The 144179-nt window shown below is 34.6% G+C and overlaps 9 protein-coding genes and 4 pseudogenes across 15 annotated transcripts; 4 read left to right on the forward strand and 9 right to left on the reverse strand.

Annotated features, from left to right (window-relative positions):
- The first annotated feature begins 9419 nt into the window (after nt 1-9419).
- Nucleotides 9420-12337, forward strand: LOC120133247 (annotated as a pseudogene).
- Nucleotides 12338-13912: 1575 nt separating this feature from the next.
- Nucleotides 13913-15330, reverse strand: LOC120133249 (annotated as a pseudogene).
- Nucleotides 15331-47213: 31883 nt separating this feature from the next.
- Nucleotides 47214-48764, forward strand: LOC120133327 (protein TIFY 11B-like). The gene is made up of 5 exons (XM_039149932.1): nt 47214-47364; nt 47493-47664; nt 47814-48124; nt 48240-48297; nt 48666-48764. The coding sequence occupies exons 1-5, from the start codon at nt 47229-47231 to the stop codon at nt 48751-48753; spliced, it is 765 nt and encodes a 254-aa protein (XP_039005863.1). The 5' UTR covers nt 47214-47228; the 3' UTR covers nt 48754-48764.
- A 4371-nt stretch (nt 48765-53135) lies between these two features.
- On the forward strand, nt 53136-58310 carry LOC120133326 (oligouridylate-binding protein 1B-like). Of its 2 annotated transcripts, XM_039149931.1 has the most exons (13): nt 53136-53415; nt 54623-54684; nt 55054-55156; nt 55319-55395; nt 55471-55532; nt 55637-55724; nt 55864-55939; nt 56040-56070; nt 56408-56527; nt 56663-56748; nt 57389-57589; nt 57665-57700; nt 57797-57883. In XM_039149931.1, the coding sequence occupies exons 1-12, from the start codon at nt 53314-53316 to the stop codon at nt 57677-57679; spliced, it is 1023 nt and encodes a 340-aa protein (XP_039005862.1). In that variant the 5' UTR covers nt 53136-53313; the 3' UTR covers nt 57680-57700; nt 57797-57883. The 2 variants fall into 2 exon arrangements, with proteins under 2 accessions (XP_039005862.1, XP_039005861.1); XM_039149930.1 differs by lacking the exon at nt 57665-57700 and having other exon boundaries at nt 53137-53415; nt 57389-57565; nt 57832-58310.
- Nucleotides 58311-58533: 223 nt separating this feature from the next.
- Nucleotides 58534-61179, reverse strand: LOC120133310 (protein FLUORESCENT IN BLUE LIGHT, chloroplastic-like). Of its 2 annotated transcripts, none has more exons than XM_039149915.1 (5): nt 61093-61179; nt 60574-60776; nt 60096-60258; nt 59043-59363; nt 58534-58808 (listed from the first exon to the last, which is right to left on the reverse strand). In XM_039149915.1, exons 1-5 carry the CDS (start codon nt 61175-61177, stop codon nt 58606-58608), a joined length of 975 nt encoding a protein of 324 aa, XP_039005846.1. In that variant the 5' UTR covers nt 61178-61179; the 3' UTR covers nt 58534-58605. The 2 variants fall into 2 exon arrangements, with proteins under 2 accessions (XP_039005846.1, XP_039005847.1); XM_039149916.1 differs by having other exon boundaries at nt 58535-58808; nt 60096-60260; nt 60594-60776.
- A 13248-nt stretch (nt 61180-74427) lies between these two features.
- LOC120133311 (25.3 kDa vesicle transport protein-like) lies at nt 74428-77714 on the reverse strand. 2 transcript variants are annotated; one of them, XM_039149917.1, is made up of 6 exons: nt 77604-77714; nt 76851-77079; nt 76559-76719; nt 76263-76409; nt 75337-75434; nt 74428-74723 (listed from the first exon to the last, which is right to left on the reverse strand). In XM_039149917.1, the coding sequence occupies exons 2-6, from the start codon at nt 77036-77038 to the stop codon at nt 74682-74684; spliced, it is 636 nt and encodes a 211-aa protein (XP_039005848.1). In that variant the 5' UTR covers nt 77039-77079; nt 77604-77714; the 3' UTR covers nt 74428-74681. The 2 variants fall into 2 exon arrangements, with proteins under 2 accessions (XP_039005848.1, XP_039005849.1); XM_039149918.1 differs by having other exon boundaries at nt 74430-74723; nt 75358-75434.
- LOC120133312 (dormancy-associated protein homolog 4-like) lies at nt 75883-95430 on the reverse strand. 2 transcript variants are annotated; one of them, XR_005517084.1, is made up of 4 exons: nt 94958-95430; nt 94774-94867; nt 94535-94668; nt 75883-75915 (listed from the first exon to the last, which is right to left on the reverse strand). XR_005517084.1 is itself a non-coding variant. In XM_039149919.1 (3 exons), the coding sequence occupies exons 1-3, from the start codon at nt 95211-95213 to the stop codon at nt 94641-94643; spliced, it is 378 nt and encodes a 125-aa protein (XP_039005850.1). In that variant the 5' UTR covers nt 95214-95430; the 3' UTR covers nt 94468-94640. The 2 variants fall into 2 exon arrangements, 1 of the variants encoding a protein (XP_039005850.1); XM_039149919.1 differs by lacking the exon at nt 75883-75915 and having other exon boundaries at nt 94468-94668.
- On the reverse strand, nt 80162-88115 carry LOC120133250 (annotated as a pseudogene).
- Nucleotides 95431-99730: 4300 nt separating the features above from the next.
- LOC120133251 (chaperone protein DnaJ-like) lies at nt 99731-101512 on the reverse strand. Its single transcript, XM_039149879.1, has 7 exons — nt 101408-101512; nt 101107-101236; nt 100850-100917; nt 100653-100709; nt 100360-100554; nt 99820-99939; nt 99731-99787 (listed from the first exon to the last, which is right to left on the reverse strand). The coding sequence occupies exons 1-6, from the start codon at nt 101510-101512 to the stop codon at nt 99820-99822; spliced, it is 675 nt and encodes a 224-aa protein (XP_039005810.1). The 3' UTR covers nt 99731-99787.
- A 9169-nt stretch (nt 101513-110681) lies between these two features.
- Nucleotides 110682-111481, reverse strand: LOC120133252 (probable complex I intermediate-associated protein 30). The gene is made up of 2 exons (XM_039149880.1): nt 111377-111481; nt 110682-110864 (listed from the first exon to the last, which is right to left on the reverse strand). Exons 1-2 carry the CDS (start codon nt 111479-111481, stop codon nt 110682-110684), a joined length of 288 nt encoding a protein of 95 aa, XP_039005811.1.
- Nucleotides 111482-112440: 959 nt separating this feature from the next.
- Nucleotides 112441-113186, reverse strand: LOC120133253 (probable complex I intermediate-associated protein 30). The gene is made up of 4 exons (XM_039149881.1): nt 113135-113186; nt 112892-113005; nt 112755-112805; nt 112441-112613 (listed from the first exon to the last, which is right to left on the reverse strand). Exons 1-4 carry the CDS (start codon nt 113184-113186, stop codon nt 112441-112443), a joined length of 390 nt encoding a protein of 129 aa, XP_039005812.1.
- Nucleotides 113187-114878: 1692 nt separating this feature from the next.
- On the forward strand, nt 114879-115744 carry LOC120133317 (annotated as a pseudogene).
- A 777-nt stretch (nt 115745-116521) lies between these two features.
- LOC120133316 (phosphoinositide phosphatase SAC2-like) lies at nt 116522-124527 on the reverse strand. Of its 3 annotated transcripts, none has more exons than XM_039149923.1 (16): nt 123839-124527; nt 122765-122969; nt 122521-122686; nt 121644-121866; nt 121134-121210; nt 120668-120855; nt 120472-120569; nt 120232-120365; nt 120012-120137; nt 119480-119825; nt 119081-119202; nt 118807-118887; nt 117953-118123; nt 117577-117723; nt 116911-117001; nt 116522-116642 (listed from the first exon to the last, which is right to left on the reverse strand). In XM_039149923.1, the coding sequence occupies exons 1-16, from the start codon at nt 123920-123922 to the stop codon at nt 116529-116531; spliced, it is 2373 nt and encodes a 790-aa protein (XP_039005854.1). In that variant the 5' UTR covers nt 123923-124527; the 3' UTR covers nt 116522-116528. The 3 variants fall into 3 exon arrangements, with proteins under 3 accessions (XP_039005854.1, XP_039005853.1, XP_039005852.1); XM_039149922.1 differs by having other exon boundaries at nt 117577-117705; nt 118774-118887; nt 123839-124524; XM_039149921.1 differs by having other exon boundaries at nt 117577-117717; nt 118774-118887; nt 123839-124523.
- Nucleotides 124528-144179: the final 19652 nt, after the last annotated feature.

Consider the following 144179-nt stretch of genomic DNA (forward strand, 5'->3'; position numbering starts at 1 on the left):
ATTGCATCTAATCGGATTATGCTTGTTGGTCATAGAATAGGAAACATATACATGGTGCATTTAGATTCTATTGATATGACTAATTTGTGCCTAGTTGCTAAGGATGAACATGATAGTTGGTTATGGCATAGGAGACTAGGACATGCTAGTATGAGTGTTTTGCAATGACTAATTCAAGGTGATTTAGTTCGAGGGTTGCCTAAGATTAAATTTGATAATGATAAAATCTGTGATGCTTGTGCTAAAGGAAAACAAAAGCGAGTTTCTTTTAAATCTATTAATGACGTATCAACTAGTAGAGTATTACAATTGATCCATATAGATCTTTTTGGGCCAACTAGGACTACTAGCTTGGGTGGAAAACAATATGCATTTGTCTTGGTAGATGACTATTCTAGATATACTTGGGTTCTATTCTTAAGTACTAAAGATGATGCATTAGAAAAATTCATCACATTTTCAAAAGTAATCCAAAACGATGGTTACTCTATAACTAGTGTTAGGAGTGATCATGGCACTGAATTTGAAAATCTTGGATTTACTGAGTTTTGTAATTCTAATGGTATTAGTCACAATTTTTCAGCACCTAGAACCCCTCAACAAAATGGAGTTGTTGAGAGGAAAAATCGAACTTTAGAAGAAATGGCTAGAACCATGCTTTATGAAAATAATTTGCCAAAATATTTTTGAGCGGAAGCCACAAATACCGCTTGTTATGTTGTAAATCGAGTAATGATTAGGCCTATTTTAAAGAAAACTCCATATGAAATTTTCAAAAATAAAAAGCCTAACATTAGCTATTTTCATCCTTTTGGATGTAAATGTTTTGTTTTAAACAACGGTAAAGAAAACCTTAGCAAATTTGATGCTAAAAGTGATGAAGGAATTTTTCTGGGTTATTCCTTAAATTCTAAAGCTTATCGAGTATTTAATAAAAGAATTTTAGTTGTAGAAGAGTCTATACATATTTTCGATGATAATCCCCTTCCGAGGAAGGATTCTTGTGTGAAGGATGATGTAGGTATTATAAATACAAATGAAGTTAGACATGACGTTGAAGAACCATCATCAAAGGAATAAACAAAAGATGAGGTAACTCATGATCCTCTTGAGAATCCAACCATTGAAGAAAGGGAAGTATCTTATCCAAGAGAGTACAACTATGTCAAGGATGGTGAGATTATAGGTGATCCATCCAAAGGGGTAACAACTCGATCTTCTCTTAGAAATATTTGTAATTATGTTGCATTTATTTCATGCATATAGCCTAACAATATTAAATAAGCATTAAAAGATGAACATTGGATTATGGCTATGCAAGAAGAATTAAATCAATTTGAGAGAAGTAAAGTATGGACATTAGTTGAAAGGCCTAGTAATAAATCTACTGTAGGTACTAGATGGGTATTTAGGAATAAGCTTGATGAGAGTGGTAATATAATGAGAAACAAGGCTAGACTTGTTGCTCAAGGGTATACTCAAGAAGAGGGCATAGACTATGATGAAACATACGCTCCCGTAGCTAGGATGGAAGCAATTAGAATGTTACTAGCATTTGCATGTTTTCATGAATTTAAATTATATCAAATGGATGTTAAAAGTGCATTTTTAAATGGTTTTATAAAAGAAGAAGTGTATGTGGAACAACCTCTAGGTTTTGAAGATTCAAAATTTCCGGATCATGTTCTTAAATTGACAAAATCACTTTATGGTTTAAAATAAGCTCCAAGAGCTTGGTATGAAAGATTGTCAAATTTTTTAATTGAAAAAGGTTTTTCAAAAGGGAAGGTTGACACTACATTGTTTTTAAAGCATAAAGGTAAAGATTTATTAGTAGTTCAAATTTATGTTGATGATATAATATTTAGTTCTACTAATGAAGTTCTTTGCCAAGAATTTTCTAAGCTAATGCAAAGTGAATTCGAGATGAGCATGATGGGGGAGCTCTCATTTTTCTTGGGACTCCAAATCAAGCAAAGAAAAGATGGCATCTTCATCAATCAAGCTAAGTACGTCAAAGATATGCTCAAGAAGTTTGGACTGGAAAATGGCAAACCTCATGACACTCCAATGAGCTCTTCAATAAAGCTTGACTTAGATTAAGGAGGTAAATGTGTAGATGTTAAACTATATAGGTCAATGATTGGATCTCTACTTTATCTAACTGCAAGTAGACCGGACATTATGTTTATTGTTTGCTTATGTGCTAGATTTCAATCATGACCTAAGGAATCACATTTACTAGCTGTTAAGAGAATCTTTAGATACCTTAAGAACACTCCTAGTTTAGGACTTTGGTATCCTAGAGACTCTAACTTTAGCTTGCATGCTTTTTCTGATGCGGATTATGGAGGATGCAAATTAGATAGGAAAAGCACCTCCGGTACTTGTCAATTCCTTGGAAATATGCTGATTTCTTGGTTTTCAAAGAAACAAAATTGTGTTGCATTATCTACCACTGAAGCCAAATACATTTCAGCTGGTAGTTGTTGTGCACAAGTTTTATGGATGAAACAACAACTTTTTGATTATAGAATTGAAGTTGGTACCATTCCTATCAAGTGTGACAATACTAGTACTATTTGTCTCACTAAAAATACCATCCAACACTCTAGAACTAAGCACATTGAAATAAGACATCACTTCATTAGAGACCATGTCACTAAGGAAGATGTAGTTCTAGAATTTGTTGATACTTTGCACCAATTAGCGGATATATTTACAAAACCTTTAGACAATGAAAGATTTTGGACACTTGTGAGAGAATTAGGTTTAACCGACCTATCTTCACTTAGTGTTTAAAATAATTTTAGCACTTTTAAGACTAAATGAAAAAAATGCTAATTTTTGATTGCATCCATTGCTATTTGTTAGGGGGAGTTTATGATTCTTGATGAAAAATTAATTTTATGTTCAAATATCGTTTAAAGAATAATTTGATTGTTTGAACATGATTAATTTTCAATATATGAATTGCCAATACCACTAGAGAAAATTAATTTAGCATTTTGTGTGTTTAAAATCGGATTTTAGCATTTTAGTGCAGAGGGAATCAAAACCCCCATGAGGGAACTGATTCCCCCTTTGAAGGGGAACCGATTCCCCCCACAGGGGAATCGATACCCCCCTGGGGTTCTGGATTTATCGGGCAGAACCTCACATTTTTGCTCAAACCCTCTTCTTCTTCTTCCTTCCGCCGTTTCTCATCTCTAAACTCTCAAATCTCCATTTTTGCCTCAAATCATCGGTTTTAATCGGAATCCACTTCAAATATCATCTTCTAAACTTGCTATCATCATTAAAATCGTGCAAACAACATCAAAATCCACTCAATCTCATCCTTCAAGGTAAAATTTTCTAAACTCTCTATTTCATTGATTTTGAACATATGACTAGTTTTAATTAGTTCTAGATAGAAATAATGATCGGGCGTTGATTGTTTAATGATTAGAAACTAGATATTACAACTAATTTTATCAAAAACACAAGAATTTTCTAAAAATTATTGAAATTTTCGAAATAAAAAAAATTAATTATTGTGTTTTGATTGAATTATGTTGTTGTTATGAAAACTATACATATATTGTTTCTCAAAACCGTATTTTTCAAAAGTTTTCAAAAACTTTGCCCATTAGGATTGATTTAGAGAACCTTGAAATATTGAGGACTCAATTGAGTTTTGGCATTGATTGAATTGCATACATCTGTTTTCAAAATTGTAAGTTATCCATTCTATTCTGATTTCCTAAACCATGTCCAATCCTAAACATGCTAGGTCATCATCTAGTCGCTCACACCGTCAACCAAATCCACTTCCAAATCCTCATCCTATTCCTGAAAATCCAATTCCTAATCCTAATCCCATTGATCCTGATTTGATTATCCAAAACTCGTGCTTCAATCATCCTGGTCCAAGAAATCATCGTTTTTGGTATTATCAATATTTTGACTCTTACAAAATTAGAGAAGAACGTATTCCTTCTCTTCAAGCTATGTTAGATATTAATTTTAAATATATTCCTCTTTTACAAGAGTGAAAATTTGACAAACTCTTTGAACTTGAACCCATTGTCTACCATCAACTTGTTCGTATTTTCTATTCTAATGTCGTTTGTGTTAAAAACCGAACTGAAACCGAAACCATAGGAATTCGTTCCTACCTCCTAGGACAATTCTTATATATTGACTCGGCTTACATAGCCAATGCATTCGGATTAGATAATAATGGTATTTCAAATGAAAAACAAATCTTAGGATCTCGTTATAAAAGAAGGGATAGTGCAAGTGTCTTAGACCTTCATGAACGTTTTCTTCATCTAATGATTTCTTGGTGGTTTCGACCATCCGGAGGTCGTTATTCTACTCTTAGAGCCTTGGATCTTTGGTGGTTATATTGTTTTGAAAACGATATTAAAATAAACCTACTTCAGATCATTTTTGTTGAAATTGTTGAAACTGTAAACCTTGTACCTAACAAGAAACTCTGTTCATCTCTAGTTTACGGTTGCATTTTGAGTAACCTATTTTCTAAAGCCGGGCTTAGAGTTGGTCTAGATGCCTCATTTCCTCTAAAGAAACAAATTAATCTTCTTTCTTTAACAAGAGCGGGATGGATAAAGGATAAGGAAACTGGTGAATGGGTTCGATCGTCTGAAAATACTCCGGGAGCTAGTTCTTCACGAGCTCAACCAGAAGCTGATGACGATCCCGAGCTTCAAAAATTAATGCGAGACATTGATGAAGCCGAAGATGAGCCTGAGCAGCCCAAGGAGCAGCCCGAGGAGCAAGCACAACAAACGCATCAAATGCCTCCATATTTTCAATCCTTTATGGAGACATTCGATTTCCGATAAGCGACCATGGATTCGCGCTTTACTTCTATAGAGTCTCATTTATCCACAATGGGAGCTCAACAATTAGAAATTCTTCGGGAGATGCGTACAAACAATGAAGCAACCAACGCACGTATTAATGAACTCACTCACGAAATGGCCGCTATGCGAGCTCGTTTTCCTCCTCCCGATCCGGATGTTTGATTCTGTGCTTAGCTTTAAAAACTTTGAACTAAAAGATTATTGTTTTAACATTTTGGTTATTTTGGAATGTTTGAATTTGTGGATTGATTGATTTTGAATTTGTTTGGATTTATGGATGGTGAGAACTTATATATTTGGTGTGGTTAAATTTATTCATTATTGCATCATTTATATCATTTTAGCAATATGACCAATTTTGTCATGTCACATTAAATATGAATATTGATTATGAAACTAATGGCTAACGTTTCTTTTGATTGTGATCTTAGCAGCTTAAACTATAATCAAATTAGCTAAATGATTTCAAAAAAAAAACTTGTTTAAAATCTTTTACGAATCTTTTTGATTTGACAAAAAGGGGGAAAAGTGTTAAATATTTTTAAATGGGAGAAGTGTTAAAGTAAGGGGGGGTAATTTTTCAAAAACGTCATTTTTTATTTCAAAATCTTAAAATTACTAAAATGTTTTGTTATATCAAAAAGGGGGAGATTGTTGAAAACATTTTGATATTTCGATATAATAAATTAAGTTAAATGAATTTTAAGATTGTGCAATAAGGTTTTCTAAGTATATTCGATATAATTATTCGAATATCAAAACATTACTCTAAATCTTTCAAAATTCATTTTTAATCCTTACTCAAGTGTAAAATTAAGTTTTAATCTTAAAACAATTTCAAAATAATTTTACAAAGTATTTCGAACCATTTCAAAGCCAAAAATTCTAGATTGCTCAGAGGGAACCGATTCTCCCCCAAGGGGGTACCGATTCCCCCCTGTGTAACGGTCGAAATATTTGAATTTTACACTTAGGGAACCGATTATCCATAGGGGGTACCGATTCCCCCCACGCTCCAAACTGTTTTATTAATTGATTTCATACTAAAACGGCTATATTATCTTCATTAATGATCCCCTTCAGAAGTGATTCAAGGTGTATTTAAGCAAGCTTAGAAGCCATTGATCAACAACAAGAAACATCAAGCAACTAGAATCAAGAGAGAATCAAAGAAAAAGCATCAAACCTCAAGTTTGAGCATTTCAAGCCTATTTTTCATTCAATATTCATCTTGCTTTCAAGAACACTTATTGTGCTCAATTGTATTCATTTTTTAGTGTTCTTTTCTTTGTTCTAGAATTGTGCAAACAATCTACCTTGTGAGGATTTCCTTGTAAGTTTGCAAATTTGTATTGTTCTCTTTGGGAGAGAGTGTTCTCAAGAATTTGGGGTATAATTCTTTAGGGTTTGTAAAGTTACTCTTTGTCCTCAAAAGAAAGACAAATTAGTGAATTTGTGGAAAATCCTTAGTGTGGATAGCTAAGATAGTGGACGTAGACTTTGGTTGAAAAAGTCGAACCACTCTAAATCGTTGTGCAATTTCTTTCAAATTTCTGCAAAAGCTTTCACCAAAATTTTTATTGCCAATTCACCCCCTCTTGGCCAATTCCGTCAATCGATTAACTCAACAGAGATTGTTGGGGTCAGATTGACTAATTGCAGTATTAATAGTGTCATAACCATTTTTTCAGTAAAACAATTAAATATTATTTTTTTTAAAACGATTATGACTTTATTTTGAAAATTTGGTGATTTTGGAATTAATTTGAAATTAAATTGAAATGAGTCACCATCGACCTTTGGGTTAGGTAGGTCGAATACCTAAAAACGTCTTTTTAAAACAATTTTAAGAAAAATCATTTTTTAAGACAAAAATGGTCTGTGTTTACCAAAAATCATATTAAAACGGGTTCAGGAGTCGGTTACGTGTGGGGAAGGATTAGCACCCCCACAACGCTCAAAATTGGTACTAAAATCGCTTACATGTTATCGTAATGGTGGAAATGATGAATTGAATATAAAGTTATTTATGATCCATTTATTAAATGTTAATTAATTTGCTTCGAATTAATTAATTAGAGAAAATTCTTTAACTTGATAAAAATCTTGAAATTAGCAATCCTCCTTCGGGAAACTATTTCAATTATTTTTATCAGTAAAAGAATATTCCCTCATAATTGACTGTAAAAAATGTGAATCGAATATAAAAATGAAAATCGATATTTGCATAAAATAAACCGCTATTTAGTAATATGCATCACATTGTTCAAATTAAAATACGAGATGAATTAATTAACAAAATAAAGTTGATTTATTACAAGTTCACATTTTGTTAAAATGCCGTATCGGATCGCATCACTTCGACCAAGTGAAGCTTTCCACGCTCATTCTACAAATCGGTGTTTTTGAAAAATATTCGAATAATATTAATAAATAAGGAAATAAAATAGAAACAAATATGATTAAAAATGACAAATAAAATATTTATAACATAAAATAATAACATTTATTTAATGTTATACTCAAATTTACAACATGCATTCATAATGGATTAAAACAGAACAATAAAAAGTTTTAAGAGACCAAAATATGATCAACATCAACTTGAAGGACCAAAATAAACAAAACCCTAAAGGACTAAAATAGCTAAAAACAAAAACTTAGGGATTAAAATAGTAAAAACAAAAAACTAAAGGACTAAAATGACAAAAACATAATCTTAGGGACTAAATAGTAATTATAAATAATTCAGAGCCAAAATCATAAATATTAAACAATACATGTACTATAAATGAAAATAACCTAAAAATAATATAAATGACTAAAATGAAATAAACTACAAACATGGAGGATCAAATAATAATTAAACCATAATATAACAATATATAACATAGTGACTAAACTGAAATAATTACAAATCTCATAATCAAAGTCAAATATTGACAATAATAACATAATAAGTCAGAACATGACTAAGATGTAAATAATGAAACATTAGTGCTCAAAAGGAAATAAATCACAATTTCATTAAATGACTAATAACAGGACATTACAAACGTGGGGGGCTTAAACTATAATTTCCCCCCATAAATTAAAACAGACGAGTGAGATTTCAAAACAGGGGGACTAAACATGTTATTACCCCATTACGCTTGAAAAACACGATGAAAGGGAGCACAAAGCGACATCGTTTTGCTCCCAATATTTAAACCCCAAAATAGGCTTCTCCCCTCATTTCCCTCTCATTTCGTCATTCCTCAAAAAATAGAGAGAAAGAGAGAGTCAGACTCTCTCAAATTCCCCTCGTCGGGGAACAGAGACCGCTGCTCATCGGCACCGGCCTACGACGGTCAGAGGGGAAAAAACACCAGAGTGTTCCAACAATAAAATCATAAAATGATACAGTGAATTTTTGTTACCAGCACGAAAAAAATCATACAAAAAAATCATAAAATCAGACAGATTTGAATTCTAAAGTATTTTTCTTTCTAAAAGAAACATTAATTGAAATGAATCAGAAGGGGAGGATAATAAAAAAAAAGCAATCAAAAACACCATCAAGAGAAGAATCAAAAGGTTTTCTTTGACAGAAACGAAAGCACAAAAGCAAGAAACTAAGAATCAAAAATAAAAGCAATCAAAAACACCATTAGGAGAAGAATCAAAAGGTTTTCTTTAACATAACAAAAGCAAAAAATATGGAAACTAAGAATAAAAAACAAAAGCAGAAAACTAAGAATAAAAAATAAAAACAATTAAAAACACCATTAACAGAAGAATCAAAAGATTTTCTTTGTCATAAACAAAAGCAAAAAAAAATGAAAACTAAGTATTATTAATTGAAATAAAAAAAGGGAGTGGATGAGAAATCTTACCGGGAGGAAATGATTGGAAAAAAAATTAAACTTTTTTTCTAGACAGAAGCTAGGTCACGGGGAGAAGAAGATGAAGAACAAAGTAAGGGTATTTTAGCCCAAACGTATGAGAATAAATAAATATCTATGTAATATGTGGGAATGACATTCCCAGTAATAAACTCTTAAAAAGTTATTGTTGACAATGAGTTATTGCTCTCAATTGAGAATCTTTCACATCCAAACGTGGGTATTACATTCTGGAAAAAAACTTCCTCTCAGTAATCATCAATTCCATGATCTAAACACCCCTTAAAGAAAAATATGATTACTCCTAATTCAAAAGTTGATGTATATTTTGTAATTAAATGAACAAAATAAAAAATTCAACTCAACTTAAAAATATATATTATACTAATTAATTCACTTGAATTAAACTAGTTTTGGTACTGATCTTTAATAGCAATTTCCATTTTTTTTCATTTTCTATAGAAAATTGCCCAACTTTGGATAATAAAGTAAAAATATATATTTTATGGGTTATGAGTTATAATTGATTTAGGCATTGGATGAATTTCATGTTAAAATTTTAAGAGAGAGAGAAAGAGAGAGAGAGAGAGAGAGAGAGAGAGAGAGAGAGAGAGAGAGAGAGAGAGAGAGAGAGAGAGAGAGAGAGAGAGAGAGAGAGAGAGAGAAGCTTTTGAGCCGCAAAATATTCCGAAATGAAATCAATTTCCACCATATTAAACCCCACGACCTAATCCCCAACCCATTATTCCATCCGTCTCTAATTTTCCCGCATTTTCTCCGGCTTTCTCTCAATTTTCTCTCTTCCGGTGAGATTGGATCTGAGTGCTCTGATATATGCTTTTTTTTACGCCAGCACCACTTAGTCCCTTCAAACCGGAAGAGAAAAATAAACCTCCATTTCTTAACTTCCGAGGTTTTCTACTTAGTGTTTATTCCTCTTCTTGGATCTAGGACTATTGGAATCTTTGGTTTTGGATAATTCGTGATATTTACTCCTTTGGGTTGCTTTTGTTTTTCTGGAGGGATTTTATATTGTTAAATTTTTGGAGTTCGGGGTTAGATTATAAAAGGGGAATTCTCAATAGCCAATGCCATATTTGGGTAATTGGTATTTGAAAGGTCTATTTTCTGCGTAATTTTTTTTTTTGGTTTGGCGAGACCCAAAAAAGGTGATCAATGTCTTGGGCAGGCCCTGAAGATATCTACCTCTCTACTTCTCTTGCCAGTTATCTTGACAGTATGCTCGTTCACTCTTTTGTTTTTGCTGCTAAGTTTATGGTGTCCTTAGATTTATTCTTTGCTGCAAATATATTGTTTCTTTTGGCATTGGCTTTGAGTTGTTCTAGTAAGTGTAGTTGTTCTGTCTTATATGCTGATGGGTTGTTGAATTTCTTGTTGTATGCTTAATCTCATGTAGGATTCTTCTTCATTTAATTGTTTATGATTCTGCAATCCACTGGAGAATTTGGATTTTGTATATGATGTCTTTTTGGATGGTCCATATATTAGTTAATAGTCAACAAGAATTAGTAGAAGCCATTAATTAAAAGTTTGATTTAATTCTATTAGAGTTAAGTGGGACGTGGATGAGTCTTTGGGGTTGTTGTGGAATAAAACTGAAACTTTTTCAAGCTTCAAGGTATTGGCTAGTGGTATGACTTTTTGTATTGATAGTCATTGTTGTGGAGCTATCTGAATTCTGATATTGTCTCCATGACTTTTCTTTATTTTACTTGTCATTGCTGCCAAGCTTAGATCTTTGTTAGAGCATTTAGATGTAGTATTAAAGTCAAGGTTCAAACATATGTTTTGAGACTATTTTGTGTTTCCAGTTGATGATATCTCACTCTTCCATATATGATGCAGGGAAACTTTTAGTGCTCCTGCGAGATGGTCGGAAGCTTATGGGAACATTACGCCCATTTGACCAATTTGGTAATGTTTTCTTGTCACCTAACCTTATGGACCTGACATGCCTACCAGTTTTATCTGTTCCTGACAATTTTAAATATGTTTCAGCCAATGCTGTTCTTGAGGGTGCTTGTGAAAGAGTTATAGTTGGTGATCTTTACTGTGATATCCCTTTAGGTCTATATGTAATCCGTGGGGAGAATTGTCTTGATTGGTGAACTGGTATGACTTAATTGATTTCCATTAGCCTTTTTAATTTGTAATCACATTTTGGAATCTATAATTTGCATTTGATTTGTTAGGATTTGGAGAGAGAGGAACTTCCTCTGCATATGACTCGTGTTTCTGTTGCAGAAATAAGAAGGGTAAGAGTCATTCTTTGATTTCTTTCTATGAATTATGTGTGTCCATTAGCAACAATATAACAGTTTCCCTGAGAAATTTTTGGTTCACTGAATACCCATAACTTCGTCTTAATCTTCTTATTTCCCCCTGACCGTCTTAAATTTCTATGTGAACATGCATTATTATTATTATTATTTACGATTTTGAACTGTTGCCATGTAGAAAAACTAGAGAGTAACATTGATATCCTTTGAAATCAAGACATTCAGATTATTAGATACATTTAACTTTTAAGCATTCACATCGATCTTCAACATGAGGATGGTGGAAGATAATGGTCATGCAGTGAATAATTTTGTTGTGTACTGATATTGGTCAAATGGGAGCTTAATAAGGTATTTAATATGATGCTGTCCATAAATTCTGATGTCTGTAATAAGGAAGTCCAAATTAAGGAAATTCTAACCATCTATCATACATGGAAAAACTTTTGTTTGGAAAAATCATCTTCTTCACTGATGATAGAAGTAAAATGTCTGTACTTGGATGTTGGTTCTTTTGATGGAATGTTTGTCAGTATGAGGTTAACTTTCGTGTTAATTAGTTTGACCATTAGAGGAATTCAAGTTTATAAGAAATTGGTTGTATCGGACCTCCTCTCAACACAGTTTCTTGGGTTGGATTGTTATGGTTCTTACGGTGGGAGTTATTTATCAACAGCTGCATTTTCATAATGCTTCCATATGTGATTTTTTTATATATACACAGATTTCTAGTGCATTTTTACGCATCACTATCAGTTGAACTAAATGTTCAAACACAATTAATTAAAATATCTTATTGGTCTATATTTTCTCCCAGCTTGTTATTCTTTATTGATGGAAACTCTGTTTTTGGCAAGAATATATCTTTATATATAAATATATGTTTTGAAGTATTTATAGTTGGATTTTGAGTTTCATCAATAAAAAGCACTGAAACTTGTGCAGGCACAGAAAGCAGAAAGCGAGGCAACAGATCTCAAAGGTACAATGAGGAAAAGAATGGAGTTTCTTGATTTGGACTAACGCATATTCCCTGCAACCTGTTTTAGGTATCCACAAGTTTTATGGAGGAGGTTGGTGTAGTAGATGTGTTGTGTAGGCTAGAAGATCCTCCATCTCCCTCTCAGCATCCAGTTATTGTAACATTTGTGAACAATGCATCTGACAAGGCTTAGCCTCCATTTGCTGGTGCCTTAAATTTAGTTTTGGACACTAGTTGGATATTTTCACTTATGGGTATTCTCCGAAGTTATTTTCTCTCATATAAGTGTTTTGAACAATACATCTGACATGTTGAATTAGCTCCATCCTCATACGGAGGCTTTGGTTTGAAATGTTGGAATAATATTTAACAAAAAGAGAGAATATTCAGAAGCATGTAATGAGATGATCATCCTGTTAAGTAAATCAAGAAATTACTCTACTTGCTCCAATGGTGGTCCTCACCTTGTCATCGTAATTTCTTTTTTAACCGTCACCATGGAAATTCAGTAATTTTTTAAATATAAAAGTAAATGTTTAAATTATATCATTTTTTCCATTTCAACTTTATAACGTTATCATTTTAAGTATCTTATGGTAAATATTGTTAAAAATCACATTAAGTGACATGTGTCGTATTTTGATAATTTTAAAATTTTTATTTTTAAAAAAATTAAAAATAAATTATTGTATTTCAAAAAATATATTTAAAAAAATAAAAAAAATTCCTCCCACCCCATCCTCCCTCTCCCTAATTTCCAATGCCTGACGTTAAATCTACCAGCATCGTGCATTGTTGGAAAAACATAGGGTTAGATATTTAGGTGTTTGGGATGACAATAAAGGCATTAACCGACCAACGGATAGACGACGATAGGTGGGTGATCATTCGGCAACAGAGGCGGTAGTTGGTGTGAGTATATGGATTGAAATAATAAAAATTAAGTTGAGATTTTTTATAGTTTTTTAAAAAATTGTGTTTTTTTCATTTATATTTTAAGTTTTTTTATTTAAAATATATTTTTTAAAATTATCATAACGTGACACGTGTTATTTAACATAATTTTTTAACGTTATTATAGTGAGGGCATTTAAAATGATAAATTTTACAACATTAGGCATCTGAATTGGCCTAAAAATAATTTCAACATTTAAATACGAAAAAATTTATAATTTAAACATTTATTTTTATATTAAGCCTCTCTTAGTATTCACCTCATTAGGAAGAAAACCAAGGAATGGGGGAAAACATTTAGAAAATAGTTTGGGGGGGGGGGTCAACTTTGAAACTACTCTACGAAAAGATTAACTTTTGAAGAAAGAAAGTAGGGGAGAAAAAATACTGTTTTCTAAAAAATCAATGAACTTTGAAATGGAAGAAAACTATTCTCGACACTATTGGCTGCCGTTGGTCTATTTTATTCTTTTTAGTTTTTCCTTTTTTTGTTGTTGGTATTCTCAAGTCTTACTGTTTATAAGTTAAAGTAGTTTCTCCGTAAGAAATAAGCTTGTCAGTTTCTAGTTATGTTTTGACAGACACAGTTGCAGAGCAAAAATCCAGGATCCATTAGGACCATCATCAGAGGGCCACACATATGATAAGATGAAAGACCATACTGCAAGGAGTTGTATATTGTTTTGTTTGTTGAATTATTATTTTAGTGGAAGTAGTATTTTCCAACATTTTAAATATCTTTGTAGATGTAAGAATTGTCGACGAGGAATAACATACATATCTTCATTCTCTTTCCACCCATCTTTTTACAGCGACCTGAAATTTCTACAGTAACAATTGTCATATCATTGTCGAAGCCACTGCAACTCAATCTCCATTCAGAGTTATATACAGGGAAAAGAAAAGCAAGTTTGCAAATCACAAAATCCGAAGCTCGTGTATCTCCTGTATCGTTCTAACGGCTTCTTTAATGCCTATTCGCTCCTCGAGACTAGTATTAGTGCAAAGTGCGCCTACACGAAGGAGTTTCTCCATGCTACAGATTGAATTCCGGCAGCCCTCGATCTTTGTATCAAGCAATTCAGCCCGTCTCCCTTCTGAAAATGCCGACGCCACCCATTGGACGATATCAGTCACTCCATTTCCATCGTAAACAGATCGTGAAGGACGTTCCCCTGTAAGCATCTCAATAATGATGATTCCCAGGCAATATACATCACTTTTAGGGGACACTGTTTGCTTTTGTATGGCTCCGGGGTTTTGTAAGCAAAACAAGCCTTCTAAACCTTCAAAGTTTAGTAATGGCTGAAATCCATAGTCGGAGAGAAATGTATTATAATCAGGGCCGAGTAGAACATTGCTTGATTTGAGATTACCGTGAGGCACGTCTCGTGAAGCAAATTCGTTGTGAAGATACTCGAGTGACGAGTCCCTTCACTATTCCTCGCACAATCTTCACTCGGGTCGGCCAATCAAGTACACCTCCAGATTCGCCATCGCCTGGAGGATTTCAAGGTTTTATTAGAATCAATGGATGGAATTGTGGTTAAGAAACAAAGGTGAAAGTTATAATTTCGTACCATGCAAATGGTAAAGCAAACTACTGTTACGAAGATATTGGTAGACGAAGAGTTTTTCTTCTTTACGGTAATGGTAAGCTAAAGGTGTCAAAACATTGGGGTGTCTTAGCGTTCTCAGCTTTTTAACCTCAGCATCAAACGCATCGCTCCCTAATGCATTCATTTGGTGCACCCTTTTCACCGTCACCTCCACTCCATTAGCCATCTTTACCTTATAAGAAGACCCTAATGGTCCGTTTCCGAGCACTTCTGCGGATGCTTTCATCAAATCAGTCAATCCGAAAACACCCTTTTCATTGTTCACAATGACTAGTTCTGCTACACCATTTTCACAAAATACTCGGATGGAATCTCGCCCGAAAACTTATTCCTCGACAACGATAAAGTCTTCAACGCACCCAAACGATTGAGTTCGAGAATATTGTCCGTGAAAGAATTGTTTTCGACACTGAAAGAACCCAAACCCTTCATCTGCACCAAGGCATCCACATCAATAGTTCCCGATAAACCCATCCCTTCGAGACGCAAACCCGTGACAACGCCGCCCTCACAAACTAGTCCTCTCCATGGTCCTTGGGGACCATTGCAAGGGGGTGATCCCGGCACCCAAGAATCAAGAACTCCGGCATTGGTTAAAGATTTCTTGAGCTTCAACAAGGCCTCGGAATCTGATGCAGAAAATGCCGATGGCAATAGTACAAAGAAAGTTGACGACAGAAAAAGGAGAAATCGCCCGAAAAGCCAAGCAATCGCCATTGCTGAGGCCACGAGATGGTTTCTGGCAATGTATTGATTGTTGTGCAAAATTTTGGTATCGGTTTGCGTTGTTGGTGTGTTACGTCCGTTTGTTATTGGCTTTGCGTTTTTGTTATTGTTGTTGTAATATTTCGTATTGGTTTGTGTATGCCTTTTTAAATACGGTATATTATTAGATAAATAAGGTTTAACACTGAATTTTGTTTTTCTTTTTAATCTATACTGTTAATTAAAAGAAATAAACGAGAATCTAACGTATGTTTTCAAATCAAATTTACTACTTGTTTTGTTACAAAGAGGAAGCCCATTTGTGGCCCTTTCTAGGCTCGAACTAAGGACAGACTGGGTTCGATCATAGTTAGACGTCACAATGTAATTTAGGGAAAATTCTAGAACGGAGGTCAAACATCGGTATTCCTCGATCCTCACTAATTTTATAAGGTAAAATTTATAAATAGACACTCAACTATGTCACAATGATTATTTAAGACATCAAACTTTCAAACGTTATATGATAGACATCAAACTTTAGATTTTGTTACAAAATGGGCACAATACCATTATCTATTATTAAAGAGGTAATGTGGCATTCTAAATTAATAGAGGATATCTAATTTGACTCTTTGATTGTTACTAAAATTTCATTTTACTATTAATTTTAATTAAAATAATTTTTATTATGTTCCATAAATTGAAAACAAAATAGATATAAATAAATTAAATATTATTTTGTGTCATGTTATAAATATTGAATTTATACCATATAAATTACTTGATACATTATTAAAAGTAAAAGATTGTTTCGATTATTTTTATTTAAGTTTGGACGTATTTTTCTTATTAATGTGATATATATTTAGTATGTTATGTCACCTCCATAACAATATTTCACGACCGCTATCTATTTTAAATAAAATCTGAAGTTCAATGTCTATTTTATAACTTCTAAAAATCCAATGACAAAAATTAATTCGTTTTAGTAAATTTAATGACCATCCATGAATTTTACCATATTTCTATATTAGTAATTCATATCAGTACACTTCATTAATGGTGTACATCGGTGTGTGTCACTCACTCTAAATTCATCCGTAATTTAGACTATGTAAAATATTATTAAAGAAATGATGAGTTTACTGTCAAAGTCGCACACTGAAACACATCACTATTACAAAACACATTGAAATAAATTATTATTTAACTTGTCTTTATTTAGTAAATATGAAATAATTCAAGGATAACTAAAAAAATAATCCATGACAAATCCATTTTAAATTTTAAATTTGTATTTTTAATTGTTGACAAGACAACTAAAAAAAAGATAAAAATAACTTTTTAATCTGCTATGTTGATAATTATTTTATCAATTTAAATTTACATTTTAAAAAATAAAAATTATCACTAATCAAATTATAAATCAACCATCTATATTTATAATATTTTAAAAGTGTGGGATTTTGGAAGGTTGACAGTAAGATACATTTCAGTTGGACATTGCGAAAGTTGTTGAAGCTGAGAATTGTGGCGCAGGGTCTGTTTGGGGATAGTACGAATTGGGATTTGGTGAACATTGGTTGGATTTAGGATAATATTAAGGAGAAGAAGACTAAGGTGCAATGACAGAAGCTTATATGGTTCCCACAGCATATGCCAAAGCACCCTGCTATTGCTTGGATGGTAATCCTTGATTGGTTGCCTACTAAAGATGGCTTGAACGAATAGGGATTAGCACAGATAGCATGTGTGGGCTTTGTGGGGATGCCATGGAGTCGAGGAATCATTTGTTTGCTGATTGTTCTTTTGCTCGTGGAATTTGGGGTGGAATCATGCATGTTTGTAGGTTGCAGCTTAGGATGGTGAGTTGGGATGACATGTTGCAGTGGGCTGTAACTTACTTGAAGGGTAAGACTTTAATTGTTCGCATTCTTAAAATTGTGTGGTCTGTTAATAACAGACTGATTATGGGGAGTGAAAGAGGAGTTGTTGATATTATTGATTGCATTAAGGAGATTGTTGGGGTCAGATTGACTAATTGCAGTGTTAATAGGTTAGATGGAGTTGATCTGCAACTGTGCTCTACTGATAGATTATTTGAATGATTTGTTAATTTTGGTTGTATTATAACAGCTCTTGTTGTTTTCTTTGGATAATATATGAGATTAAATACTTATCCAAAAAAAATTACAAATGTAAAGGACTAAAATATTATTTTAACCTTTATAATTGTCGGACCTATAATTAATTTCACAATTGAACAAAATTTAGAAGAAAGACAGATTTTTCAAATAAAAATGTATACATATAATGACTCGATTTTATAAAATTAAAATATAAGGATTAAAACTAAAATTTTAAAACAATACAAATACCTTTGACAAGATTAAACTTTAATCTTATTCTTATCTAACAAAACAAGTGAAACAGCACAACACGTGAATTGTATGCAAATTGCAAAACCCAACAACTTAGAGTGGGGGACTAAACAAATGTGGATCCGTATGGTCCTGCCACGTTTTGGGTATAATAATTAATTGCTTTTGCATTCCAACCGTAGAATTGTTTACAACGTGCTGTATTGTTTTGACTTTCTTTTTCAATTTTTTATTTTAGGAAAAAAATAATAGAAGTGCGTAGATCTCAAGTGACTGTCTATTTCTGTCGGCATATAACTCCACTGAGTAGTTACTGTCAAAAGGCGCGTGAACTCATCGTGTTGCAAAGCTACCAACACGCGCCTCTAATTGCGTTTAATTACCAAAGCGCTATTTTAAAACATATGCTTAATCTATAGTTCTATACTACTGAACGTTGGATTGAGCTTATATCACCAATTAATTAAATATGAATTTAGTTAAAAAATATTAAAATAATATTTTTAAAATATTAATTAATATTATTGTAAACATAATTTTTATATAAGTTTTATGTAAAAAAATTATAAAATATTATCTAAATATCGAACATAAATTAATTGAATTTGTAGACAATATCTTTTATCACTCTATCTTTACTAATACATTATATAAAATATTTTTACTCACATTATAAATCTAATAATTATGTATATGGAATAAATTTGTATTTGATACCTTTAGCACATTACATAAGTTTTTAAAATAGTTTGACAAAGTACAGAGAAATTGGTATGAATCTAAATTTAAAGATACAAATTTGAGACAAAAATAAGTAAAATATAATATTTTTTTAAAATAAACTTTGTATATTCATTATATTTGTTTAAACTAAATTATGTTAGTAACTAAAAATTGAAAATTAATTTCTTACTAACTCATACTAAAACATAAGGAAAAAAAAAACATTCTTATTAAACATAATATGGAAAATAACTAGAAATTGACACATAAAATATGTGTAATGAATGAATTTTGTAAGTGTGAGAATTTTGTTTTTCCTTAAAAATAAAAAATAAATAAATAACATATCTAACTTCCATATTTATGAAGAAAGAAAAAAGGAAACAATTATTCAAGATTAAAAAGAATTGAAAGTAATGGAAGAAAAATAATTGAGAAAAAAATAGGTGAGATGAATAAATCTTATTATCTGAATTGATTTATTCGATCTAAGATTCAATATTTTTGTATGATGATAAAAGAGATAATGTCCAAACTTGTTAGATTGTTATTTTGGTACGATAATAAAAGAGATAATATTAAAACAGAAAATTTTACAGCGCACGTCGCATATCGTAACATATCACTAAAACGATGTATCGAAACACACCACAAATAAATTTGTTCTTATTATGTAAATATTATAAGTATAAGGATTTATTTAAAATTATTTATTTATTAAAATTAATTATAATTTTAATAGAATTATAATTAAATTATAATTTTTTATGGTAAACTACATGTTTAGTATCTAAACTATCACTTTTGTTTCGATTTAGTACCTCAACTTTCATTTTCTTCAAAATTATACTTAATGTTTATTTTTTATTTTATTTTAGTACCAATCGATAAAAAGTTAATGGCACAGTTGATGTGGTATTTTTTATTTAGGTAAATTACACGATTCTTCACTCAACTATTTTGTAACACCCATAACCCGTATAATTATATCTATACAGATTATAGATGTCACCCGAATTTCTAAAACCATTTCTCAATTCAAAAGTGATTTAAAATTTATTTTCTTAAAATGGTAACCGATATTATAAAAATATCATATTATATGAATTATGTTTTTTATAACCAATTTAATTCAAAAGATTTTTTTAAACGTGTAATAGCCTCAATACCGGGTTAGTGACTAAATTGTAAAACTTTAGAATTTGGTGTCTAAAGCAGAATAGTTGAATAGTATTGTAATTTGGTATAAGGTTAAATTGCAAGGAAGATGGAATTGAAGGATATAATAGTCATTTGCATGGAAAATAATTAAAAAATAGATATATATTAGCTACACGTGGAAGAGAATGAAGCAAAACACAAAGTTCCAGAGTTCTCTTCTTCTCTTCTTTCTCCACACGTGAAGGGGTCAAAACAAAGGTGCGATTTCTCATGAGCTAATTGTTTGCTGAAATTTAAGTTTTGTTTTGATCATTAGATGCTAATTAAGCTTAAGGAAAGCTTAAGTTGCTTTAAAACAACAAGATGAAGGGTGTACGAAGAATTCAAGATTAAGAGTTATTGAATGGAATTTTAAAATATAGTTCATAATTAGAATTGGAGGTTGAATTTGACTTGTCATTGACTTAATTAAGACATATGAAGTGTTAGAATTAGATTGAGAACATGTTGGAATTTGAGTGTGATTATTGAATTTTATGTGGAGGATTGGATTTTGAAGTTTAAGAGGTATTGAATGGGTATTAATTAGTTTAAATAGGTTTATAAGAGTTAAGAATATTAAAGGAGGTGAAAGATGAAGAGTTGAGCTGAAAAGAGAGTGAATTTCGTACTTAAAATGGAATTTCTGGGTTGTGTGCATCGGTACATCTTCAATGTGTACCGATGCACTCTCAAATAAATAAACATCGAATGCAACTAGTGCATCGATGCATAAGGAGTGCATCGATGCACCCTCTTAAGATGAAAACATCGAATGTGATTTGTGTACCGATGCATAGATAGTGCATTGATGCACACGTTAAGGGATGCATCGATACATTGTAGAATGCATCGATACATTGTAGAGTGCATCGATACATACCTTCATTAAGAAATGAAATTAGCCTTTCTTTTAGTCTAAGAAGTGATAGCTTAGAATATATCAATTAGTATACTGATATGTATCAATGTATTATCAGTGGTCCTTCGGGACATAGTGGTCCTTCGGGACAAATATTCAGTGCCCCTAGTGGGATTTTATTCAAGCTGTGGTGACAGCATTGTGCACGACCTCAATGTACTCGCGTACCTTCTGTTCTCAAAAATGTACATGGGCATCCAAAGATAAACTAAAGGAAATTCTTACGAAACATAATTGTTTATTCATGCATATCATACTCATATGTCATAGTGTAGTATCTATATGTGCATTGCAATGTCATAGTGGATTGATAGTAGTGTATGTTCATGATATTATTATTATATGTTTATTTTATGCCTCACAAAGTCTGTGACTTAGCGTGTAAGTGATTTATATGTAGGTACTAAGAATCCAGAAGAGCAGAAATAGGGGTGGCAAGAACAACATCATTGGTAGAAGATCAGATCAGAAGTAACTGATAAGTATGTATTTTGTTGTGTATAGTGTGTTGACATGTAAGTAATGTGTTAGTTACGAATGCTCTGATCGATTTTGTTTTGTTTTGGTCAACCTATGTAAAGTAACGGTGTTATTTCAGTGAAAATTTAAAATTTCTTTGGTTTTCTTTAAGAGTAAAAGTTTGAAAGGTCAATGTGACACCTCAGACTCATATCTGGGTCGGGTACGATTTGAGGATACGGTTGTGAGTGTTACATTTAATGGTATCAGAGCTACAGTTTAGTCGATTCTCGGCATAAATTGGAGTCTAGAGTGTCTTATAATGTATACATGCCAACAAAATAGTGAAAACTTCTAATTTGATATAATAGTAAGTATGTTGTTTTGCTAATAGAACAATATGGATATGTTTTTATAGATGTTCGGACATAATAGTTCTAGAAGTGAAGCGAGAGATGACAGACCCGTTGAAAGTAGCAATTCACTTGCCCTGGCCATACAAGGTGAAGAACAGGCACCTTCTAGAGTGTCTGTGAGTGATCAAGATGTGTTCTTGAGGACGTTGGACGTTGTCTTGGTACGTTTCCAACCTCCTGCTACTTCAACTTCGAGAATGAATGTTGCAAAGGAGTTGAAAGGTTTAGAAGGACCAGAGTTTAGAGGTGAAGCTGAAGAAAGTCCTGTTATTGTGGACCTTTGGCTTAATGACGTGAAAATTATGCTTGAGGGACTTCATTGTTCTGATGCTCACAAGCTGGATGGAGAAGTCTCCTTACTCCGAGGGCAAGCAAGGATTTGGTGGACAAATGTTACATTGAGAATGTCGGGTGATCAATTAACTTGGTCTTTGTTTAAAGAAGAATTCAAGCATAAATACATCGGAGATCAATTTATCCGACAGATGAAGCAAGAGTTAATGAATTTGAAGTAATGGAACTGTATAGTGTATAAGTACGAATATGAATTTAATAAGTTAAGCCGATTCACTGCTGAGCTAATTCCTATAGAGAATGATGCTTATGAGTGGTTTGTAGAGGGATTGCGTCCTTGGTTTAAGGAGATACTTATTGTGTTGAACTTATCTTTATTTCAAGAAGTGGTGAACCGTGCTAAAGCTTTGGAAATGTCTCAGAATGAAAGATTTGGAGATTCTCGAGCTCAGACATCGAAAAGAATAGGTGCTTCTTCAAGTTATGCACCATCAAAAAGGGGTCGAGATGTTGGGTCTTGACCTCAAGCTAGATCGGAGTTAGTAGCATCCATAGCGATAAGAGAAAATCCGATGAGGGGTCGACTGACACAGTTAGTGGGATCGGGAGCTGTGAGATGTAATCCGAGTCAAGTCAGACAATGTCCATATTGTGGAAAGAATCACTCGGGGATATGCAAGATGATTTCGGGAGCCTACTTTAAATGTGGGGACACTGGGCATTTTGTTTGAGATTGTCCCATGTTAGCTGGTGAATCTATTCAGCCAGAGAGGTATGCCTTGGCTACTCAAAGGGGAAGAGGTAGAGGCAGAGGAAGAAGTCAGTCAGAGTCATCGACTCCATAAGAGATACGTTCTACAGCTCGTGTGTATAATCTTAAGACTAGCGAGGATCGAGATGACCCAGAGATAATAATAGGTATTTTTCAGTTGTATGACAAGAATGTATTTGTATTGATTGATTCGGGGTCTACTTATTCTTACATTTGTAGTAAGTTAGTGAGAAAATTGAATATTCCGTTAGAAGCTACTAGCAGTGAGGTGATAGTGATTAATCCGTTAGGGCACAGTGCTCGGGTCAATATGATGTGTCAAGGGTGTCCTATACGGATTCAGTAAATTGAATTCCCTACTAATATGATGGAATTACTTTTCAAAAAATTTGAGGTGATACTGGAAATGGACTGGTTTTATCGTTACTATGCTAATGTCGATTGTAGATTAAAAAAAACAACGTTAAGAAGTTCGGAAGGGGTAGAAGTCGTGGTATTTAGTGAAGGATGGAATCCATTAGCAAATGTAATCTTAGTGATGTCAGCAAATAAGTTGCTATTACAAGGATGTAAGGGATTCATTGCTAATATGCTGGATGTAAGAGTCAAAGAGAAGGAGATTGAAGAAATTTCTATAGTCAGAGAGTTTTCCGATGTATTTCCTATAAAGTTATCGGGTTTGCCTCTAGACAGAGAGGTAGAGTTTCATATTGAAGTAATGCCGGGAACTGTACCCATTGATATGGCACCATATAGAATGGCCCCAAAGAAGTTATAAGAATTAAAGATCCAATTACAAGAATTACTGGACAAAGGTTTTATTAGACCAAGTGTCTCACTGTGGGGAGCTACAGTTTTGTTTGTTAAGAAGAAAGATGGATCAATGCGTCTTTGTATCGATTAGAGACAACTCAATAAAGTGACCATCAAGAACAAGTATCCCCTCCCCCGAATTGACGATTTATTTGATCAGTTAAAAGGAGCTTCAGTGTTTTCGAAGATTTATTTACGCTCTGGTTTCCATCAATTGAAGATTCAAGATAAAGATATTTCGAAGATAACTTTTCGAACAAGATATGGTCACTATGAGTTCATAGTAATGTCATTCGGGGTAACCAATGCACATGCTGCTTTTATGGATCTCATGAACTGAATATTTCAACCCTATTTGGATCGATTCGTAGTAGTGTTCATCGATGATATTTTAGTGTATTCAAAGTGAGAAGAAGAACATAGTTCACATTTGAAGATGGTTCTACAGATTTTAAGAGAAAAAAAGTTTTATGTTAAACTCTCTAAATGTGAATTCTGGTTGAAGGAATTGATGTTCCTTGGACATGTAATTTTTGCATAAGGAATTCGAGTGGATCCCCAAAAGATTAAAGCTATTTTAGAGTGGGAAGTTCCAAAGAATGTGTTAGAAGTTTAAAGTTTTTTGGGGTTAGCTGGTTATTATCGAAGGTTCGTTCAAAACTTTTTGATAATAACATTACCCCTAACTAAATTATTGAGGAAGGAGATAAAATTTGCGTGGACTCCGGAGTGCCAAGAAAGTTTTGAAAGGTTAAAGAATATTTTAATAGAAGCTCCAGTGTTGGTTCAACCCGAGTCTGGCAAGAACTTCGTAGTGTACAGTGATGCGTCTCATAACGGTTTGGGATGTGTATTGATGCAAGAGGGTAAAGTGGTGGCCTATGCATCGAGACAATTAAAAATGCATGAAAAGAATTATCCAATACACGATCTGGAGATGGCTGCAGTAGTGTTCGCTCTTAAAACCTGGCGTCACTACTTGTATGGTGAACGATGTTACTTGTATACAGACCATAAGAGTTTGAAATATTTGATGACTCAAAAGGAGTTAAATTAAAGACAGAAGAGATGGGTTAAATTTCTAAAAGATTATGATGTAGGGATCGATTTCTATCCGGGAAAAGCAAATGTGGTAGTGGATGCCTTAAGCTGAAAGACGTTTGCAGCCTTACGAGCTATGGATGCTAGACTATCGTTAAGTGGAGACGGTACAATACGTGCAGAGTTAACGGTCAAGCCATCATGGCTAGAGCTAATTAAGGAATTGTAAAATAGAGATGGAAAATGTTTGAAAAAGCTGCAACAAGTAAAGAGATGAGAGATAAAAGATTATGATATCAAGTCTGACGGGAACTTTTATTATCAAGAAAGATTAGTGATTACTGATAATGATGAGTTGAAGAAAGACTTGTTAACGAAAGCCCACTGTAGTCCATTGACCATGCATCCTGGAGGAAATAAAATGTATATGGATCTCAAGAATCGATATTGGTGGCCTGAAATGAAAAAGGATATTACAGAATTTGTATCCAAGTGTGTGACGTGTTAGAAAGTCAAAGCTGAGTATCAGGTTCCGTCAGGATTATTACAACCAATGTCGATTCCTCAGTGGAAATGGGAGAATATAATAATGAATTTTGTAACGGGGTTACCTTTAACTCCGAACAAAAGAGATTCAATCTGGGTGATAGTAGATAGATTGACTAAGTCAGCTCATTTCATTCCAGTACAGACTGATTTCTCCATGGATAAATATGTTGAGTTATATATAAGAGAGATCATTATATTACATGGAGTGCATGTTTCTATAGTTTCTGATCGATACCCTCGTTTTACTTCAAGATTTTGGAAAACTTTGCATGGAGCATTAAGCACTCAACTGAACTTTAGTACAACGTTCCATCCTCAGACAGATGGACAGTCTAAGCGAATTATCCAGATTCTGGAGGATATCCTGAGAGCATGTGTGATAGAATTCAAAGAATCGTGGGAAAAATACTTGTCGCTTGCTAAGTTCGCTTACAATAATAGTTATCAATCAAATATCAAAATGGCGCCCTATAAAGCTCTTTATGGAAGAAAATATCGTTCACCTTTGAATTGGTATGAGCTTAAGGATCGAGAAGTTCTTGGTCCTGAATTGATTCAGAAAGTGGAAGAGAAAGTGCATGTGATCCAAAATAATCTCAAAGCTACAACAGACACACATAAATCATATGCATACCTAAAAAGAAAAGAAATTGAGTTTCAAGTGGGAGATAAAGTGTTTTTAAAAGTATCTCAATGGAAGAAAGTTTTGAGGTTTGGTCGAAAAGGAAAATTGAGTCCTCGGTTCATTGGACCCTATGAGATCGTAAAGAGAGTTGGACCAGTGGCATATCAATTGGCGTTGCCACTTAAAATGGAGAAAATTCACAATGTCTTTCATGCCTCAATGCTTCGGAAGTATCGATATGATTCCTCCCATATTGTGACTCCAAAAGAGGTTGAGGTTCAACCGAATTTGACTTATGAAGAGGAATCGGTTAAAATCTTAGCTCACGAGATTAAGCAACTAAGAAACAAGACTATTCCATTAGTTAAAGTCATGTGGAGGAATCATAAGATAGATGAAGCAACGTGGGAACGTGAAGAGGACATGAGGATTAAGTACCCCCATCTCTTTTCGTAATGAAAATTCGAGGACGAATTTTCTTAAGGGGGAGATTTGTAACAGCCTTAATATCGGGTTAGTGACTAAATTATAAAACTTTAGAATTTGGTGTCTAAAGCAGAATAATTGAATAGTATTGTAATTTGGTATAGGGTTAAATTGCAAGGAAGATGGAATTGAAGGATAGAATAGTCATTTGCATGGAAAATAATTAAAGAAGAGATATATATTAGCTACACGTGGAAGAGAATGAAGCAAAACACAAGGTTCTAGAGTTCTCTTCTTCTCTTCTTTCTCCACACGTGAATGGGTCAAAACAAAGGTGAGATTTCTCATGAGCTAATTGTTTGCTGAAATTTAAGTTTTGTTTTGATCATTAGATGCTAATTAAGCTTAAGGAAAGCTTAAGTTGCTTTAAAACAACAAGATGAATGGTGTAGGAAGAATTCAAGATTAAGAGTTATTGAATGGAATTTTAAAATATAGTTCATAATTAGAATTGGAGGTTGAATTTGACTTGTCATCGACTTAATTAAGACATATGAAGTGTTAGAATTAGATTGAGAACATGTTTGAATTTGAGTGTGATTATTGAATTTTATGTGGAGGATTGAATTTTGAAGTTTAAGAGGTATTGAATGGGTATTAATTAGTTTAAATAGGTTTATAAGAGTTAAGAATATTAAAAGAGGTGAAAGATGAAGAGTTGAGCTGAAAAGAGAGTGAATTTCGTACTTAAAATGGAATTTATGGGTTGTGTGCATCGGTGCATCTTCAATGTGTACCGATGCACTCTCAAATAAATAAACATCGAATGTAACTAGTGCATCGATGCATAAGGAGTGCATCGATGCACCCTCTTAAGATGAAAACATCGAATGTGATTTGTGTACCGATGCATAGATAGTGCATTGATGCACACGTTAAGGGATGCATCGATACATTGTAGAATGCATCGATACATTGTAGAGTGCATCGATACATACCTTCATTAAGAAATGAAATTAGCCTTTCTTTTAGTCTAAGAAGTGATAGCTTAGAATATATCAATTAGTATACTGATATGTATCAATGTATTACTATGTAGATCTAGAGCATAATTCTGTTTCGGAACAATCGAAGAATTAGAATCGAGTCAAAGCAAGGCTAAGGTGAGTGTATATCCTAGATGAAATTGTATTGAGATAAGACTTGCGATGAGTCTATCTCTTATAGTTAAACTTATAATTTCATATTCATGCACATGCATATTTATATAGGTATTAATGTTATAGTGATTTTATGCCTAATTCATTCATGCTTTAATATGAACTTATATGAATGAATGCAATTATGTGAGAACCCATTCAGGTATGGGAAATAATGGAAATGAACATGTGTATTCATATGAAGTGAATTATGTATTATGTGAAAAGTGATAAAAGAGATATGAAAATGAGAATTGTATTTATAATTAAGCCCATGTTATTTAATGTGAGAGTTGTAGGTATAATTGGCATGCCAAGAGTCGAGGGATTATCAGTGGTCCTTCGGGACATAGTGGTCATTCGGGACAAATATTCAGTACCCCTAGTGGGATTTTATTCGAGATGTGGTGACAGTATTGTGCACGACCTCAGTGTACTCGCGTACCTTCTGTTCTCAATAATGTACATGGGCATCCAAAGATAAACTAAAGGAAATTCTTATGAAACATAATTGTTTATTCATGCATATCATACTCATATGTCATAGTGTGGTATCTGTATGTGCATTGCAATGTCCTAGTGGATTGATAGTAGTGTATGTTCATGATATTATTGTTATATGTTTATTTTATACCTCACTAAGTCTGTGACTTAGCGTGTAAGTGATTTATATGTAGGTACTAAGAATCCAGAAGAGCAGAAATAGGGGTTGCAAGAACAACATCATTGGTAGAAGATCATATCAGAAGTAACTGATAAGTATGTATTTTGTTGTGTATAGTGTGTTGAAATGTAAGTAATGTGTTAGTTATGAATGCTCTGATCGATTTTGTTTTGTTTTGGTCAACCTATGTAAAGTAACAGTGTTATTTTAGTGAAAATTTAAAATTTCTTTGGTTTTCTTTAAGAGTAAAAGTTTGAAAGGTCAATGTGACACCTCAGACTCATATCTGGGTCGGGTACGATTTGAGGATACGGTTGTGAGTGTTACATTTAATGGTATCAGAGCTACAGTTTAGTCGATTCTCGGCATAAATTGGAGTCTAAAGTGTCTTATAATGTATACATGCCAACAAAATAGTGAAAACTTCTAATTTGATATAATAGTAAGTATGTTGTTTTGCTAATAGAACAATATAGATATGTTTTTATAGATGTTCGGACATAATAGTTCTAGAAGTGAAGCGAGAGATGACAGACCCGTTGAAAGTAGCAATTCACTTGCCCTGGCCATACAAGGTGAAGAACAGGCACCTTATAGAGTGTCTGTGAGTGATCAAGATGTGTTCTTGAGGACGTTGGACGTTGTCTTGGTGCGTTTCCAACCTCCTGCTACTTCAACTTCGAGAATGAATGTTGCAAAGGAGTTGAAGGGTTTAGAAGCACCAGAGTTTAGAGGTGAAGCTGAAGAAAGTCCTGTTGTTGTGGACCTTTGGCTTAATGACGTGAAAATTATGCTTGAGGGACTTCATTGTTCTGATGCTCACAAGCTGGATGGAGAAGTCTCCTTACTCTGAGGGCAAGCAAGGATTTGGTGGACAAATGTTACATTGAGAATGTCGGGTGATCAATTAACTTGGTTCTTGTTTTTAGAAGAATTCAAGCATAAATACATCGGAGATCAATTTATCCGACAGATGAAGCAAGAGTTAATGAATTTGAAGTAATGGAACTGTATAGTGTATAAGTACGAATATGAATTTAATAAGTTAAGCCGATTCACTGCCGAGTTAATTCCTATAGAGAATGATGCTTATGAGTGGTTTGTAGAGGGATTGCGTCCTTGGTTTAAGGAGATACTTATTGTGTTGAACTTATCTTTATTTCAAGAAGTGGTGAACCGTGCTAAAGCTTTGGAAATGGCTCAGAATGAAAGATTTGGAGATTCCTGAGCTCAGACATCGAAAAGAATGGGTGCTTCTTCGTGTTATGCACCATCAAAAAGGGGCCGAGATGTTGGGTCTTGACCTCAAGCTAGATCGGAGTTAGTAGCATCCATAGCGATAAGAGAAAATCCGATGAGGGGTCGACTGACACAGTTAGTGGGATCGGGAGCTGTGAGATGTAATCCGAGTCAAGTCAGACAATGTCCACATTGTGGAAAGAATCACTCGGGGATATGCAAGATGATTTCGGGAGCCTACTTTAAATGTGGGGACACCGGTCATTTTGTTTGAGATTGTCCCATGTTAGCTGGTGAATCTGCTCAGCCAGAGAGGTCTGCCTTGGCTACTCAAAGGGGAAGAGGTAGAGGCAGAGGAAGAAGTCAGTCAGAGTCATCGACTCCACAAGAGATACGTTCTACAGCTCGTGTGTATAATCTTAAGACTAGCGAGGATCGAGATGACCCAGATATAATAATAGGTATTTTTCAGTTGTATGACAAGAATGTGTTTGTACTGATTGATTCGGGGTCTACTTATTCTTACATTTGTAGTAAGTTAGTGAAAAATTGAATATTCCGTTAGAAGCTACTAGCAGTGAGGTGATAGTGATTAATCCGTTAGAGCACAGTGCTCGGGTCAATATGATGTGTCGAGGGTGTCCTATACGGATTCAGTAAATTGAATTCCCTACTAATATGATGGAATTACTTTTCAAAAAATTTGAGGTGATACTGGAAATGGACTGGTTTTATCGTTACTATGCTAATGTCGATTGTAGATTAAAAAAAATAACGTTAAGAAGTTCGGAAGGGGTAGAAGTCGTGGTATTTAGTGAAGGATGGAATCCATTAGTAAATGTAATCTTAGTGATGTCAGCAAATAAGTTGCTATTACAAGGATGTAAGGGATTCATTGCTAATATGCTGGATGTAAGAGTCATAGAGAAGGGGATTGAAGAAATTTCTATAGTCAGAGAGTTTTCCGATGTATTTCCTACAAAGTTATCGGGTTTGCCTCCAGACAGAGAGGTAGAGTTTCATATTGAAGTAATGTCGGGAACTGTACCCATTGATATGGCACCATATAAAATGGCCCCAAAGAAGTTATAAGAATTAAAGATCCAATTACAAGAATTACTGGACAAAGGGTTTATTAGACCAAGTGTCTCACTGTGGGGAGCTACAGTTTTGTTTGTTAAGAAGAAAGATGGATCAATGCGTCTTTGTATCGATTACAGACAACTCAATAAAGTGATCATCAAGAACAAGTATCCCCTCCCCCGAATTGACGATTTATTTGATCAGTTAAAAGGAGCTTCAGTGTTTTCGAAGATTTATTTACGCTCTGGTTTCCATCAATTGAAGATTCAAGATAAAGATATTTCGAAGATAACTTTTCGAACAAGATATGGTCACTATGAGTTCATAGTAATGTCATTCGGGGTAACCAATGCACCTGCTGCTTTTATGGATCTCATGAACTGAATATTTCAACCCTATTTGGATCGATTCGTAGTAGTGTTCATCGATGATATTTTAGTGTATTCAAAGTGAGAAGAAGAACATAGTTCACATTTGAAGATGGTTCTACAGATTTTAAGAGAAAAAAAGTTTTATGTTAAACTCTCTAAATGTGAATTCTGGTTGAAGGAATTGATGTTCCTTGGACATGTAATTTCTGCATAAGGAATTCGAGTGGATCCCCAAAAGATTAAAGCTATTTTAGAGTGGGAAGTTCCAAAGAATGTGTTAGAAGTTTGAAGTTTTTTGGGGTTAGCTGGTTATTATCGAAGGTTCGTTCAAAACTTTTTGATAATAACATTACCCCTAACTAAATTATTGAGGAAGGAGATAAAATTTGCATGGACTCCGGAGTGCCAAGAGAGTTTTGAAAGGTTAAAGAATATTTTAATAGAAGCTCCAGTGTTGGTTCAACCCGAGTCTGGCAAGAACTTCGTAGTGTACAGTGATGCGTCTCATAACGGTTTGGGATGTGTATTGATGCAAGAGGGTAAAGTGGTGGCCTATGCATCGAGACAATTAAAACTGCATGAAAAGAATTATCCAATACACGATCTGGAGATGGTTGCAGTAGTGTTCGCTCTTAAAACCTGGTGTCACTACTTGTATGGTGAACGATGTTACTTGTATACAGACCATAAGAGTTTGAAATATTTAATGACTCAAAAGGAGTTAAATTAAAGTCAGAGGAGATGGGTTGAATTTCTAAAAGATTATGATGTAGGGATCGATTTCTATCCGGGAAAAGCAAATAAGGTAGTGGATGCCTTAAGCCGAAAGACGTTTACAGCCTTACGAGCTATGGATGCTAGACTATCGTTAAGTGGAGACGGTGCAATACGTGCAGAGTTAACGGTCAAGCCATCATGGCTAGAGCTAATTTAGGAATTGCAAAATAGAGATGGAAAATGTTTGAAAAAACTGCAACAAGTAAAGAGATGAGAGATAAAAGATTATGAGATCAAGTCTGACGGGAACTTGTATTATCAAGAAAGATTAGTGATTCCTGATAATGATGAGTTGAAGAAAGACTTGTTAACGAAAGCCCACTGTAGTCCATTGGCCATGCATCCTGGAGGAAATAAAATGTATATGGATCTCAAGAATCGATATTGGTGGCCTGAAATGAAAAAGGATATTACAGAATTTGTATCTAAGTGTGTGACGTGTTAGAAAGTCAACGCTGAGTATCAGGTTCTGTCAGGATTATTACAACCAATGCCGATTCCTCAGTGGAAATGAGAGAATATAATAATGAATTTTGTAACGGGGTTACCTTTAACTCCGAACAAAAGAGATTCAATCTGGGTGATAGTAGATAGATTGACTAAGTCAGCTCATTTCATTTCAATACAGACTGATTTCTCCATGGATAAATATGCTGAGTTATATATAAGAGAGATCATTATATTACATGGAGTGCATGTTTCCATAGTTTCTGATCGATACCCTCGCTTTACTTCAAGATTTTGGAAAACTTTGCATGGAGCATTAAGCACTCAATTAAACTTTAGTACAACGTTCCATCCTCAGACAGACGGACAGTCTGAGCGAATTATCCAGATTCTGGAGGATATGCTGAGAGCCTGTGTGATAGAATTCAAAGAATCGTGGGAAAAATACTTGTCGCTTGCTGAGTTCGCTTACAATAATAGTTATCAATCAAATATCAAAATGGCTCCCTATAAAGCTCTTTATGGAAGAAAATATCGTTCACCTTTGAATTGGTATGAGCTTAAGGATCGAGAAGTTCTTGGTCCTGAATTGATTCAGAAAGTGGAAGAGAAAGTGCATGTGATCCAAAATAATCTCAAAGCTACAATAGACAGACATAAATCATATGCAGACCTAAAAAGAAAAGAAATTGAGTTTCAAGTGGGAGATAAAGTGTTTTTAAAAGTATCTCAATAGAAGAAAGTTTTGAGGTTTGGTCAAAAAGGAAAGTTGAGTCCTCGGTTCATTGGACCCTATGAGATCGTAAAGAGAGTTCGACCAATGGCATATCAACTGGCGTTGCCACTTAAAATGGAGAAAATTCACAATGTCTTTCATGTCTCAATGCTTCGGAAGTATCGATATGATCCCTTCCATATTGTGACTCCAGAAGAGGTTGAGGTTTAACCGAATTTGACTTATGAAGAGGAATCGGTTAAAATCTTAGCTCACGAGATTAAGCAACTAAGAAACAAGACTATTCCATTAGTTAAAGTCATGTGGAGGAATCATAATATAGATGAAGCAACGTGGGAACGTGAAGAGGACATGAGGATTAAGTACCCCCATATCTTTTCGTAATGAAAATTTGAGGACGAATTTTCTTAAGGGGGAGATTTGTAACAGCCTCAAAATCGGGTTAGTGACTAAATTGTAAAACTTTAGAATTTGGTGTCTAAAGCGGAATAATTGAATAGTATTGTAATTTGGTATAGGGTTAAATTGCAAGGAAGATGGAATTGAAGGATAGAATAGTCATTTGCATATAAAATAATTAAAGAAGAGATATATATTAGCTACACGTTGAAGAGAATGAAGCAAAACACAAGGTTCTAGAGTTCTCTTCTTCTCTTCTTTCTCCACACGTGAAGGGGTCAAAACAAAGGTGAGATTTCTCATGAGCTAATTGTTTGCTGAAATTTAAGTTTTGTTTTGATCATTAGATGCTAATTAAGCTTAAGGAAAGCTTAAGTTGCTTTAAAACAACAAGATGAAGGGTGTAGGAAGAATTCAAGATTAAGAGTTATTGAATGGAATTTTAAAATATAGTTCATAATTAGAATTGGAGGTTGAATTTGACTTGTCATCGACTTAATTAAGACATATGAAGTGTTAGAATTAGATTGAGAACATGTTGGAATTTGAGTGAGATTATTGAATTCTATGTGGAGGATTGGATTTTGAAGTTTAAGAGGTATTGAATGGGTATTAATTAGTTTAAATTGGTTTATAAGAGTTAAGAATATTAAAGGAGGTGAAAGATGAAGAGTTGAGATGAAAAGAGAGTGAATTTCGTACTTAAAATAGAATTTCTGGGTTATGTGCATCGGTGCATCTTCAATGTGTACTGATGCACTCTCAAATAAATAAACATTGAATGCAACTAGTGCATCGATGCATAAGGAGTGCATCGATGCACCCTCTTAAGATGAAAACATCGAATGTGATTTGTGTACCGATGCATAGATAGTGCATTGATGCACACGTTAAGGGATGCATCAATACATTGTAGTGTGCATCGATACATACCTTCATTAAGAAATGAAATTAGCCTTTCTTTTAGTCTAAGAAGTGATAGCTTAGAATATATCAATTAGTATACTGATATGTATCAATGTATTACTATACAGATCTAGAGCATAATTCTGTTCCGAAACAATCGAAGAATTAGAATCGAGTCAAAGCAAGGCTAAGGTGAGTGCATATCCTAGATGAAATTGTATTGAGATAAGACTTGCGATGAGTCTATCTCTTATAGTTAAACTTATAATTTCATATTCATGCACATGTATATTTATATAGGTATTAATGTTATAGTGATTTTAAGCCTAAATCATTCATGCTTTAATATGAACTTATATGAATGAATGCAATTATATGAGAACTCATTCAGGTATAGGAAATAATGGAAATAAACATGTGTATTCATATGAAGAGAATTATGTATTATGTGAAAAGTGATAAAAGAGATATGAAAATGAGAATTTTATTTATAATTAAACACATGTTATTTAAGAGAGCTGTAGGTATAATTGGCATGCCAAGAGTCGAGGGATTATCAGTGGTCCTTCGGGACATAGTGGTCATTCGAGACATAGTGGTCCTTCGGGACATAGTGGTGCTTTGGGACAAATATTCAGTGCCCCTAGTGGGATTTTATTTGAGCTGTGGTGACAACATTGTGCACGACCTCAGTGTACTCGCGTACCTTCTGTTCTCAATAATGTACATGGGCATCCAAAGATAAACTAAATGAAATTCTTATAAAACATAATTATTTATTCATGCATATCATACTCATAGGTCATAGTGTGGTATCTACATGTGCATTACAATGTCCTAGTGGATTGATAGTAGTGTATATTCATGATATTATTGTTATATGTTTATTTTATGCCTCACTAAGTCTGTGACATAGCGTGTAAGTGATTTACACGTAGGTACCAAGAATCCAGAAGAGCAGAAATAGGGGTGGCAAGAACAACATCATTGCTAGAAGATCATATTAGAAGTAACTAATAAGTATGTATTTTGTTGTGTATAGTGTGTTGGCATGTAAGTAATGTGTTAGTTACGAATGCTCTGATCGATTTTGTTTTGTTTTGGTCAACCTATGTAAAGTAATGGTGTTATTTCAGTGAAAATTTAAAATTTCTTTGGTTTTTTTTAAGAATCAAAGTTTGAAAGGTCAATGTGACACCTCATACTCGTATCCGGGTCAGGTACGGTTTGAGGGTGTTACATTTAATTGTATCAGAGCTATAGTTTAGTCGATTCTCGGCATAAACCAGAGTCTAGAGTGTCTTATAATGTATACATGCCAACAAAATAGTGAAAACTTTTGATTTGATATAATAGTAATCATGTTGTTTTTTTAATAGAACAATATGGATATGTTTTTATTATTGTCCGGACACAGTAGTTCTAGAAGTGAAGCAGGAGATGACAGACCCGCTGAAAGTAACAATTCACTTGCCCTGGCCAGGCAAGGTGAAGAACATGCACCTTCTGGAGTGCATATGAGTGATCAAGATGTGTTATTTAGGATGTTGGACGATGTCTTAGCGCGTTTCCAATCTCCTGCTACTTCAACTCTGAGAATGAATGCTACAAAGGAGTTGAAGGGTTTATGAGCACCAGAGTTTAGAGGTGAAGCTGAAGAAAGTCTTGTTGTTGCGGACCTTTGGCTTAATGACGTGAAAATTATACTTGAGGGACTTCATTGTTCTATTGCTGACAAGCTGGACGGGAAAATTATACTTTGTCATTGTTTTTAGAGGAGTTCAAGCATAAATACATCGGAGATCAATTTATCCAACAGATGAAGCAAGAGTTCATGAATTTGAAGCAATAGAACCGTACGGTGTATGAGTACGAATATGAATTCAATAAGTTAAGTCGATTCGCTGCTGACTTAATTCCTATAAAGAATGATGCTTGCGAGTGGTTTGTAGAGGGATTGCGTCCTCGGTTGAACGAGATACTTATTTTGTTGAACTTATCTTTATTTCAAGAAGTGGTGAACCGTGCTACAGCTTTGGAAATGGCTCAGAATGAAAGATTTAGAGATTCCCGAGCTCAAACATTGAAAAGAATGGGTGCTTCTTCGAGTTTTGCACCATCAAAAAGGGGCCGAGATGTTGGCTCTTGATCTCAAGATAGATCGGAGTTAGTAGCCTCCTCAGCGAGAAAAGTAAATCCGATAAGGAGTCGACTGACACAGTCAGTGGGATCGTGAGCTGGGAGATCTAATCTGAGTCAAGTCAGACAATTTCCACATTGTGAAAAGAATCACTCGGGGATATGCAAGATGATTTTGGGAGCCTACTTTAAATGTGGGGACACCGGGCATTTTGTTCGAGATTGTCCCATGTTAGCTGGTGAATCTGCTCAGCCAGAGAGGTCTGCCTCGGCTACTCAGAGGGGAAGAGGTAGAGGCAGAGGAAGAAGTGAGTCAGATTCATCAGCTCCATAAGAGATACGTTCTACAGCTCGTGTGTATAATCTTAAGACTAGCGATGATCGAGATAACCCAGAGATAATAACAGGTATTTTTCAGTTGTATGACAAGAATGTGTTTGTACTGATTGATTCAGGGTCTACTAATTCTTACATTTATAGTAAGTGAGTGAGAAAATTGAATATTCCGTTAGAAGCTACTAGTAGTGAGGTGATAGTGATTAATCCGTTAGGGCACAGTGCTCGCGTCAATATGATGTGTCGAGTGTGTCCCATACGGATTCAGAGAATTAAATTCCCTGCTAATCTGATGGAATTACCTTTCAAAAAATTTGAGGTGATACTGGGAATGGATTGGTTTTATCGTTACTATGCTAATGTCAATTGTAGATTGAAAAAAATAACGTTGAGAAGTTCGGAAGGGGTAGAAGTCGTGGTATTTAGTGAAGGATGGAATCCATTAGCAAATGTAATCTTAGTGATGTCAGCAAATAAGTTTCTATTACAAGGATGTCAGGGATTCATTGCTAATATGTTGGATGTAAGAGTCAAAGAGAAGGGGATTGAAGAAATTTCTATAGCCAAAGAGTTTTTCGATGTATTTCCTACAGAGTTACCGGTTTTGCCTCCAGACAGAGAGGTAGAATTTCATAGTGAAGTAATGTCGGGAACTGTACCCATTACAATGACACCATACAGAATGGCCCCAAAGGAATTACAAGAATTGAAGATCCAATTATAAGAATTACAGGATAAAGGGTTTATTAGACCAAGTGTCTCACCGTTGGGGGCTACAGTTTTGTTTGTTAAGAAGAAAGATAGATCAATGCGTCTTTGTATCGATTACAGATAACTCAATAAAGTGACCATCAAGAACATGTATCCCCTCTCCCGAATTGATGATTTATTTGATCAGTTAAGGGGAGCTTCAGTGTTTTCAAAGATTTATTTACGCTCTGGTTACCGTCAATTGAAGATTCAAGATAAAGATATTAGGAAGACAACTTTTCGAATAAGATATGGTCACTGTGAGTTCATAGTAATGCCATTCGGGGTAACTAATGCACCTGCTGCTTTCATGGATCTCATGAACTGAATATTTCAACCCTATTTGGATCGATTCGTAGTGGTGTTCATCGATGATATTTTAGTGTATTCAAAGTGAGAAGAAGAACATAGTTCACATTTGAAGATGGTTCTATAGATTTTAAGAGAAAAGAAGCTTTATGTTAAACTCTCTAAATGTGAATTCTGGTTGAATGAAGTGATGTTCCTTGGACATGTAATTTCTATAGAAGAAATTCGAGTGGATCCCCAAAAGATTAAAGCTATTTTAGAGTGGAAAGTTCCAAAGAATGTATCATAAGTTTAGGGTTTTTTAGGGTTATCTGGTTATTACCGAAGGTTCGTTCAAAACTTTTCGATAATAACATTACCCCTAACTAAATTATTGAGGAAGGAGATAAAATTTGTGTGAACTCCGGAGTGCCAAGAGAGTTTTGAAAGGTTAAAGAAGATTTTAACAGAAGCTCAGTGTTGGTTCAACCCGAGTCTGGCAAGAACTTCGTAGTGTACAGTGATGTGTCTCATAACGGTTTGGGATGCGTATTGATGCAAGAGGGTAAAGTGGTGGCTTATGCATCGAGACAATTAAAACAGCTTGAAAAGAATTATCCAACACACGATCTGGAGATGGCTGCAGTAGTGTTCGCTCTTAAGATCTGGCGTCACTACTTGTATGGTAAACGATGTTACTTGTATACAGACCATAAGAGTTTGAAATATTTGATGACTCAAAAGGAATTAAATTTAATACAGAGGAGTTGGGTTGAATTTCTAAAAGATTATGAGGTAGTGATCGATTTCCATCCGAGAAAAGCAAATGTGGTAACGGATGCCTTAAGCCGAAAAACGTTTGCAACCTTACGAGCTATGGATGCCAGACTATCGTTAAGTGGAGACGGTGCAATACGTGCAGAGTTAACGGTCAAGCCATCATGGCTAGAGCTAATTAAGGAATTGCAAAATAGAGATGGAAAATGTCTGAAAAAGCTGCAACAAGTAAAGAGCGAGGAGATAAAAGATTATGAGATCAAGTCTGACGGGAACTTGTATTATCAAGAAAGATTAGTGATTCCTGATAATGATGAGTTGAAGAAAGACTTGTTAACGGAAGCCCACTGTAGTCCATTGACCATGCATCCTAGAGGAAACAAAATGTATATGGATCTCAAGAATCGATATTGGTGGCCTGAAATGAAAAAGGATATTACATAAATTGTATCCAAGTGTGTGATGTGTCAGTAAGTCAAAGCTGAGTATCAGGTCCCATCAAGATTATTACAACCAATGTCGATTCCTCAGTGGAAATGGGAGAATATAATAATGAATTTTGTAATGGGGTTACCTTTAACTCCGAACAAAAGAGATTCAATCTGGGTGATAGTAGATAGATTGACTAAATCAGCTCATTTCATTCCAGTACGGACTGATTTCTCCATGGATAAATATACTGAGTTATATAGAAGAGAGATCATTAGATTGCATGGAGTGCCTATTTCTATAGTTTCTGATCGAGACTCTCCATTTACTTCGAGATTTTGGAAAACTTTGCATGGAGCATTAGGCACTCGACTGAACTTTAGTACAACATTCCATCCTCATACAGACATACAGTCTGAGCGAATTATTCAGATTCTGGAGGATATGCTGAGAGCTTGTGTGATAGAATTCAAAGGATCGTGGGAAAAATACTTGTCGCTTGCTGAGTTCGCTTACAACAATAGTTATCAATCAAGTATCAAAATGGTGCCCTATTAAGCTCTTTATGGAAGGAAATATCGTTCACCTTTGAATTGGTATGAGCTTAAGGATAGAGAAGTTCTTGGTCTTGAATTGATTCAGAAAATGGAAAAGAAAATGCATGTGATCCAAAATAATCTCAAAGCTGTAGCAGACAGACAGAAATCATATGCAGACCTAAAAAGAAAAGAAATTGAGTTTCAAGTGGGAGATAAAGTGTTTTTAAAAGTATCTCAATGGAAGAAAATTTTGAGGTTTGGCCAAAAAGGAAAGTTGAGTCCTCGGTTCATTGGACCCTATGAGATCGTAAGGAGAGTTGAACCACTGGCTTATCAACTGGCGTTGCCACTTGAAATGGAGAAAATTCACAATGTCTTTCATGTATCAATGCTTCGGAAGTATCGATCTGATCCCTCCCACATTGTGACTCCAGAAGAGGTTAAGGTTCAACTGGATTTGACTTATTAAGAGGAACTGGTTAAAATCTTAGCTCACGAGATTAAGTAACTAAGAAACAAGACTATTCCATTAGTTAAAGTCATGTGGAGGAATCACAAGATGGATGAAGCAACGTGGAAACGTGAAGAGGACATGAGGATTAAGTACCTCCATGTCTTTGCGTAATGAAAATTTGAGGATGAATTTTCTTAAGGGGGAGATTTGTAACAGCCTCAATATCGGGTTAGTGACTAAATTGTAAAACTTCAGAATTTGGTACCTAAAGCAGAATAATTGAATAGTATTATAATTTGGTATGGGGTTAAATTGCAAGGAAGATGGAATTGAAGGATAGAATAGTCATTTGCATGAAAAATAATTAAAGAAGAGATATATATTAGCTACACGTGGAAAAGAATGAAGCAAAACACAATGTTCTAGAGTTCTCTTCTTCTCTTCTTTCTCCACACGTGAAGGGGTCAAAACAAAGGTGAGATTTCTCATGAGCTAATTGTTTGCTGAAATTTAAGTTTTGTTTTGATCATTAGATGCTAATTAAGCTTAAGAAAAACTTAAGTTGCTTTAAAACAACAAGATGAATGGTTTAGGAAGAATTCAAGATTAAGAGTTATTGAATGAAATTTTGAAATAGACTTCATAATTATAATTGAATGTTGAATTTAACTTGTCATCTACTTAATTAAGACATACGAAGTGTTAGAATTAGATTTAGAACATGTTGGAATTTGAGTGAGATTCTTGAATTCTATGTGGATGATTGGATTTTGAAGTTTAAGAGGTATTGAATGGGTATTAATTAGTTTAAATAAGTGTATAAGAGTTAAGAATATTAAAGTAGGTGAAAGATGAAGAGTTGAGCTGAAAAGATAGTGAATTTCGTGCTTAAAATGGAATTTATGGGTTGTGTGCATCGCTTCATCTTCAATGTGTACCGATGCGCTCTTAAATAAATAAACATCGAATGCAACTAGTACATCGATGCATAAGGAGTACATCGATGCACCCTCTTAAGATGAAAACATCGAATGTGATTTGTGTACCGATGCATAGATAGTGCATCGATGCACACATTAAGGGATGCATCGATACACTGTAGAGTGCATCGATACACTGTAGAGTGCATCGATACATAACTTCATTAAGAAATAAAATTAGCCTTTGTTTTAGTCTAAGAAGTGATAGCTTATAATATATCAATTAGTATACTGATATGTATCAATGTATTACTATGTAGATCTAGATCGTAATTCTGTTCCGGAACAATCGAAGAATTAGAATCGAGTCAAAGCAAGGCTAAGGTGAGTGCATATCCTAGATGAAATTGTATTGAGATAAGACTTGCGACGAGTCTATCTCTTATAGTTAAACTTATAATTTCATATTCATGCACATGCATATTTATATAGGTATTAATGTTATAGTGATTTTATGTCTAATTCATTCATGCTTTAATATGAACTTATATGAATGAATGCAATTATATGAGAACCCATTAAGGTATGGGAAATAATAGAAATAAACATGTGTATTCATATGAAGTGAATTATGTATTATGTGAAAACTGATAAAAAGAGATATGAAAATGAGAATTGTATTTATAATTAAGCACATATTATTTAATATGAGAGCTGTAGGTATAATTGGCATGCCAAGAGTCGAGGGATTATCAGTGGTCTATCGGGACATAGTGATCATTCGAGACATAGTGGTCATTCGGGATAAATATTCAATGCCCCTAGTGGGATTTTATTTGAGCTGTAGTGACAACATTGTGCGTGACCTCAGTGTACTCGCGTACCTTCTGTTCTCAATAATGTACATGGGCATCCAAAGATAAACTAAAGGAAATTCTTATGAAACATAATTGTTTATTCACGCTTATCATACTCATTTGTCATAGTGTGGTATCCACATGTGCATTGCAATGTCCTAGTGGATTGATAGTAGTGTATGTTCATGATATTATTGTTATATGTTTATTTTATGCCTTACTAAGTCTGTGACTTAGCGTGTAAGTGATTTATACGTATGTACCAAGAATCCAGAAGAGCAGAAATAAGGGTGGCAAGAACAGTATCATTGCTAGAAGATCAGATCAGAAGTAACTGATAAGTATGTATTTTGTTGTGTATAGTGTGTTGGTATATAAGTAATATGTTAGTTACGAATGTTCTTATTGATTTTGTTTTGTTTTGGTCAACCTATGTAAAGTAACAGTGTTATTCCAATAAAAATTTAAAATTTCTTTGGTTTTCTTTAAGAGTCAAAGTTTGAAAGGTCAATGTGACACCTCAGACTGGTATATGGGTCGGGTACGGGTTGAGCATGTTATATTTAATGGTATCAGAGCTATGGTTTAGTTGATTCTCGGTAAAAACCGGAGTCTAGAGTGTCTTATAATGTATACATGCCAACAAAATAATGAAAACTTCTGATATGATATAATAATAAGTATGTTGTTTTGCTAATAGAACAATATAAATATGTTTTTATAGATGTCCAGACATAGTAGTTCTAGAAGTGAAGCGGGAGATGACAGATCCGCTGAAAGTAGCAATTCACCTACCCTGGCTAGGCAAGGTGAAGAACAGACACCTTCTAGAGTGCCTGTGAGTGATCAAAATATGTTCTTCAGGACGTTGGACGTTGTCTTGGTGCGTTTCCAACCTCCTGCTACTTCAACTCTGAGAATGAATGTTGCAAAAGAGTTGAAGGGTTTAGGCGCACTAGAGTTTAGAGGTAAAGTTGAAGAAAGTCTTGTTGTTGCAGACATTTGGCTTTATGACGTGAAAATTATGCTTAAGGGACTTCATTGTTCTGATGCTGACAAGCTAGACGGAGTAGTCTCCTTACTCCGAGGGCAAGCAAGGATTTGGCGGACTAATGTTTCATTGAGAATGTCAGGTGATCAAGTAACTTGGTCTTTATTTTTAGAAGAGTTCAAGAATAAATACATCGGAGATCAATTTATCCGACAGATGAAACAAGAAATCATGAATTTGAAGCAATGAAACTGTACAGTGTATGAGTACGAATGTGAATTCAACAAGTTAAGTTGATTCAGTGATGAGTTAATTCCTGCATAGAAGGATGCTTACGAGTGGTTTGTAGAGGGATTGCGTCATCGGTTGAAGGAGATTCTTATTATGTTGAACTTATCTTAATTTCAAGAAGTGTTGAACCGTGCTAAAGCTTTGAAAATGGCTCAGAATGAAAGATTTGGAGATTCTCGAGCTCAGACATAAAAAAGAATGGGTTCTTCTTCGAGTTTTGCACCATCAAAAAGGGGCCGAGATGTTGGCTCTTAACCTCAAGCTAGATCAGAGTTAGTAGCCTTCTCAGCGAGAGGAGAAAATCCGATGAGGGGTCAATTGACACAGTCAGTGGGATCGGGAGCTGGGAGATCTAATCCGAGTCAAGTCAGACAATGTCCACATTGTGGAAAGAATCACTCGGGGATATCCAGGATGATTTCAGGAGCCTGCTTTAAATGTGGGGACACCGGGTATTTTGTTCGAGATTGTCACATGTTAGCTGGTGAATCTGCTCAGCCAGAGAGGTCTGCCTCGGCTACTCAGAGGGGAAGAGGTAGAGGCAAAGGAAGAAGTCAGTCAGAGTCATCGGCTCCACAAGAGATACATTCTACAGCTCGTATGTGAATTATGTATTATGTGAAAAGTGATAAAAGCGATATGAAAATGAGAATTGTATTTATAATTAAGCCCATGTTATTTAATGTGAGAGTTGTATGTATAATTGGTATGCCAAGGGTCGAGGGATTATCAGTGGTCCTTCGGGACATAGTGGTCATTCAGGACATAGTGGTCCTTCGAGACAAATATTCAGTGCATATAGTGGGATTTTATTTGAGCTGTGGTGACAACATTGTGCACGACCTCAGTGTACTCGCGTACCTTATGTTCTCAATAATGTACATGGGCATCCAAAGATCTAAAGGAAATTCTTATGAAACATAATTGTTTATTCATGCATATCATACTCATATGTCATAGTGTGGTATTTACATGTGCATTGCAATGTCCTAGTGGATTGATAGTAGTGTATGTTCATGATATTATTGTTATATGTTTATTTTATGCCTCACTAAGTCTGTGACTTAGCGTGTAAGTGATTTACACGTAGGTACAAAGAATCCAGAAGAGTAGAAATAGGGGTAGCAAGAACAACATCATTGCTAGAAGATCAGATTAGAAGTAACTGATAAGTATATATTTTGTTGTGTATAGTGTGTTGGCATGTAAGTAATATGTTAGTTGTGAATGCTCTGATCGATTTTGTTTTGTTTTGGTCAACCTATGTAATGTAACAGTGTTATTTCAATGAAAATTTAAAATTTCTTTGGTTTTCTTTAAGAGTCAAAGTTTGAAAGGTCAATGTGACACCTCAGACTCGTATCCGGGTCGGGTACGTGTTTACGTGTTGGGGGTGTTACAAAATGTGAGGGTACCCCTATATATAAAACTCATAAAAACAGTGAGGGTATCGGTACCCCTACAGTAATTTCAGCAAAATATATATATAACTCATAAAAACTTAACCTTTCCTCACTATAAAATTTTCATTTTGTTTCCAAATTTGTTCAACAAAACATATAAAACATTAATAAGTACATGCCACTAACAAAGTCAACATTATATCGTAGGATGTCTTATTGATATTGAAATATACTCCCCGATGCTTGATGTCACTTTGTTCAACTCTGGATCTTAATTACCTCCAGAGTTACTGCTAACTGATAATCCATCAGTCTAACTCTTTTTAGTATTTCGTAAAGTCCAATGAATCTTAGACTTAGTTTTTCTTTGCACCATCAAACTTTCAAAATTTTCATTTTGGTCATTATCCAAATTTTTGGGGTATTATATATTTTCTCACTTCTATTTTGGTCATTAAATTTAAAAAAAATCAATTTAATCATTAAACTTTCAAATTACTTATATTTTGATCTCTCTTGATGATGTGAATTATTTTATTATTATTTTTAGTATGACATGACAATTTTATTATTAATAATGTTAAATAAAATTTAAAATCAAAATCTTTAATATTAATCTTAAATCTCCAAACTTCTACGTCGATCTAAACTCATCCTTAACTTCTTCTTCATGAAACAAAGAATACAAAAAAACTCAGACTAGCCATTGTTTTTTCTTCCATTCTCTTCTCTTCCCTTTACATGAGTCAGTGCTACGATTGAGTGAAACTACATAAAAAATAAAAAAAAATAACCTTACAGTCTATACTTATCTTTATCAAGTTATTATTCTTGTTTTTTTATTCTTTTTATTTTGATTTTATGATTATGCCCGTGAAAGTAAAAAGGGGTAATGATGCTTTTGTTTGTTTGGTGATTTAGTGAAATGAATTAGCTTTATTTTGCCTGGAAAATGAGAGAGTGTAAGAAAACAAGTACAAGCAGAAACATAGATTTTTTGTTTTGTTTTTATTTCATAATCTTTATCTCTTCTTTATTTTAGTTTTTTTTTTTTTCTGAAACTGCAACATTTTAAGAGAAAATGAGGAAGCATGGATGACAACTTCCTTCTCATCCACTTCACGCGCTTTCCCTTTTATTGTTGATGTTTTTCTTTTTTTGATAAAAAAATTATGAACCTTTTGTTGTTTCAATTATGGGTATTGAGCAATGTTTACATTTTTCTTAACTTGTCTTTATGAAGGTGATAGTGGTTGTTGTATTATTGACACTTAAATTTGTTTCTTTGTGTTCAATTGTTTTCAGTTCACAAATGATTTTTCAAGGGATTCTTATGTGGTGGCCGTCAATAATGATTGATGTTAATGGTCGGTTTTAACATATATAACTTAAAAACATTAATTCTAAATAAATTAAATTACTTAAATTAATTATTAATTTTAATAAAAATTTATAATTTAATTATAATTCTATTAAAATTATAATTAATAAATGATTAATTTTAAATAAATCATTTCACTTTTCAATATTTACATAATAATAACAAATTTACTTGTGGCGTGCTTTGGTAGGTTGTTTTAGTGGTACGTTGTGGTATACGACATGCGTTGTAGAATTATCTATATTAAAACTTATTAGATTGTTATTTTGATACGATAATAAAATAGATAGTGTCTAAATTTGTTAGATTGTGACTTAATTATTGGTAATAGAAGACCATCATTTGCAAAAGTTACATTCATTTAGAGTATTATATTTTGAATTTAAATTAAAGTTTGTAACTTAGAAAAGATGAAACAACACGTGATTTTTAAATGTATCAATTTTAGGGAGTCGTGCGAGTGTTTTAACTTTTCTATACATACGGCTTTTGAACTTAATTATTTACTTGATTTTAAATGCAAACATCTAAATTTATATTTTTCTAAGAGAACCTTTAAAGTGATATTTTTATTCGTATTCGATTATATTTAACTCAAAATGATCAATGTTAATTTTTTTTCTTCAAAACTCATACATCTTTCTCAAGAAAAAATATATTTATGAAATCTAAAAAATTATTTCGACAAAAGTTAAATATTTTATGATTTAAGTTTTAAAATTTGTAAATATCATTCAAATATATCACATTCCAACAATATAATTTATGAAAGTAATTATTTTACATTACCAGTAAATGAAACAATTATCATTAAATAATAAATAATTTTAATATATATCTATTCTTTAATTAATAAAATGTGCAAAATTTACTAAAATAGCTCTACCTAATTTTTTTTGTTCATACCCAAATCTTTTATATTCAAGCTATAAGATATATTGATAATATAATTTCAAAGACTCAATGAAGTCCAATTAACAAATTCAAAAATCAAAAGCGTAACCAATAAAACGGGCTCAACAAAAATAAAGAACAAACGCAATTAAATATGACTCGATCAATAATTGATTTTGTAAATTTCAACGTTCATTAAATTCATGGGATCATAAGCTTTTAACAGGTAAAAACATAAATCGAGTTAAGGTGAGCAATTGCAAAGAAACTCTTACCCAATAGGGCTATTATTTACCTTTTCACTATTGTTTTTCAAGGCTTCAACATAATTATAGTAGAATAATTCTGCTATACGACGGTTTAATTTAAAGTTATGAAAAGATGTAATTGAAAATGTTAATAAAAATTTTAATATTTTCGATTGATCGTAACTTAAAATGTTATTTGTGTAACTTAAAATATTAATTTTTTAATAATTTTGATTTTAATCAGAAATGTTATAAAAAATATAATATTTTTTATTGTCAATAGAAAAATATTAAAAAATTAAAATTTTAAATTACATAAATATTAAAAAAAAATATTTTAAATTACGCTCAATCAAAAATATCAAACTTTAGTTGCTTTAACATTTCCTCTTGTACATTTCATTAACGTTAAATTAGACTCATCCCTAAAAGAAGTATGTTTTTATCTTCCTTACTACTTTTTCCATTAATGCAATAAAAAGGTGCTCCAAATCAAATAAATAAATTACTAATATATTGATAACTCCAAGATAAAACCAGGACAACTCATTTGCTCATCGGATTTAAAAAACGTGGGGTGAGAGTTGGAGAAGCCACAGTTTTCCTTCATCTCCTTATAATTCATTTCCGCCTTAGATCTCTTAAAACCGGCAAAAAACTTGGATTAAACCATGAAATTTTGATGTTCCATTAAATTTTCATCTTCATCTTTGACAGTTGTTTCATTCAGCTTTTCAGACAACAACAATAGAAGGAAAAGAAGCGGCAATGTCCAATTCAGGCCAGAAGTCCCGCAAGGCTCTCGAGAGAGCTAGTTTCGTCAATATTCTTAGCCAGTTGTTGAAAGAAAAAAGAAATCTTGGGGATATCAGTGTTGGGACGGATTCAAAACATGAATCTAAAGGTACCCTTTTGCTTTCTTTCTAGGTTTTCTGTTAGCTGTTGAAAAAAGGGAGCTTTTTGCTTGGGTTGATTTCTATGGGGCGTTTAATATGAAGAATTTTTTAATTTCTTTGTTTGGCGATGTTGCAGGGATTGAAACATCTAGGCAACGAGCTGCGACAATGAACTTTTTGCCTAATATGGATAATTCTTCTGAGAATTTAAAACCGACTCTTGTGGCATCTAATGCGTTTTCCCCAGATATTGTCAGTCTCGGTGCCTCCACTTCCAAGGAAGATACCAATACCACGACTGATTTCAGGTGTGTGTTTTCTCTTCATTAATATCACAAGATATTCAGAATTTAGATGCCCCTTATTTGATCTTACCTGTTTGATACTCATAGTACTGACAGAAATTTGTTAAAAAAAATAGGTATGAATCTGAGAATTTAGTTTTTTGTTGATTTAGGAAACCGGCAAAAGTGGAGGCAAAGAATTCCCAGCTGACCATGTTTTTTGGGGGCCAAGTGGTGGTATTTAATGACTTTCCTTCACACAAGTTCAAGGAAATCATGGACATTTTAGCTAGCTATGGATGCTCATCTGCATGCAGTGGCGTCGTTGCTGAGACCGGCATGGAAAAAGTTAATTATAAAATAGACAAAGTCGAGTCTAGAAATCCTGAAATTCCGGACCTGAACGTCGCCACCACGACTGGAAATTGTCCTCCTCCTCCTCCTCAGGTTCCAGCCGGAGAGCGGTGTGAATATGGAGGTTCAGGTAACTATAATTTGACCTGGAATCAAATCCAGGAAATTCCTGCTGGGAAGTTTTGAAAGTTTTTTAACTATTAATGACCAACTCTGAGTTGTTTGCTTTGCTTTCTTCTTTGCAGATTTACGAATTGCCAGAAGAAATTCACTTCACAAGTTCTTCGAAAAGAGAAAAGACAGGTAAGAAAGTTTTCCCAGAACTAGAAAATTTTCCGATGCTGCTAAAGCTTCATAGAAATTATTTACTTCTCCCAGATCCTACGAAATTTGCAGAACTTTCCTGGACTATGAATCTTTTGACAAATGGAGTAAAAACTGGTGCCTTAGATTGCAAACTATGAGGATCCCTTGTTTTATTTTTCCTTTATCCCTCAAAAATTGAAACACAATATAAAAATTAGGCTCTGCAAAATCTCTTATTTCCTGGATCTGCATAGCCTGGCCTTGAAGGTTTAACCAGATCAAAGACCCAAGTTGTGATTTTATCTCGTTCTTCTTTTCTTTGTTGAATTACATCACTATATCGACAGCATCGGCTTCATTTTCAGGGCAGCTGCAAGAGCACCATACCAATTTAACAATGTTAGAGGGTCTCCTCCGCTGCCTAAACCCGACGAAAGCGAGCCATCTCACTAGGAAGGTCAATCGTCAAAAGAAGCATCAAGAGATCTTGATCTCAAGTTATAGTAAAATTTGTTTGTAACTTAAGACCACCTTAATTAGCGTGTAAAGGTTCCGGGTTTTTGTGTTACAACCAGATTGAGATCTGATTCATTTTTTTGTGCAAGTTTCATCCATTGATTGTTAGACAACAAAGCCTTCGATAAATCCGTTTTCTATTGTCTATTCAATGAAACTTTGCTGATATTTAGTTGTTAACATGGTGAGTTTGAACCAGACTGAAAGCAGATGACAACTTCAGGAAAGGATTTAAAATCAATGAATCAGAAAAGCAGGGATGAGTATTCAAGTTTATGTCGTTAACCATGATTGACTAATGATGGTAACTTGAGGCCGTCAGGGTTTCCGTGGGAAGCAAGCAAATTATTTTTATTGGATTATTGAGGGGAAGGGCGTATACAAAAGGGACTACGTTAGAAAATCTGCTCGTTTGATTCGTTTGTACTTGTTCCTTTCTCTTGGAATATGCTCAATTGAAAATTTTCAATCACGCAAGTTTTATTGAAGATAATTGCTAATAGATTTAGGGTAATCTTTCCTAAGATCATTGCTCCGAATCAAGCGAGTTTTATTGCAAGAAGGAATATCTCAGATAATATCCTGGTGGCTCAAGAAGTGGTCCACCTATTAGAGGTAAAAAAGGTAAAACTAAGTGGATGGCGATTAAAGCTGACCTTGAGAAGACCTATGATCGTGTTGGTTGGGACTTCCTTTTAGATTCGTTTGAAGATATTAGATGTTCCGACAATATTCACCGTATCATAATGGAAGCGGTCAGCTCGTCCTCAATGCAAATCTTCTGGAATGGCTCCCTTACGGAATAGTTTAGACCCTCCAGAGGCATTCTCCAGGGGTGCCCTTTGCCCCTTTACCTCTTCGTCCTTTGCATGGAATGACTAGGCCAGAGCATTCAGTATGCCATGGACGTAGGGCTCTGGGAGCCTATGATACTCTCTCGTGGTGGTCCTTTATCTCATCTCTTCTTTGCTGAAGACTTAGTCCTATTTTGCAGAGCTAATTAGGATTAGGCCGGCCTTTTAAAAGTTATTCTTAACCAGTTCAATCGCTTCTCAGGGCATAAAGTTAACTCTAATAAAACTAAAGTTTTCTTCTCTACCAATGTGGAGCAGGATTTGACAGATAATTTATGCAATTCGCTTGGGTTCCAACTGTCGACTAACCTTGGCAAGTATCTCGGAATGCCTCTCTTCTACAAACAGGTAACGAAGAGCACTTTTCAGTTCCTCATCAAGAAAGTGCAAAATAAGCTGAGTGGATGGGCTGCTTCTAATCTCTCTCTAGCAGGTCGAATTATTTTAGCTAAATCCACTTTATTGGCAATCCCCAACTATTTTATGCAGACTGTGACGATCCCTAAAGAAGATTGTGATCAACTAGAACAAATCGTGAGGCGCTTTAATTGGGGTGGCACAAAGGATAAACCTAAAATGGCTTTGGTCAAGTGGACTGATTGCTTCCAACCTACGGCTAATGGGGGGCTCAGATTAAGGCCTCTTTATGTTCAGAATGAAGTTTTTCTGATTAAATTGGGTTTTAATATGCTAATGAGACCTAATGATCTTTGGGTTAAAACCGTGAAAGCGAAGTATAAGGTAACAGAGGTGGTGCTTACGCACATCAATCCGAAGAATGGTTCCTTTGTTTGGAAGTCTCTAAACCGGATATGGCACTACATTCGTGAGAATATCTGTCTTCTTAATCAGGTGTTACCCAACGAGATGGTTCAATGGATCACGGCTACTCCCTTGTGACGACGTGTGAGAAGACTTACCTGCGTGGAGATGGGATAACTCCGGTTCTTGTTCAGTGAAAACGACCTACTTCCATATTCAAAAGGATGACTGAGACCCGAGTGATTCCAAATGGTAGTTAGCGTGAAACTATGAGGGGCCGTAGAGAATAGGACATTTTATTTGGACAGTCCTTCGACGCCGACTTATGACTAATGCTAAACGGAAACGCCGTAGAATTACGATGGATGATAAATGCCCACTTTACATCGCTGGAGAAGAAACAATAATTCATATTCTTAGAGATTGTTCCCATGCTCGTATGATTTGGTCTCAGTTGATTTCACGGCAACATGCTACGATATTTTTCTCTTACCCTCTGCTGGATTGGATGCATTTGAATTTAACTAATAGTGCAGGGGTGGATAACATGGAGTACAAGTGGAAGCATCTCTTTGGAATCCTTATTTGGAGGATCTGAAAGCCTCAAAACAATGTGGTCTTCAATGGTTCAATCTGGGCAGTAATGGATATAATCCATTCGGCAAAAGCTTGGGCTACAAATATCAAGAACTATAATACAATAACCAACTGTAGCCGAGGAAATTGCAGACCCTCGAAGTGGACAAAAACCGACGCATGGCTGTTTTAAACTCAACACCGATGGAGCTATGCACACTGGGACTATGGAGGCAGCGTGTGGAGAAGTTATCCGCCACACCGGGGCTTGGGTTGCTGGTTTTAGCAGAAGTTTAGGCCGTTGTACAACTTTGCAACATGAATTATGGGTTGTTATGGAAGGTCTTGAATTAGCTTGGAATATGGGCATTCGTGTTCTAAACGTGGAGTTTGACAACCAGGAAGCTGCTACACGCCTTAATTCGATTCCCCAACTCAACGAACCTTCGCTCATAAGGAGAATTAGAGGAGCTCTCTGCCGCCAATGGAAAACCATGATCAATTATATCCCGCGAGAAGCTAATAAGCTTGTTGATAGTCTGGTTGGACTCGGGCACAAAAAGAACATGGATTCTCTCATTTTTTTCTACACCACCACTGACAATTTTAAGCGTTTTTAATTCCGATTGTACTGTATCAAAAAATAGACCAATCCACTAGATCCTAATGGCTTCTCTTGTAACAAAAAAAAATAATCACGGATTAGCAATTCCTTAATATGTTGAATTAAGGTGAGGTATCCTTACGTTAAAACGTCTTTCTGAATTAATTTTGCGGTCTCGATATTATCTGTTTCTTTAATCATTTGTCGTTCTCCAAGATTCCAAACACTTCGAAGACCTTCATATATTTCCTGTAGTTCCGCCTCTAAGATTGAACAAATCCCAATGTTTCTTGTAGAGTACGTTTTTCAACTTCCTTTGTCATCACGTAACACTCCTCATATAACTACACCGTCAAATTTGACCTTACACCAATCTTGATTTGATGGAGTCCATCTTGGAAGATTATGATTTCGGGTTTTTTTTCATTCTCTTTATTTTCAATGACATTATTGGTCTAAATTAAAAAAAAAAATTGTAAGAACTCAAAACGATATTATTTTGATGTATAATTATATTTTTTTTTGATACACTATATTTTTTATTATTTTATTATAGAATAACAAAAACTAATGTAATTTTTTAAAACTTTAAGAACTAAAAAAACTTAACTGATACTCTGAAATTTATCATTTACATTTTTCTTCTTTTAGTTTTAAAATATAATCATTATAATATTTAAGTAAACACGTCAAAGTTATTTCACATAAAGAAAGTTACCACTATTTTCTCGCATCAAGGCAGCCGTGGTAGCTTTATCCGACCACTTTCAATTTTTTTTTATCTGACGTTGTCTGACTTATTTGTTTCTACTTTTATTTTAATACATTTATAATTATATTTTTTTTCTTAATCCTTTCTCTGGCAAATAGTATGATAACTATTAATACTTTCGAGTTTTTGATGTAAATCTCATCTATTGGTTTTCTTGTGTCTTCTCCACCGTGTCTAGTGTCCAAAGATGTTGAAGTAATCCGTTTTTATATGTCTTTGTCTCAACTATTTACGATGCATTATATTGTCATTAATCATTCATGCATCCCTATATTTTACTTACGATTATTCTGAATATATATTTAATACTATTCTAAATAATACTCTTTATGACTAATTCAATCTGCATACCATTTTTTTTTCAAAAAATAAAGCCTCATTTATATAAGTGCTAAAATCAAACTCCAATTCTAACATTAAATGTATATAATAATTTTATGTTAAATACAAAATAATATGAAATAATGCGAATATATAAATATTCTAAAATAATTAAAAAACATTATCAACCAAAGGTAGCCTATTGGGCCGAAGCTTTTGTACTTTTCCAAGCCTTATCGCCTATTGGACATGGATTTTGTTATTTGTTGTACATAAAATAAACTGTAATAAATTCACTTCCTCACTCCAAAAAGAATCAATTTACTAATACACATTCTACACGTGTAGTGTTATGATTTCTTACCGCTAAACACATGCAACTTAAACAAATAAAACATATATTTCCAAACTCATATAAATACTTTTTTGGATGCACTCGTCACCTTTCTCTTTCTCTCTCTTTAGAGGTCCTCTTTCCTTTTTTTCTTCCCATTTATTGAGGTCCCCTTACACTCCGAACCCTAGCAGAGGTGAAGAGAACAAAAGTTTTTTTCTTTCTCGGAAACCAAACAAACCTAATATTCTTTCTCTTGTAAATCGCCGAGGAAATGGAGCCCCTGAGGCTGAAGCAACAACAACAGGCCCTGATGCAACAAGCTCTCCTCCAACAACAGTCTCTCTATCACCCTGGCATCTTAGCACCTCCTCAGGTTTTCTACCTTTTTTTTGTTTTATTCTCTCTTTAATTTTTTGATACAATTTCTTTTTTTTGAGCATCTGCTAGTTTTTTATCCGATTTTCAGGGGTGATCTGTTGGATACCCTCCCGAAATCGTGTTTGGATCTGTGAGTTCTTGTTTGATTGTATTTGAATTGGTGGAGATTGGGTTGGTTTGGATTTGATGCTGTGATATTTGATATTTGAAAGATGAGCTTTTACGACATGTTTTACTTGATTTCGATCGACTATGTTCCTGTTTTTTTATTTCAACGTTATTTAAAAAAAACTGTTGTTTTCTTGATTTATGGTCGGAGATATTTTTGGGTTTGAAATTTGATTATGAATATTTTACATTTTCGTTTTCTTGATGTTCAAATATTGTTATTTCTCTTAGACAGAGTTCAATGGAAAAGCTACTAGGTTCTCTGTTGTGTTTTCTTTCTCATTTACCCGTGCTTCTTTCTTCTTTGGTTTTATTTGGTTTATTACTAATCTAATCTTCATTTTGTTTTGGAAATGACGATAACGGACTGAATGTGTTCTAAACTGTTTAGTTGCCATCTCTCTGGCACGAATGCACAATAAATCAACTAGTCATTTGACCATGTTTATATAATGTGCAACTTATCTATCTTTTTCTTTCAAGTACTGGAGTGTAAAACGTGGCACCTATATTTCATTTTGTGAATCTTTGGGTTTATGTTACTGAAATATAACGACATGGAGCTAATTTATAAAAAATATGGTGCAGCTTTTAATGTATTTGCATTCTTTCTAAGTTACATGTCTAGCATTCTTTTTTGTTTGAATTGTGCAGAAAAGTATATGGTTGTTTTTCACGTAGGAGGAAGAATTCAAAGGAACTTTGAGCATCATAATCCTTGATCTTAGGAGGAAGGAATTCATTTAGGCTCAATTTTTTTTGATTTGGTCGCCACTGAAAAAATGAAAGAAGAAAGCCTATATTGTCTTTTTGTCTTCAAGTAGAAAGTGTTTTCGAAGTAGAGTGATGCTCGCATTTGTGGTGGTTGTAGTTAGGATTTTTTTTTCTAGGTTGACTGTTGGATACTATCAAAAACTCATCCTCTTTCCTGGATTCGGAGGCTTTAGAATTGAGTTGAGTGGGAAGTGACTTTTTTTGTACACCGTTTGTTCTTTTCCCCTCTTTTTTTATTTTTCATTTTTTTTATTCTGCAGATAGAGCCAATCCCAAGTGGAAATCTGCCACCTGGTTTTGATCCAAGTACTTGCCGCAGCGTGTGAGTGTTTGCCTAGATATTTTTTTCCTTTCTCCATTTTGTTTCTTTTGAATATTGTGTGTCACTTATTTCCCCTTCTTGCTCAATCAACTACCCTAGTCACTTTTTTGTTTATAACCAAATACATTAGAGGCGCTTTTCTTCAGGAGTATGGTGATTGAATGTGTTGCTGTGACCCTTTGTGCAAAATTCTATGCAAATGGCTCCTTTAATTGATAGATAAATGGATTTTGGAATGTGATTGTCTGATAGATACTTGTATGTTGTTGCATCTTTTAAACAACTTATAAAGTTGCTTATATAGTTTTTTTGTCTCTTTCTCCATTTTAAATTTTTTTTTCTATTTTTTTTATTTTTGAGAAACTGCAGGTATGTGGGAAACATCCATTCTCAAGTGACTGAACCACTACTCCAAGAGGTTTTTGCAAGTACTGGTCCTGTTGAAGCTTGCAAGCTTATTAGAAAGGAAAAGGTATTGTTTTCAATATTTTCCCTCATCCTTTTTGAACATTTAAGATGCTGTGAGGGTGCTCTTATTATGCAACGGTTAACTTTCTTGACTCATTTTTTCTCCCTTTCCCTTTCACATGTTATTGCCAAATGGGTACATGTCTTTTTTTCCTACTGGAAACAGTCATCATATGGGTTCATCCACTACTTTGATCGTAGATCAGCTGCTCTTTCTATATTTTCTCTAAATGGAAGGCATTTGTAAGCACGACCTTTTAGCTTTTACCTCTTACTTTGCTTGGGGTTAGATTTGATATCATATCATATAATCTGCAGATTTGGACAGCCTATCAAGGTCAATTGGGCATATGCTAGTGGTCAGAGAGAGGATACATCAGGTTTTCGCATTTTTCTGTTTGGAAAATTTTGCTCAAGAACATTTACCATGTGCTGGAAATTTTCTTTCTTGTTATACTCTTTGATATTATCAACATTAGTGCAGGTCACTTTAATATTTTTGTTGGGGATCTCAGTCCTGAGGTTACTGATGCAATGCTGTATGCATGCTTTTCTGTCTATCAGAGTTGTTCGTAAGTGTGTGTTTTTCTTTTAGATCTTGATTTAAATATTCGCCTTGAATCTAACTGATTAAAAGTAAAGGCCTAAGCTACCAGTGGTGATTTATTGGTGTCAGAACGAATAACAGATTTTATATCTTAACTGATTCAGGGATGCAAGGGTTATGTGGGATCAAAAAACTGGGCGATCAAGAGGATTTGGGTTTGTTTCATTCCGAAACCAGAAGGTACTGTTCCTTGGTTAAGCTTCTGGACTTCTGGTCTCTCTTTCTCTTCCATTATAATGCTGTTTCCTCTATGATTTTGACCTTTTTCAACTCTGTTCAGGATGCTCAAAGTGCAATTAATGACTTAAGTGGTAAGATTTATGCTTTGACTATACACATGTACTTTTGGTATCTTCATTGATTGCAGTGTTGGCTTCAAAACTTTTACTTCGTATTCATGCTGTAGAGGGTGCTTAATATGTTGCTGAAATAGTTGTAAAAAAGTCTTCCCTTTTCTTTTTCCTCTGTTATTCTCTCGTGATTTTTTTTATTGTAAAATCACCATGTGTAGAGGACTAATTCGTTAAAATGTTGTTGCTGAGTTGTTATTGTTGTATTTAGTATTATTTTTATACAAATTACATGCATGGATTGCTGTTATTCAAATTGCAGTAAAAATTCAAATGTGCTTTTGATTTATTGTTTTAGGAAAGTGGCTTGGTAGTCGGCAGATCCGTTGTAACTGGGCAACAAAGGGTGCTACTAGCAATGATGACAAGCAAAGCTCTGATGCTAAAAGTGTGGTTGAACTAACCAATGGCTCATCAGGTATATTTGTTGCAACTGGGTTCTTTAAAATCATTCACAATAAGGATTACTTTGTTCAATGCAAAATTCACTTTTATGGATCTTTAAAATTTGTACCAAAAGGGAAATAAACTTATTTATTATCTTGGTATGCAGAGGATGGTAAAGAGACCACCAATAATGAGGCACCGGAGAATAATCCTCAATATACTACTGTTTATGTGGGCAATCTTGCTCCAGAGGCAAGTAATTGTATGCAACAGCTCTTCTAGTTGCTCCCTCCGTCCCAATTAAACTGTCACAGTTGATTTGAATCAATATTTTAAACATATTAATTAAAATACATAAAATATATATCTAAAAACTACTTTGAATATTTTGAAGTATATTTTTCTCATATTTTTATCAATAATAAATTATCAAAGTTAAAAAATTCTAACCATCAAAAGTCAAAATGTGACAACTCTACTGGGATGGAGGGAATATTATCTTTGCGCATGGAAGTTGGTGCCAAAATTTGTGCTACCAAGAATTATGAGCTTATTTTACATAGAACAAGTACAACATGCATTTGTATCACTTTTAGGAACTCCCATATTTCCATATGGATGCAGAATTCTCATTTTACGAAAGTTTTACTCGTCTTTTTGAAACACGTCCATAAGTAAAAACAAACAATTGGTCTTTTACCTATCAGTACAAGCCTCTTACCAATGATGGTATGCTCTTGAAGCATCCTCCAGCATATGGACTGTTAGAACTCCCATCCTTTAATGAAGTTTTTTCTGCATGTGAGAGTTTGACTTGTGTTCTGAATATTCATTGTACTTTGAAGAAACATTTTGGGTTGTCCAATTTAACAATTATCTTTTAATACTGTAGGTCACTCAACTTGAACTCCATCGTCACTTCCATGCTCTTGGTGCTGGGGTGATTGAGGAGGTTCGGGTTCAGCGTGACAAAGGCTTTGGCTTTGTTAGATACAATACACATGCTGGGGCTGCTTTGGCTATTCAGATGGGGAACACTCAGTCATTTCTGTGTGGCAAGCAAATTAAGGTTTGTTCTCTGTTTTTTAGTCGGGGTATGGCTACTGTATTTGAGAAATATAAATTTTCTGTGCATAAGTTGGTTTATCAATTGAATCATCGACCATTTAACATCCTAAAATGAATTTGGATTACTATTAGGGATGGTCGATGATCTTTAGATTCAATCTTACTTATGTATAATCTCATAGTTACTTTGCCAACTTTTTAAAAAGTTTCTCTGGTCATTGGATAATTGAGAAATTCAGAAATTGACATCAATAATTTGTTTGTTAGTGCTCTTGGGGCAGCAAACCTACACCACCTGGGACAAGTTCAAATCCACTTCCCCCACCTGCAGCTGCACCTTTACCTGGTCTTTCAGCGATTGACCTTTTAGCTTATGAGAGGCAGTTGGCTATGAGCAAAGTGGGTGGCGTTCATGCCTTAATGCACCCTCAGGGACAGCACCCTCTCAAGCAGGCAGCAATGGGAGTGGGTGCTGCTGGCGGAAGCCAGGCTATATATGATGACGGTTTCCAGAATGTTGCTGCTGCCCGGCAGTTATTGTACTATCAGTAATAAAAATAGAGCTCGTGTGATAATATCCTTAATTCCTGCATTGGCATGTTTGTCTATTGTATCCATCTTATTTTGATATTCTATCGAGTTCTAAACACGGCTAGGAAGCTTTTTAATGTATTTTTACCTATTTTCTTTTATATATTGCATAAGTACCATTGGATATATATAAAGCTCTCTCTGGAGCTTACTTCTTCATGCTTGGTATTTCTTTATTCTTGTCATACTTGTTTGGAAGAAGAGGGGGAAAAAACAGATCAATACAATTTCATCTGAAGCAATGTTAGTGACGGGGTTTATCTCTTTGCAAGAAAGATAACGGTGATACGCATTAACCAATGTTAAACTCACAATTTCAGTGTGAAAGACTGCACTTGGCATTTAAAATGGTAATGCTAAAGGTGGGAGAAAAGGTAGATATCCGCAAACTGTCTGCCCTCTACAACTATTTAAAAATACATTTAAAGGTGGTAGAAGTGGCGGGATTCATCAGTCTGTTTTCAACCTGGCAATATATTTGTCATAGAATTTCCCTGCTTTTTCGAGGTCTCCGAGCTCAGTGTAGCAATCGGCAATCGCTCCATACGCTTCTGTATTTCCAGATTCCTCTCCTTCCCGGTCAGATATTGCTAAAACCATCAAGTGGTATTTAATGGCTTCTCGATATTTGCCTTGTCTTTGCAATGAGGCACCTGAATAAACAAACTCAAGACTGTTAAATTTTCTGCTAACCTTCACAGAAACGAAAGTTGCCAACAGATCATAACTCTCCAAAAACAATAGCTGGCACACAGATATAAAGCAAAATTTCATAATGCATCATAACCCTTAACTCTCTTTGGCCACTTGGTTGGCTTAAACCATAATAATTATATAATGCAAAATCAGAAACAGGGAGTAGATAGGTAAACAAAGAGGATACTGACCTAATCCTCTGGCAGCCTTCTTCTCCTCAATAGGATCTTGTAGACACTTAGCAAGGTCTAGTGCCGTCTTAAACTCTAGAAAAGCCTTCTCAAATTCTTGATTTCTTAAAATATTCTTCCCACTCTTCAATCGAGAAATCAACTCTTCCTTTCTTGGGTCGACAATTACTTCCTTTTCAGCTATTCTACCACAGACAGGAGCATAACTCAGGCTCGGAGCATATGACTCTATCTTAGCCTGCCTTCTTAGAGCAGCATTGATCTGGCGCAGCTGCTCATTCACTCTCTGCAATTCCCCTTTCCTCTGTCGTGCAAGCAATCCTGAGGTACAAATTGTGGATTATCAGGGAAATAAAAAAATTGCAACATGGTTTTTAATGCATTTCATGGATATCTGTATCACATCATTTTCCCAAGTGAAAAAAAAGGAAACAAATAAATCCGACATAATGTAGAACAACACTTTGAAAGATCATGTCCATTAGTTAAATGGACTGATCAGAATGGGTACCAGAAGGAAAACTGAATATTTAGCTGTGTTCCAATCACCTATTTCAAGGTGGTATTCCAAACTGAAAACAGCTAAGTTATTTCTGGGGTTATGAGAACCGAGACGAAATGACCATCCAGCTCAGTTGGTAGAGCACAAGGTTCTTAACCTTGAGATCGTGGGATCGAGTCTCACGGAGGGTATTTCATAATTCGGAGGTCTCTTACGGAAGCTGCTCTCAATCTAGTGTTGGGGGTAGCCTACTATCTTACCTCCCCCTACCCCATATATATGGGAAAAAGGGACAGCCATTTATGAGAACCGAGACAAAATTTTCTAACCTTATAGGTTTAGCCATTTAGAATTTCTTTTTCACGATATCTTGGAATCAAATCCGAGTTTAGGCATTTTAGGAATAACAATTTCTTCAGGCACATCAAATACAACTTGAACAATAAAATATCAAGCGCAGACTGTGTTTGCATCAATTTATGTTCATTTAAGTAGCAAAGTGGCAAGCCATTATGGACAAGAACCAAAGACGAGATGAAGTAAAAAGATACCTCCAACTGTGGCACCAATAAGGGATACAAACAGTAGTAATGGCATGTTGAAAAAGGAGTTATCAGCTTCACAAGTTTCTGCCAGGGCTTTGACAGGAGCAGTAAATATCAAAATGTTGGAGGCAAGAAATGCTATCACCGGGACTCTTAACCTTAAGCTTCCCTGCCCCGGCATAAGCTACAATTAATTAGTACAGTTTGAAGAAAATGGAGGAAATTGTGTTAATTTACAAAGAGTGACTTGATACCACCATAAATCGCCAACAATCATGTAATTTCAAGGCATATGCATCTTTCACGAACTTCAGATATTAAAATTAGGTATTATATAAATCTTATAATGTCCAAATTATATACATATAGCTCACAATCATATCAAAATAAATTTGAAAGAAGCTAACTGCTCTGTTTGTTACCAATATTGGAAAATGGAAATAATAATAGAACAAAAAGCTGCCAATACGACTCACCATCATACCTCAAGATCATGTAACTGTTCTAAAATTTCATCATAATGCGATGAAATAAGTTCAAAGAGCCGCTTTCCCTCTGGTATTTGGCAATGTAGTAAGGATTCCTTATATCTTTCTCGCAACAAATGATGAATCTCAGCTGTTTCATTAACATCTTGAGTGGATTGTCCAAAGTTTCCTACTTCACACGTAAAAGGAGCTAGCTTCCCTGGTTTCAATCATCAAATTTAACTCCAAGATTATTAAACAATCGTAGTTCACTCCATCATTAACTCAATTATATAAACCACTTTACTCATCATATGGAACTTTCCCATCCAGTTTTCAATCATTCATCAAATACCCATTTCAAAATCTCACATCCATTTCCGGTTTTGAATCAAAATTCAGTTTTGGGGGAATAAATACAGGAAAAATCGCATATTGCTAAACTAAAGAAACCCAAAGCTTACATTTTTCTTTATAAAAAAAAGGCAAAGCAAATAAGAGTGAATAACAAATGGCAAGAGTAAGTGGTTGCTGACCAGAAAATTCCGATTTGCTGAAGAGTGGAGATGGACTAGAGCATGGGCGAGTAACGAAGCAAGAGCAATGGATTAACTTTGCCATTGCTTTGGATGAACGATGGATCTCCCTAAAGCGCTGTGTTTTATATATGCGTATGTGCTTTGGACATATATGGCCTTCTAATTTTACAAAAATAACACTTATGTCATTCATTGGTTATATATGGACTAAAAGCAGGTGAAGCTCAAATCGGGTGGCGATTGGCGCCCTGTATTAAGTACAAAACCTTGTTCCAACAAAATCTGGGAATATCTCATTCTTCTGGGAAAACGATTTAAGAATAGGTTGTAAAACATGGGGCAAGCTTGAGTACACCAAGAAACAAACAAGCAACACGGAAGAAGCTTCATTCTGGATGAATAAATTCACAGCACGGTTATTGAAGCCAAATGAGAAGGAATCACTCACTCGTGCTTAAGGGTGGTAAAAAAGTAACTGACCTACTTGAGTCGTTTGTAAGATCTGAAACCAATTGGAGTTCAAACTGAAGTTGACCTGAACTCGAGTTAAACTTGGAAATTATAGATCCGAACCCGACTTGCACCCGATCTGAGAACAACCTGAATCGATAATGTAATAATTGAATTCGACCTGCATCTGACTTATATGAACCCGAATCCAAAATTAATCTAATAAATAATTGGTATTATCAGACATGTTATCATAATTGATTTAACATGTAAATGATTTGACTTATTATTAAACTGAAATGATATTTAACTGACTTACAATTAATAAGTTATCATTTGATGCAGTTATGAGATTTTAAATTTATGATAAAATTGTGATAATTAAATTAATATGATTAGTTTTTGAAATTTAAAATAAATTATTAGTTATGATAACTAAATTAATAAATTTACTTTCTATATTAATTATAATTCTTATATTATAAATTTTAATTATCATTAAATTAATTTTATTATATAATTTAGTTATTGAACATGATTTTATTAGATTATATAAAATTAACTAAGATATTTATAAGTCTATTTTTTTTATGTAAAAATTGATTAATAATATAAATATAATTTAACTTAACATTTTAAAATATATATAGAAAACGAATTTATTTGAGATTGGAAATTTGAATGCATAACAAATACTAAAACTAATAATTTGTAAATGAATAAATATAATTTATTATACTTTAATATACTAAAATTAAAATAAAATCAACTAAACAAATTTATGTTAAAATTTATAAACTTGCCATCAACCATTTTATCTGGGTGATGACATTAATATAAACTATATATTAATATATATCCTATACCATTTTCATATTTCATATCCATATACATATTACTCGTGTTATAAATAAATATAACCTACTTTTATTCAAGTCCAAAAATAATAAAAACTCATTTATATTACATATAAGTCCATTTACATATATTAGGTCATAATAAATGAAATCCATTACGCAAGAAAAAAATTTCAGCTCAAATTACAAGTCCAACATGATACAAAAATCAAAAACCTAAACCCTAGAATTTTGTCATGTTTTGCCACCACTTTCTTGGTCGTTGGGGGAAGTTTATTTTAGTATTGCCTTGGAAAATATGAGCATTAAATGGCTCAATCTTTTTAGGTGTCTGCCACCAATCTTGATGAACAAAATCAAATTAATTTAGATTAATAGGGTTTGATCTAATGACCTTTTTCTTTATTTTATATATATATATACTTATATTACAAATTTTATATAGTTATACTTTAATATTTATATTACATATATATATATATTATACTTATATTTATTGAAAAGGATGAGTATTAAATGGTTCAATCTTTTGAGAAAATAATCTCAGTGACCAAAAATGCCTTATAATATACGAATTTCACCAACTTTTTTTGGATTTGCCAAAATGACCAACAAATTTGCAACGCGAATTCTAATTTCGCAACCCAGTTTCCAATTTCGCAACGCGAATATGTAAATCGCATTGCGATTTTCCAAATTTGCAACGCGAAAGTCAAATGTTTTTACGCGAAATATAATATTAATTTCGCAACACAAATGTAAACAGTATTATCGCAAATCATCTCTAACCTAAAACCCTAAAACACAACTCAGTCCCATCTCTATCTCTCACTCTCTACGACGACATCCGTCCCCATCTCTGACGAAATCCGTCCCCATTTCCAACGAAATATGTCTATCTCCATCTCTCAGATCAACTCTCACAACCATTCACGGTCAGAAATGGAAAATCAACCACCGAGGGTTAGTTTTTTTAATCTCTTATTTTTATTTTGAAATTTTTGTATTATTATTAGATTAACCATTTCACTGAGATTGCTAAATTCATTTGGTTGCTACCAATACTACTAAACTGTTTAGCCTTTAACCCTGTGAAGTTAGTATTTGTCTTTGTTTTGTTTTTTTGTTGAAGAAACCCTAAATCGCAACACCAAATTTGTAACGCGAAAATGAAAATCGCACCGCGAAACTAAAATCGAGTTGCGATTTTCATTTTCGCGTTGCGAATTTAAGTTTCAGAAACTTCTTTTATTAGCCAAATTGAAACTTGAATGAATTGTATTACTTCAACCAAAAAACAAAGACAAATACTAACTTCACAGTGTTGCTAATTTAAGTTTGAAGAATAAACTACTACTCTTTATGTTGTCCTTGAACCTGCACTAAACCTATATGTTGTTTTTTTAAATGTTTATATAAGTGCTTACTTCTGGAATGTTATCTTATGCATTTTGTGAACTATGATGGAATAATGACTTGGGTGAATACCGTGCTAGTTTGAAACATATTTGGCTTTGTTTTCACTGTTTAATATCTTGTCTGTTTGTAGTGTATAATTTCTAGTTTTTGGTATATCTAACTTGGTATGTTTATTGTTTTTGTAGAAATTTTTTTCGGCTCAATTGACCTTAAGAAATAAATTAAGCATAGCCACTAAAATTGCGTCGACGCTTACACCTCTACAAAGAAAATTATTTGAGGATACTTGCTTCGGGCCATGGCTGAAAGTACAACATCCGGGTGGAGATGCTATGTTGACACATTTATTTCTTCAAACCATGACTAACGATCTACCCGAGGGGGTACAACGTGGTGATGAAGAGATATGGTTTCATTTTCCTCTGGCACCGGCGTATACTTGTTTTGGGCGGGAGGAATTTTACTTAATCACCGGTCTACGCTTCGGACACGATGATGTAGGTCGGAACACTAGTCATATCGCCCGCCCATCATGGTTATATCGGGTTTTTCCTGAGCTGGCAAAGTCGAAGCCGAGTATACATGTCGACGACTTGAAGAGATTATTTGATAAAGATGGTTTTACTCGGATTGATGACCTTGATGTTGTCCAAGTATGCCATTTACTACTTTTGCATGCCGGCTTTTTAGGCAAAGAGGGCAGACAACCAATCTCCGAGGACCTAATATTATTGGTAGAGGACCTAAATGCATGGAATCTGTTTCCGTGGGGTTTATATATATGGAAAGCTACCTAGAAGAAGTTGTCGTCTGCCTTCGAGGACCGAAAAAGTTTATGGGGCGATGGTTCTAAATACACTTTGACAGGCTTTACTTGGGCCTTTAAGGTAAGAATTTATATATAATGTTTCCAAAATTATAATTAATTATTTAACAATTACTAATGTTTGTGTATTATATTGTTTGTAGATTTGGATATTTGAGGCTTTCCCCAGTATGCGGACATATGCGAAAAAAAGATCAAATGATATTCCTAGGGCTATTACCTGGAAGAGGAAACGCATGATGGATTGGGAAGACTTACTCCTATATACGACGATTAATGATGTAAGTTAACACACAAATACTACCATATATAAACAAGTTATTACTAGTACACGTTTAACTTTGTTTGAGCTTTTATATTGTTAGGAGGCCAACTACCTATTACAGAGGCTGACACCTTCAGATGCTGAGCTTGCCACTGATTGCGATTTTTTGATGGGACGGATGATGAGCACCCCTACTTCAAGAGCCGTCACCCCATCGGGCTGATTCTATAGCTCGACACCCGGAGCCATCACCTGGTCGAGCCTCTTCTCCACCTCCACCATCACATATTCCATCACATCATCGAGCCTCTTCTCTACCATTACCTCATGATAGGCGACCGGCAAAGAGGCTCCGTCTATCTCCATCTCCCTGTTCTCCACCACTACGGGATGAGTTAGGGGAATTACGTGATGAGGTCGGTGCTTTGCGTCATGAGGTCGGTACTTTACGTGAAGCTAATGGTACATGGCATGATGAAGTTCGATCTTTACGTGGTGATGTGGATTTTTTACGCGATGACAATGGTGCGCTACGCGGTGAGGTATCTACCTTACGTGATGAGGTTGCCGCTCTACGCGAGATTGTTTCATTATTGCAGAATGAGGTTAATACTCTACGCAATGAGGTAAATTTGTTTAATACTATACTAAAAATGCAAATAACTTTTTTTCGGCATTATTTATTTATTTATTTACTGATTTATATATTAATTTATTTTCAACGGCCCGTTAAGGTAGATGCTTTACGTCGGGTTTTTCTTGCACGACGGGGTTCACGCATCAGACGTCGTGCACGTGTCATTACGTCTCCGTTCACCCCACTAGTGCTAAGACTCCGTAAGAATAAGCTCGATGCACTTATCATCATTCAATAGGCGCCTCCTATCGTTCAAGAGGCCCCTATCATCATCGAAAAAGCCCCTTCCACCGTTCAAGAGGCCACTGTCATCGTTCAAATGGTTCCGCCCGCCGTTCAAGAGCCCGATTCATTTGGCTTCATATGTCGATATATTGATAAACCACCTCCCGTACCCGATATGATGGATACGTGTTGGCTTTCGTATGAGTTACCGGCCAGTACCATTCCTCATCAGGAGATGGAAACACTACTGGACACAATTACGGATAATATCCTTTGGGCTAATATCGCAGTTGATTTTTATCTACATGAGCGGAGCAAGGGGTGTTATTCTGACCTATGCCAAATCGACGATGCTATTCATTTGTTTCTTGATCGGTTTTGGTGGGGTATTTTATTAGGGGTTAAAGATAATGGCTACCTCGAAGGGGGGTAAGTATTATATTCTTTTTATATTGTATTTTGATTAATTTTTTAAAAATTATTAATAAATTCACTAATATATTTATTTTTTATAAAACAGCATATTGATGCATGGGTGTCACGTCTTCTAATAATAAGGAAATTGAAGAAAAGAGGTATTCGATTGACTATTATGCCGACGTCTTTTCACGCAGCTCACTTGAAGGATCAGAGAGATGCTTCATATAAGTTGGCTAATAGAAAAGCTAAACTTTATCCTGCGTGGTGTGAGATCGATAAGATTAGTATTTATTTTTTGAATATTTTAAAGGTTTTCATAAATTTTATTTGATGTGCGCAATTATTTATGATTGCAGGTGTTTATCCATGTTTTGGAAAAGCGTCATTGGTTTCTCGTCGAGCTTCAGCTCCCATCCCTGAAGACATTGGTATATTATTACAAAGAGATGGAGCGATCATTTGGCTAAATTCTTAAATGCGATTGATTATTGGACAAAATCTGGAAACAAGAAGCCAAAGAAGTTCAAAATTATAATGATCAGAGATGAGACTGCGCCACAACAAACGCAGGGAGCCAGAGGGGATTGTGGTCCTCTCGTATACTTGTGCTTGGAACGTTTGACGACAGGAAGTATACAATATCTACCTCCCACAGATAGAGATAGAGATGCAGTAGGCTTGTGGTTTCGGCATTATATGGCCAGATCGATATATTCGAGACGCTGCCTACTTGCATCCGCGTGCTGAAAGTTGTACATAAACAATTGGTAAGTTTGAGCAAGTGTTGTTAACATATATACTCTTTAATTGGTTTGAAAATATTTGGTTAAGTACCTAGAATTCAGTAATTTGTTGTTTGTTGGTTTTAGATGTGTAGAAAGTGTTGTTTGAGCAAATGTTTGGTTTCTGCAGGTTAATCCTGAAGTGAGCTGCGTGAAATGTATTTGTGCATAAACAACAGTCTGGGGTACACTTTTTTTCTTTGTTTAATTGAATTTTACATTGAAAGTTGATTTGTTACAATTGATGAGGAAATAAGATTTATTTTTTGATTAATTGATTTGTTTAATTTGATTTGTAAATAAGAATTATTTTTTTGCTTGTTTAATTGATTTGTAAAAGTTGATTTGTTGTTTCTAAAAAATTCAATCTGCATTATGTTTGAAGGCAAAAAAGACCTGTTGAAAGTACAAATTCGCAACGCGAAATAAGCTTTGCGATAGTCAAATTCGCAACGCGATTTTCGATTTGCAAATTTGGCTTTCGAGTTGCGAATTTGACTTTCGCGTTGATCGCAACATACAACATCAAGGTATATACAACATCAAACACATTCCAAACTATAAATTACAAGCTAAGGACACTTGAAGAAGTAAGAGAAAAACTATCCAAGCAATCAAAAACGAGAAAATCCCAACATGATAACAACTGAACAGATCATATCAATGTTCAAACTCAAGTTGTAGATTTTGATTTCCTTTTGCTTGGCACCATATGAGATTTGGATTTGGATTTTCTTTTGCTTGGCACCATATGAGCTTTGGATTTTGATGAGCATCGGAAGCATTTCGGACTTATGATTTGGGTGGTACTCAGAAGTATTTCGGACTTATGATTTTAGTTGCAATTTGTTGCATTTCTCGTATACCACCCAGATCATACGCCCGAAACGTTTCTGACGCTTTAAAGTTGACCAAAAAATACGATGGTCAGGATTTCCCTCGCGTTTAAAGTTGAAAAAAAAACAATGGAAATTAGGAATAATCAATGATAACATGCATATTGGCTTGGGCTAATATTTATAGTGGAGCCGAAATTTATATTGAAATTCAAACTCAAATTGAAATTTAAATTCAAACTCCAATTACATATGAAATGAATTTGAAATACAGTGTTAAATTGAACATGGAAATTGCATAATTGATTCATACTGTTCAAGTAACATGCTTTATGAACCATCAAGCTAAAAGACAATATTGATTGAGTTCAAAGCTGAGTTGTGAGTTGATGGGGTTGTCACACTTGTCACATGGTTGGAATAAAATACTCACATGGAAGAGATAGATTGTTTTGTTATACACAACCCATCTCATCTGAATGAAAATATACATACAATATAATCAAACTAAAACATACATACACAACAAATTTATACATAACAATGTTCAAATAATGTACCCACAAAAATGAAATTAATCCGATGAAAAAGGGTTATTTCTAACGAAGTCCGGAACATTATTTTTCCAAATAATGTACTCATAACAATGTTCAAATAATGTACCCACAACAATGTTTAATTGATTTGTTGTTTAATTTTCAATCTGAATTATGTTGAAGGTAAAAAAGACCTGTTGAAGGTAAATTCGCAATGCGAAAGGTAAATTCGCAACGCGAAATAAGCATTGTGATAGTCAAATTCGCAACACGAAATTCAAATTCGCTACGCGATAGTCAAATTCGCAACGCTTATTTCGTTTTGCGAATTTGACTTTCACGTTGATCGCAACATACAACATCAAGGTATATACAACATCAAACACATTCGAAGCTATAAATACAAGCTAATGACACTTGAAAAAGCAAGAGAACAACTATCCAAGCAATCAAACACGAGAAAATCCCAACATGATAACAACTGAACAGATCATATCAATGTTCAAACTCAAGTTACTAATGAATGTCTAACTGAAAATGTATGCATTCACATATAAAATACACATAATACAACGTTTGCATTTTAAAATCACCTGAGTTAATAAGTCCCAAAAGGTGAAGCCGGTTGTGATTGGGATTTTGATTTTGATTGCGATTTTGATTTTGATTTCCTTTTGCTTGGAACCATATGAGCTTTGGATTTTGATGAGGATCCATTTTTTGGTAGAGGTAAAGATGATTGTGATGGCACTGGTGATCCACAGGTCAACCTTGTATGACCACTCTCCTTGCAACGACTACATGTCGATATCCTCTTCTCTTCACCCTTAGACGGTATACGATCGTGATTTTTTGGTCGACCAGGTAGCCTGATGTCCATGACTGGTGGTAAAACTGTTTGTAAGTCACCTAGTATGTCCCACTCAGAAGGATGTGGACATGAGTAGACAATCTCGGTATAAGTCTGTCGATATACTTCTATAGTGTAGCAATCCATAGCGTATATGCTTGAATCATCTTGGTTTAGATGAAGAGCAACTTTTATAACATGTCCACACGGATAACCAGATGTTTGCCATTTCTTACAACTACACGTCTTTGCATTTAGATCAACAAGCACATTTAAATTATTATCCAATACTTCAAACAAAGTGTTTGAACATGGTTAAACTCTCCAGGACGTTGACTTCACAACACGTTTCGTTATCTTTTTTTCAGTCTATGGTGTAACACGACGTTCCAATGTTCATGTAAATTTAAATAAATAATACTTAGTAAAATATATGATAAGTTACGAATTTAAAGAAATAATACCTGCATGGTTTCTTTTCTTGTAGTACCACTGTTGAATAGAGGCTCAAAAAAACTCCATTAACATAGTAATGGGTAATTTCCGGGAATGACGACTTAGAGCATTGGTTGATTCTACACTATTAGACGTCATGAAATCATATCTTGCTCCAAGTTGATGTACTCTTGACCATCTTTCAAACCCAACATCTTCTAGTATTTGAGCACATTGAGGCAAAACACGTTTTAAACAATTTATATGCTTATTAAAATCCATTTCCCGATAAGCTTTTACAACCTTACAGTATGTCAATTTGTTATTTTTATAACAGTAGACCTTAATTTTAGATTTCTATACAAATGAACACCACAAAGTCCATGAAAAGCATCTGGGAAACACCTTCTAACAGCGTTGTCAATTGAGTTTGCCCTATCGGATCTGATTGTCAGATTGTTAATAGGACCTATGCAATCCCTAAGATGCCCCATAAACCATGTCCATGAATAAGAGGTTTCAGATTTTCCAACCTCGTAAGCTATTGGTAGTATCCCATTGTTAGCATCCATGGCTACTGCTAATAAGTTTACTCCAAGGTATCGACCTTTCAAATGTGCTCCATCAACTATAATAACTGGGCGCATGCAAGTAATAAATGAACGAATCTACAAAATCATATACACAAGAAATATAATCATTTAGATGTGAAATGCATGCAACTAACAAAAATGAGTCAACAAAATTATAATTATTTACTAACCGCATCACCAATGGCGATAAACAGCAACTCAAAGCGTCCATCTCTATATGTTTTGATATGAGTTACCGACCCAGGATTTTTCAGCTTTAAATTGTGACAATAAGCCGACAGATGGGCAAACGATGCTTCTGGCGACCCCCTCAACAATTCCAAGGCATAACATTTGGCTCTCCAAGCTTGAGAATATGAGATACTAATCTTGAACCGAGCATTCATGTCAGTCATAATTTCATGTCCCCGATATACCCTTCTATTCAAAAACATTAACTCAGCCAGAAAACCACCCAACACCTTTTTGTTTGCCTGTCTATGGTGAGGAAAAACTTGGGTTCTTGAACATGTATGTTTATCAATAAAAGTCCTAACTTGAAACATTTCGCAATATTTTATCCTCTTAGCAATCATGCGCCACGTACAGTTTTTGTCAATCATACACCTTGTTTCGAAACGATCTTTGCTTGATTTGTTAACTCTTAGTTGATAGACATCTTCCACACATTTCGTATACAAAGCTATCTTCAAGTCTTCCTTTGTATCAAAACAATCATCTTTCTTGATACGAATAACTTTTGTGTAACAATCAACTGATATCTTTACCAACTCTTCTTCCGGTATCTGAAGTAATTCTGGTATATTCCAGTTATACTCCTGTGGCATTTTCTTCTTTTTCCTTTTTTTAGGGACTTTTTCTTCTTCTTTTTCTTCTTCAGGGTTATATGAATTACAGAATGGATGTTCAACATGTTCATTCACAGTCGTAACTTCCTCCTCATTATCATCAACAACATCTTCCTCAGCAGCGGTTGTTTCATCATCAAAATTCAGATTTTGACCAATATCAAAATCATTACATGCAGGGTCTGTTTCTTCTTCCATCACATCATCAAAATCTGAGTATTGATCAAGATCAAAGTTAGGGTATTGACCAAGATCAAATTTTGTATACTGAATAGTACTTACAATTTTTTCTGTTGGCTCATAATCGTCTAACTGGTCAATACGAAAACCGGAATTTGGTGCTGAAAGTTGATTGGGATTTGGATTAGGAAAAGGTTGTGAGTTTTGAGATTGTGTTTGATATTGTGTTTGGTATTGGAAATGTGGTGAAACAAAATTTGCTTGGTGATAAAATTGTGGTGGAACCATTAAATTTTGGGTTGAAGAACTTAGTTGATTACTACCCGCTACTGACCCAACTTCACTACTTCTAGGTTCAACAACATATAATGTAACATCATCTTCTTGCGAAACACTAATGTAAGCAATGAATTATTCAACATCTTCATTGTCGGTTAACAAATAAACTTTACATTTTCTCAGATAAGATAGCCTAAATCCACTTAGAGGCTCTAAATTCAATTTATTTGCAACACGTAACATTAGAGTTTCATAAGTTAACTTTTTTAATGACAGTTTTAGTTGAAGATTCATGGGTAAAGGCACATATTGTAAAACACCATGAACATTCTCCCATGACCCTCCAAAACACAAATCTATCCAAACATGATTAACATTAGATGATTTCATTCTAAAAATTGTAAATTAATTTACTAAACAAACGAGCTATAAACTAGATATCATCACTAACTTAGAGAAAAACATACTTTTATTAAGTTGATAGTTGATAGATTGGGAGAGAAATTATTGAAAAATTATATAGAAATAAAATTATGTAAAAAAAATATAGATGGGGAAGGATGTCGTTGGATATAGGAACGGATATCGCCGGAGAGAGTGATAGATGGAGATGGAATGAGTTGCGATTTAGGGATTTAAGTTATGAGTTGTTGCTGCTGCGTTGTTATATACCCAAAACATTTGTGTTGCGAAACTAAAACATGTTGCGAAATTAAATTCGCGTTGCGAATTTGAAATTCAGTTGTGAATTTGACTATCGCGTTGCGAATTTGACTATCGCGTTGAGAATTTGACTATCGCGTTGCGAATTTGGAATATCGCAACGCGAATTTGGAAAATCGCACATATTTCCATATTCGCGTTGCGAAATTGAAAATTGGGTTGCGAAATTGGAATTCGTGTTGCGAATTTGTTGGTCATTCTGGTAAATCCAAAAAAAGTTGGTTAAATTTGTATATTATAAGGTATTTTTGGTCGCTGAGGTTAATGTAATTCAATCTATTTTATAATTTTTTTCTTCACATTTTACATTTATTTTGATTTGATTTTTTATGTTGTTTAATTTATTTAAATTTTATTTTGTAATATCATATTTGTTCAATTTAATCTTAAAATTATATTTGTATCTGAAATTGACCCATATTTATTTATATTTTTGTAATTTACTTCAAACTTTATAAATCACATAATAAATTTCATTTCAAATTCTATAAACTTTTGTTCACCAACCTTTTAAATGTATGCAATTTAGTATATTTTTATATTAATTTCAACTCCACATTTTATAATTAATTCGATTTGATCCCTCATCAATGTGTGTTGTTTAATTTATTTAAAGTTTTGTTTCTAATTTCATGTTTGTTCAATTTAGTACTTTAAATTATATTTTTATCAAAATTGACCCATAATTATTTATATTTTTTGTAATTTATTCTAAATCATATACAATTACATATTACAATTCGTTGTTCTCACGTTCATGAAACATTAAAAGGCTAAAAATAACTAACCCAAAAATGATCCGACTTGAAGGCAATCCATATACGATAAGATTCGACCTGAATTTTGTCTGTCAATGATGTGACCCGATCTGAACGATATCAAACTGGAATCCATCCGAATCTGAATTAACCTGGTATTTAGCTGCTTTGGACCTGAACTGTTTTGACATGAACTAACATCGATCCGAAATGAAATTAACCCAACATGAATCCGAATTAAATCTGATATCAAATCAACTTGAAAATGACCCAAACTGATTTGACCTTGACTCAACCTAATCCAAGCCGAACCATTAAATTAAACTGACTCAACATATATCCGATTTGACCTGATCTGACAGAATCCGATTGAAACCTGAAAGATTATATGATTTTACAGCCCTACTCGTGCTTTTTTTCTACATTAACATGACAAATAATTAATACCCTTAAAACAGTGAAAAATGAAGCTTTCCATGGCCATATGTTTATCATGAATCGTAACATTTTAAACAATAATTCCCACCTTTCTTCATCATAGGTTGTCATATAGAATGGTACAATAATATCATTAAAATTTTAATACTTTAACACATATTTTCACTAAAGATATCTATTTTTTAAAAAAATTAATTTAAATTTAGAATTGAATTAATAAAAGATATCTTTCGTTTTCGTACAAAGTCTTTACCGTGACTAAATGAACAAACTGGACAAACCCTTGTTTTCTTCTGCGTAGCATCCGTTGCTTTTGTCGACAATCCTAATGCAAAAATTACTACTACTAATTGGCTCATTTTAGCTTTAAATAATTAGCCAGTCACGACTTAAGGGAGTTATAGATGCTGTGGAAGCTATTGCAGCAATTAAGCTAGTCAATCCCACACTCAAATAGTCAAATCAGCAATTAAGGTAAGATAAGGCTGAGTTTTTCTTCTCTATCAACAGCACAAACAGGCATGAGTTTCTGCTGTAGCCTGTAGTTGAAGCCACCAAGTCCAAACTAGTGGTGACTCAGACGTTAACGATCTAACAAAAACTTGGAGAAAGTGAAACACTAGAATAGGTTAATACCTTTCAAGTTTACTATTTGGATGCTCTATTCTGGCTTTAGATTGTGTGTTGGCAGTTATGGCAGATTCCTTGGCATTTGCTATTTGTGGGCTTTAGCTTGTGGGTTGGCAGTTGAATAAGTTCGGGTTGTTTCTTTCTTTCTTTCTTTCTTTCTTTTTTTTTCCGAACATTTGTATCGAACATTGGTTCCTCTGTGTGATTTGGTGTCGATGAATAAAACTTTTGGGCACTCTTTTCCCCTTCTGTTGTCTTGACTATGTCTCGGCTCAATCGAGGTAAGAGGGAATTCTTACCGAGGTCTGATTTTCTTTTCAAAAGAAAAAAAACATACATAAAGAATAGTTTTGTTTTGAACATTTGCTCTAAATCTAAGGTCTCTCTATCACAATTCCACATTACAAATTTGTACCTACAACTTCACGTTGAATTGTGTGATGAACAAAAACCAGAATTCACTACTGTTCGGGTCTGAGGGTGGCGAGAAGCTACTCAAAGCAACGGAAAAACCCCAGGAATTCTGATGAGTTCTTAATATAAAGGGCGCGATTGAATCACCATAACTTTTTTTTCACCCAGAAGAGGAGGAAGACAACTCACAACACAATGGCAACAGGAGCCCACTTACGTATCAAAGCCTACAGGCAAAAGAAAACATATAACAAACTATCAAACTTCAGAAATGCTGACAATAATAATTGCTATAAGATATATCCAGCCACCACAAACACATTGAAAACTGATTTCAGCTCTTGTTCAAGAGACTTCATTTCAAAAGAAAATGGGCATCCAGATTGAACATATATTAATCAGCAAAGTCAAAACATCTTTTATCCATGGTACTTAATTTGAAACTTCACTAAAACTGTGTGATCTATCACAATTATGTGCTAAACCCATTCCCCGTTATGATTCTTTTATGGGAGGGCACATTCAAACTTCACAATGGATTTTAACAAAGAAATACTTCTGTAACTACCTCAAGTTTGTATTTTTTGCCTACCAATAAAGCACAAAACTCAGACTAATAGATTCACTAAATTTACCAATGCAGACAATTATTTTCCTCCTTTTTAATCCAGAGATACCAGTCCGGCTCGAAGAATCATTGTGACACTAATCTATCAGTTGCCAATGTTTTCCACCAAGAACATAACTTTGCAGCACAGCTTAAGTATCTTGAACAAAATGTCAAAGGTAAAACCTAAATCTAACAGAAAAAAGGTTGGAGTGGAAGGGAGAGAGAGATACCTCCATATAAAGAAAACTAACATGCCTATTTAAATCTCTTGCCTTGTCAGCATATATACGAGATTCTGATGTCAAACGACTGGACATTTGGCTGACCTCTGTGTCATCCACAAAAAAAGAATAAGTTAAATGCATACTTAGTTGAACAAAAATGCAATCTATCAGCCAGTGAAGAAAAAAAGGATAGAATACATCATATTGAACCATCCGTAAAGAAGAAAACTATTAGGTGACTTCAAATTGAAGACAATACATACAAGTAACCTAAGGCGGCTACAAGGTGTAACCATAATTAACTCTGACATCGTATTACATGCCAATTGCTAGTAAAGAACAAAACCAAGTCGAGTTCCTTAATGTTAATTGGCATTAATGTGAACAGATATACAACTCCAAAAACATTCAATGAGAAGCAAAGATAAGTAAAGCAGGCTTTAGTATGACTATTGTACATCAACATCTTATGAATAGCTATAAAAAAGAACAAAAATTACAAAACCTGCACATGAACTGACACAAGGAAAATGGAATTTACTTTAAACACACACAATATATATATATATATATATATATATATATATAGAGAGAGAGAGAGAGAGAGAGAGAGAGAGAGATACCAAAATCATCCAGTTATCCAACAATGTTCAAACGTGTATTACCAATTAAGGGTAATTTATAAAATTTAAAGCATGCAGCAGAAGCAGATTTAGAAGCAACAGGCTGGCCTCACCTACATGTTCTTTTCACCCATTTAACCCGTATATGCAAACGCAATACAAAAAGATGCATTAAATTAGTAAAACCACAATTACTTAACTCATGATTGTAAAATTCAGCATTCACCAGGGTGCATTGGCTCAAACAAAAAGTTCAATTAATTATCAAATAAAAAATAATATAATACCCTAAAATAATTCTGAATTTACGGTCCAACTTTTCACCAACACCAAGAACTTCTTGTACGTTACGAGTCATTATTTGGTGAACTTCATAGAGTTCATCATTCAACTTCGCAATATTTCGTTGAGTACGAGTGTCCAGGAAAGATTTTTTTGTCTTCTGTATGAATGTATCTTAAAGAAAAAGAAAAAAAAAAAGAGAAGATAAAATCAAGACTAGAATGAGGAGCAGCAAAAAGTAACAAAACAAAGTAGAAGAAATACTAGTTGCTTAGTCGGATAAAAAAAACAGAAAAGTCAAACAATATGGAAAATAAGCTTACCAAATTTAATAAAGGCATAAGGCCTGGCAGCTGTTTCAATTTGAGCTCCATTAACACGCTCAAATTCATTCTTGAGGTCTTCCAGATATTGAAATGCAAGTTTCTTAGGATAAGCACGGTCGCACATCGTCAAGTAACAAACACGCCCTTCAATGATATAGCTAGGAACTTAGGTCAACGGTAACAGTAAAACTTAGATGCAATTGCAAATAATACCAAAAAACCATGCAAAAACAAGCCTAATTGAATAACTCAAAATATATCTGAAAAATTGACACGATGAAGAGGATACTGGAATATGTATGGGCCGGTTTCAATAGACATCCTTGAAGCCTCATTATGGCCTTTGGATAGATTCTTAAATAAAGCCTTAACTTGTTGTTTGTACGTTTCAGCATCTGCTAGATCACGACCATCATCTAATCCCTCAGCCAGAGGAAGACCATCAGTAACCCGAGCAATCATCGTCATCTTTACCATCTTTACTCCCCTGTTTCTCAACTACGAAAGATCTTTTCAAACTAATATAGAAGCAAAATTAACACCCGATTAGACATTAAAAAATAAAATGTAAGTCAAAAGTAAAACCCAAATTACATAATATAATATTCAAATTTCGTTAAAAACACATACATACAGATGCAGCTAAACACTAATTGACTATATGTTGATGATTTGGTTCGCAAATCTTAACAGTACAACTAGCCACCACAATGATGACAATACAACAATCTTCAGTCCCATCATTTCAACCCATGAAAATTAACCAAATAAAAAGCATAACCTGATTCAATAATCCCAATATTCACTAAACTCTCGTAATCGATCAAAAGCAATATCAAGCCAAATTTTCGTTTCTAATGAAAAAAAGGACAGTAATGCGACCAAAGACAACCCATCTAATCAATACCGTCACGATCTAAAATAAATATATTTGTTTTCTGGAATTCCAAAATTCAGTTGAAGAAAACGAACGGTTTCTTTAAAAAAAATTATAAGCATATTCAGAATTGATGAACAAAAAGAATCGGTGTTATAGGAGTACCAAATTATAGAATGAAGGATCTTTGGATTTCTTCTCGAGTTCAACGATCTGAAGCAGAAGTAAGAGTCTATGGTCCGACAAGTCCGTTTAATTGGCGAAAATGAAAGGAGAGAGAAAGATAGAGGTATACATATAAGGGTAAAGTATATAAATAGTTTCTGAACTTTTAAGATGTTTGTATTTTGATCACCTAACTTTTAAAAATTATAATACAGTCACTAAATTTTTAATTCATTTTCAGTAAACTCTCGTAATTTACCTCTTATTAATTTTATATGACGTGACACTTACATGCGGTTAACCCTTCCTGTTAACCCCCCTCCTCCTCCTCCTTCTTCAAGACTTCTTCTTCCTCTTCAAAACTTCTTCAATCATAAAACAAGAAACTATATATGAGAATCATAATAGAACTTATTAAAGAAACATTCCATTTACACTTATCAAAATGCAACAACTTCAAATAATGAGCATTGATTCCCTGTTATGCTAGAGGAGGATGAGGAGACTATTGAAAGCTAGTAACCAAGTAAAAAGCAACAGTTGGTGTATGATTCACATTATAAAATCAAATTGTTCCATCCCACCCTTAGAATCTTTAAATCGATGCATATTCAAAGATCATAATATTATAGAAACAACAAAATCTTTAACAGGAAAAAAAAACCCAACAAATTTCATATTAAACAACCAAAAAGAAAGGGGGAACATAGTCCATAAACTGTGCTGAAAGATACACATATTAGATAGAACAAAAGAGATAAAGAACCCCAGAAAAAAAGCCAAGAGAAAGAAATATACCTTTGGGATTTGATGAAGTGAAAGACAGAGATAACAACAGTTGGGGCTTCTTCTTCTTCTTCCTGAAAACCTCGAATGACTCTTACTTCATTGGCTCGATGCAAGCTCCTTTCCAAAGTAAGATTGCCCCTACAAGCTTCTGATTGGATGCTTCTTTATCTCCACTGGCATTCCCACCATGACTGTGTATTCCAAAACATTAGGATCTTCGACATCATCACCATACCCTCAGGCTGAAACGATGTTCACAACCACTCGCTCCCCCTCTAAATCACCCTTCATAGGCATGGGGTCAATCCCATCCATGGACTGAGCATGCAACCCCACTGAGCACAACTCCAACAGGAAGAAGAAAATGTCCCCGATTTCAACACCAGGAACGACCCCTATTGAACCAAAATTTTCTCTTTGCACAAAATCTAGTGATATCCACTTCAGTTCTTTAATCCTTTAACTTGTTTACGCGCAAACTAAAGCTCCAGTGAACCAAATTACACAAAATTCTGACTTTTTTTCTTCAAAATCAGGAAACACCCACTTCATTTTTCTCCAACGTTAACTGTTTATGCACACCTATTTCAACACCAAGAACAACTCCTATTGAACCAAAATTTTCTCTTTGCTCAAAATCTAGTGATACCCACTTCAGTTCTTTACTCCTTTAACTTGTTTACACACAAACTGAAGCTCTAGTGAACCAAATTACTCAAAATTCAGATTTTTTTCTTCAAAACCAAGAAATACCCATTTCATTTTTCTCCAATGTTAAATGTTTATGCACAAAACAATGGCATACATGAGAAGAAGGGGGTTAACGGGAGGGGTTAACGGCAGGTAAGGCCACTTCATATAAAACTAATAGGATGTAATGTAGGTATCTTGCTGAACTAAAAATTTAGTGACTGTATTGTAATTTTTAAAAGTTGGATGACTAAAATGCAAGTTCCCTAAAAGTTTGGAGACTATTTATATATTTTACCCTATATATATATGGATTATTTTTTACTAGAAAAGGAAAATAAGTTGAAAATTAGAAGAGGCGTTGTTTTTATGATCTAGGCTTTTTCAGAGTTACGCTGGGTTGAATTCATCTTGGGATGAGTGTTAAATAATTGGATTTGATTTTTTGTGTTTTAATACCTAATTGAACGGATTATACAAAAATTAGTTGTTTTTCGATTCAAATAAAAGGTTGATGAAGCAGTCCGATTCGATGCTGATAAAGGAATCAAAGCCATGAAATGGGTTGAAGAAGGAAAGCCTGCCCTAGTGCCAACCATTACAGGGTAGGGTCAGCGAAGGCAGTGGCCAAGAGGGAGAAAGGAATGGAGAAAGAAGGCAAAGAGACAAATTGAGGATGCGTAGTTGTTTATATAATTATGAAAATGAACTTTCTTTTTCCCAACTCCTTAGCTTATTTTGCAACGTTGTCCATGCACACGACTCATGCCATCACTTAAAACAAAATTGAACACAATAATGCCAGGAAGTTCGAATCTGAATTATGTCCATCTTCTATGATAAAACTGGTTTTGCTTTACTCCGTAGTGTCAACAACTATTGATTAAGAGTGTTCAATGTTTGATATACATATACATCGCAAATAGCAAATTAATAAGGACAAAAAGAATGCCTCCGGCTCTGGAGTCTGGACTACCAAAATTACATGACTATGCCATAGTCGACACCGATATACAGCAATACAAACTTACGAGATTATGAACAACTCCATGAAAATTTACAAAGTCTGTATCTTGTACATATATTCGCTTATACCCTACTTTCTAAGATGATTCCAAGCAATTGTCTTGGACTTCCTCAAGATGGGATTTTTATCTAGGCTTGTTCTCGCTACCCTTGCTTCGGAATGATGAGAGTGAAAAGAATGAACGTGGTGCTGCAAAATTAGTCAAGTATGCCATTACAAATACAGACCATGAATTCAACAGAGTCGAGAACCAAATCAAAAGCTTCTTCTGGATATGCATAACAGATCGTTCAGTATGTTGGCAGAGGTGTGGTCCAATGGTATCGACTTTCAAAAAATGTTTTGAAATAACTACAAATATCTCGGCTTCATTACATATGAGCTTTTTGGGAAATAGATTCACAGCGCAATGAGAGGGATGGGAATTGTTCGACATAAATTACTTCCAAGAAAGAGAAATATCTGAAAACTAGATTAACATTAATAAGGTGTCACCTTTTATGGAGCTTCCTGACATATGATCTTCCCTTAATCTGAAGTTCACAGGTGCTGCTGGAATGGAAGTACATAAGGATTGAACTGCAAGGGGCCATTAATGAAACTACTTTATTGGGTTCATATATGCAACAAGGAAAAGAAGAAAGCACCATCAAGCTACTCTATGGAAGTAGAAAGTCCAGAGCAATTTTGAGTCGAACTAAATTTTGATAAAGTAACTTCTAGAATACAATCCAGTGAGCTAAAACAATTGTGTTCATCAATACGTACTCTTCTACAGCTGAAGAGGGCATAAAAGCCTAAGCTATAGCTTTACGAGAAAGGGAAGATATTCTATAAAAGTATAAAGTCTGAAGTGATATTTTATTAGAATAATAATTATTGAACCATGCATGCAATCAATGAATATTCAAAATAATTAACAGAAAAAGAATCTTGAATACATTAAGCAAGTAGGACAAGGTAATTAAAGTATAAGGGGAAAATGGGAATTATCGTGATCATTGAACAATTCACCTTCATTGAAGCCATCATAAAGAAGGGTGGCCCTGCGAAAATCCCATTCTTGACTTCCTCAAGTCTTCATGTGATCGACTTGCAGAATCTCTGCCATCCTCTGTGTCATCGTCTCCTTCAGAAGTTGTAGCAGATATCCAGTCTACCAAATTGTCTGTCCCACGGCCTTTTCGTCCAAATTTCAACAATCTTTTGAACCCTTTTGTCACGTCCTTCCGTGGCTGGTTATGGTTTGCATTAGCAACAAGAAATGGTTTCTGAGCACTTCCCCATTTCTTCCTCGTTCGAGCAGCATCCGCTCCTGTTTGAGAAAGTGAGTGAGGATTCCAAGAATCAAGGCTTCTGATTGGGGAAACCATGGAGGCATCAATTTCCGAAGTCTCTTGGGGATAAGAATACAGATGGTGCATGCCAGAATTCCAGGACACAGGGCTTTCTCGTGATGATTCCTGCAGGGATACTGCAGTATGGAATGTAGTGAGCATTGCAGCAGGCAGTTCAGCAACCAATGTAGGGTCAACCTGAGAAAGAGACCTCAAGGAATCACCGTTCTCGGATCCAAAGTTATCCAATTTGTCAGATTCCTGGCTCAGTCTCGATTTTCCATTTTCCATGTCAACAGAATCATCAACCATAGTTTCAAGCTCTGGCCCTTCGTCTGCTTTGGAAATATCCATGGAATCATCAGCCTCAAATGCTAGTTCATCGAACTCTTCACCATTTGGAGTCTCAGGTGCCTCTGATTCTCTTAAATTTGCAATATAAATCCCAGCACCAGAACCTACATCATCACCTTTCTGGAGGAAAGGCTTTGCTTTCACATTCTTCAAAGATTCGTCATTGAAGCTCTGCTCAGTCTGTTTTTTATTAAATTTCATAGGTGCCAAAACAATGTCATCAGAATTCAAGGCAGGCACATCTGAAAATTCCAAATGACCAGAGCTTTTCTTATTGGACTGAGACCGCCGAGACTGTTCATCCTTGCCAAGAGAAATCTCTTCATTGTTACTCTTGCTCCGAGCATATTTTCTCACTTGGAAATGGTTGTTCATCTTGCCAGCTCCAGAAGAGAGCTTTTTCTTTTCTTTTCTGAGATCAGAAAAGGTGGGAACTGATTGTGCAAGAGGATTTTCAGATTGTGTTCTTCGCCTTCCAGAACTGGGATTTGAATCTTTGGCTGCTGACCGTGGAACTGCGACTGCTGTGGTGCGAGGAGTGGATAAAGACACATTTCTATTAGGCAAAACCTTCTTAGAGTTGGAGATCCTTGAAGAACCTTTGACTAAAGATGCCTCATTGTATGATCTATCCTGTCTGTAGTACTGATGATCAGAAAACTGGGAATGATCTTCATCTTCTTCGCTCTGGATTGAACTTATTGGATGCTGCCAAATGCATAGCCTTATCAAAATTAGTAACAAATATTCCATCAGACATTTTTTAGATTCTCAAAACCTAATAATGAAGGTCCATCTAAAAGTTGTGAATTTTAGCATTTATTTCCGAAAACATAACTGCAACAGGAGATACCTGCTCCCTTTGTGATTGTAAATTGAATGACCTCCCTTTCTTTGCTTCTCTAAGAGCACTAGACATAGAAGCTTGTCTATCAGAACCAGAAAACTTGGCCTTCATCTCAGTTCTGCTTTGCTCAAGAATATCCTTTATAGCCTTCAATTTGGCTTCCTTCTCACCCCTTTTAGAACTCCATTCTTCCCTCAGTTTTTGTCAGGTAACTGTGTAGGAGATACATCTAAGGCCACATGTCTCTTGTACTGTGAGCTTCCCTCCTGTTCAATATGCTCATCAGCAGGATTGATTCTCCTTGCAGAACTGAATTGATCACCAGGAACCCGAAGTTTGTGCTCTGCAAAAAGCTTTTCAAGTTCATTTGCCTTCATTTTTAACTCATCATTCAGCTCCTGGTTTCCCCTTGTCTGCCTTATCCTCGGAGTTTGATCTACTGGAACCATTGGGGAACTTAAACTCTCTGCACTCTCAGGAACTTTTTGACCAGGAACAGATTTGTTATTTGTACTACTCTGCAACTTCTTGCTCGGTTCAGAATCTACTGGAAACTGTTTCTTGAACTTCATTTTATGGACTCCAGAATCCTCAATTTTGCTCATCTGCTTCTCAGATGATGCCAAGCCTTTCATTCCCACTTCCTCAACTTCTCCAGTAAAAGATTTCCACTGTAGCTGACTGAACTGACCACCTTCAGTGCCTTTATACTGAGCCTCGTTCAATGTTAGCCCAAAACCACCTTCAAACTGCCCTGAAAATGTTCGGGAGTGGCCTGAAGCCCTAAGACACTTGTTTTACTGATTGGTCCTTGCCTTGAGCCTCCACTCAATTCTTTAATTCACCCTCAGCTGTGGCATCCCCCCCTACAACTTGCAACTGATTAGTGGGTTGGTTTACAACCCCAACAATCGCAGCCTTAGTAGTTAAAATTCGAGACTGCACCTCCAAACCTCCACTCTCTCCTGTTATGGAACCATTAACCTTCTCTTGAGAAACCACTTGATCACCCAACTCGACTTGTTCAGACTTACCTGTAAAAGACTGATATTGGATGTTCTGCAATCCCAATTGATCCTTCCGACTGGTCCACCCCTTCAACCTCACACCCTCTTCTTTCCCCAAAAGATTACCAACCTGTGATTGCACTTCTCCCTGATCTTTCAACACATAATCAGCAGCTTTATTAGGAGCACTTGTAGGTTCAGCTTTAATTGAACTAACCTTGTCAGTCAAACCCTTCTCATCTTTTTGTTCCTTATCATTAACCTTGTCAGTCAAACCCTTCTCATCTTTTTGTTCCTTATCATCAGATAAACCTTGAAACGCAGTGTTTTTACCTTGAAACACTAAAGATGAGGAGGGTGTGCACAAAGGGTTATCTATGTTACCGTCCTTCTTATCATTACCCAAGTCAATGCTCATGTCACTCGCACCACTCCATCTTCTTAACACCGCCTTTTCAGCAGCTGCTGGCGCAGATGAAACGTCAGATGAAAGTCTTCTTAGTTCAACAGATTTGCCTACAGCAATGGGTTTTTCTGAACCTGAGGTCTCCTTCTGTTTGTTCTCGAAGAGATTGATTTTGTCCTGCACGCTAAGCCGCCTAGCCGGTTGACTGATTTGACTAGGCGATGATTCAGTCACCCCTTCCTCTTCCTTCTCTTCTTGTTTTCAACTTGGGAACGTTGTTGTGAGGTACTTGAAGGCCTTGGTTGTTGAGATGAGGGTAGCTTTGATTGGTCTATATGGTGCTGGGTCTGCATTGTGTTTGGTTTTATTTGTTCTTGGTGCTTATTTTGGCAAGGTTGGTGGGGCCTGCAATTGACATGGGACCCATTTTGGTCTTCACCGGGGTCATTGATTGACATGTCAGATCCCCACGAGGCTCGAACCACCTGATCATTAACAGCTGATTGAATCAGTTCTTGTCTTCTCTGGCATAATGATATGAATTTGGTGCAAGCCTCACTGCAAAATTATTTAAATTTTTCACATGAGAATAATTATTACCAAAAAAGGTTTACCATATCTAGCGAAATTTCCAATAGCTACTTTGTCCTTAACAATAAGGAAATAGGACAAAGTCAATAGCAAAATATCAGACAGCTTGTGAACATATTGAGGCAAACTTGGTCAGCCTTGTTACCACGAAGGGCCCCAATGCAAGAGTGCTATGAACTGCCATCTTTTAACAATTCAATCACTTTCAGTCCTTTACCCTACTTGGGTTTTTACAGAATAATCCACTTGCAAAGGGAACCCAATGCTCCTAAACACAGTACGAAAACAAATACGAAAGAGATATTTGACTAGTTTTCTAACTCTCAACAGCGGAAATCATTATCTGTTGGTAATAAAACACGGCTGTTATTTGGACCTTCCATGCCCAACAAACGGAAGACAATCATCTTGAAATTAACCCTATATGGAAGAATACCCTACTTAGATCAGCTGATGAAAATGAAATATAAAATAAACAAATAATAATAATAATAATAATACAAAAGAGATGTCATTTTAGGACACCAAAAAGAGGTTCAATGTTACCTTCAACTAAGAAAGAACAAGGTAATATTTCATTTTCAAAAAAGCTTAACAGTTAGATGATGCTTCTAAGTTCTAACCTACTAATGGAGATTATATAACTCAAACACAGATAAAAAAAATCTGACTAGTAGCATAGCTAGCCCCACAACAAGGACAGTAAACAATGCTACCAGGAAGACAAGGGTTTCACCCTAGCTAACGTGAAAAATGGCATACTAAAGAGGCACAAGATCTCACTGAAAAGGATTTCTAGATTTCTTACTTCAAGCGATGAGCACCAAATTGATCTGCAAACTGCTGGAGTTTCAATACAGTGTCAGGACTAAAACCAGCTGCAGATGAACGAGCGAAAGCTGTTGCCAAGTCCTGCTGAATTGCAATAAGGCGTACATTAATGGCCCTTAAAACCTCCTTCCTACGTAAATAGGAAATACAACCACCAAATTAGAAAGCAAAGGTGATGAAGCCAATGAAAGATCCAATTGTAGCAATGAAAGCTGTTTTTGTATGAAATGTTTTGGACACCCTGAGCAACTCCATTTCCCGAGTAACAAATGCAATGACTCATGTTTTTTTTTTACTGTCTACTTTCTGCCCATCTAAAATTCATTTATTGATTATAAAAAAATCATTTATTTTCGGTGCATCCAATCTTTTCCTTGCCTAAAGCATGGAAAATGTTGTATCAGGCATAAAATTTCAACAGAAATCAACTTATCAGGTTCCAAAGAATGTACATGCAGCAGTATTTGATGTCACAACCATCCACAAATTCAAATTAATCAAAATTTAGCGGAAAAATATTGTCATCACAGATCCGAAAGGCTAAAAAGAGAAATGGAGTTACTTTGTTGCATCAGCAGCTGCAATCATTCCTGCTTTGCCCTCACCTGTCACAAATTATCCAAACACTCAATTTTCAGCAATGACTTGGGACAGCAATCCAACTCAATCAAACAAGATCACAGACTTATGATTTTACCTAACCACTAAAATGCATAAGTAATTATGACACAAATAAATAAACTAAATATTAATTAGATGTATAAAAACAATAATTTTCCATAAATTACTTTAAAAAGAATACAAAGAAGGAGGCCACAAGTACAAACAACTTAATTCTACATCGAAAAATATATTCAAAAATAATAATTCTACATTGAAAACAGAAAAGAACAATGAAACTTTTAAGAGGAAACAATTTGTGATGGGAAAAAATAAAACAAAACTAACGCACCAGAAGGCTGATCTCCCACCCCCTGAAACATAAGGGTTCCCAGATTCAGTATGTTCTAAAGTAAATTGCACCAAATTAACAAAGCAAACCTTTTCCTATAGATTATAGGTAAAGGACAGTAATACTAATACCTGAAAATATATTCTTCGAGCTGCTTCCAACTGAGACATCTCTGCATCAAACGTGTTCACTAATTCCAACACCTCCGGTGTACTAACAAATAGCACAAACCTGGAAAAATGGGCCAATCATATAAAAATTTGAAGCCAAAAATCCCCGTATGAAATGAAAAGAAAAGCCACAGTTGTTGAATATCTCTACCCTCTCGATTGTTCCTTTTGTGAACCAAGTCTTGGCATTTTTATGCTTTTCAACTTCAAGCTTAATTGACTGAAGTGACAGTGCAACCTGTTCCTCTGCCACCTTTAAATGAGTAACAAAAGGCTTTACTACAGAAGCAAGCTTTTCTGTGCTTCCATTACTCGAAACAAACAATTCACATCTGCCGATAGGAAGAAACATGGAAATAGTTATAAATAGGAAGAAAATTAGGAACATTATACAAAGTCATAGATCAATATCCTCACCTTGAACACTTCGGTGACAACTGGAACACCACATAATCAAGAAGCCTATCAGATTTCATCTTTTCTCAATGAGATTTACTAAATTCCCGAGTCTAACACTTAACATAGGCAAATATACTTCTGAGGAGAACAAGTAGCAAAATTTCAATTGATAAGACCTCAAAGTTCAAAGCAAAATGCAGATTCTGCAGTAAAAAAAAAACATAAATATATAAAGGAATATTTGAAATCCTTTAAAATGTCAAATAAGATTATGTTATCCAATAGTTTCACTTACATTTAAAATTTGAACTTATTAACCTACACGTGCTAATCAAATAATGAAACCAATATCTTAATGATTCAAATTAGAAATGAAAAACAACATTATGCATTTACACTAACAACAAAGTTGAAAAAAAGATAGTAGAAACCCCAAAAACTTTAAGGAAAAAAACATACCGACTAATTTAGACCAAAACTTACCAAAAATAAACAATGGATCTCAATCTAGAAATTAGATGAAAACCAGAAATGCACCTGCGAAAACATAAACTCTTGGGGCTGCGAGAGAAATCCATTCTTCACCTATATAAATCAGATACAACGCAGATCTGATTCCACCTAAAAAGCTCCAACTTTAAGTACTAAAATAAACTACAACATTTTGCACAAAAAGTCAAGATAAAGAAATTCCAAATGCAAGCACAAATAAAAAAAACAACTGCAGACAAATTGCTTGCTAAAGATAAAGCACTCAAGAAATAATTAAACTTCATTTGAGGTAGAGGTGTTGGATCGGTTGAGAATAAAAGAGTTACCTTATACTAGAGAAAAAAAAAAGATAAACGGTGAGATCTTGGAGTGGGAATAGGATCCTACTAATCATCTCTCAGATGGGTACCTGCATTTGGGGGGTTTTCTTTTGTAGTTCTAAATTAAGAAAGTTAGAGAATTTAGCTTTAAGGGTGTTTAGTTTATATTTATTTATTTATTTTCGATGAAAAAAACTTAGAAAGACAAGGATGGTTTTAGATTTACTCTCATCCTCTCAAATGACAATCTTTTCTTTCTTTTTTTATGGTGACTTTGCTTTCTCTCTCTGCCCATTGAAAATATACAGTACGGAGAGAAAGGAAGAGAGGGGCTATGTTTTCTTTCGGACAAATTTTTGAGGTTTTAGAAACATTAATGATTTCTTTAATAAAATGTTCCCGTATTTACAAAAAAAAATGGCTTCGTTTTTTACGTTGTAGATTACAATATTCTCCTTTTTTGTTTTAGCGGTTTCATTATTTGAATCTTTTGGTGTAGGATTTACGGTATCTGAATCTTTCTTGTTTTTTCAAATATTTAGATAACATTACATTATACGAGATAAGATTGGAATACAAATTTAAGAACATTGCTGTATTTAATTATTAAAAGTAATCATGTATAATATGTTTTATTTCAATGAATAATCATGTTTTTATTAATTTAGTGTAATTAATAAAATATAGTAGCAGACGTAATTATTCGAATTCAATATCTTTAAAGATAACAATATTTTTTTTAAGTTTCAATCAACGGGGACATTCGATATACCAATTACGTGAATAATCATTTTTACATCTGAATAATTTTCTTAAGTTGAATATATACCATGTAATAAACTATAATCATTTTTAAAAAATTAAATAAATGATTTTTATCAGATTAAAATAACTGTAGATTTAAAATATACTTTGAGTTTTATAAATAAAATGTTGAATATCTAACAGCTTCCATACAATACCTTCTCCAATGTGACCAAGGATATAATTGTCCGAAAGCAAAGAGGAAATGGTAATTGATTTGATAGACCACTATAAAAGAGGGAGACATGGAGGGGGTATCTGAGTCATTCCAAGCATAATCAAGCTGCGGTCAACCGTCCATAATATCAAATTTATGAAATCAGAGAAGGATGTTTAAGACCAAAATCCTTGACGGTTCTTTTAGAGATAATTAAAATTTTGAGAGAGACACTGAAATGGACGTCTCGGGTATCGTACAGTTCAAGCACTGATTGTGATTGACTCCTCTGATAAAGAAAACAAAATATAAATAGAGGAAGATTAGATTAGTGATTAAAATATATTTAAATACAGACTAAAATTAATTAATTAAATTAGATAGGATTTATATGAATTTATAGTCAACGATTACTCTCCATTTTGCGCCTAACCGCCGCCCACCAAGAATTTGGTTTTTGGTTCATAACATCTAGAGAAGAATAAACATGAAGGAAATGACTGTTTTTTAAATTGAAACTAGAAAGAAAAAGAAGAATAGCAACTGAAATCCTGATTCGCCGATTAAAGGCATGCAAATTTCTCATTCTAGTTATCTGCCAAACCACGTGATTGAAGTATGGTAAACCCATACAAGCAAAAGATTCTTAAGCTTTATGTGTTACGGGTTCCATGGCAAAGTTCTCTTCTATTTCAACCCTTGATAGACGGTAACCTCTTATAATTTTCAACTTCACTTGATTGTAGCTTATATACACTCTTTATATTTTATGGGGTTTTTATTCTTTTTTTATAATTAAAATTTTTTATTACCCAAAATCAACCAGTACAACATTAAGATACAAAGAAACGGAACGAAATAAGCAGTGATCATCCAACACAAAAACAAATATCACCCTATATTCCAATTCCTAGAAAGAGTAATATTAACATTGTCATTACAATTGAATTTCCTATTGTTTAAGTGCAGTCCAATTATATCTCTGATTGTATGGAATAATTCTTGAGCATTCTTGGATCTACCTTGGAACATTCGCTTGTTTCTTTCATCCCATAATAAGTAAATAGTAGCATTAAAAGATAACTTCAGAATAAGAGTGAGCATTGATTTGCCTTTCCAAGCATTGGAAGCCCTTGCACAAAAAGCGTCCCCCGGGCAAGGGAAGAAGTGAAGTCCCGAGAGAGAGAGAAAACATTTTTCCAGATTGAATTAGCCATAGGACAGAGCAGAAAAATATGGTCCCTAGTTTCCAAAGGCTCATCACATAGCATTGGTTTTTTATTCTTTAGCTGCTTGCTTTGATGAAGAAATGAGGTCATTGAACTCTTCTAGTTTCTGCGCTGGTTAAGATTTTATGGTAAAATTAAAAAAAAAGAAGAAAATTCTATATATATCTGACAGCCCCCTGACTGAAATGTTAAGCAAAAACAAACACGTTGTATGATTGCTTGAAAGTTAGAAGCATATGAAGTAACTACGATTTTCGTTTGACTTTCTCTCCGACAATTGATATCATTCCACTTGGACTTTTAGGATTTTTTTACTGTACCCTTTGTGTGTGTGTGTTTTTAATCCAAACGTTTGTGCTCTACCTGGAGATTTCAATGTTGTCAACTTTGTTATTATGTTGATTTAGGTGCAAGGAAATATGAATTAATCATATTCTGGGACATAAGTGCAAAAGCAGTGTCAAAAGCTAAAGGGAAAGAATTCCAGTCTTCTCTCTCAAAAGGGGAAAAACTTAAAAGTAGATAATGTTTCTTTTTACTTCAGTTAAATCTCCGTTGTTTATATACAAGTAAAAAACATGTCAATTTTACTTACTTCAGGTACGTACATCACCATTGTTTATTTGGGTTAGGTCAACTTCAATAGATCTTTGATTAGGCTCCCAAAATGTTTTGGGACCTTAATGTGTATACAGTGTTATGACACTGAGGTAAGGCTAACGCTATAAATGTTTGGACCAAGACATTGCCATTGGCTATTAAATCAAAACCTTAGTATATAGGATTTATGGTCTGCAATCTTTTTATCTGATATTTGTAGGTTCGTCCATATCTAGAATATAAAAAAGACACTGGTGAAAACTCTGTTTAGCAAGGGATGTAATAAGGTTATATCTAATTTATTATTGCTAGCAAGTGTTTGTGGGGATTCATTTTATTTAATTTCTTTTAAATTGATCTACCACTGGGAAAACAAGTCATATTGCATTGGTTGGATATGCCATCTCGTGTGAATAATGTAGTAGGAATCTTGTTGCAGATTTGTGATTACCCTGTGAATGGCTTGTCCAACAACAAAATATGGTCACTGCATTGGATCGGATGAACGATTTTTGGAAGTGTTTTTATCTATAAATGATGCAATATTAAGACCAAAGTCAAACACTTAAAAAATTGTAAATAAGATCTCTCCAAAGATTTAATTCTAATATTACTTAACTGAATATCAATTTAATTACTATTAATATCGAAAACTTTTACAAAAATCATGAATTTCAATAGAATTATTTGTAGGTTCGAAGATCATTTAAAATGTAGGATATATAATTTAATGTTTGAATTTCAAGAATTTTATTGAAAACTGATTTTAGTTTAAATTTATTCATTTCAATAATAAAATCATCAAAATATCTAAAACTAGCTCCACTAAAAGAAAACTTAAAAATTATACACATGCACTTAACTACTTAACCATTGGAATAATGAAATCATAAATACATTTGGAATAAATTTATTATTGTTATTATTTAAATAATACCATATGATTATAAAGTAGTATATGTTCATAATAATTTTTAGTCATTAACAACGTAGATGCACACACCCTGCAATCGCAGTTGAAATCCAAAATCCCTAGAAAGAGTAATATTTCTTCTTATTAATGAAATCATTTGAAGAATTTATTAAATTATTAATTAAATATATAATTTAATAGTTTTATTTTTGAAACTATATATAATTGTAACATCCTCAATATCGGGTTAGTGACTAAATTGTAAAGTCTTATAATTTGGTGATTGAATAGTATAAAGATTTATTTGTAAATTATTGTATAGAATTGAATTGAAAGGAATGAGGAATGGAAGGGCAAAGAGGTCATTTACAAGGAAATAAGAAAGGAAGGGTTATATATTAATCCACGTGGGTTGAAGAGGGGAAAACACAAAGGCTTCCAGAGTTCTTTTCTTCTTCTTTCTTCCTTGTACGAGTAAAGCAAAACAAAGGTGAGTTTTCTGATTATTGAGTTTCTTGTTAAATTTAAGATTGGGTTTTGATTATTAGATGATAATTAAGCTTAAGGAAAGCTTAAGTTATCTTAAAATCAAAGGATGATAGAGTAAGAAGAGATTAAAGATTAGAGGTTCTTGAATGAAATCTTGGAATATAGTTCATATCTAGAATTGGAAGTTAAATTTTACTTGTCATCAATCTAGTTAAGACATATTAAGTGTTAGAAGTGGAATTAAATCATGTTGCAAAGTTGGTATAATTCTTGAATTTCATGAGGAGGATAGGATTTTGAAGTTTAAGATGAAATAAGTGAGTATAGATTGGTTTAAGTATGTGTAATGGAGTTAAGAATATAAAAGGGAATGAAAGATGAAGGAATTAAGCTAAAATAGATAAGTTTTCGGGTTCAAGAAGTGAATTCTGGGCAGAGTGCATCGATACACATCCATTGTGTACCGATGCATCAAGGATAAGATCCCAGAAATTGTTGAAGGTGCATCGATGCACATGAAGTGTATCGATGCACTCCTTTAAAATAAAAAACATCGAATGCCATCAGTGTATCGATGCACAAGTAGTGCATCGATGCAACCCTTAATATTTAAACATCGAATGGGATTTGTGTACCGATGCACAGGTAGTGCATTGATGCACCCGTTAAGGGATGCATCGATACACTGTAGAGTGCATCGATGCATACCTTCATTAAAAAATGAAAATAACTTCCTTTTTAGCCTAAGGAGTAATAGTTTAGAATATATCAATTAGTATTCTGATATGTATCAATGTATTACTATGTATATATAGAACATAATCTTGTTCTGGAACAATCAAAGGACTAGAATCGAATCAAAACAAGGCTAAGGTAAGTGTATTTTATAGTTAAAATGTATATAGACAAGACTTGTGATAAGTCTATCTCTGATAGTTGAATTCATGATTCTATACTCATGTACATGCATACATATACTATTGTGATAGTGATTGCATGTATAATTCATCATGTGTTAATATGATATTAAATGAACGAATGTCATTGCCAGAGAAACAATTCAGGTATATGGAATAATGGAAATGATTATATGTGTTTATATGAAAAGTGATGAAAGAGATATGAAATGAGAATTAAGCCCATGTTATATGATATGAGAGCTGTAGGTATAGTTGGCATGCCAAGAGTCGAGGGTTACAGTGGTCCTTCGGGACATATCCAGTGGTCATTCGGGACGTAGTGGTCCTTCGGGACATATCCAGTGGTCCTTAGGGACGTAATGATCCTTCGGGACAAATATTCACTGCCCTAGTGGGAATTTATCAAGCTGTGGTGACAGCGTTAGTGCACAATCTCAATGTAGTCACATACCTTTGTTCTCAATAATGTACATGGGAAAATGATGAATAAATTAAAGTGAAAATGGTACAAGAAGGTAAGTCTTATAAGTGCATGATATGATTATATATGTTTACTGTAATAAATACATGCATATTGAAATGTCATGATCATAAGGTAAAAATACATATTCATGAATCTATTGTTACATGTTTATTTATTGCCTCACTAAGTCTATGACTTAGCGTGTAAGTGATTTACTTGTAGGTACCAAGAAACAAGAAGAGCAGTACTAGAAGTGACAAGAACAACATCACTACTAAAAGATCAGATCAGAAGTAATTGACAAAGTAGGTATTTTGGGTTATGCATAGAGTGTTGGCATGAAATAAGTTGTTATTTACGAATGCTCTGATCGATTTTGTATTTCGTGGTCTCTCTTATGTAAATTAACATATTTTGTTTTAATAAAAGTTTAAAATTTCCTTGTTTTTCTTTAAGTGTCAAAGTTTGAAAAGTCAATGTGACACCTCGGACTCATATTCGGGTCGGATACGGTTTAGGGGTGTTACAATAACATTAAATAAATGCATGATGGAGACAATCTACCAACATTATGTCAAAATCAAAAAGGCAAGGAAAAATCCTAACAATTTAGAGTTTTAGATAATTAGATTTATCCTGAAGCTAGTGGGAGAGAAAGGAGCTGCTTCTCTTTGCCCGGGCCCAAATCCAGTCGAGCCATACAATGGTATTCACGGCAAATATATTAATCACCTTTATTAAGATTAAAATTAATACTAAAAAACTCCTCAAAATCTGGGGGGAAATAATGTAAGTTACAAAACCAAATAATAAGTTAAAATTTGTATATTATTTATATATTTGCAAGCTGCAAAAGAGTGAGTTTCTTTACAGGAGGATGAAAATATACAGAGATCCATATGTACAGATCAAACACAATGACAAAGTAAACCACACACACACAAAATCATATGTACATGAAAAAAGTAAAAATAAAAAAAGAGAACAAGTGAGAATAATGTACAAAACAAGTTCCTATGTCTGTCATCTCTCGCCGTCGGAAACTCCAAGAATTGCAGTCCTAATTTCTCGATCGGTCTTCCTCATCCAATCCTCTTGTTCTTGATGAGTGTCATCATAATTATTAGTTATTATATATATTTATATATGCATAAAGATATATAGTGAAACTTCAACAGAAGTTTTATATATATACAAAAAGTTTCTTTCATCTGTCGATCCTCCAAAAGAAAAGTCGCCGATTTTCTCTCTTAACGGTCCAAAGCACTCATCACGATCCTACAAAATTTAGAATACATGATTAGTTAAACACTTGGAACAAATTATTATTTATTTTTCAATTGAATTCATAAGCAAAATAGCAAACAGAAAACGAGAGCTAACCAATCGTAAACAGTCGGACTTCTCGGTTCATCTCCTTGGAGTGTCGGCGATTTTCTTCTCGTGAATCTCCTGAAATCCCCAGATGGTGTCCCCGCTGCAACCATTAAAACATTTTTAAGCATTACCGGATAGATCTGCTAACGAAGAATAATAAGAGGAAAGAAAACATGAAAATGGAACATACGTGACAAAGGTGTCCCAGGATTGCTAGACCCGGAAGGAGAGTCTGGAACTGAACCCGGCTCCACAGATATGTTTTTCAAACCAGAGTTGCTCTTAAGAATGGTAATGCTCCTGGTTATCACCACCTTGCTATTATCAACAGTAGCAGACAATGCTCGTGTGGCTGAAAAGGAATTATACTTTCGTAGTTTTCCGAGGCCGGTTTCTGGCATAGGCCCGGCAAGCGTTTCGTCCCAAAGTTTGTCTAGGATTCCCATGATCAAACTCTCCTTCTCTATAACGTAACACCCGTTAAAAAGCCGTATAACAAACGATTACTCGTGTATATGTGTGTGTGTGTGTATCAGTGTATATCAATGTTTTTCTTCTTGTTGTTATATATATTTGTTTTTGTGATCCGGCAGAGAAACGACTGTTACTAAGAGAGGGGAGGGAAACGGCGGAAGGAAAAGATTTTTTATGTGGTGGGGATATTGTTGAAAGAGTTTTTTGTTTCTTTATTCTCATTAGAAATGGTGGATAGGGTTTTTTTTATAGAGGAGGGGAGGAGGGAGAGAAGGGCGTTGAAGGTCATTGTTTAAAAGATGGCTAAATTTGGGTGCATGGCTCCGGCTAGTATGGCTTCATTTCAAGCCACGCAACAAATTTAAACTTTGATTAAATTTTGGATCGTTGAGGTTTAAAACTAAATTAGTTTGATCGTTTTAATAATTAAGTGATGAATTCTATAAGCATTGCTATAATTTATCAGGATATAGTTATTAAAATATTAATGACTAAATTGGAATTATTTTTAGAAACGAGTTAATTGTGAAACACGAAATAAGATTTAGGTGTTTTAACAATAAATAAATGTGTGATTGGTATATATTATGCAAAATTTTTAGCTTTACACTTTTTTTTAGGATCTTTGGACAAAAGAAAATTAAAGGCTGAGATTAACTCTTTATTTTTCGATTCTAAAAAAGGTTTACAATAAAAAAGTTTTACCCTATGTAATTGGATTATGTCCCATATATATATATATATATATATATTTAATGACATTTTTTTCGATATTTTTTCTGAAAAAAATCTAGTTTATTTAAAAAATCAATCTTTAAAATTTTATTTTTTAAATTAAATCAATTAACGGAAAGTATAATAAATTTTTATCTAATAATTTAAAAAATATAAAGTATTTAAAAAATTAAATATTTCATTATAAAATAAATAATGTTTTCACCATATTTCATTCTTGTGTGTTTCGATAACTAATAATATTATTGACACTTAAGTCTTAACAAGTGAATTTTTAAGATAATAATAAAATTTTTAGTTACTATTCGAATCTTAATTCATTTAATATAATGGTTAAATATTAGGAGAACCTGAATTCAGATAAACCTATAAACACACAACTTCTTAATTTCTTAATTATAAATTGAAAGAAATGTGAATAATTCTAAACATCATAAAGAAAAATCACACATTTTAAAAAAAAAATGCAAATGTTATTTGCATCGCATTGCATTCTTATTTATTTAATACATCGAACTTAGTAATTATAATCAATATGTATTAGTTTGCTTAACACAACTTAAATTATATCAATGGTCATTGTTTCAAAATTCGAAACTGAAAATAATCTACGAAGTAGTGGTAAAAAAAGGAAATATAAAATAAGCCGATAGGAGGAAAGGGAAGTGAAGCTGAAGCACAAACCCAAGGAGCCATTTAGCTAAGAAGTGAGAGAATTGGTCAAGTGGGTGGGAACATGTGGCTCCCACTTTCGTATATCTAAGCTTTACACGTCAACTATATAAGATTGACACTAAATCTCCACCCACCAACACTCTCTTGTTGTTGAGTAGACTTCAGAGTAATCACCCCTATGTATAATTTTACTAAAATTTTATATAATATAAAATACTGATATTTTAAAATTTAAAATTAGTTCTATAAAAAAAGAACTTTTAAAAGTTTTGATATTTTAATTTAAATAAAATTAGATATAAAATATTATGATCAATTTGTTTAATATTATAGTTTTATAATCTTCATTGAAATACACTTAATTTTGTATATACTAAGAGTTGGTTTAAGCAAGAGTGAGATCATATAGGACCCCTTGTTGCTCACGTCATAATGATAGTGCATCTAAAGTCTCAGCTGCTACCACATTTGAACCTGCAAAAGCAGATGGGTAACGTGATAACTAATACGAATTACTAAAATATCAAAATTTTAGACAAATATAAAACTCACATATTCAAATTATTTTTTTAATAAGAATGAAGACCATTACGGTAGAATATTAATTGCAAACAAAAACAAGACCACGAAGTTTCGAGTGAGATGAGGGATGATCTCTCGGGGGATTCCAAATATATGCATGATTGACCATCAGTATTAATAGTGGATTTGACAAGGAAATCAACAACAACATTAGCTTCACGACGAATGAGAAGAAAGTCAAGCATCCATGGTTTTGAAATGAGGCTTGTAATAGAACGAACAAGTGATACGAGGTTGGAGTTAGCCGTTGGTGAAGACACTAGTTTAAAAGCTTTCATACAGTCTGTTTGACATTAAAGACGCTCAATTCCATAGAACCATACTAGTAGAAGTCCTTTAAAAATGCCCCATAGTTCAGCTTGCAAAGGAGACGAAATCCCAACCGGTGTATTGAATCCAACAATCCAATCTCCATCATTATTTTGAATGAGACCACTTTACATATTCAAATTATTAAATCTAGTTTATAATGAGTGAGAGTGTTTATTGGTTTATGAACAAGGCGTAATAAAATAATTTATAGACATTGCATTTGAAAACAATTTTCAAAATGCAAGGAACCAATGGATGATCTTTGCGTGTAATAATGTTATACCAAACTCAAATTATTAATTAATGCAAAAAGAAAGAGACCCTGTTTCTTTGGAGGAAACGATTTTTCTTTTTCTTTTATTAATTTCAACCAATTGTGCGGCCATCCACCATTATGATTAGATATTAAACAAAGGATTTGGTTAGAAACAAAAAAATATATATATAATAAATCGGGAAATCGGTAGGATGGAAATATAAGTGGGAATTAAAGTAAAAGTTGAAAAAATATATAAAATTTGAATGTATTGGGTGTCAAATTAACATCAGGAATGGACTCCTTTTGCAATTTCAACAGTTCTAATAGATTTCTCTCTCAGTCCATCCCAGTAAAATGCCTCCATAGATAATTTGTTGAATCCTTCGACTTTTAAAAATTATAAAATAGTCACTCAATTATTTATATGTTCTAAACTCGTTCTTTTTCGTTACAAGATTAACGGTCTTTTGAGTTGGACGTTAGCATATTGACTGGGATATAATAGTCGTTTGAGATGATGGGATCAGATTTTATCATGTCCCAATAAGCATATCGACGTCCAGCTCAGACTGCTATAATTTTTTAACGGAAAATGACGAGTTTGGAATATATAAATAGTTGGATGATCATTTTGTAACTTTTAAAAATTTGGGACTTAACAAAGTAATCACCTATGGCCAATGAATCATTTTGTAAAGGAAGGCTCAACAAAGCATCACCACACCATTTGTGTACTTTGCCCTATTTTGTTTTATAGCACGATAGATGAATTTTGGAAGGAAAGAAAGGTTAAAACTACTTAATTACAAATATTATAGATCAATATATGGAAACATGTGAACCCCAACTTGCAACATTTTGATTGCTGTATGAATAAAGATGATTCATAAGTAATTTAGCCTAATTTGTAATTATTATGATTGCATCCCAACTTGGTACCTGACCAATTTTACTTTTCAAAACACTCAACTTGTTAGCCTTAAAATTTGAATCTAAAAAGTAAAGGTTGTTAACATCAAAACTTTAGACTTCCAACTGATGACTTTTGTTGTATCCCCAGCTATTCTACAACTTGTCCAATTTGCCATATTTTTTAAAATGGAATCAAACAGCACTCTTGACCTAAGACCAGATTTTTTTTTCTTTCTTTTATTAAACGAACGAAATAATGATGAATAATAAAAAACCATGCAAGCTGCGAAGTTGCACGGCAAGTGGAAACTGATGGAGAAAATGTAGAACCTTGGGGAAGGAACTGGGCAGTTGGCATCCAACTTTTTATGCAACTTGTAAGGTAGCTTCTAGTTAGGGCCCATCATATGTCCCGCCTCTAATTAATTTAATTTTTTTTATCTTTTTTATTCTAAATTTTCGTCTTGATTAATTAGGACCGACTCGTGTTGTACACTTGATTTTGGTAGATGAGTCTCTTAGCAATGATTTTTTGTATACACAAAAAATCGAATTCGAGACATTACTTAAGTAATATAAAGTTGTTTACCACTTGAACTAACCTATATTTGTATTAATATAAAATTAGTTGAAAAAAACTCAAATAATAAGACAGAATATTCGTAATTTTTGAAATTAAATTATGTTTGAATTCAAAAAAAAAATTAAATTGTGAACTCTCCTAAAGTTGTTGCTTTACGCAAAATATTTTGGGAAGTAATATTTTAACATGTGCTAAAATTGCATTACAAGGTCCTAAACATGGCAAAATAAAAAAGAGTACAATAAAGTAACGAATAAAAAGATTCATCGATATGGTGAATCACAGCTAACCCATTGAAGGCCTTAATATAAATGGTAAAACTCTAGTAGTTTCCCTCGTTTCTTCACAGTCCTGGACTGAAAACAGCCGAACCGACGGTATTGGCTTCGATTGATGTTGTCTGTTGGGTACTGTCGACCCTGACAATCAGTCTGCCACCATCTTGGCCACAGGATGTTAATGTGTTTAAGGAGGCCAAAATGGTAAGGTTGAAATTAAGTTAATGAGTAAAGCGGTGTTATTATGAAGCAGAGATGTCGTAGTCGTTGGAAGAAACATCATGGCCCCACGAAACCTTTTGCTTCCGGCCGGTTCCTGCTCTGGCTCTTCTCTGTTGCCTGATACCTTGCTTCTGCTCTTTCTGTCTTGAAAACATCAATCGGAAACAAAGGCTTTCATGAGAATTTTTACATTTGAAATGTTGTTGGAAACTAGCATTTCAAATTCCTTATATTTTGTATGTTTAAATAAATACTTAAGGTTTCGATCTATACCCTATACAACATATTTTAATACTGAAATAAACAGACAAAACACAATTTACCTGTCTCCCTTCCACACCTCATATAACCTACTCCATTGTTTTGCTCCTTCGATGGTGTAATGTTATTTTATGACACATGATGCCTTGACACAAAAGTTCCACAAAAAATTAACCAAAAAACACTGGACTAGATGCTAAATAACAGAGGACACAAGAAGACTATTTTTCCATGCATTATTACCTGTGTTATTGGGACATTATATTAGTTGGATTGGAGTTTTAGGAGATACGACTTACCCCGAGAAAGAAACCATTAACTTGTGCATCGAAGGTCTCCCCCGAACTGCTTTCGGAGAAACTCTTGGAACTCTGACCGTAAGACCCACACGAAGATGAAGCAGTACAAGAAGTGGGCTCATATGAATCAATGTCAGCTTCGAACATTTCTTCAAACAATTCTTGTAATTCCTCTAAGCTTTCTTCTCCCTTTTCCTATACATTAAAACATACATTTGTATCAAATATATACCCCATTTAATATGAGAAATTAGATAAAAATTGAATCCAGAAAACAATGAAAGAAGGCTTACACTAGGTTTTGTCTGGAGCATCATCTCGGTCATTTCGTTCAAAAAGTCTCCCATGCCCTGAAATCAAATATATTTATTTATTTTGCATGCTTAACCATAACCTAAATCTGATTGAATTTAGTGTGCGTGTATATATATATATATATCAACAACAGAAAATAAAAAAAAAGATGTGGAAGACAGCAAAGCAAATATACATTTTCGTCGTCATCACTGTCATAAACTCCTACGTCGTACAGGAACCTCTTGTTTGCGTCAGACAGAACTGTAGAAAAAGTGGAGTAAAAAACATCATCTCGTGAAGCTGAATCCAATAATTCCCACTTAAATTATTTCTAAAAAAGAGAGAAGGGAATAGAAATGAAATCTCAACTTTTATGAGTAGAAAAATAAAAATTGCAATTGAATAGAGGAATACAATAGTAAATTAATATATACAGAAAGAGAAATTTACCAGAATAGGCTTGTTGAATACCCTGGAATTTCTTCTTGGCTTCTTCCGCGAACTTCGAATTTGCCGATGCAGAGCAACGATCAGGGTGACATCTCTGTATCCAACAAACAAACACCAAATTCAGACTAGACTCTGGTTTTACAACAAAAATTTTCATTGCAAGCGTATAATTCCCCGAAAAGTTGGTTCATTTGTAGAAAACCCAGATTTTTAACAAGACTGAATTCAGTACCGGTTCGAAGTATAGATTATTAACACACAAAAAAAAAAAACAATTCAAATCAAATGCTAAAAAACTAACCAGTGCAAGTTTCTTATAAGAAGTCTTGAGCTCTGCTTGAGTGCAATCTTTATTCAACCCCATAACAGCATAGAAATCATTGTTCTTCGCTCCTCCACTTGCCATTGCTTCAATAAACAACCCGAAGACACAAACCCAACACCAAAACTCAAAACCGATGTCCTTGTCTTGTCGACAAATTATAGTAACCAACAGCAAAACATAAAACCAGAAACCTAGCTTAGGACTATATCTTTGTGGGAACTGCAACACGGAACCCTAGCATGTGTTTCCGTGATGGGAAAGATTGAAAAGACAAAACGGAAAAAGAAAAACAGAGGGAAAGGAAGGCGAGAGAATCTCTGAGAACGACGCTAGCTCTCCGGAAACCGGTAAGTTTTTATGGTTTGCAACTTCGCTTGTTGTGCATTTATATATTCATGAATCTGTTTGTTCGTTTTTTGTGTGCAAACGAATAAAATAGTGATACAATGAATAGATAAGGTGGTGGCCATGGACGGTGATGATTGATTAGAAGGACGGGATATTTTGCCTATTTCCGTATAGGATTATTAAAATGGGCTCAAATTTACTATGTAATTCCCCTCCCAATATGTAAATTGAGCTTAATTCAGTTCACTTTTGTCACTCATCGCTACAAATGAGCCATTTTCTTTTTACGTTAATTTAAGGTCTTTTCAAATCACACTGAGCTTAAAATTAACTTCGCCAGATCGGGAATATCGATTGTGAAATTCTTTCAATAAATATATTTTTCAAAATTTGAATTTTATATAAAAATTAAAATTATTACCACTTCAATCAGCCGCATATTGAATTTTCTTTTGAATAAATAAATTGAGCTTAATTCAGCTTAGTTGTGCCCATATTAGCACATGCCTTTGATTTCTTGTATATGCTATGCATTTAATTTTATCTGTGTAGTTTTAGAACTCCATTGAAGGTGAATGAAGTAATTTTCATTACCTAAAATTTATTTTTCTAGATGGAGTCTTTCATGACATTGTTTTTAAAAAAGAATTTCAAACTTGATCCTTGTTGAAGGGCCCCACCTATGGTCCTATGGAGGTAGGATGATCGAGTTTTTTAAAAACCCAAATGGCAAGTGGTTTAGCTTGGATGTTCATTATTCTCTCACAACTTGGTTGAAATGCGGTTTCCTTCTTCTTGTGAGTAATCAAAGATATATTATGTATATAATTACATAAATACGCAAAATTTTATGTTAAAGGATAAATTTATAAAATTTAAGAGAATAGTGAATTAATAAAATTTAAGGATTGAAAATAGTTTATTAATAGAAATTACACAAAAATTTCAAAATATGGATGAATTTAAAAATTTTAAGAGAATGGTTGTTTTCACCCGTCACTTGATCTATCTCTACAAAATATTTTTTTTAACAATTCCTACGTAGAGAATGAACATTTTGCTCATAATGAATATTGAACGACCTCGATGGGAAAATAAGATAGTATATAATTGGATGAGATTACGTCTAATTAACCAACTCACTCCAAATGCACAAACATAACTAATGATGCTTCTCAGACGAAATTTCTTTCTTGGTCTGGGTGGGACTAAAGCAATCTGTAGTTCTGTACCCCCCAAAAAAGAGGGTTGTTGGTCCAAAAAAAGTCTATCGAAAGTTCTGTGCTTGTCCAAACTCCAAGTTTATGAATTAGTGTAGAAATGCCCACGTGAATTTGGATTGGCATCTGCCCAAATCACGTGCCTTTTCTTTCTCTAACATTGTAGAACCAACCAATCAAAGTCACCAACATACTATCATCACCATCTCTTTAGATCATTGAACGATTAGTAATGTATTCAAAGTTTTATCTGATAGCTTTTTTATATATATTAAAAATAGATAGTTGTGTTTGATTTGGTGATATTCATCTACAAAGGTGCATGCACTTCAATTAGTCGTCTTATATATTAAGGTCTAAATTTTACTCATATTTACAATATCAGTATCGTTCCATTAATTGAAAATATATAATAGCAGTGAGTCAAAGTTTCCAGTGTGTTCTAAAGTATCAGAGATATTATGGAGAGGGATTCGACCACTAGCATTTTGCATGTGCATGTGCAACATCTGGAACACATTTTCCCACGTCATTCCCATTATTCTTATTTTCCAATAGCATTCTAAAATGCATATAATATATCAGAGCCTTAAATTGTCTTGTCTGCATCGCACACCATTTTAAATAACGAATAGAAATCAAAGATTATATATTATTTTATCGAGAAATTTCCAAATAAAATAATTCATTTCGATTGGTACTGCAAGTTGGGACCACTTCATTAATTATGAAAAGTTTATTATGATAAGAAATTGAATCAGTTCAATTTTACTGACCTTTTTTTCCGTTGATTAAACATTTTATTAGTTTAAATAATTGCTAAAACAATCGATTTTTTTTGTTTGAAAAATAGGTACTTTGTATAAGACATCCACCCCAACAAGTACCTCATTAAAAAAAACTCTCTAAACCTATTAGAAGAAAAAGAGTAAACATTAGGATGGAAACAAGAACAATTATGATTCCAATTACATCGAAACAAAAACCGAATACTACACCTCTAGAACAGCCCATGACAAGCTACAAGAGTATAGCTAAATACTACCCCTGTAGGAATTGCAACATGGAACTACACCCATCAAAACATAGAACAAAACCATGCTACATCTTCCAAAACCAAAGACCAATGAGCAAGGCAAATAAGACAAAACAACGCAACAAAAAGATGTCGAAGAGAAGAAAAAGCCGAGTCCCTCGCTGTACCACTATGCGAAACCCCAGCTCGACTGGAAGAACAGCAAATGAGAAGATTGTGCGAAGAATAGATCGAAAGCAACTTGGGTAACGTTGAAATAAAGCAACCAAAGATGGAAAGACACTCGGCAGAATACACGACCGAAATCAAGCGTTCTGTAACAGAAGAGAGCAAAAACAAAAGAAGGATCGGAGAGTCCTAACCAACACCAAACGAAAGAGCAGTCAACAAAACGAGCACCAAAGTGATCAACAAGAAAATTCAGCTTAATCTCTGCACGAAGAAAACAGATCTGAAATCTTCATTGGCAAGACCAGCAGTAGATAAACCAGATAAAAACTTCATGTCCGAGCAGCAGTCAACGAGAATCCCAATTCAGAATCACTAGCCGAACTGATTTAAAACTAACAGCTCAAAAATGCACACCGGAAATCTCCATTAACACACCCCACGAACGATAGCTTCCGGATTGCGAATAACATCAGACACCACTAGCAACATCATCGGCCACAAATAATTCACCCATATCCCTATTTGTAGCAAAACTTTATTAAAAATCTGATCTGCCGAAAAAGCAGCACCGTTAAATATGGATTTATTTCTACAAATACAGATTACCCAAATCAAACCAAAAAAACCAATACGCCAAAGCAGCCTCACACTCATAATACTTTGCGAGAACCAAACCTGGATCAATTGGTAAACATTCTTAGGGAACACTAAATTTACATTCCACACCAAGCACCATCTTTGCCAAGCTTTCCATACAACAATGCAATGACATAGAGCATGATTAATCGCTTCTGGCTCAATATTGCAAAACAAACAACGAACCTGATCATGCAATTAACGCCTCTTTTTACCAGCTCAACCATAACCGGCAGTCTAAGGTGCACTGCTTTCCACACAAAAACAAATACCGTAGGAGGGACAAGATTAAACCAAACGAGTCTCCACACGGGATCTTCCAAATTACCTTCAGTAGCCGCTTTAAAACAAAAAGCTTTAGGATTGTATTTTCCATCCAGTGATCCCGACCATATGACCCTATCAAAACCTTCAACGACACTAACCGCTCTACTTAATACCTGCCTGAATTCACTTCAAATAGGCTTTTCCCATTTGAAGAAAGCTCTTCTCATAACAATCCTCCATTCCCATCTACCATGAACCCAACAACCAAATTCTTTAATCTTTCCACATTTTTTAATCGTGAGACTGAAGATTCTCGGAAAAGCATTTTTTAAAGAAATTTTTGTCAGTCCAAAAATCAGACCTTCTATTTACTGTATATTTTATTTTTTTAATATATTCATTAAACTTTATACATTATTTTATGTTCATCGTTTTCAAGGTAAAATAGTGAAGACGTGGCTTATTTTAGTATTAAAACAAACCACCTTTTAGGACCCCATAAAACCCTCAATCGACTATCAATCGACCTTCTAATCTACACATACTAACCTATCGATAGGTCGCTTCCTCCTTTTCTTCGACTGGCGACTACGACGTTAAACATCATTTTTAACGACTTGATTATGCTTGTTGATAGCTTTTATGACGTTAGGTTGGTATTTTGAGTTTGAGAATGAACTCTATTGAAGCCTAATATTGGGTATCTATGATATTTGAGTTTGATTGCATTAATATATACATGTATTACAATTTTTTTGATATCATGTGCCTCACCTTCGTGAATTCCGCGCCTTTCATGCGCCTCGCGCCTCAAGGCTCCAGGACACTTTTGCGCCTCGATGCGCCTTGAGCCTTTGATAACTTTGCCAGCCCCTCATGAGATTTTGGTTTACAAATGTTGTCCCACTTAATCCAATGAATACTCCTATCCGACATAGAATTCCAAATGAAATTAGATATGCATCTATTAATCTTATCAGCAATTGATTTTGGAATTGAGAAAATAGACATGAAATAGACAAGCAAATTTGCTAGGACCGATTTAATAAGAGTAAGCCTGCCACCCAGTGAAAGTATTTTACCTTTCCAGCTTTGTAGCCGTCTAGAGACTTTATCCAAAATGGGTTGCCAGAGCGACTTTGAATTCTTCCGATGCCCTAACGGCAAACCCAAGTATGTCGACGGAAGTTGAGCCCAGCCACAATGGATAGATTATGCCCATCTCCTAACACTAATTTCTTCCAGATTGATGTCGAATAACAAAGTTTTATGCATGTTGAGCTTCAATCCAGTTGCCACTTCAAAGATTTTTAGAATCCGAAAAAATTTGAAATTGACACGTCATTAGATTCAGAAAAGATGAGCAAATCATCAGCAAATTACATGTAAGATAAAACAAAACCACCGGACCCAACTTCCACACCGCGACATATTCCAAGATCCGATGCCTTCTTTATCATACAACTAAGTGCCTCGCCAACAATATTAAAGAGCAGCGGCGACAGCGGAAAGCCTTGTCTAGGACCCCTCTTAATAGAGAAACAATGCGACAGACATCCATTAACCAGAACAACAATTGAAGGAGTGGAAATGCAAAAGTTGACCCAATTTCTCCATCTTTTTTCGAACTCCATCTTCTTTAGAATCAAATTCAAAAAACTACCAATCAACTGTATCAAAAGCTTTGCTAAAATCTGCCTTGATCAACGTTGTTTCTTTCTTGCTTTTATACAACCCATCGATTACTTCATTAGCGATCAAACTGCGGTCGGATATTTGCTTTCCATCAATAAAAGCGTTCTCTCCGATCACATCAGAAAGACAACTGCCCAACCTCTTAGCCAATAAACGAGAAACAATTTTGTACATGCTGCCCACTAAGGAGATTGATCTGAAATCATCCGGGGAGATAGCCTCTGCTTTCTTCGGAATAAGCGCAATAAAGGATTTATTGAAAGAAAGATCTTCGACTTTGCCCCAATAGAACTCCTCTATAAACTTCATAACTTCGCCTTTAATATGCTTCCAAAATCACTTAAAAAAGTCTAAGTTGAAACCGTCTGGACCTGGCGCTCTTGAACCTTCAAATGACTTTATCGTGAGCCAAACCTCCTCTTCCGAAAAAGGATCCTCAATGAACCTTTTGGAGACAGAGTTTATCCTCTTAAGAGGGATGTCAAATCTCTTCAAAGGAATAGTTTTCACCTCATTAAAGCCAACAGAGAAATAATTTACAAACGCTTGCTTGATTCCAGTCTGATTCTTGTATATCGCATTCTGAAACTTCATATTTGAAATCTGATTTTTCCGACCCCTAGAGACGGCCAAGAGATGAATTTTTTTTTATATTTTTATCCCCCTCTTTAAACCACTCGAGTCTAGATTTTTGTAATCATTCACGTTCCACCTTCCTCGCAACAACCCACACTCTTACCTTCAACGAAGAAATCTCCTGCTGAAATAGAACATTACAAGGATCCGACAACCACCTCTCTTCTAACGAATCTATCTTTTTACCAATCTCTTCCACAGAATCTGAGTTCAACGCTCTAACTTCTCTCTCTATCATTGGTCACGTTCTTAGCCAACAGCAGAAATTTATTAATACCGATACCTTTGCTGGCTACACTTAAATCTCTTATTCTATCGACCAATATAGAGTCATCCGCCCAGTGATTAAACCATTTAAAAGGTCTAACTAACTTGTTTGACCTCTTCTCTTTCAAAACAATCGGTTTGTGGTGGGATAGATCCCTAGGCAAAGAACATTGAACCAATTGAGGACACAAACTGAAAATTTCAATAGATAACAGGAATCTGTCGAGCCTACTTGAAATTGCATTCCCACTACCCCTGAACCATGTGTACAAACTGCCCTGATTAGGCGCCTCAATCAGATTACAACAAAAAATAAACTCTTAAAAAATCTTCAACGTAGTCACTTGGTCCTGAGCCCCTGATCTTTCGGACTTCCACCTAACACAATTAAAATTGCCCCCAACAATCACCGAAAAGCTCCAATTTGATATGATAGATTTCAATTGCTCAAAAAACTCTCTTCTTTCACCTTGCACGTTCGGCCCGTAAACATTTAGAATCCCCATCTCCCTGTTAGATGAAACTAGTCTACCTTCAAGAACAATCATTCTCCTATGAACTGTTATGCAGCTAACATCGAAAAAAGTCTCTTGTCCCACAATGAAATCAACCCACCCGAAGCCCCAACAGTAGAAGCAAAAGCTAATGCTTTGTCAGAATTCCCTATTAATCCTCTTAACAAAAAACCACTCAATTCAGAAACCTTGGACTCCTGGAGCAATATCAGATTAACCTTATTCGAAACAATAACCATATGAACTTCTCTAAATCTTTTCATAATTCCTTAACCCCCGAACATTCCAAGATAAAGCTGATATGCTAGATACCATAAAACAAGAAACACCCACAAAGACGTACACTAACAGTAATCGGAACAGAACCAGTACTTACCCTTTTAATCAAGGCGCTTCCTGCCTCTTCAAAACGACCCCTCTTGGCCCAGCGAAATCCACCCCCAACGCTTCTGTTATGGCAAGAGTCTTCGCCGCTTCAGAAGCTACACTCTCCTTGCCACCATCGTGCTCCCCACAAATAAGTCCAGTCTGTTTACCGCTGCTACTAACGTTTGGACCTTCATCACGACCCTTAATTCCGTGCTTCTTCCTTTTCGCGTTGTTAAACCTCTTGGAAATTTTAAGACTGACCCGGTTCACCCCCCTCGAGCGTGGGTTTTGCAAATTAACAACAGACATATTTTGAGGATCAAAATTCCTCTTTTTGCCCTTCCCGCACCTACTATCCCGATTATCATTAAAATTAGGTTCATCCAAGAGTCTGAGGGAGGACACCTCATCGATAGGCACATCAAAAAATCTTGAACTATTGGAAAATGATTGGGTGATCCTATTAAAATTCGGATCTCTATTAATATCTATTAACCCAACGCTCTCATCAAGAATATGATGTTGCACTGTCCCAATATTGGAAAAGATGGGAACATCGAGCAGCCCAGCTTCATAGACACCCATACCTTCCTCGTTAACTTCAGCATGCTACTCACCACCTTCCAATAAACCATAAAAATTATCGCACATCCGGTTACTCGACACATTCTGCGCCTACCCATCCAAACCACCCTCGAAACCAACGCATGCAACACGCTCAACCTCGAAGTTTGGAAGGTTCGTTCCTTCTTCTTCTTCTTCTTCAACTCCACCCTCCACCATGGTTCCATCAATGAAGGCTCTAGCCTCTTCCTGCACTCACGTATAGATTTTAATGGTATAACAACGACCATTGAAAATGATGGACATTTTCTCAGGGATAGAGGATTCCGACTGAACTTCCAATAACACTCTTGCAACATCAAACCTATCGCGATCATAAGTTTCTTTATCGATCAGAATGACTCTTCCTCGTAGGCTACCAATATTATAGAAAAGCTTTTCACTCCAAATGGAAAGAGGGATATCCTTTGGAGAAATCCAAACTTTAACTTTTACTCTAGTCTCATACCCTTCCATTAATTCCAATTCATCAAACCATAAACGAATCCATTCCTCTCTATTTGACCAACATACTTAGCGATCGGTATCATTTCGAAACTGAATAATCGACAACAAATCATGCCAAATACTAACCTTCACATCCAGACCTTCCGCTTTAAAAGTTGTTTGAATAATAACATCATTATAATTGCTTTTAATTTTACCAGCCAAACTTCTCTCTACCTACGAAAGCTCCTTATTGGGAATTACGATGCTCATGTTAACGCCCTCAGGACTTGAAGAATAACTACCTACACTGTCATCAATAACATTAACATGAACAACCGGTTCAACGCCTCTATAGTTTCCAACAAATCGACCCTCAAACTTATCGAATGGCTTCCCACCGTTGACCTTCACACCTTCTAGAATTTCTCTGAAAGACCTGGCATCCCTAAAAGCTGATTTCCAAACCTTTTTAACACTTCTTTCAACAACTACCCTCTTCCTTTGGCAACCAGGCGATTTATCGTGGAAAACTCTGATCTTAAACCCATCCATCAGCCTACCATCCGGTCTAACAACATCTTCATTAGCTTCAACTCTGCTACTAAACCTTACGAACGTAAATGTAGAACTCATAAATAGTCTTTTTCTACTCCTATACGCGATAAACACATCCAGTACCACACCATATGCCTTAAATGCTTCTTTCAGAGAGGAGACGTGAATCCTCTTACTAACATTATTGACGAAAACCGTGAACAAGTAGGGAGAAAAGCTGCTCTCTCCATCCAAACAATCAAATTAATATCACTTGATTAGGAGATGGTAGCCGTCGAATCTGTGAGGGACCAGCAACAGGAATTATGGCAATCCTCCAAAAGGAAAGCCAATAGATAGATTAGTTTGTTAGGAATAGTTTAATCTCATTTTTTTCACCCAAAAAATATCACTTGATTAACTAAGCATTCATCGGGCGGAAAGAATGATACACTAATATAATAGTACAACATTTTACGGTCTCCCTTTTTCCATCACAAAATTCAAAGAATCAACCATTGTGTACGAATGGCTTTAATCCAATCAATTTCCGAATTGAAACCACCAGGCACACCACCATCTGCATTAACTGATACAGACATCCCTAGTATACGAGATGGATTCATCTCCAACTTTGCTTCTATCACATTCCCTCTCCATGTTGGCAAATAGTATTCCAGAGGTATCTGCAAGTGCCATATCATACAAATTATGCACCAAATTCCGATATTTTCACTTCATTTAAACACTATCTGTTGTTCTGTCGCCGTTATATTTCCGATATGTGTATGCTCAATTTTTATCGCAAAGTTTATATATACAAATCATGTGTCAGACACAGGAACATCTCCACTAAATAATAATAACATTTCACAAGGGATGCAACCAAGCATTTGAGGCCCTCCCGACCAGTAGAAATCTAAAACATGAGTATGTGATATTGGTATTCTCTTTCCAATTGCAAGTGGAAATGAAGACCCTGTTAGATAAATGACTAGTAATTTTTGTAGCAGTGGTTTCGATTTCTTTTATGAGCTATGGCCATTTATCTAAAAACATTCTACTTAATTCCATATGGCGATTATAATCTTAAATCCCTTGTTCAAGAGTTTAGTTATATTTTGAGATACACCCAATGAGTACAAACCAATAACATCGATAGCTAATAATACGAGATTCTGGAATATGATGGCTATACCTTGGCAATATACCAGTTGTCTCTGGGAACAAAAACAAAAGATTGCCATGAATTATCTTCCATCTGCCCAGGAGAATTCACCCAGTTCTCTGTATAGATATGCATAGAAGTGTATAAGATTCAAAAGAGATAGGAACAATGTAAGTAAAAGCCTCGATATCTGTTTACTACTTTAGTTCAATACGATGTAAACAACTCACCGTAGATATATAACATCTCCCGTCTCCTTTAAGCCTTAATGCTAGTGTATCATATGCCTCCAAATCAATGAAGCCATCAAACTACAGATATATGAATGAAAGAAAAAAGGGTCACTAAATGCAAATAATTATTGCAGATGAATCAATGTAATTTACGGTGCTTGCGCATAAATTGAAAATTTTCTGCTTTATGCTTAATCTAACAGACAATGAAAGAAAAACATTCTCTTTTATCTATGATGACTGAAGAAAGTACGTTTCCTCATCAGAAATCTTACAAATAAACCTAAAGTTGGAGTGGTATTAACTCACTTGGGACAAATAGAAAGCCTCTCCATACCATAGAAATAGATAGACATTTAACACCATGAAGCACCTAAAGAAAGGAAAACAGAGCCGCAAGTTCCAAAAATGACATTCTAAAGACAACCAACAAAGGGGTAGGCCACAATTCGTGGCTTTAAAAGAAATATGTAGGAGCAGACTATTATCACTTCAAAATGAATATTTGAAAAAGTGAGTTTGAAAGAAAGCTTTTATGCAACATTCATAAAGCTAAATAGTCTTTCAAGATTCATCCATAGTTCCACATCTTTTCAGTGACTAGAGAGTAACCTTCAGTAATACCTTTTTGTTTCAGGGAAAATCCATCTATCTAAAGTCAACACTAAAGACTCAATGATGGCACGTAACATCATCTAAAATTGATGCAATAAGAATAACTAAACCATTAAAATCAGGAAACTTTAGAATTAAGCCTTTCTTGGCATGAAGGATGAAAAAACGTGAGAATGAAATAATTGTTTATCAAATGATTAAGATTCATAACAACTATCCTACTACTTTGTAGCTAAACCAAAAGATTTACAAATTCTCCTTTCTCATGCCTTTCCATCCATCATACCAAGCGGAGACTCCATAAAAGAAAATGGAATTATTGTTCACCTTCTTGGACTGCATTCCACAAAAGCAGCTCCTAGTTATTTTCCATTTCGTACCTTCGTTTACATCCAGGGAAAGGTTACCAGACAAAAATCCTAAAAAAATATGTTAAGCATAATCAGATGCAAAATAAGCAATTAAAATAAGAAACATGAAGTTGACATGATGAAAAGTGAATCAATGTCATGGATGCCAGATTAAACAAAATTAACAACAACACTTATATTGACTATTACCGCTTGTTTTATTTGAATCATCTTTGATCTCCAACGAAGCCGAAGACAACCCTGAAATGTAGAATTATAGAAAAACGTTGCAAAATTTTCTTTAAATATCATGTTAAGAAAAACTCTGAGAGCAGTTTTAGAGTCACCTCCATATTCAGCATCAGAATAAAGATGCCATTTTTTGAGCTCCTCTTTTGAACTGAAATTGAATATGTATTTTTCAATGGGAGGGGTCCAATCTTCAACGTTCCATGTCAGAGCTTCATTAGTTTTTAACAAATTTCAAATCAATTAGCAAGGGAGTGACAAAGGAAAGGGATCGATTTAAAAAAAAAATAAGAAATGAAATATAAACAGATTAACGAAATTAATAATCCAAGCCTTTTTACCTTTCTTGGTTGCATTCAGGGAAGCTTGCCATATCCAACGAAACCTTGACATTTCTTCCTAGATTCTCAAACAACTCAAAATTTCAACAACTCCAAAAAAAATTGAAAAACTGGAATCATTTGGATTGAATCAACCCAAAACCTGTTGCAATAGCTGCGTCAGTGACTGTTCACCGTCACTGTTGCTAACAAAGAAGGGAGAAACATCTTTTACTTTCCATTTTCTCTTACCTCCTTCGGCCGACTACAAAATATTTGGAAGAAACCGGCTTCTATTTTGGGCTTTTGTAGTGGTTTTGCATTTTGTGGATCCAAGAGGGAATTCAGGGCCCAAGTATTTTTTTTTTTGGAATTAGAGGATTTTAAAGAGAATATATCTGATGAATAAAGCCATTATTTATCATATTTTTTTAAACGTTTTTTGTGGTTAGAAGTTTTAATAACTTACATGTTTTTAATATTAATATAATGAAGCTTTAGAAGCAAAGATCACTTCACATACTATTAAAATACAAATAAAGTATATATTGAAGGTTTTTTTTTATTAATATGGAGGGATTACGTTATAATATTTATTTATATTTTTTAAATACACACTTTGAAAATTTATTTTCTCAAACCCAAAGTTACGTAAAGAAATATATTAATAATGCATATTAAAAATTTAGTTGCTCTTTTTTTCTTGTATCATTTTTAATTTTTTACCAATAATTATATTAATTTTAAATTAATTGTTAGTAATTATTTTTTCTTTATTTCCTTTTCTCTCCTATTTTTCTAAAATTTATCATATTTTTTTTTACTATGTTTTTGTTTTACATATATGATTTGTGTTATTTTATTTTAGTTAATTCTTTTAATGTTGTATAGGGAATGTGAATGATTTTGTCTTCTTTTATAACATTTTTTTTATCTATTCTTGTAATATGTTTTTTATACCAGTTTAATATCAATTATTCAATTAATGTTTATTTAATTATCTTATTGATATACTCGTACTTAAAAGCATCGAATCAATTCTCTTTTATTAATATATATTAGCACGTTTTTTAATCACTCCTAGTTAAAAGGGATGGATCAATCCATAGCAAGATACGAATATGGATGGAGCCATTCTTTGGATATGACACCCAAACCATTTTAAAAAATATATATTATATAAAATAAAATTAATATTATATTATTTTAAAATAATTAAATATCTTTTAAAAGTTTGATATTCATCACTTTATCTTTAACCTCTTAACTTAGATATATAATTTTAATAGAATATTTTACTCCTGAACGTAAAAATATCTACGTCACGTTCATAAGAGGTTTTCGAGATTCCCAAAATATCGGAGAGATATGTCGTACGACAGTTTTAATATATAATTAAAGAAAAATACTATCGAAAATATTATTATTTTTTTTAATATTTTCAGTAAAAAAATTACTTATAACATTATATTTTACCTAAAACATTAATATTTTTTAATATTTTCGGTAAAGCATTCAATATTAACATTTTAGATAGAAAAAAATAATGTTTTAGATAGCACTTTACGGTATATGTTAACAATCCAATAAAACGTCTAATAATAACATCTCCGATAAAAATAATAATATTTTAAATAATTTTTACCAAAAATAATAATAATATTTCCGAAAATATATATTAAGTTATTTGAGATATTACAAACCCCCGCCCGCGCCGCCCCCCACCCCACAACAATATCCCCCAAAGAAAGGATGCGTGTACGCAAACAAGAAGGTTCCAAATTATTTGAGATGTGTCGAGATTTTTTTCTTCCGTTTCTATATACTTTGCTCCCTCGACAATTTCTCAATAGCGAAGCGGGAAGATCCTCACTTTGGAAGTAGCTTTGTCTTTGACGCTAAAGACTACAAAATTTCTCCCTCCAGCAACGTTCGGAAAATGAGCGCAGTCGCTGAATTGAGCGCAGTCGCTGAAACAATCACCCATTGGTTTAATTTCCCGGAAAACATCGGAAGATTAATGTTCCCTTCACGGACTCAAGACAGTCGTAAGAACGAGAATAGAGGATTCAGTAGCATACCAGCAGACATTTTGGACACTACCAAGGAGATCAGTTTCTACTTGGATGTTCCCTAGCTGTCCAAGTCGGATATCCAGGTAATGGAAAAGAGACGAAACCAAAACAGCCGGGATGGAGGTGTTCTGATTTTTTGTAAGATTTTTTTGGTTGACATGGATTTTTTGGTCTGAATTTCAGGCCAGTGTTGAAAATGAGAGTACGTTGGTGATCAAAAGCGGTGGGAAGAGGAGACGTGAGGAAGTCGAAGAGGAAGGCTGTTAATACCCAAGGCTAGAAAGGAAGGCGCCACAAAAGCTTACGAGGAAGTTCCGGTTGCCGCAGAATGCTAACGTGTCGACAATTGCGGTCAAATGTGAGAATGGGGTTTTGACTGTGGTAGTTGAGAAGCTTCCTCCGCCACCGAAGCCTAAAACAGTTGAAGTTGCAATTTCTCAAGATAATGATGAACGCGTACGGGCTGTGGCCCATGTTTTTGTGGTAGACAATAAGTTGTTGGGTTTCCTTGAAAACAACAATTGGAGGATGGATATGCTTAGGAGTTGATTGTGATGCCTGGAGGAATCAAACAATGTTTCGTGTATCTAGATGTCCATCTGTACGTATTTTTGTTTGCAATGTTATTGGGTAGATTTGCGCCTCTTCAGTTGCTCATTTTGCAATCCCCATGGTTCGGTCTCAAGTACTGATAGAAGAACTACGAAACCGAAGGAAAAATTATCACTCTGGTCTTCATTCATCCACGATTTAGCTTAATTTGCTTATACTCGGGAAAATACCAACCAGGCCACCTCTGGCTGCTGTCATATTCTGAAATCCACAACTTGGGGATGAAATTTGAATGCAGAAACGGCATTTTTTACCCAAAAAAGTTACAAGGTACTGCAAGATTGCCAATAATGTCAAAAGGGCTCAGGAAGAATCATCTACTCAAGGAAATACTGAATATTTACAGCGTAGAAACCTGTGGTGTTCATCAATGTTTACACTCTTTTGCAGATCCAAAAGCAATCAAAGCTGTGTACCAATTCTGCTTCCTCCAAAAGCTATATCCATGCTGTTCGATTGTTACCCCTGGTTTAAATTTCTCATGATGTTCGATTGTCGTCCCTAGTTGAAGTTTCTTGTGCTGTTCCGATAGTTCTCCCTAGCTGAAACTGGCTTGTAATCAGAAGAAGCCACAACTCTTCTTTTCCACTTCAATCTCACGTTTTTCTCAACAGAAGCTACAACTCTTCTTACAGTTCAATCTCATGTTTCTTTTATTTACATTGAAATAAAACTCACATCCTTTGGATGGGTTTGGTTTGGTTGCGAAACAAATTTTTGCCATGAAACTACTTTGAAGTAAAATTTAAAGGAGTAAGCATATCTCCATGAACTATCCAATTCACAAAGCTCTCCGAAAATTCATCTGTAATACTGAGTTCAGATGCAGTTCGGCACCCTCCCTAGACAAATAAAGCAGCTTATTAGCCAATGCCACAGTAAACATCACATGCATATATAGGAGACCTAGAAGCCTATGAATAAATTCAAATACTAGCAACTCTAACATTAGGTCAAATAATCATATCCAAGTCAAATAAATTCATGTCGTATCATAATCATGTTCAATTTATTTATATTTAAATCAATTTTGATTGGTATTATGCATTTGCAATTCAGTTAATATCAGTGATGGTTTATTAATCAAATTATAGAATTGTTAGTACCGACCTTTATGCTTGAACCAGACTCACTTGGAGATGTGGTCATAGAAACATTTAGTTCAGCGCCAATATTTTCAGAGGATAGGCCCACCGTAGACCTGTGAGCAATGATACAGATTCATGTGATTTCAGAAGTCAAACGATTTTTTTTCAAATACAGAAAATTTGCAATATATTTCAAAAAAATAAAAAAAAATAACACATTCAGAAAGGTATCAGAATGCAAGTGTAGGGAAATGTTGAGAAGTGTTTCAGACTTTCTATTCTGGTCAAGAAAGCAATTTTCATTTTCCAAAAGAAATTTGTCTAAAATAGTTTTTTTTGTATTTATTTTAGTTCAAACACTTGGAATAAATGTGTGTTCATTCAAAAGTGAAAGCAATTCTTCAACAAATGTAGAAGAATAAGCACCTACAAGAAAGTGAATATGAAAGTTCGCCCATGTCTTTAGTCTATTGTTTAATGACAAAAACAGGACTTTTTGTTATCTACCTCCCTCTGTTAATAAATTGAAAGTAGTTGATGGCTTTTGCTCAAATTAATGGTTTGTTAGCTGATAAAAGGGAGAACACCACATAGTTCGACTGATTGGTATAATTGATTCAGAGAAAAAAGTTATCTGGAAAATTTTCAGCATTTTTAAAGTAATCAAACTGAAGATGAATTTGTCTACCTGTCAAATATATCCTCGTCACATGAATTTCCTGACGAAGAAAGCCAGTCCAGATCAAAATTAGTGCAATTAAAGTACTCATTTTCATCATAATATACTTGGTCCTCCTCCGTATCTCCGGAAAGCTGCCTGCAAGACATTCTAGGACTAAACCCATAAAAGCAGCAAAAACTTAGTGGGCTGACAGATGTCTCTGAATCAGTTTTAAATTATTTTAATGATGGTCTGTCATCATAGTTCGTAGGTACAGACAAACAGATTTCAAACATTCAATATGTTGGCACCTTTAGATGCAACATTCAAATAAATCTTTGCAAGAACAATAGTAACAGCAGAAATTTTAAGTGTAACTGGAACAAAAAATATTTATGTGCACCTGGAATAAGAAATTTCAGATGTTGGGATCGCTGGAGTGGACTCAGAAAGACCATGCAAAGCTCCTCTATTCGCAGACATAGAATCAAGGTGCCCAACATTTGAAGCACTCAAGGGAGAGTCCGTCTCAGAGACAATGTTGCCATCCGACAGTGATCTTTTGAAAGATGGCCTACAAATATATTTGAAAATGATCTTATTAGCTAGTTTTGCAAGAACGTCTGGGTTATGATACTAAACAAGGACCTTAAAAAGCAAGTCAAAAATATATTTTACCTATCCATCACAAACCGATGAAAGAACATTGATATCACAAAAAGCATCTACCAAAGAAAATGCAGTTTCAAAACAAACATTGTGGTACAACAATAAAACTTATTAGATATATAAACACAATATTGTACATAAAACCATCAACATATTGTCTAGAACTATAATTATTTGGCAGCATAAAGTCTAAAAAAATCCTTTAAACTAGAAAATTGATATACCAGGAAATTGTAATTCAGAGTACATTTCCAAATACAACATAATGTATAAAAAAACTAAAATATTGTTGAAACATGCATATTATTTGTAGAGCTAGAATTATTGGCATCATGTAATCTAATGAAATCTTTGGAAACTAAAATTTGGTATAACAAGCAAATTCAAAGATTAGATTTACAGGCATAACATTCAAGCATAAAACATTAGAATATTGCTAAACATCCTCGTATTATATCTAAAACTAAAATTATTAGGCAGCATATAGTCTGAAAGAAATACTTAGCGCTGGAAATTCGGTATAACTGGTATTTGCAATTCAGAGATTTGATACACCTAGCATTCTCACTACAAAGATTAGGACCATGCCTTCCTACACGATAGTGTTGGTCTGAATCCAACTCCCAGAGTTCTGGTTTACCCTGTTGTGGCTGAAAGTGACCCAAGAACCTGCATGGGGTAATGCCAAAATTCTAAGAGTGATATCCATCACCATCCTTAAGCAGTCTGAGAGTGTTTGCTAGCATGGGGTTATCCAGAGGGGGGACTCCCATCATGCTGGACCTACTATGCTACCAAACACAACTGAAATGGCATATGTGAAGAACAGAAATATGAAGAATAAAGCTTGCTTTTATCTTACAAATCAATGGCACTTTGCTTCTCTGCATCCATGTATGCATTGCTATAGTAACGTTGCAAAGTTCTAAAAAGCTCTTGGGACTGAGTTGCTGCTTTCCATTGGCCTCTCCTTTGGCAAAATATCTGTTTAACATGACAAATGAAGAGTTAGAAATTGTACTTGGGACCTTAGACCAAAAGGTACAACCAACTTGTAAGCTCTATTGTCAAGGTTCTTCTCCATCCACTCTGAATTCTTAACACAAGTTTCAAAAGTCTACTCTGCCATCTTAATACCCTAAAAGTTAATTTCATAACCATGTATGGGGCATTTACTCAATACGAAAATCAAACTGCATTTATTATCATAAATTTATTTTGGAATGATAACAAAAGCTACTTATATTTGTTAGAAGGATACCTTGTTGTGAGCTGCAGAACCACCATACTGTAAAGCAAGTGTGTCACCCATTGTTTCATAAACTGCCATTAAATCCTCAGTCAAAGGACTATTTTGATCAATAGTTTGGGATTCTGTGAAGCCCATAGCATGTAGCTGGCGTCCAAGAGCCACCAATCCATAGGCATATTGAGCAACATTAGTGCGGTCAAGACAGTCAATACAGTTGGTTCTGAGTACTCCAGTTTGAAACATGGGAGGTTTTACAGTCTCACTACAATTCTCTTTGTCATTAGCAACATCAGTTTCTAACTTCTCAATATCATCAGTTTTGTTAGAAGTCTTACTGGGGCACTCATCATTTGGCCTGTGAAGTAGAGTAAGCAGTTAACATGAATGATCAGGAAAACATATAATTAAAGGGATCTTTACAGGTTTCTATTTGCAAAATATAGTTAGCTTAGATAACCCACTCCACTCCCACACAGCCCACCACACCAGAAAAAACTTTAGATATCATGAAAATATGAACAAATCATTTAATGGAACTTACACTAAGCAAGACAAAGTCAACAACCCATCTTGTCTATAATTTGGAGTTAATTGACAGTAAAATATGCCCGTTAAGTTTATTGCATAATCAGCCACTCTGTCTAGAAGTGCCAAAACATTTGTAGCTCTGCAGAAAACAGTCAACCTCTATAAGTGAACAAACCTTGAAAAAATTAGTAAGAAGTTTTCTTAAGAAATGGGAATATGGGGCCTTGAAGTACTTTCTGGAGTGTCTGTTTAGGTCCCAGTGAAGGAACCTCAGACGGTTCTCTTTGGTTAAGCTTTTATTGATAAATCTGATGGCTTTCGCAAACTCTGCACGAAGAATTGTTTCACGAGGTTTCTTCTCACACCTCTGTTAATCACAAGAGTAGAAAGCAGAATGAATCAGGAAACCACTGCAGATAGATAATCATCATAAAGTTTATGGAAACTGACAAATGATTAGTGCAAAAGCCTGCCTTTATCAAATTCAAGATGATTATTGGATTTCCGTATCTCATTACAAGATTTTCAAAATGTAGTCTGGTGGCCTCATAATTTGGATCCTTCTTTGATACTGGAAGCAAAAGGAAATATCAGTAAAATCAACAATAGTTACAATGTAGAACTGCATAATTATTGCTTTGTGTGCAAAACTTTAACAAGAGTTCATACATATAATGTCAGGTTTCAAGTTCAAGCGTGAGGTTTCCTGAGACCAGAAAAGTGGGATGGAGCCTCTATTCTGGACAATAGAACTTATTTGTGTAGGGCACCCTTCATGAACATCTTCAAACACAATTTGTTCTGTCTCAACATCATTTGCCACTCTACCGTTCTCATTCACTCCACGTTTCAAGTATCTATGCAGTAGAATAGAAATAAGAAAAGTGAGTCATGTGTGCATTAAAAGAAACAAAAAGAGTACGTTAAAAAACAGTCTATTTACTATCAAACAAGAGCAATCACAAACTAGAGCTCAAAAATAAGAAAATAAAATAAAATCAAAGTGAAACCCCAAAGACAAACAGAAACAGCACAATGCTAGTTTTCCTAATGTAATGTAGGTCAAATCAAATGGTTAAGAGAACTTCCAATAAATCTAGCAGGCATTTCAATCAGTAGCTGTAAAGCATCTAACCTTGTCCCAGCATAATGTCGAGAACGTCTTGCAATGAGAGTCAGGAAAATATTCTTGCCAGAGACAGAAAATTTCACCTGGACATCAAAGTAGGGAAACAACAAACATTAGATCTAAACTTTAACATCAAAAGGAAACAACTTTTAGCAAATTCATAGAGCAGAAGTTTGAGACAGAAGAAAACTAACTCGTCTTTAGTTACCACATTTAATATAGTTAAAGTTATAAGAAAAATCCTGGTGAATGGTCAACTATGCTCCTTAAGAATATTGACAAAAAAATCCATTAACCAAAGAAATTGTAAATTTGATAGTTTTCTCAATATGAGGATTAAAATAAATAAAAAGCATCTAGATTTCTCTACAGCAACATCTTTTAAGCGAAAAACGGACAGAACAAAATGAAAATAAAATAATTAGTTTAACTTAACAACCTTCCAGCAAATCTGACTTCCATGATTGCTTATCACAAAGATAAATGAATAGAAAAAAAGTTTAAAGAGTATCATACCTGCTTGAAGAAGCCATAAACCAATGCAACAGTCCATAGAGTATTCTTGAGAGTATTGCGAATCCCAAGAGTTAAAAACTCATTCCAAACAAACATTGATTCATAGTGTACTAGTCCTGTCTCATTCCTACATAAATTTCTTTGAAGACTATGCATGACATTGTAGGTGTAGCTGAAAAAGAAGTCCTTTGTAAGATCCACTGTCGAAAGGAGCTTCTTGTACCTAAGTCAACAGGGAAAAGGAAAAAAGAAGAAAAGGCAAGCCATGTTAATGCATCTAACATTTGATGAATAGAGAAACCAATAGGAATAAAAACAACGGGATAAACTTAAAATTTAAAGAGGAAATTAAAGCAAAAGATAGCAGTTGCCCCCAGAAACCCTGATGATACCTTGTCTCATTCAACATGATATACTAACATTAGACAGCAATGAAGTTTGCCCCTGTAGATATGCAGGAAATGAAATTGCAATAGCCTCTACAAATGATATTAACTACGATGATGCAACATTAAAAAGGTGAAAGCTGACTTAACTGTTCCAACATGAAATGAAAAAATAATAAGAAGATACTTAACCAGAAAAGTGCTTCAATTGCACAGAGGGCCATGTCAATGATATAACATTAAGGTTGTATCAACAAAAATGGTATAGAGATTACCTCCACACCATGGAACTCTTCTACTTTTATAACAGAACTCCAGAACTCAAATTATTGTCCCGGAAAACATAATTAATTGAAAAGAAGGTAAATAACCACAACATAACACAATTCAAGCTGAATACAAATGGAAAATGAATATTTTCAGCGATCATCTAAGGTCTCCTTCTAAGTACCAAGGACATATTACATTTACATGCAGAATTGACAAAAGACCTTTTTTCATTCTTAGAATAAACCATATTGGACTGGGTAGGAGATTTTGGAATTGGAATCATCTCGCTCTTGGAAATGGCATAGATAGTATGGCCACAAATTGCACCAATCTTTTTTCTTTTGGTGATCAGCATCATGGAATAAGATCCCAAAAATTTCACAAAACCTGAATTAAAAGGAAGAAATTAATTAGCTTATACAAACAACAGAGAGTGAAGTGGAGAACCTGATAGGTACTGCTTACCAACAAGTCCATAACAAGTTGTAACAAGTTTCAGTCCACCTGAGGACCTGTTTCCCTCATGTATCCTTCTTAACAGATTACAGCATTCAATTTCTGAGTATGCTGTGGAATCTTCAACAACAGTTAATTCAGACAGGTCTAATCGATCAATCTTTAGTACCCTCCAAAGAGTTCTATTCTTGTCTCTTCCAATCATATAGAATTTCTGTTGCACAGAAGGAATACGTGAATGCTGCATCATTATTATGAAATTGAGATGGAAACCACATAATAATCAGCCCAAAGAAATTTAGGTGCTAAAGGAAAAGGAAGCTGCACTGCTCCTATCAGCATCATAGAGGAAAAAGAGGAAAAATGAAAAGTTATCTGATAATATAGAATCTCAGGAATAAAGAACCAACTTTATGAGAACAAGAAAAACGGTACTCTTAATAGGAGATGACTGCAATTAAAGATAACTGAATACAAAAGGAAGTTCCAACTATCATAAGCCAATTAAGAATGTTAAAAAGTTCTGATCATCATATATGTAAAGAACTCCAAATGCATTCTAAACCAAACCGCTCTTGATAACAAGCAGAAGTTTGACAATGGAAGTAAAATTGATAATCAAACCTGGTATTGCAAATTAAAACAAGTTCTATTTGATTTCAAAAGAAAAAATTCTCAACCTACATCACAAAATATTACATCAGAAAGAGCAATTTAGGGATTCTTTCTTATGGAACATATTTTGTACATCCATTGTTAAATATTTCAAATTTTAATCAGCAAAAGAAATAGAATCATTCCAAAGGCAGACTATGTCACCGAGCAGATTTGAAGGTAAAAGCTCAAAATCACCATTTATGCTCAAAATTCCAAAATAAATGAATAATTTGTAAAAAGCCGCCATAAGAAACAAAAACAACCAAAAAGACCGAGAAGAACTTTAGCAGAAGAAACATTAAGCAACGATCATGATCAAAGCATAAAAGGCAAGAGTTTATTAAACCAACAGCAAATGAACAAGCAAATTACTAAATTTACAGACGAGTGTATAGTTGTATATATACGATGAGAGATGACAAGTACCGAGCGAGTCTCGTAGAGTCTGAATTTCTGCAAATAAGAAGGATTCGACTCCAGTCCAGCATCACTTCCATTTTCGTCTGCCATTAGATTCTCGGTTCCTGAGTTACCCGAGCCTCAAAGCTCGGGTTCACTCAAAGCACGGATCGCCGATAAACCGCGAGAGGAATAGAAAAACAGAAAGATAAAAACAAAAGCCTCTAGCACTCTACAAAATTGAATTCATATATACTCAATACATATATGAGATAAAAACGTACAAATTTTGAAAAGGAAAAACGCATCACAATTCAATGATTCAACATGGAAACCTCGAGCTACCAAAAGGAAAAAAATCAATTAAATTAAACTAAACGAATCGGAAAACGTTATGCTTTGTCGAGAAGAGGAAGGGAGAGATCGAGAAAGCAGAGCTAGTAGAGACTAGAACAACCACAAAAACTAACCCCAGAAATTCAGTAATTATATATGATATACATGAATGAATGAAACAATACTTTTTTTATTTTTCTAAAAAAAATGCGGGATATCGACGTTTTAAATTTTAATAAAAAAAATCGATATTATGGATAGTAATTACGGAGAAAATATAGGAGCTCGTCAACTGCAACTTCCGTTTCTATGCTGTTTTCCCCCTTTTTGATTTTTAACAATGATTGGTTTGAGTATGACGAGTTATGACTCGCTTGAATCGGTCCAGTCTCCAGGGGTGGGATATGGTATACGCTCCCACTTCTGATTACCTACCATATATTAGATTTAACATAACATATATTCTTCCAAATTTATATATTAGAATAAAATACATTACAAATCATTAAATTATATATAAATAATAAATCATTTACTTTTAAAGAAATATAAAATTATTGTTATAATATTATTTTGAAAACTATGACTATTTTTTAAAAATATATTTTATTGTGATTTAGTTCTAATATTTATTTTTTATATATTTAAATAAACTTATTCACATTTTATATCCATCGGTATCATTTTTTTTCAAATATAATTTAACTGAGAATTTGTAGATCAATCAAATAAGTTTTAATTTGGAAGACATCAAATCGAATTGGAAGATTGTTTGATTGCTATTTAACGGTCCTGATGAAGATTGAAGTTTTTTTATTCAGAAGCCGCGTTCCAATGTGGTAATATACTCGTATTACCACGTGAACGTGTCGTCTCGGGGTTTGTCTGATTTTTCATTTATCGACTCGGTTTGAATCTATTCTTTTCAATTTTTCAACGTGGGAATAATTTTCCACATTTTCTTGTTCTTCTAGATGCTTATACTTGTATATTTTATGATTTTCACTGTTTGGAAAATATTTAATCTCAATGGTGGCTTCACGTATAAAAAGAAACTATTTAAAAATTAGAAACAAATATTATGATAATAATCTCATTCAATTAGGTAGATTGATTTTAAATAATTGATTGTGTTTGATTCGAGTGGAATTTATTTTCAATTAATAAACAGTATTTAATTTAATATCAATTCAGTTAAAAAATGAATTTTGATTTTTTATTTATAGTATTATGATCCTTTATATTATTATAATATTGTTTTTCTCTTTTTTATATTTTTTAGAGAAAAATAAAATTTTATGTAATATAATAAATAATTTGTAAAATTGATATTTGGACTTAATCGAATTTGTTAAAATTTCTTCAAAATAATTCAAAGTCCAAATTAACTTGAAAAATATGTTTTAAATATTTTTCAACTAATCAACCCTTTTCAAAAACATATTTGATCATTTCCGCGCTTTAAAGTCAAGTTTCCAATTATTTTTGGCTAAAAAAATTGATCCCTTTGACCACATGATCGATCCCCTTAAGCAAAGATCGATCCCTTAGATTCTAGTAGCTAAATCAAGGAAAATGATAGATCTCTCGTGCATTAAATGTTATTTTTGAGTTTCCAAAACACAATATTTCAATAAAAAAATCATGCCTTTAAAAAAATGTTATTTTTTGTTGTAGGTAACGACTATAACGACTAGAATTGATAAAGATGATATAAGTTAAATGTCAAAACATCTCAAGGTCAATAAGAATCATATTGAACAAACATACCAACATCAAAAAAGTTTTTCGTGCTTAATTTTATTACATTATTTATAACACACTTGTGAGCTACATTGTTTAATTTATTCAAATATGATTTGAGTGAGAGCTTAATTATTGTAAACACATTTGTCTTGTATTTTTTTTTTGAATCATTTGTAATTCTTCTTGTGGAAAGAATTTAAACAAGGTTTTGAATATAAATCTTGTGAGTTGTTGTAAGGTTACATATCGTCCTCAAATGTTAGTAAATCTAGTTGATTTGAGAAATTTTTAATGTAGATGCTAAGATAGCGAATATATATTTTAATTGATAAAATCGAATCACTTTAAATCATTGTGTAAATATTTTTTATTTTTCAATTGTTTACACAATTTTTTTTAAAAGATGGATTCACCCTCTTTTAACGTATTTAGGTTGTAGGAAAGAACTAACATATTATATGAGAATAAATTTATATAAAAAAATCAATCTATCTATAATTTTTTATTATAATAAATTAAAATGTTTCCGTGCATTTATACTGTACGTAATAAGATTTAATTATTACATGTTTGAGAAAAAGAAATAAAATTACGAGGGATTGAAGATGATGTTAGCGTCAACGTATAATAATATTATCACTTTATTGGTGATTATGTTGATGTGTACAAGACAAGTTAATATACCGTTCCTTGTCCAGTTTGAAGATCGGTAATATATTATTTCTTCCGTTTATAAGTAATATAATAAAATATATAAAATCATTATATTAATATGATATTAATATTGACATGGTCATTTTATCCTTATTTTTAATAAAAAAAATAATATCATGTTATCGTTTAATTTTAGTTATAATATATAAAACTAACTATTTCTATTAAAAAATATTATTGAAAATGTACTTACAATATTTCAAAAAAAATGTTCTTATATTATTTGCAAAACACTTCAAAATAAAATTAAGCTAAATTAATGGAAATATTTTATGTTGACAGTCAATTTGGTAAACGAAAATGGATCAGCAATTCATCAAAAATATAAACAAAAACCACTATTCAAGTACTAAACACATAAAAAGAAAAAAAAATACTATTCGAACGGCAAGCTAATGAGACTTGTTTATTAGACGTTCTTTTATTGGAAACATTCTAATCAGGATAAAGGTCATTTACCTTTCAGACATTATCAACTTAATTGTCTAAATAAAAATATTGTAATTAAATTATTCAACTTTAGAATGTTATTAATTTAATGATTATTATTTTAATTAATAATTCAATCTCAATCGTTAAAATTGTAATGTAAAGAGAAACAGTATAGGGTTATGCTATTGCAACAGTATTTGCTTGAATAATAACATCTAGTGCTTCTTTAAGGTTTACTTTTTTTAATGATATTTGATTCAACATTCCAATAAAATTACAATATATATCACCATTTAATAATCATAACGCAAAATCCAATAACACAATGATATATCTATGTAGACACCCCATTTCATCCATTTATACGTTACATATATATATAATAAACATATAATATGTATTATTTATTATTTATTTCTATTTGTTTTACATTTTTCAGGCCCGAAAATCAAACAGCCCGATTCAACGGCCCAACAATGGTCCAACAGCCCGCGAGGAACCCTAACCCTAGCAATGTTCTCTTCTGTGCCGCAAGCTCCCTCGCCTCCCTCTCCGAGTTTCATGGCGACCCGTCTCACGTCCTCAACAACTCCGAATCCTCCGACGCAAGGATTTCGTGGAGATAACAAACCAACCAACAGTCGATTTAGAGTTCTAATAGATATCAAACACTAAGAACTTAGGCTATAAAAACCCGTGTAATCAACACACAATGGGGGGACAGAAAGATTAGGCACAAATTACATGCAAAAATCCACGAAAACATTAGAGAAAGACCGAAGCCATTGTAAACATTTCAAGAGAAATAAAAAAGGTATCGACTTTTTCTTACCTTGTTCATCCATTTGTTGATCTTGCATGTTGATTTTCCCCCAAGATTTGGTTTGAAAACAACCAAAGAAGCGTTCGGCCAATGACCCATGAAGAGATATTTCGAATGGATTCACTCCGAATCCACCATCCCAAGGCCCTCTTCTCATAAAATTAACCTTATTTTCAGAACAAGGGCTCAAAGATCTTTCGAAAAAATGAATTTATTTTTTATTTTGCCGTCGATGACCGGCGGCGCGGTGACGGTTTCTGGAATTTTGCTTGAAGGTTGGCCGTGTTCTTCACCAAGTGAAGAACACAAGAGAGAAATAAGAGTTGGGGGAGGCACTTGGTTTCAAATGAAAGGAAATGGGAAATTAAAACATATTTTTGAGTTAAATACTCAACCCGAGGATGCCTGCTGACCTGGCCCATACCCGAACGCGGTCCGCGTGTTTTTTAAAAGGGGTAAACCGTGTTTTTGATTCCTCTGGTTTTATAAAATTCTAATTTGCCCCCTTAAATTCCAATTGTACTTCGAATTTCTATCAAATTTGGCCTTAAATTTCACTCTATTTCCGATTTAGTCCCTATATATAATTATTACGTTTTAATCCTTATAGTATTATTGTATATTACTTTATACTATTTATTTATTTTGTTATATGCGTATCTTTTTTTGTATATATTTTATTTGTATATCATTGTTAATGTATATATTCTTAATTATTCTTATGATAACTCCTTTATTTTAGTACTATGGCTTATAATCGTATATATATATATATATATATATTTTCTATTCATTTTTGGTGCTTTACTATTATATTATTATTATTATTATTATTATTATTTTTCACCTTTATATCTATACGTTTATATATATATATATATATATATATATATATATATATATATATATATATATATATATATATGTGTGTGTGTGTGTAATTATTTGTGTTTTTACTATTACTATACTTGCCTATATCTTGTTTATTTAATTTTTTTTTCTCTTGCCTTTTTTTTAATTATTTAGTTTACTTTGTTCATTTATTCTATCTAATACGTTTCTTGATTTTTTAAGGATGATTTCATATTGATCTAAGGTAAGCAATCTCGATCGTCATTTTACCTTTTAAGTTAAACTTTCAACTTTCTTAATTAAAGACAACTAGAAACTACATAGAACCGAAAGGGCAGTTCAAGGGTGCTAACCCTTCCTTGACTGTAACCGACTCCCGAACTCGACACATCTTTAGAACGACGCAGAACAGGTAAGAAATAAGGTGTCTGATCTACCCATTTATTTTAAAATAAAAGATCAGTGGCGACTCCGAATCCACTTTCTTAAGTCGAAGCCCAATTCCGGGTCCACCCGAAAGACGGTTCCGACAGCTTGGCGACTCCGCTGGGGACAGGTAAGTGAGTCAGACTAAGGTAATTTCCAGTTGTCTTTTTAACGAAAAGGGTAAATTTAAATTTTAAGGTAACATTTCAATCGTTTTTATTTACTTTTGATTATATTTTCGAGTAAATAGTTGTACTAATCGTTTTCTAATGATTTCAACCTTCAAATCTTTTTCACTTAAGGCTCTAAACCCGAGCTCCGAACCCGTTTTAAGTGGGGGTGAAAGCAATGCCTTCGTGTGAATTTATTCACCGTATGGGCCTAGCAAGTAGCCTTCGGGATTCATATACCTTATTCCTTCGTGTGAATTTATTCTCCGTATGGGCATAAGGGAATGTTTCCTCTCGAGTTTAACTTAGTCCACACAAGCCTGTGATGGGTTTAGGACTAAGGGTCTGGCAAGCCCAAGGGGGTATCGGCAAAGAGAACTCGGGTACCGCTTTTTAGAACCTAAACCGGGAGACTATGGAGAAATAGAGCCTACCCTAAAACCCTATTTCAAACCCTATGACATTTTTACCCTAACCATGTTTTTTTTCTTCTTACTCTTCTTATTTTTCTTTTGTCATTTTTTATTTATTTATTTATTTTTATTTTACTGACTTGTTTGCCTTTGTGTTTGTTTTTTTTAACATTTGCATCATTACAAGAGACTATTGATCCTTAAAAAGTGCTTGTTACACATAAAATAATCTGAATTAATGGACAAAGGTGTTATAATACAAGAGATTGAAAACCCCGAGGTACGACTATAGTCCGAGAAGACTCATAAGGAAAAGGGAGACAATCTTCAAGGAAGTTATGTGTCAGAGCTGGTTAACTACGCCTTTATCATCCTAAAACGAAATAATGTGCAAGAACTTCGAGACATCTGGAAGAATGATCGGAAATAGAAGTTCAGCCAATGATATGGTGACATTGCACTTTTACTTCATGTTAAGACTGATGACCCCTTAATCAGAGCCTTGGTTCAATTCTGGAACCCGGGATACAATTGCTTCACTTTTAACCGGGAGGACATGGTGCTCACTATCGAGGAGTACACTACACTACTGTATTATGAAAACATTAAACTGAAGTGAGCCTACATTAAACACATTAAATGTCAGCCTTTCAAGAATGCATTGGCTAAAGTTGCAGGCGTAGACGAGAAATGGGTAATTGACCGGACTCAGCGCAGAGGCAACGGGGAATGAATTGAATGGATCCACATAAAACAACTAATGAAGAACCACCCTGATGAGTGGAAGACTATAGACTTGTTTTCCATTGGTCTGTACGGTTTGATTATCTTTCTAAAAGCTTTGGAGTGCATTGGCGCAGCCGTGGTGGAGCTATTTGAACAACTTCCAAAACGAGTCAACCCAGCACCGGCCATTTTAGCTGAGACCTTTCGATCTCTCAACCATTATCAAAGAACTGACGGAGGAAGGTTCATTGGGTGTGTTCAGCTCTTTCAAGTTTGGATTCACAACCACTTCTGGAAGACTAATGGGGTTGCCTACCACCTATTCAACATTAACTATTCACCTTTGGGAGAATTCATAACTAGGATATGACATGAAGGTGCTTCAAAGAAAAAGTGGATGAAAGTCTTCACACATCTTCAAGATCGGGATATTACCTGGAGAGCCCCATGGTTGTTTGCTCCTCAGTGACGCTCTTTTCCGATGTGGGGATTCTAAAACACTATGACCTTACTTGGACTTTGGGGTGCAGTTAGGTATGCTCCATTGTTAGCACTTAGACAGTATGGGGCACGTCGGTTTGTCCCAGCAATAAGTGGACTAGCTATATCAGAGTTTGTGTATCATGGTGACAGTTATAAGAAGATGATCAAGGAAGCGGGTGATTCATGGAAGAAAGTATTCCGGATGGATATTGTAGCTGCTAGAGACATGCTTACTCCAGATTATGTTGAGTGGCGAAGATTGAGAAAGAATGATAATGTCCCGGTGCCAGACTGTGAAGACACCCGAACTGTGGAGGATCATCTCAGGCATGTCCCTTCTGAACTTGAGATAGCCAAAACAGAGTTTGAAGCTGAAGCATAGGGTTAAGGAACTTGAACCTGAACATTATCAGTGGAAGCTAGATGCCAACTCTCAGAAAGATAAAGCATACAATCTGGAAAGAGAACATAAAAGAGTCTGTTTTGAGCTTGAAGCCTTGAGAAAGGGGTATCAAGATAAAGTCAAGGATAACTCCAAGTTAAAGGTAACCTCTGAATACTGGAAAGACGAAACTCACAGTCTGAAAAAGAAAGTTCATGGGACCGGATGAAAGAGCTTGGAAGGAACAGTTGAAAACTGCTCAGAGGCGCTTAGCAGACAGTCAGCATCAGAACCAACGCTTGAGAATCCGGGTGGCTGATCTAGAGAAACAACATGAAAAGGATGGCAAGACAATATTTGAGTTAGAATCTATTGTAGATGGGTTCAAGAGGCAAGCGAACGAGCTTCAGATGGTGCCCTTCGACGGAGGTTTACAATAGCGTTTCCGTTGGGAGCAAGCACAACAAAGGGTAAAGGCCAGAGACGCAGCCATCCGAGATTTCCTGGACCAAGTGCAGAAGGCAGCTCGTCATCTTCACGGCCTAGCAAGGGAAGCAGGAGTAGTTCGACATGGCATTCAACCAGTAACAAATGAAGGCAGAAGACTTGTCAACTTACTAGAAGTTGTTCAGGGTCTAGAGGATTTAGTTCGGATGTACCTTTAATTTGATTTTATGTCTCTTAAAAGATAAAACATTTTTGTCTGAATAAAGATTATTTATAATAATGAACACTTTTCTGGATCAATGCCTCCAAATTACATACATCATACATTGCATATTTTGCATTTTATATTTCATGTTTGTTTTTTTATATATATTTTCCATGTTTTTACATTCATATTAACTAATAGAATATGTCTCAGACACCAAGCTTACCACCTCAAGCATTAGATACGCATCACCCGCACAATACTCGAGCAAAAAATAGACAAATAGAGGCTAGAATTGAGAAGATCGAAGAGAACATGGCAAATGTGCATAAAGAAATGGAGGACAAAATGGCTCAGAACAACCAAAGTACCATGGAGTCCATCAAGAAAAGCCATGAATCCTTAGTCGACCAAATCGTGGCTAAGTTGTCTGGTTTACAACAACAAACAAGTACACCCGGAGTAGGTACATCTGGGGGGTAACCATATCACCGACCCCACAGGTGGTTATTTCACCCAGGATCTTACCCGAACGACAAGAAAACTCTTCTGCTACCAAAGGAAAAGCATCATCTTCTGCGAAGGTGCAAACTTCCACAACCTATCCTGACAATCATCCGGATGATTACAATATCTCGGATTTCGATGAAGAGGACAAAGCGAAAAAGATGGAAGAGAAGATTAAGATACTGGAAGATCAGATGAAGATGATCAAAGGGGTCACGACTATTATGGGGTGGATGCGATGGAGTTGAGCTTGGTTCCCGATTTGGTGCTTCCACACAAATTCAAAGTCCTGTAGTTCGAGAAGTTTGACGAGAACAGCTGCCCTTCAGCCCATATCACTATGTTCTGTCGGAAGATGACAGGATATGGGGGAAATGACCAACTCATGATCTACTGCTTTCAGGAGAGCATGTCCGGTTCAACTATCCATTGGTACAACCAGCTCAGTCGAACTCATATAAAGACGTAGAAAGACTTAGCTAAGTATTTCTTAGAGCAGTACAAATATATCAATTATATGAGACCAGACCAAGTTATGTTGCAGAGACTGGAAAAGAAGCATAACGAAAGTTTTCGACAATACGCACAGCGATGTAGGGATTTATCTGTGCAAGTTCATCCGCCTTTGGATGAAAAGAAAAATAGAAAGCTATTTGTATAGACCCTGAAGACACTTACATCGGGCACCTGGTGGCAATTACATCGGGAACTTTCTCAGATCTAGTTATGGCTGGCGAGATAGTGGAGCTAGCTATAAAACAAGGAAAAATCGAGGGAGGTGACTCCAGTAAGAAGCCTCCCATGAAGAGCAAGGATTGAGAGATCAACAATGTCAGCACCTAAATCGCTAATAAAGGAGTTACGATCTCAAGTTCAAAAACCACTGCAGTTGTACCATCCGATCAAACTCAGAGAGAACTAAGGAAGAAAAGGGAAAAGGAGAAGTTCGATCCCATTCCCATGACGTACAAAGAGTTGTACCAGTAGCTCTTCAACACTCACGCGGCGTCACCCTACCCTATGGATTCGATAAATCCCCCATATCCAAAATGGTTCGACGAGAACGCCCACTATGAATATTATGGCGGTGTGCAGGGGCATTCAATTGAAAATTATCTCGCATTCAAGAGGCTTGTACAACGAATGCGGAAAAAGAATTGGATCCATTTCAACTCCGGAGCACCGAATGTTGCCTAGGATCACTTGCCTAATTATCCGGAGATTGGAATCAATGCAGTCACCACCGAGAATGGCATGAGAATCAAAACTTATGTTTCGGAAGTTAAAGCTCCTTTGGCTTGGGTCTGGAGCCAAATGGTAAAGGTGGGGTTTCTTTCACCTCAGTCACGTACAATGAGGATTGAAGATGGTAACCATTGTTGTTACCATAACGAAGAAGGGCATAGAGTCCAAGAGTGTCCTGAATTCATATCATTAGTCCAGCTCATGATGGACATGAAAGAGCTGGAATTTTACGAAGAGATTCAGGATTCCCCGGAAACATATATTTTGCGTTGTTGGAGAATCATCAGAAAGAGGATTTAGAAAGGGTAGTCCTTTAATAATTACCCCTAAAACAAAGATGACAGCAACAACACCCGCCAATGTGGTGATCACAGTACCTCGTCCATTTCAGTATAAGGATAATCAACAAGTGTCATGGAAGTACGAATGCCAGGTGAGTACTTCCAAAGAATGTGATAACAAAGTGGGGCAAATACAACTTGAGCCCTTCAAAGAAGATGTGATAGCCGTCAACGAACCTATAAAAGAGGAAGAAGATAAGGAGTTCCTCAAGTTCTTAAAACACAGCGAGTACAACATCGTAGAACAACTCCATAGCTTACCAACGCGTACTTCAATTCTAGCACTATTGTTAAACTCAAAGACATATCGGGAGGCCTTGTTGAAAGTCCTTAATCAAACGTTCGTGCCACAAGACATACCAGTCAACAAGATGGATCGACTGGTAAAAATATTCAAGCTGATAATCTCATCTCATTATCAGATGATGAGATTGCATCTGGAGGAAGAGGTCGAACAAAGGCGTTACACATTACTACCTACTGTAAGGGGCATGCTTTACCAAGTGTCTTAATCGACAACGGCTCGACCCTGAATATGATACCTTTGGTCACATTGAAAAGGCTGCCAATAGATACCTCACATATGAGAACCTACTAGAATGTGGTCTGAGCATTTGATGGGACCAAGAGAGAGGTTATTGGCAAGATCGAGGTGTCATTGACAATCGGACCCGCCACTTATAATGTCAAGTTCCTAGTGATGGATATCATGCCTTCTTACAAATGTCTTCTGGGGAGGCCATGGATTCATCAAGCAGGTGCAGTACCGTCCATGCTGCACTTAAAAATTAAATTTGTTATTGATGGGGTCTTAGTAATTATCAATGTTGAGAAAGATATCGTGGCAAGTGTGACCACGGAGGCCTCATACATCAAAGTAGACGAAGAAGCGGTAGAATGTTCATTCCGCTCCTTGGAATTTGTGAATGCCACATTCGTGGCAGAAAGAAAGAAGATCCCTAAACCCTGACTTTCTAATTATACCATAATGGAGATCATGCAGACTTTGGGAAGAAGTGCCAAAGTCAGAAGAGGTTTTGGGAAATATTTACAAGAAATGATCAATACAGTCATTCCTGTTTCAAAACTAGACCAGTTTGGGCTCGATTTTCAGCCCAGATATCATGAAAAGAGGAAAGAAGTCCAGAAGAACTGAGACAGAAGGTTAGCCAGGTTGACTGGAAATGAACTTCAATGGAAGCCTATGACATTCCCGCCTCTTCACCATACATTCAAGTCAGGTGGTTATGTGTTCGAGACCACCTCATCCGATCTAGAAGCGGCTCTAGAACATCTGAATATTAATTTCGTGACCACAGAAGATATTGACAATGAAGATAGATCTGGGATATGCCCTCTGCCACCTGGGTTCGTGCCTAGCAGTTGGTCGGTAGAAGAACTACTTGTGGTTTACAAGAATCTTTCAGAGTAATATTCGAACTATCCCTATTTGCCTACACCCGGGGCAATAAGTGATATTTTGTAAGGGTGAATAAACATTTTGTTTAAGTTCAATAAAAGATGCATTTTTCCCTTTCCATGGCAAACAAGTTTTTTATTTTCTTTTTGAATTCATTTTCTATTTTCTTCATTCCAGTACTCTATTTTATTCTCTTTCAAATTTAATTCTTTGACTGCTTCGTGTGGGATATTTCCTCTCACACACACATCTTCTTGGTTCCTTCAGGACCCCAGATAACGATAATGTAGGCACTGATGATCATGATTCGGAGCTGAATTTTAAATCGGCCATTTACCTCGGGGAATTCGACGAATTCAACAATGAAGAGAAGTGCAACTTGTCTACCGAATTGTTGAGAATAGTAGAAAGAGAAGAAAAACAAATACTGCCACATGAGGAGACTACCAAAGTCTTGAATCTGGGTATTGAAGAGGATAGAAAGGAGGTTAGAATTGGCACAACTCTTTCAGTTGAAGCAAGACAAAATCTTACAGTCTTACTTCAGAAATACAAAGATGTGTTTTTCTGGTCGTATCAAGACATGTCGGGGTTAGACACAGATATGGTAGTTCATAAACTGTCAATTAAGCCAGAGTGCAAACCCGTGCAACAGAAACTGAGAAGGATGCGACCTGAGATGCTAATTAAAATTAAAGAAGTAGTCAAGAAGCAATTCGATGTCGGTTTCCTTCAAGTGGCCAAATATCTGGAGTGGGTGGCCAACATAGTGCCAGTTCCAAAGAAAGATGAGAAGGTTTATATGTGCGTCAATTATCAGGATCTTAACAAGGTGAGCCTTAAAGACAACTTTCCTCTGCCTCACATTGACACGTTGGTAGACAATACAGTCAAGAACGCTTTATTTTCATTCATGGATTCTCGGGATATAACCAGACCAAGATGCATTTTGAATATATGGAAAAAACCACGTTTTTCACAATATGGGGAACTTTCTACTACAAGGTGATGCCTTTCGGACTAAAGAATGTTGGGGCAACGTATCAGAGAGCTATGGTGACTATGTTCCACGACATGATGCACAAAGAAATCTAGGTTTATGTCGACGATATGATTGTCAAGGCGCAAACCAAGAATGAACAAGTCGAGAACTTGAGAAAGCTCTTCCAGAGATTGAGAAAGTTCCAGCTGCGATTGAACCCTAGCAAGTGCACCTTCGGGGTAACATCTGGGAAATTATTAGGCTTCGTGGTCAGCAATAAAGGCATCGAGGTCAATCCCGATAAAGTAAAGACTATCAAAAATCTACCTCTACCACGAACGTAAAAAGAGGTCCGAGGTTTTCTGGGCAGATTGAACTACATAACACGGTTCATATCTCAGTTAACCGACAAGTGTGACCCAATCTTTTGTCTTCTCCGGGGAAAAAAACCCAGGAACATGGGATGAAAACTGCCAGATTGCATTCGAGAAAGTAAAGGGCTATTTGTCTCACACTCTTATCTTGATGTCCCCTATCCCGGGCAAACCTCTGTTCTTGTATCTCTCCATATTCGAGAACTCCATGGGGTGTGGCCTAGGTCAACATGATGAATTCGGGAAGAAGGAAAGAGCCATCTACTATTTAAGTAAGAAGTTCATCGATTGCGAGGTCAAATATCCTCCTATCGAGAAGGTTTGATGTGTTTTAGTCTGGGCTATAAAAAGACTCAGACAATACATGTTGTATCACACCATTTGGGTGATTTCCAAGTTAGACTCTTTAAAGTACATGATGGGTGTACCTGCTCTATATGAAAGGTTAGCCCGATGGTAGATGCTCTTGTCTGAATTTAACATCGAATACGTAAACCAGAAAATAGTAAAAGGAAGTGATATATCGGAGTTCTTGGTAAGTAGAACTGATGAGAATTACGAGCCCTTGGACTTTGACATCCCAGACAAAGACTTGATGGTTATATCCTTAGAAGAGGCAAGTACTTCTACCGACAGTTCCTAGAAAATACATTTTGATAGTGCATCAAATGCATTAGGACATGGCATCGGGGCAATCCTAATATCTCTATAAGGGAATCACTACCCATTTACTAGCAGACTAAGCTTCGATTGCACCAATAACATGGCAGAATATGAAGCTTGTGTCTTGGGAATTCGGGCTGCAGTGGGGCAAAATATAAAGACTTTGAGGGTGTACGGAGACTCAACCTTAGTAATCTATCAGCTCTGAGGAGAATGGGAAACCAAGGATGTAAAGCTGTTAGAGTACCAGAAACTAGTACTGGATCTGCTCGAAGAGTTTGACGAAGTCACCTTCCACTATGTACCAAGAGAAGACAATCAAATGGGTGATGTTTTAGCTACATTGGCAGCTGCATTCAAGGCTGGCAGGGAGTCTGAAATGATGCCAATTAACATGCAGTCGTATGAGTACCCGACTCATTGTTACCAAATTGAAGAAGTTAAAGACACTAAGCCTTGGTATTACGACATTCTGCAATATATCAAGCATCGAAGTTATCCAGAGGAAGCCACTGAAACCGATAAAAGAACTATTAGAAGGATGGCAGCTGGATACGTCCTTGACGGGGAGGTCTTGTACAAGAAAAGCCATAATCAAGTCTTGTTAAGGTGCGTCGATGCTGAATAGGCAAAAATAATAGTGGAAGAAGTACATGAAGGAGTTTGTGGAGCACATACAAATGGACATATGATGTCAAGACAAATAATGAGATGCAGATATTTTTGGTCTACATTGGAAAGTGATTGCATCAACTATACTAGAAGATGTCATAAATATCAGATTTACAGAGGTAAAATCAATGTTCCACCTCATCCACTTAATGTAATGACATCACCATGGCCTTTCTCTGTGTAGGGCATGGACGTTATCGGGCAAATTCATCCGAAGGCTTCGAATGGTCACCATTTCATTCTCGTAGTGATTGACTATTTTACGAAATGGGTAGAGGTTGCGTCGTATGCCAGTGTCACTCAATCCACTATTTGCAAGTTTTTGAAGAAAGAAATCATATGTCGGTATGGTCTACCTGAAAGGATCATCACCAATAACGCTACAAACCTGAACAACAAGATGATGAATGTTGCTTGTGAACAGTTCAACATAAAACATCACAATTCCACTGGTTACAGACCAAAGATGAACAGAGTAGTAGAAGAAGCAAACAAAAACATTAAGAAGATAGTGGAGAAAATGACTGAAACTTACAAAGACTGGCATGAGAAGTTACCTTTTGTTTTTTTCATTTATTGAACCTCGGTATGAACCTCGACTGAGGCAACTCCATTTTCACTAGCTCATGGAATAGAAGCAATGGTACACATTGAAGTAGAGATACCGTCACTCCGGGTTTTGACAGAAGTCAAACTGGATGATACAGAATGAGTACACTCTAGATATGATCAGCTTAATCTGATAGATGAAAAGAGACTGAAAGTCATTCATCATGGTCAAATCTATCATAAACGAATGATCCGAGCACATGATAAAAAGGTGTGCCCGAGAATATTCTGCGAAGGAGATCTGGTGCTAGAAAGAATTTGGCCAGTCCAGAAAGATTTTCGAGGAAAATGGACACCAAATTGGGAATGACCTTATGTTGTGAAAAAGGCCTTCTCCAGATGAGCCCTTGTCTTGGCTAAAATGGACGGACCTGAACTGCCAAATCCCATCAACTCGGATGCAATCAAAAAATACTTCGCTTAGGATGAAAACCCGGGCGTCTTAAGTCGGAAAAAAAGAAGAAGAAAAAAACAAGAAAAAATGTTTAGGGTGAAAACCCGAAAGGGCGCCCTAAATTGAAAAAAAAGAAAGAGAAAAAAGATAAAAAGAACAAAACACAAAAAGAGAAAAGAAAAATAAGGTGGGTTCAAGATGAAAACCCGCAAAGGGCGTCTTGTAACCAAGGATGGGTCCAAGTTGAAAACCCGAAAGGGCGATTTGGATATTGACTCAAGAAATCCACACAGTGGAAGCATCCCGACATTTGAGTCTTCTACAAACTTAACAATTCGGAGAAATGTTGCACTCTCCATAACATTGTCGCATTTTCGAAGATCTCTTGGCAAAGGTTGTGTTCAAGACCACCTAACGGCTTTTCAGCTCAGAAGTGCCGACATTATCGAGATCTAAGACATTCATACACATTTCATCATGTATTCATTTGTCAAAATATTTGTCATGTATTTTTCCCTTACGAATAAAGAAAATCTTTTCTCTAAATCAATTCCTTTTGAGCATCTTGAATCGAACTTAAACCTAATGATTTGTTTACTTCTGCAAAAGATAATCGCATATTACTGTACAAAGATTCATTGAAAAGTACAGGTACCTAGAAGCCGATCAAGGCTCAGGCACATACTTGAGATGGTCGAGAAAGCATTTCTCAAATCAAGAAATAAAGAACATCATATTCACACATTTGAAGAATTCAAGATCAAGAATCAGAACTTCCAAATTCCAAGATCAAGAGTTAACACGACAGGCAACCGGAGATCGAGATTTCTCTCTAGAGCCCAAAATAACATATGTTGCATATGCATTTTAGGCATACCTAAGAGCATCGCATCCCTCACATATATGCATCACTTTGCAGGTTTTAGCTAGAGCTAATTTTAACTTCGCAGCGAAAGAGATTGGACTAGAAACGACACCATTTGCTCGAGAGTAGATTTCAAGTTCACGATGAAGGATATCTAGCTCGAAGCCAAACTTCACAATAAAAGTGTCATCCATGGTTTCAACTTCACGACGAAGGGAATCATGTCCACCCGCAACATACAATACTTGGATTTCAACTTCACGACAAAGGATATTCAAGTCAAGGCTCAACTTCACGACTAAGGGGCTATTCGCGATTTCAACTCCACAACGGAGGATATCGTACCTAAACATCCACGATTTCAACTCCATGATGAAGGATATCGTGCCATTTGAGGCTCAACTTCACGACGAATGGGCTTCCCAGTTTCAGAGCCAATTTCAACTTCACAGCGAAGGATATTGAACTCGAGATAGCACAAGCTCAACTTCACAGCGAAGGGGCGATTGACTGTCAACAAATAAACTTTCCAGTTTCAGAGCCAATTTTAACTTCACAGCGAAGGATATTGGACTCGAGACATCACAAGCTCAACTTCACAGCGAAGGGGCAGTTAACTGTCAACAAACAATTTCTTAGTTCCAGATCCAATTTCCACTTCACGGCGGAGGATATTGGACTCTGAACAATACAATTTACTTGGATTTCAACTTCACGACGAATGATATCCAATTCTAGGCTCAACTTCACGACAAAGAGGCCACCCGCAGTTTCAACTTCACGACGAATGGAATCATGCACACAAGCAGCATCCATCTCCAGATTGGATTTCAACTTCACGACGAAGGATATCCAACTCAAAGAAAGAGTGTCTGCCAATAAACTTTCCAGTTTCAGAGTCAATTTCAACTTCATGACGAAGGATATTGGCCTCGAAACAAAGTAACCTACATTGGATTTCAACTTCACGACGAAGGATATCCAATCCCCCGACTAAACTTCACGATGAAGGGGCTATATATAATTCCAACTTCACTACAAATGGTATTGTACCTCAAAAGATTAACCCAACTTCACAATAAAGGAGTCATCTGTAACACAGTAACACCGAAGCCTTCGGGTCAAGCTTCAGTTTCACGATGAAGTATCTTGAGCTAGAAGATGGTTCAGAGGCTACTTGTCAAGGGTTTTTGAGTTCGATTTCAACTTCACGATGAAGGATTTCGTGCTCAGAATTTTCTAGTTTCGACTCAACCTCAGAACGAGGGAGTCATTTCGTGATTTAAAAGCCAGTTTTAATATCATATTTTAACTCTACGATAGAAGACATCCGATATGGATGAAATTTGTGTCTATTAACCTTTGCTCCATTTTTGTTACACGATAATAAGCAAAGAGGGGCAGCTGTATACATCCCATTTCATCCATTTATATGTTACATATATATATATATATATATAATAAACATATAATATATATTATTTATTATTTATTTCTATTTGTTTTACATTTTTTAGACCCCAAAATCAAACAACCCAATTCAAGGGCCCAATAATGGTCCAATAGCCCACGAGGAACCCTAACCCTAGCAGTGTTCTCTTCTGCGCCGCAAGCTCACTCGCCTCCCTCTCCGAGTTTCACGGCCACCCGTCTCACGTACTCAACAACTCCGAGTCCTCCGGCTCAAGGATTTCGTAGAGATAACAAACCAACCAACAGTCGAGTTAGAGTTCTAATAGAGATCAAACACTAAGATCTTAGGCTTTAAAAACCCATGTAATCAACACACAATGGGGGGACAGAAAGATTAGGCACAAATTACACGCAAAAATCCACGAAAACACTAGAGAAAGACCGAAGCCATTGTAAACATTTCAAGAGAAATAAAAAAGGTATCGACTTTTTCTTACCTTGTTCATCCATTTGTTGATCTTGCGTGTTGATTTTTCCTCAAGATTTGGTTTGAAAACAACCAAAGAAGCGTTCGGCCAATGACCCAGGGAGGGATATTTCGAATAGATTCACTCCGAATCCACCCTCCCGATGCCCTATTCTCACAAAATTAACCTTGTTTTCAGAACAAGGGCTCAAAGATCTTTCGAAAAAATGAAAAAAAAATTATTTTTCCGTAGATGACCGATGGAACAGTAACGACGAGGCGGCGTGGTGACGATTTCTGGAACTTTGCTTGAAGGTTGGTCGTGTTCTTCACCAAGTGAAGAACACGGGAGAGAAATAAGAGTTGGGGGAGGCACTTGGTTTCAAATGAAAGGAAATGGGAAATTAAAACATATTTTTGAGTTAAATACTCAACCCGAGGATGCCTGTTGACCCGACCCATACCCGAACGCGGTCCGTGTATTTTTTAAAAAGGGTAAACCGTGTTTTTGATTCTTCTGGTTTTATAAAATTCTAATTTTCCCCCTTAAATTCCAATTGTACTTCGAATTCCTATCAAATTTGGCCTTAAATTTCACTCTATTTCTGATTTAGTCCCTATATATAATTATTACGTTTTAATCCTTATAGTATTATTGTATATTACTTTATATTATTTATTTATTTTGCTATATGCGTATCTTTTTTGTATATATTTTATTTGTATATCATTGTTAATGTATATATTCTTAATTATTCTTATGATAACACCTTTATTTTAGTACTATGGCTTATAATCGTATATGTATATATATATATTTCTATTCATTTTTGGTGCTCTACTATTATATTATTATTATTATTATTTTCACCTTTATATCTATGCGTTTTATATATATATATATGTAATTATTTGTGTTTTTACTATTACTATACTTGCCTATATCTTGTTTATTTCATTTTTTTTTCTCTTGCCTTTTTTTTTATTTTTTTTAATTATTTAGTTTACTTTGTTCATTTATTCTATCTAATACGTTTCTTGATTTTTTAAGGATGATTTCAAATTGATCTAAGGTAAGCAATCTCGATCGTCATTTTACCTTTTAAGTTAAACTTTCAACTTCTTAATTAAAGACAACTGGAAACTACATAGTATCGAAAGGGTAGTTCAAGGGTGTTAACCCTTCCTTAACTGTAACCGACTCCCGAACCCGACACATCTTTGGAACTACGCATATCAGGTAAGAAATAAGGTGTCCGATCTACCCATTTATTTTAAAATAAAAGATCGGTGGTGACTCCGAATCCACTTTCCTAAGTCAAAGCCCAATTTCGAGTCCACCCGAAAGACGGTTCCGACACCATCAAACTAAATGAGTTTACATTCACATGAAAGCAAAAAAATCACATATCTTACATTATACTCTAACATTTAAAAAATATATCAAAATTGACGCAATATAATCGTGTTTAATAAAAAATAATTCTTCAAACATCATCATTTCTACAAAAGTTTTGTAAATGTAATAAAATAATTTATTTTAATTAAACTAGTCATAAAGACCTAGCTAATGTCCATCACTATCTATTGAACGTAAGGGCAAAACCCTCCATTGACAAATATGATATATATATATATATATATTATTTGATAATATAAGTAAATTTATTTAATATTATTTATTTATTTAAATCATAAAATATAAAATTTTAATCTATATACTTTGAGTTTTAAATTTTAAATCTTAAATCTTAAAAAAAATATATATATATGAAAGTAAAACTGCATGAATAACGAGACAATATAAATAAAACAAAAAGTAGGTAGAAACAGTTTCAATACCCAAATAATAAAAAAAAAAGCTATTAACAAGAGCAGCGAAACATTTTATTTTATTTTTGCTTAAATTAAATTAACAGTCGATTGGGAAGTTAATTTAATATCTATTTATATTTGGGCATTGACATGTGCAAAGGCGTTAACCTCATCTTACCAGTTTCAAGCCAATCAGATATAGACAAACTTTTATTTTCATTTTTTTTTCTTGAAGTTGTTCTTTAAATTTAATCAATTAATTACTAATTTATATTAATCACGGAAAAGAAAAGTTGAATTTGATATTAAATAGACTCACGAAAATGAAGTGTGGGACCGTGGGTATGACGATCGACGGTGGATATAGATGACCATTTCAGCGTGGCAAAGATCTATGGCTCGAAAGGGAGACAACTGGTCTAAATAGCGATTATAAAACGTGGACGT

This window comes from Hibiscus syriacus, unplaced genomic scaffold (assembly GCF_006381635.1).
Source record: "Hibiscus syriacus cultivar Baekdansim isolate YM2019G1 unplaced genomic scaffold, ASM638163v2 tig00110578_pilon, whole genome shotgun sequence".
Taxonomy (NCBI): domain Eukaryota; kingdom Viridiplantae; phylum Streptophyta; class Magnoliopsida; order Malvales; family Malvaceae; genus Hibiscus; species Hibiscus syriacus.

Excerpts from the sequence above, each read along its gene's own strand:
- LOC120133327 (XM_039149932.1), top strand. The coding sequence starts at position 47,229 with ATGTCCAATTCAGGCCAGAAGTCCCGCAAGGCTCTCGAGAGAGCTAGT. Across the intron at positions 47,365-47,492 it reads TTCAAAACATGAATCTAAAG|GGATTGAAACATCTAGGCAA; the intron begins GTACCCTTTTGC and ends GCGATGTTGCAG. Across the intron at positions 48,298-48,665 it reads TTCGAAAAGAGAAAAGACAG|GGCAGCTGCAAGAGCACCAT; the intron begins GTAAGAAAGTTT and ends CTTCATTTTCAG.
- LOC120133326 (XM_039149930.1), top strand. The coding sequence starts at position 53,314 with ATGGAGCCCCTGAGGCTGAAGCAACAACAACAGGCCCTGATGCAACAA. Across the intron at positions 54,685-55,053 it reads CCAAGTACTTGCCGCAGCGT|GTATGTGGGAAACATCCATT; the intron begins GTGAGTGTTTGC and ends GAGAAACTGCAG. Across the intron at positions 55,940-56,039 it reads TTTCATTCCGAAACCAGAAG|GATGCTCAAAGTGCAATTAA; the intron begins GTACTGTTCCTT and ends AACTCTGTTCAG.
- LOC120133310 (XM_039149915.1), bottom strand. The coding sequence starts at position 61,177 with ATGGCAAAGTTAATCCATTGCTCTTGCTTCGTTACTCGCCCATGCTCT. Across the intron at positions 60,259-60,573 it reads AACAGTTACATGATCTTGAG|GGAAGCTTAAGGTTAAGAGT; the intron begins GTATGATGGTGA and ends ATGCCGGGGCAG. Across the intron at positions 58,809-59,042 it reads GAAGGCTGCCAGAGGATTAG|GTGCCTCATTGCAAAGACAA; the intron begins GTCAGTATCCTC and ends TTGTTTATTCAG.
- LOC120133311 (XM_039149917.1), bottom strand. The coding sequence starts at position 77,038 with ATGGTAAAGATGACGATGATTGCTCGGGTTACTGATGGTCTTCCTCTG. Across the intron at positions 76,720-76,850 it reads ACCGGCCCATACATATTCCA|CTATATCATTGAAGGGCGTG; the intron begins GTATCCTCTTCA and ends CTAAGTTCCTAG. Across the intron at positions 74,724-75,336 it reads TTAGTTTTCTTTATATGGAG|GCTTTGATACGTAAGTGGGC; the intron begins GTATCTCTCTCT and ends TTTTGCCTGTAG.
- LOC120133312 (XM_039149919.1), bottom strand. The coding sequence starts at position 95,213 with ATGGGAATCCTAGACAAACTTTGGGACGAAACGCTTGCCGGGCCTATG. Across the intron at positions 94,868-94,957 it reads TCCTGGGACACCTTTGTCAC|CGGGGACACCATCTGGGGAT; the intron begins GTATGTTCCATT and ends TAATGGTTGCAG. Across the intron at positions 94,669-94,773 it reads AGTCCGACTGTTTACGATTG|GATCGTGATGAGTGCTTTGG; the intron begins GTTAGCTCTCGT and ends TAAATTTTGTAG.
- LOC120133251 (XM_039149879.1), bottom strand. The coding sequence starts at position 101,512 with ATGGCAAGTGGAGGAGCGAAGAACAATGATTTCTATGCTGTTATGGGG. Across the intron at positions 101,237-101,407 it reads CTTATAAGAAACTTGCACTG|TCTAGTCTGAATTTGGTGTT; the intron begins GTTAGTTTTTTA and ends GTAAAACCAGAG. Across the intron at positions 100,710-100,849 it reads ACAGTGATGACGACGAAAAT|GGCATGGGAGACTTTTTGAA; the intron begins GTATATTTGCTT and ends ATTTGATTTCAG.
- LOC120133252 (XM_039149880.1), bottom strand. The coding sequence starts at position 111,481 with ATGCATATCTATACAGAGAACTGGGTGAATTCTCCTGGGCAGATGGAA. Across the intron at positions 110,865-111,376 it reads ACAACTGGTATATTGCCAAG|ATACCTCTGGAATACTATTT; the intron begins GTATAGCCATCA and ends TGGCACTTGCAG.
- LOC120133253 (XM_039149881.1), bottom strand. The coding sequence starts at position 113,186 with ATGTCAAGGTTTCGTTGGATATGGCAAGCTTCCCTGAATGCAACCAAG. Across the intron at positions 112,806-112,891 it reads TTCTGATGCTGAATATGGAG|GGTTGTCTTCGGCTTCGTTG; the intron begins GTGACTCTAAAA and ends TCTACATTTCAG. Across the intron at positions 112,614-112,754 it reads TGATTCAAATAAAACAAGCG|GATTTTTGTCTGGTAACCTT; the intron begins GTAATAGTCAAT and ends ATATTTTTTTAG.
- LOC120133316 (XM_039149921.1), bottom strand. The coding sequence starts at position 123,922 with ATGGCAGACGAAAATGGAAGTGATGCTGGACTGGAGTCGAATCCTTCT. Across the intron at positions 122,970-123,838 it reads GACTCTACGAGACTCGCTCG|AAATTCTATATGATTGGAAG; the intron begins GTACTTGTCATC and ends TCTGTGCAACAG. Across the intron at positions 117,002-117,576 it reads GACGAGGATATATTTGACAG|GTCTACGGTGGGCCTATCCT; the intron begins GTAGACAAATTC and ends CATTGCTCACAG.